The sequence below is a fragment of the Ambystoma mexicanum genome, chromosome 2q (genome assembly GCF_040938575.1).
Source record: "Ambystoma mexicanum isolate Mex_15411 chromosome 2q, UKY_AmexF1_1, whole genome shotgun sequence".
In the NCBI taxonomy this organism is placed as follows: Eukaryota; Metazoa; Chordata; class Amphibia; order Caudata; family Ambystomatidae; genus Ambystoma; species Ambystoma mexicanum.
Window position 1 is genome coordinate 1,426,008,136 of NC_090924.1, and position 144,179 is coordinate 1,426,152,314.

The 144,179-nt window shown below is 49.4% G+C and overlaps 1 protein-coding gene across 1 annotated transcript; it reads left to right on the plus strand.

The window, feature by feature from the left end:
* Window positions 1–40,800: 40,800 nt before the first annotated feature.
* On the plus strand, window positions 40,801–87,740 carry GLOD5 (glyoxalase domain containing 5). The gene is made up of 4 exons (XM_069648939.1): window positions 40,801–40,956; window positions 73,114–73,284; window positions 73,830–73,985; window positions 82,956–87,740. The coding sequence occupies exons 1-4, from the start codon at window positions 40,918–40,920 to the stop codon at window positions 83,088–83,090; spliced, it is 501 nt and encodes a 166-aa protein (XP_069505040.1). The 5' UTR covers window positions 40,801–40,917; the 3' UTR covers window positions 83,091–87,740.
* The last annotated feature ends 56,439 nt before the right edge of the window (window positions 87,741–144,179 follow it).

Here is a 144,179-nt window from a genome sequence, read left to right on the forward strand (position 1 = left end):
AGAGCACCTGTTGTGGAGAGACAGTGTAGCGTCAATGCTGTAAAGGGCACAGGGTAGGAGTGTGAGGTTGGAAGCCGGAGTTAACCTGCATTAGGACAGATACCAGTTACAGATTAGTTACAGTTTGCAGTTACAGATTACAGTTTCAGTTACAATGTGGCAGATGCCGGTCCACTTACCAGTTAAGATGTGGGGGCAGATTGTCATATAGATCGGGGTTGAGGGCAGTGCCGGAGAGGTTGAGGAGCATGGTGGACAATTGGGATGTGGATCCCCCAGTTGGTACAAAGGAATAAGGAGGTGGGAGTTGCCCAAGAACAGCAGTTACAAAGGGTACCGCCGGGAAGGGACAGGGGGGATAGTGCTGAACTACACGCGAACGACAAAGCTTTCACAAAGGGGATGAAGGTAGAGAGGGATACGAGACCCTCAGATGTTGCAGTAATGCTTACACAAATTTTCATGAGGGCCACAATATGGCGGCTGTTGCCAGACGAGATAATGAGGGTGGTGGAAGGGAGGGTGGATATGGAGGAAAAGTTAAGGTACACCCAGGGGTGGGCATACATTCTGAATGCAGCTGATGGCACATGGCTGATAGTGAGAACATCAATGCCGGTGAAGGAGTGCAAAGAGTGGGAGGAGGGAGAAAAACACTGAGGGGCAGGATTGTGAAGTGCTAGCACCAGTGCATGTGGGAGTTGGGGTTGATGAAGCCAGAACGCTGTGGGGGTGGCTCTATGTATTTCCAAGAAAGGGGAGGAAGAGGAAGGAGGAGGAGACACTGGCTGGCTAGGTACTGGGGGAGGCAATTGTGTGCAACAGAGGGGAGGGAGGACATTCTGAAAAAAGTGATGCAATGACAGATTTGGCAAATTGGTGCTTGCATGGAGAAAGAGGCAGGGTACAGTTATTCCCAATGGCTATGGTGATGGGTGCTACTGGAGTACCACCCACATTCTGACACACACAAACGGGGACCTGACAGCATCGGGGGAGTCATGGTCAGACAAAGGGGCAAGAAATAAACTGGATTTCGTAAGGACGGGTGACTGTGCAGAGTGCACCCTAGACACAGCCGTGACGAAAATGGCAGTGCAAGGGGTAGTGTCAGGCGAATGCATGTCAGAGATTGTCAAAACACAACAGGACACTTTCAGGGCATGTGCACCAGAGAAGACCATTGACAGGTCCATATATAAAGAAGGTGGTCAGTGTCAGCGTGACTCAATAGTGTTTGGGGGGGAGCACAGTATGGTGAATTACAATCAGTGGTGTTGGCTCTGGGAAGAAAGAAAAAACTGCATCTGAGCGAAAGTGACCCGTGGCACCTGACAATGACCCACAGCCACAGCTAATGGCATCCATAGAAGATAAGAAGTGGCATGTGGCGGAGGGCCCACAACTTGAAGTGGTGGAGATTACTGTACAGAAAAGCAAGAAGGTGGGTCAAAGGAAATGTGAGCGTCTCCTGGACATTTGGAAAAGGGAGGATGTAAAAATTATCCAATATATCAATGCAGAGAAAGAGCAAGAAAATGTGTTTCAGTGCCCAACAGAGATGGCCTGGTGGCCCAGGGCACAAGAAGGCAGGCGCGTGCACATGGACATTTGTGGGACTTGCTGGAAGAAAGAACAGAAAGAGGAGCCAAAGAAGGAGCAGTTCGAGCCGATGGATGAGGAAGGCACACAGTGGGAAGACTGGCTGTTGTTTCTTCTCCATGGCCTACAACTGAGAGAGCGGTCAGCGATCAGGTATTCACCATGCAAGATGCTATTTGGGAGAAATATGGCAAGCACTGACAAGTTGCTGCTGACACTGACTGAGGATGCATCTAGGGACTGGGAGGTACTAGAGGATGACGGTATACTTCAGAGTAAGAGAAACATTGACTTTGACTTGGACAGTGCACACAAACATGACAGACACATGAAGGAGGTGGTGCTGGATGTTAGAGTGACAGGGATGCTCAGAGCTAGAAAAGGAGGCACATGTAGTTATGATTGTTTTTGTTGTTTTAGATGCACCCTAGATTATGGCTGATGCTAATAGGTGGGGTGTTTATGCAATGCAGTAATCAATGGCTTTAGATGAGTTAGGACATACATCAGTTGTCTTAGTGTTGGTTTTTCTGTGCTTCTGTATTGCGTTTGTATGTATCAGAATAGCTGTATTGCAGTGTGCTTTGTGCAAAGGTAGTGCAAGGCGTTGGTCAGTGATTCATAGATAAAATGATAAGAGAGGGAAAAAAAATGGGCACATGTTACCTTTTCTGATACTGCACTTTCTTTTGGTTTATTTGAGGTACATCTGATGCGTAAGGACTGGCCTACTGGCTTGCCTAAAAGACTGGACTAACAGCTGAACACCCATGCCAAGCGATGTCGCAGAGCACAGCACAGCTGTGGAGTGCTTTGATGCCTCAGAGTTCCGGGCATGAAGAGCCCCTCCGGAGAAGTACACAGTGATGAAGCTGCTGGGTCAAATCCCAAGGCTGCTAGAGGCTGCTTCGTGCCTTCGCAACTGCAGGCTTCGTTCCCCAAGTTCTACAAAATGACCTGTTTGTTATCATACATGCATTATACGTGCTGGTTTATGGGTGGAGAATAGATTTAGCTACTCCACCGGGCATTAGGACGAGCCAGGCCTGGGAGGGGCAGAGCAGAATGCAGCCCTCCAATGCACTTGTGTGTGTTTGCATTACAGATCATTTCTCTCTACTTCTGGTCTCCTGTGTATTATTTGTATCCAGGTACTGAGTGCCTGGAATGCCTGAGGTGTCGTGGGGGAGCTGGATGAGCACTGGTATCGTGGGGAGCAGGGGGGGTCTGTTACACAGTCACCCTTTGAATGGGATGCTCAGGGCGAGGACTCTCCCTAGAGAACTAGAGGCTTAGAGGGAACACGTGATCCCTCATGTGACCACAGAGGGGCGTGCTGGTGGGAGTGTGCAGGAGAGGCCTGGCTGCAGATGCTGCAATTTTAGAAGAGCCTAGGGCGACAGCCCTCCCTCCACTTGTGCAGTCACGACAGCAGCAGCTATCCCCACCCTTCATGATGCAGCTAACGGCTTAATAATCTGATTATTTGTTTTTAATTATTTGCCTTTTAATAAGGGTCACACCCCCCACGTTAGCATCTCTTGCTAACTAAGCATCCTTAAACTGCCCAACAACCTTGGAGAGTGTGACAATTGCTATACAAGGACAATGGCATGCCATAACAAGGCCCCTTTTTGCTTGCCCTGCCTGCAGGAATTGAGGGTTGTGGGTGCATTGGTGGGATGCAGAATAAATGGCCAAAGGAAGGCATGGCATATGATGAGGAAGGGGGTTTTGGCATTCATTTACGGCCTTGTAACAAGTAACTAGGCTTATTTATGTTCTTGTTTATGGGATGTTTTAGGGGGTTAAAATTAGTGACTCCATATCATGCGGACACCACTGGCGTTTCTTTGGAATATCACTGCTTTGTGGTATGTAAATCGAAAACAAAAAAGACTACAACTCCCAGAATGCATCGCTCTGTAATATAAATGCTCGGGATTGCATAACACTTGTTCAGGTGGCATGGAGTCACAATGCCAAACTATGCTGATTACTGGGAAGCAAAAAGAATGTGAGTCAGAAGGGGAAAAAGTCATGTTGTACCCAATGATGTCAGTTGCTGCCCTTTATGTTTTAGCAAAGGGCCCAGGAGTTGAACAAATCAGAGAGTAATAGTTTAGAGCTTAAAGGAAATAACTCCCTTTTTTTGGTGTCTTATGCATCTTATAGCACATTTGTGTGTGTGTTATATCGTGAAAAATATATGCACAAAGTAGAGAACAAACATGAACAACGCCAACAGTTTTGCCTTGTGTACAGTGATTGTTTTTTCTTTTTTGCTACTGCGGTTATTGAGAACATATGTCCATATACCGTCACAATTGTCCTATTGTCATTTACTAGGTATTTCAGTACATTGGCCTTATACTTGCATCATATGCTAATCATTTGGTGGTTTTTATAGTGCTTCATGCCGATGGGCCTCTTCTAAGCTCTTTAATAATCAGTGTCATTACCCACTGATGGTACTTAATTCATCGCCCACAGAAGGATGAAGGGCCTGGTTAGTCATGGGTTCAAACTTGTCGCATGGCATCGTCCCATTCCCAAAAGAAGCATGTTGCGCATGGGCTATGCATCCCGTGTGCATCCATATACCAGAAGTTATCATTACATGTCCAGGTACTGACACCATAGGAATCTATTGCCAACACATGGCTTTAGACGCGCCGAGACTCACTCCCTCTGCAATCATGCTGCAGTGCTTTCCTTTGGACGTGTTGAGACTCACTCCCTCTGCAGTCATACTGCTGTACAAGAGGGCGGAGCAACCTCTGACGGGCCCATGGGATCAGAGCTCACCCTCGAGTACTTTAAGATGAGATAGCTGCACCTTGAGGTGGATGCGGTGCGGGATTCTTTTACTCCAACACCAATCAATAAGGCCAACTCAATGGTTTGGCAAAGGGAAGTCTGTTTAATGACAAGTACAAAAAACATGGAAGCAATAGGAGATCAACAGTGATGCGGTCGCCATTTGTAAGAAGATTCAATTCAACACTACAGCTAAGTCAACGCCTAGTCTAGAATACTGAATGAAAACCCTTATTGATATATCTTTATGTCCAGTTCATGCGTTCTGGATGACTACCCCTATATAACACCCCTCTCTTGGAATCCCCCTGACCCCACTGAGCCAAGAAGTAGTTCTGTTTTGCAAGTTTAAAAGGTTTATTTGATAATTTAAACAATCGATATATATATCACACTTTATAATTAATTAATAATTGAATATCACACTTAATCTGAGCAGTAACCAATAATGGATAGTCCGGCACTAGCACACTTCTTTATAATCAATGATGAGTGGTTATAGGATGGATAAGATAGCAACAATACTTTGATGGTTTCAAATGGATGCAATGTGGAATGAAATGCAGTACAGAAAATAACTTGATAGGATTTCAGCAAAAGACAATGTAATCACTTTCTTGGACAATTCACCCCACCTTTTATGCAATGCAAGGAAATGGAAGGAAAGCACACAGTTCTCAGAAATGCAATCAAATGTAATTCAGTTCACCCCAGCAAGCTTAGACTACAGAAGTTTGAAACACAGGCCCAAAATGCTTTTATATGTGCTGGCAATGAAGTGAAAAATATGCTAAAATGCTTTTAATTCCCTCTTGACGTTCAGGGTGAGTGGTATCAAGTTAATATTAGTCCAGACTCACTCTAGCAATGATTCAGGGATGGTTCTTAAGAGGCAAACGAATTTTTAGCAAGGAAAGCAAGGAAACTGCTGTTTTCACACGTGGAGAAATTGCAAATCGCGGTAAAATTCGCGAATGCGTTTTTCGCGAGTGTGGAAAAAGTGTATGGAATAGGAATGCGGTTCTAGGTTCTTTGAAAAGCCAAGATTCTAAGCTTTCAGAGGAAAGTTAAACCAAGTTCCTAGCACAAACGGTTACGGAGTTATGAACGATTTTGTGAAGGTTGTTTTTCGGATTTGAAATTTTAAAGTTCAAAGTGACAAGTGACAGCTAGCAGCTAGAAATGACAGGTGACAGCTTTGCAAATGACAGGTGACAGTTAGGAGGCAGTTCTACTTAGATTAAAATAGATTGAATTATATTATTTTAACTAAGAGATTGGCTCTGCACAGTTCTGCTAGGTACTCACAATATATTTAGAAATAGAATGGGCCTCGCCACGGATCTGGTCAGGTTTTCTTCATTCGCCACGGACGGTCTCTGCGCACAGCGGTCTGGGTCAGCTCTCTGGTTCTGCGAACAGCGGTCTGGGTCAGCTCTGCTCTGCCTCTGGTTCTGGATACTGCTCTGCTTTCTCTGGGTACAGCACTGCTTCTGGATCTTTCTGCACAGCTTTCTCTGGACCCAGCGCTGATCTGCACGGCTCCTGGATGCTGCTATCGCTGTTAGGTTTGCTGGATGCTGAGGCCCACTGAGAAGAGTTCTCAGTTTGTGGGTTTAGGCCCTTGCTTTGAGTTCTGAATCAAGTTCTTTGGAGTTTTAAAGTCTAAGTGTTGAATCTAGTATCTTCTGGATGTTGTGTGGCCCGGCAGAGCGCGTTGCAGCAAATGGAATTGAATGTCCCTATCTGTCCTGACTGTCTGCTTTTATGTGTTTTGAAAGTGGGTGTGTGTGCAGCATCACTAGCCAGCCCCTCTCTCAACTGCCCATTGGCCCAATTCTCCCCTCTCCCATGATTGGGGAAGGAACTGTGAGTCAGAGTGATGCTGTAGGTTTTATGGGTCAGAGGATCCTCCCCTGGTCAGTTTGCCCACAAAATCTATATTTGATCAAAATGCACACTTCATAGATACACAGTGGTTTGAAATTACATGCATCCATCATGCATTTACTGATTGTAGCCCCTGTTCAAACTCTGCTCTTCCTGGGGGCTTGCATTCAGAAATGGCAATATTTTGTGCTTTTTAGTGGTTTTGCATAATCAGATTTTTCTCCAGATTTGTACACATGTACACGGCCTGTCCATACATACTCCAGTAAATTAACATGTCTCTAGCTTAAACACAGAGTCTGTAGTATACATAAATAGCAGGGTTTTGCCCCAGAACATCACACAAATTGGAGTTTGGGCTTGAATTGAAGGTACATTTTTTAAATTAAGGCTCTCAAAGTTATACATTTCTGTCATTTGATTACAAAGAGTTATCAGTGTTTCTGTAAATATATATTTTGCTTTCAATTCAGTTCTCAGAGTGTTGGAGTCCGCCTCCACGACTTGGGTGGGTCAGTCACATGTGTCTTCTGGCAGGCAGGCCTTTGTTGACAGAAAACAGTCAAAATCAACATATCCGATTCAATTGCAAGAGCCTATTGTGTGGTCTCCAGGAGGCTCCCAGCCAGTCTGCCTTCTATCAATCAAGAGGTCATGTGAGATTCTAACTCCTGGTGTGAATCTCTGGAGGTGAGAGGGTTTCCCAGGCTTCAGGCCTCTGGGAACAGCAGGTGGCTAATTTTTAATTAAAATGCAGCCTTTGAAGACAGCTGAGTCAAATCCCTTTGTCAGCAACTGCACTCAGTTCTCCTGTCAGAGTTTAGACTGCTAGCGCCGCCTTGAGGATTTTGTTGGTACTGCATGCAATTTTGGGATCTTTCTTGGATTAATGCATTCTAAACAGGAATGGTTCTTACATGGTAGTAAATAATCCTTGCTTAACATTGTTTTGATGGGGCTCCTTACAGTAAGATGGTTATGTGGAACCCCACAAAAGGGTTGAATCTTTAAAGTGGTCCGGTGAGCCACGACTTCAGCAACTTTTTGACATCAGTAACAGTGGATTTTGTTAACAAAGATCTTTCTTTACACTGGTGAGTGGCAAGTTAGGTAACCATTTTGGTGTGCGCACAAACTGCGTGGTTCTCCTGGATTCTGGCGCACTTGTGGGCTTTTTGGCCATCTTGGATTTTTTAAGCCCACAGCACCAAAAGTTTCAGCATGATAGCTCAAACGTGGGTCAGGACACCCAACAGATCCCCCCACGTGACTGCCCTTTGAATTTGAGTCGATGGGGAGTCGGGTGCACAAGGGTTTTGACCCACGCACTGGTCTGTCCGAATAATCTTCTTCCAATTCTGCAAATGGCACAGTTCAGCATCTTTTCCTCCATCCAGTACTGATAGATCGGTTCTCCTCGCCGGTCCTGATGGGAATATTGGGCGGTACCCTGGGCCCCCCGCGTCTCTGCTCCCGGTCTCCGGATCGTCCTCCTTGGCCAATCTACAGGTTTTCTTTCTCCTAGGACGACAAAAGAAGAGCGGCAATACCTATTCATAGACATTTTTCCCCCACTATTGGTATAGTGGGGTGGCATATAAATGTATAGTCAAAACATATGGACATGCACATTTCTTTTTGCATTCAAAAACGAAAACACCCACATTGAGAAACTCAGAATTTGATAGGCGATATGTAGGATATTTTAAGTTAGAACTGAATTAATCTGAGACAGTACCCTCTAGGATTCCAGAGGATTCCTCCAGTTGTTGCAGAGTGTGCCTGGGATGGCAACACTTCAACTGGTTAATGAGGACCCACTTGTCTTCCCCCTCTGCCAAACCGCCTTTGGGGATGCGGATCTTGTAGGCCACAGGGGAGATTTTGTCTATAATCTCAAAGGGTCCCTTCCATGTAGGCAAACATTTTCGCTGTTTGGCCTGGTTGCTTTGGAAATTGTACAGATAGACCCGGTCCCCCACCTGATATTCCTTCCTGGAAGTCTTCAGGTCATAGTGGGTCTTCATGCTATCAGCTGATCTTTCTACATTCCGCTGAGCATAAGCAAAAGCATGTTGAAGGTGTTTCCTTAAATTCTCCACATACTCATGAGTTGTGGAGGCATTTATCAGTGTCTGCTCTTGGGTCCTGTAGAGCAAATGCTGAGTATGAAGACCGGTGGGGGGGTCTGTACTTCCGCTCTCTATATGGTAGAGGAGAGGCACAGAGGACCCCAGCCAAGATTCTCTATTACGGTAGCGATGGACGAGCAATCAAGGCCTAGCTTCTCAGGAGGTGATGCAGGCTGGTTCTTAAGTACAGTGTATCCCCCAAGCCCCCACAAAGGAATGTCCACACACTGTATTACTGAAAACACAGTCTTTATATAATTAATATTCAAAGGTTATGTACACTTATCACAATAACGCACTTTGTGCTCAGGAAAATCAATAATGGTAAATATCTACAATTCTAAAGTGGTACCACTAATATTAGACCTCATTAAAGTGCATTCACAATACTGTTAAAATGGCACACAGATCAATAAGAAGGAAACCAGCAATAGAGAGAGGAGAGATAACAGAGGGTTGAAACAATAGGCAGAATACTGGCCCCTACCACTGGACACAGTGCTGTGTGGAGATCCCCCCACCTGGGCAACCTGTAAAATAAAGAGATATAACACAAGCCCAGTCCATATATTGTTCAATAGTCTTATTCTCTCCTACAATGTTTTTACCCCCCCAATGTACCTGGTGGAGTCGAGTTCTTCGAAGAGGCGTCGACAGATCCTTCTTGAGTGACCCCCTTTAAAGCAGGAGTCACGGATCGTCGAGAGGCGTCGAGAAGCGTCGAGGAACTCGGTGTTCGGTGTCGGGGAATCGACGGCCCTTCTTGAATGCCTTCCCTTTCAAGCGGGAGACACGGGGCGTCGAACGTCCGACAACAAACAGGGTAGAACGGCGTCGATGAGGCGGCAGGCTTCGATCCGAGCGGTGCTCGTCGGCGTCGAGACGTCGGCGTCCTGCGAGGAAGAGGCGTGCGGGGCACCTCGGCGACACTAGTTCTGGACCGCAAAGATTGTGAATGACGGTAGCCCAACAAGGGCGTCGAGTCGCTCGAGTCTTTGGGGTCGTGAGGTGGCGGGAAACCCACCGGCGGATTCTCCTCGGCGCGTTGGTCGTCCTCGACTTTCTCCGGCAGGATAAAGCGGTCGACGGTGCGGTCGAGGAAGTCCTTCAATTCAAATGTTCTTAGGCAAGGAGCGGACGGCTCCGGTCGTCGGCGGCACGGCGTCAAGTGGTTCCCACGGCTGGGCAACACAACTTCGACGGGCCTCCAGCGGTTACACAGACCTGCGAACCCTGGTCGACGGCAATGGACTTCGACGGCGTCGATGTCCGGGTGCTTCACTTCGATCTCCTCGGCGGTCCCGTCTCGGGTCGGCAGCCTTTCGAGGGTCTGACTTCCAGGGCGCTTCGGCGAAGATTCAGCGGTGCTCGATGGTCCCTCGGAGCACGGGAAGAGGGCGCCTAGCCAGGTCCTCTCTCGGATCAGTCCTCGACAAATTCGGCAACCTTCAGATCTGTCGAAGCAAATGCAGCAGCAAGTCTTCTTCTTCCAGCTGGACGTCGAGGATCAGCAGTTCCAGTTACTCTTGAGTGGAGACTCAGCTTCTGAACGCTTCTGAACAATTTCCAGTGGTGAGAGGTCCCCAGATATACTATTCTGTCTCTCATCCACACTGCTGGCACACACACAGCAGCCAATCACACAGAAGGGCATTCATGCAGTCAGTCAGCCAATCAGGCACACAGTGCATTCAGGCCACACTCCTCCCTTTCAGACACTCACAACAAGGAATGTGGATTGGGACAAGTACCCAGCCATTCAACACTACACACTGCATTCAGGCCAGTTTCGGGCAGGGCTGTCTCAGTCTTTGTCTCATATGCCAGAAACCAGACAACCACAACAAGGAGTGCATATTGGTCACCCACTCCATTCACCCAGGTCCCACCCACAGGAGGTACCCATAACATACAGTCACTGGGAAGGCTCCAGTCAGTCTAGCTGGGCCTTCACAACAACACCATATATGGAACTTCCACCCAACAGCCAGTCAGGGGGAAGGGACAGAGTCAGGGCTTCCCAGGACTTTGGGAAAAACAAGACAACAGGCAATAGAAAGCAGGAGGCCACAGGGGCCATCTTGTTTCTATCAGGAATCAACTGATCCCAATGGCAGGGCTTGGGTATCCCAAAATGGAGGACACCCAGAGCACCTGTCAAGTTCAGCATGGAGCTTCCACCAGCCCATACCCTGCTCTGTGGGCCACCCACAGGTGCCCAAAAACATACACTAGGGGCACAGGGTTGTACCCCTACCCATGGGTGCCATAAGGGTATCCCATGGGTCTGTTCACCAAACCAAAAGAGAGAGCTGCACTGCCAGGAGTCCCACATGGACTCCTGGGCAGAAAACATGACAGAACACAAGGATTCAGAGGCCCTGTCCCTCAGATGCATTTCCAGCATCACACTGAGGAAGCACCATCTTGCGCCCAGTCATCAACTCAAATGGTGACATTTTGGTTGCAGATGAAGGGGTAGATCTGATGGCCATTAGGACCAGAGGTAATCGGATATCCCAACTTGGCCCAGAATCTGCCACAAACTTTTTTAGTATGCTCACAATGGTTCGGTTATATCTCTCTACTGCCCCAGAAAGAAGCTGGCCGGTAAGCAATATGCAACTTCCTTTTGACCCCCAGTATCTCCCACATCTTTGTCATTACTTCACTGGTGAAGTGGCTACCCCTGTCTGACTCAATCCTTTGAGGTAGACCAAAACGGGAAAAGATGTGGTTAATCATCAGGGCAGCTGCAGTTTCTGCCTTGCAATTTGGGGCTGGGAGACATTCCACCCACTTGGTAAACAAGCATGTCACAGTCAACATGTACTTATTCCCCCTAGCAGAGCGAATCACGGGGCCTACAAAGTCGATTTGTAAATCTGACCATGGCAGTGTCATCCCCCTCTTTTGGAGAGGCGCACGGTGCGTGAGGGATGATGGCTGAAATTGTGCACACACAAGACACCCCTTCAAGTATTGGTCGAGGTCCTGCCCCATGTGTGGCCAGTATGCAACCTCTCTTAAGATTTCCAATGTTGTGTGAAACCCCCTATGACCGGCGGTGGCCGCATCATGGGCGTGACTTAACATCAGGCTTCGGAATGAGGTAGGAACCACCCACTGATCGTGGCCAGCTTTGGATTTCCCTACCAGCAAACCGTCTTGGATCCGGAACATTCTTGGACATTTCATCAACACCCTTAGGTCCTCTTTCCCAATGTAATCGGTATCCGTCAGGGGAAAGTTCTCAGGGTCCTCAATGTGCTGGTAAAATTTACCAATTATTGGATCCCCTTTCTGAGCTGTAATTAAATCAGCATCAGGGATCTCCTTACTCCATTGTGCAATTGAAAGATCATTGTGAGCATTTGTCTGGGACCTAGTGATAGCAGTGACCTGGATTTCCCCCAACAGGGACTCAATCTCAATTAGATCCCCTTGGATGGCCCCGATTTTGGCCAGCTGATCAGCTAAGTCATTTCCAGTTTTGTCTGGTCCCTCTATTTTGGAATGACCCTTGATCTTTTTCCAATAGATGGTCATCTCATTCGAGGTGACCAGATCATCAATGTTTTGGATCAACTTCCCATGTTTCAAGGGTTTGTTGTTAGCGCATAACATGCCTCTGGTTTTCCAATTAACCAGGTGCTCCACGAACCCGTTCCGTACATAATCCGAATCTGTGATTATGACCAGTTCGTGGAGTTGATGCTGGACAGCAGTGAGGATGGCCTGATGCACAGCCATCAATTCTGCCACCTGACTACTTCAGGGACCAATTTTGTATCCAGCGGAGGGTTCTGGGAACTCCTTCACCCATGCATTCCCTACGCCGGCCACCAGTTCTTTCTCCCCGTTGTTGTCAACATGGTAAGAGCATCCATCCACATAGACAGTGGGCATTCCCTCACACTTGTCCTCTTCAAAGACTTTGTGGGGGGAATTAAGGTATGCCTCCATGTTGTCCTTTATTTTTAGACTTTCGTCCTCGAGACAGTTTTCTCTGGCACAATCATGCAAGTCAGCCAGACCTTTCGCGAGGGGACTCTTCTTGTTTTGGCCATATCTGACCTCCACAGGAAAGCCTTGCATTGACAGAATCCAGGAAGTAATTCGGGAATTACTCACATTTCCGGCCCGGATTCTGTCACTTTGGAGATATTGCAGAGGCTGGTATGGAGTCTCCACTATGATGTGTTCCCCCTGGATAAACGGGCGGTAATTCTTCAATGCCCACACCGTTGCCAGGAGTGCCTTCTCACAATCGTTGAATTTTTCCTCCACAGAGGATAAAGTTTTGCTCGCATAGGAGATTACTTTATTGACCTTGTCATGCTTTTGGTATAATACTGCTGTCAAGCACGTATTAGAGAACCCCGTCTCCAGGAAGAACTCCTTGTTTCTGACAGGGTAAGCTAGGCAAGGCGCTTTTGAGATGCTTCTTTTGAGTTGTTTTACCGCCTCGGCTTGTTCTGGACCCCATTCCCACTTGACCCCCCCTTCAGGAGATGAATCAGGGGTCTGGTGATCTCTGCGTAGCTCTCAATGAACTTTCTGCTGTAATTAGTCAGTCCAAGGAGGCTCCTTAGTTCCCGCAGAGTTGTGGGGTCTTTCAGTTTCTGAAGTGCTTCCACTTTCTTTTCCTGGGGACAGAGACCCTGAGGAGTAATCTCATGCCCCAAGAAATTAACACGGGTTCTACACCACTGTGCTTTCTGAAAGGAAAGTTTTGCTCCGGCGGCCCTCAACTGGGTCAGAACATAACGGATCTCCGCTATGTGTTCCTCCACAGATGAACTTTTTATGAGGACATCATCTACATAAGCCACGTTACCCCTTGCACCCAGGTCGGGCATGGCCTTGTGTAGGAAAATATTGAACTAATTGCCGGAGTTGAGGTATCCGAAGGGAGTCCGGGTCCATGTGTATTGCTGGCCCCCAAAGGTAAAAGCCAGCTTGTATTGGTCCTCCCTACTGACCGGCACAATCCAGTATCCATTGGTCAGGTCTATTTCAGTGAATACCTGTACCCCTGGATCTGGGCCAGCCCTTGGTCAATGTAGGGCAGAGGCCATCGGGAAGTATGGACCTGTTTGTTGAGCTCCCTGAGGTCGGCGCAGAGTCTCCACTGGCCGTTTGGCTTCAATATTCCCAGCACCGGATTATTGAAGGTGCTGTGGACAGGACGGATTATTCCCCTGGACTCAAGGTTCTTAATTATTTCAGTAAGGGACTCCATGGATGCGAGAGGCAAACAATATTTCTTCACAAACACAGGAGTCATGCCAGGGTCCGTGGGGATTGTTGTTGTGTGGATGTCAGTGCGACCACAGTCATATGAGTCTACCGCAAAGAGATCTTGGAAATCCAAGAAAACTTGTTTCAACTTTTGCTTTTGTTCCAGAGTCACACAGGCATCGGCTAGGTTGACTCTCTCTTCCACCATCTGCCTGAAGCCTGGAAAGACTTCTGGTTTGGCTATTTCAGCAGCCTCCTCCAGCTGGGTGGAGAAGTCCCTGGTCAGAGTGCTGATTTGGACTGGAGGCTTCAGGTGGGAAAGGCAGCCCTCATGGACCTGGAAAATCACCTCATCCCTCTGAAGTCAAAAGTCACATCTTCCTTACCATAAGGGCAAGAAGTGTACACCAGGAAGTTCCCCCCATGCCGGGTAAAAATCCTGTCTGGTGTTGTATTGTCATCACTGTCACTGTCAAAGCAGTCCTTGGGGATTGGCCCTAACAGTTCATTACCTAAATCTATGGAAAAATGTTGGTCATCAACCGCCATTCCAATAATGGTGCCTGCGGCTAGAGTAATACTCTTTAAATCACTGTTATCCACCTCTATTGGAATGGTGTCATGTTCTATGTTGACTAATGGAGTTGGGTTTACCCCCAACCCTTGCTGTTGGAGAGAAGCATTTAGATGTTTATAAGCATCAGGGTTTTGCAAATGTTGTCCTCTTTTAACTTTCACTTCCAGGGAGAATTGTCGGGTCCTTTCTGGGATGGTGACTTCCTCTTTGATCTGAATTTCAACTGCATAAGGTAGCAATTGAGCTGACCTAAATGCTTTTTCTGGATCATCAAAGCCCATTGGATTATCCGCTAATCGGGACCAAGCTTTGAAGTTTATTAGGTCCAAACTAATGGCAAAGCGATTGAGAATGTCACTGCCTAAGTAAAAGGCGGCAGGGACGTCTTGCACGACCCAACAATTGTGGACTATGCTCTTGTTGCCAATGGAGATTTTGAGCATACACCTGCTTGGCAGGAGATGTTTGGAATTAGGTGCTTCCAGGTCCATTTCCCATTTGTCTATCAGTTTGAAGGTGGGAATGGCTGGATCTTTTGGGAGTTGGCGGAACATGGCTTCGCTGATGAAGCTCTTACCGTTGTTCACACACACTCGAGCGAGAACAGAGTTCTTCCCATCATTTAACTGGACAGGGATGAACAACTGCTCTCCAATTTGCTGAATATCAGCCAGGCTCTGAGCTGATTTCACATCTTTCTGGACTATAGGAGTGGGAGTTTCTGATTGTGGATTAGTATAGAATTTCAGCGTATTTCCTTCCAGCGTGGAATACCACTTTAGGCTGGAATGAAGGTTGATTTTCAGAAATAGAGAGGACCCCCATCACCAGTCTGTTGTCCTACTGCTATTACTGTCACGTCTGGAGTTTGGTTGTTCTGGAAGTGAAATTCTACTTGGTCAGATTTTTGTTCAACCATGTGGCAGGTGCCGTTTAAACTAACATGGTTGACACTCTGTTTTAATTTTATTTGTCGGCTAGTCTTGGTCCAGAGGACCTTGTTTACGCAATCTATTAAGGGTGACAACCACCTCAGGAGGTCATTCCCCAGTATACAAGGGGTGCCCTCTGGAGTCACTACTATGACCGGGTGTTTCAACTTGTGTCGCCCAATTTTAATGTCCAAGTCTGCCGTCCCCTCGACGGGAATTTCCTTCCCGTCGAATTTCTGGAGTTGTCCAGGAAGTGAGGTGAGAGGAATTTGGTAATTCCCTCCCCTTCCTGCATTCAGTTCATCAAAGGCCCTTCTGGACAGAAGGGTAGCTTGAGATCCCGTGTCCACCAGCGCTGAAATCGTACCCTGCCCCTGTACTTGTACCGGGGCATAATATCTTCCCTCCTTCTCCTCAAGGGGGCACAGATAATGCACATTTTTGGACAACTTGTGGGCTAACTTACTGGTTTTGGACATTGCTAGCGAAGAGGTTTGGGCAGAATTCTGTGGAGAGCCTTGGGAATCTGAAAGAAAAAGTTGGCAACTGGAGATCAGAGCCATTGTGGGTTCCCCTGGTTCCGGTTCTGGGCCGCCCCCCCCTTTTTGGAGGCAGTCATCAGGATGGGTTTGAACCAGGGGATTTTGGTATTGTGGGTTCTGGGATGAGATGATGGGCGGCGGTAGCTCAGTCTCCATATCTCCCCAGTCTGGATTGGAATCCCTTGGGGCCCATTTTTCCTTGGGAGGAGTTCCCCCATCTCTGAAGGAGAAGATCCTTTTCCCAGGATCTTCTGAGGATCCCTCTCCCTCAAATTGGAAGATCTGTACCTCCTCCTCAAACTGGGTCTGTTTGGGTCTTTTGTTTCTCCTACCGCCCCTCTGCTCCTTAGGAGGCAGACTTTCAGGGGCAAGAGATTTTGTTTCCGGTTCCTGGGTTTCCAGGGGCTGTTTACAAGTGAGGAAGGAAGCTTCCTCCAAGGCTTTACACCCCCCTTCCCTTTGTGCCTCCTCCCTGGGAACCGGTGAGTTATCGGGGTGCTGCCCCCGTCATTGTTCTGGAGCACCAGGTCCAGAGTTGGGTGCGTTCTGCGGTGGCATGCCGATCTGAGGGTTCTGCTGAGCCCTCAGTATGTGACCCAGATCCCGCGCCATGTTTTGAACCTGGCGCTCTAACTGGGAAACCCGCTCAGGCTGATACGGGGCTCTGTTTTCTCCCCTGGGCTGATCCCGGGAAGGGTAGCTATCCCTTCTTTGGTAGTACCCCTGGTTGGGAAGATTTGGATACCCCTCCACCCTTGGCCTCCCCTCTCCCGGATTCGGTTGTCTGGGCTCAGGGAATTGGGGAAAGAAGGGTGGAGGATTTTGGGGCTGGAAGTTGGGTGGATACCTGGGGAAGAAGTTCTGCCCAGGGTTTGGTGAGTTTCTGCCCTCCTGTGAGAAGTTGGGAGGGAAGTTCTCTGGGTTAGGTGCTTGGCTGGATCCCCCCCCTTGGGCTGGAGGAGTCCACACATAACCCAGGATAGGTCTGTTTCCCTTGTACCGGGGGCTTACATAATCAGGAGAGCGAGGGACCCCATTTGTGGGGCTGCCTCCCTGGCTCCCTGTCTGTGACTGGCCCGAGGACCTTCTGGGCCTAGCATTATTAGGTGCAGGTAGGTTTTTAGGCCCCCCCATCTCCAAATCTAAAACGGGGGTGACCTTTACCTCTGCCACCTTGGCAGCAGCAGGGGTGTTGTTGGCTTTGGGGTTTATGGGCGCATTATTTTTATTTTCTATTGGCTTCTGCACCTCATAGATCCGGGTCGCCTGTTCAATGACCCAGTCTAAAGATCTTTTCTCGTGAAAATCCCTCACGAGCTGGGTCATTATGTATTTGGGCAAGGCATGGAAAAACGTATTAATAAATTCTCTGCTATCCGTGCGCACCCTTCTTGTGGTCTGTGCAAAAGCACGCTTTAACTCCTGCACAAACTCTTGTGGGGCCTGATCCTCCCCACATTGTAAATTGTAGGCTGGAGTATTCCGGGGAGAAGGTCCACTTTACATATTGAATACAGCTTTGGCTGTCCTTCAAATGGAAAGTCTCCATCATTTGCTCAAACAACTCTAAGTGCTCCCAAACAGAATACTTGGCGTTCTTATGATAAGGCGTGATGACGCTCCTGATTGCCTTAATCTGCTTTAAGGGGTCCTTAAGCAAGGCCCTTTTTGTCTTATTGGCCCTTTTGGTCCGGGTAACCCTGGTCCATTCATCTTCTGACTCAGAGGCACTGCTCCCAGAGGTTCCCGTCTGTTCTTCCAGGTTTTCCCAGATTCTGCGAGCCTGGGAATGGCTGGCAGAATGTGGGGACCTGGTCTCCGGTGTCCTGTACCGGTCAGAGGAGTCTTCAGATCCCTCCTTGCTGCCCCATTAAATTGCACTGTGCTTGGGTGCCCATACCCGGATGCCCGCCCCTCCATTCCTGGGTGGTACTGGCCTATGAGCCCCATGCTTCTGGCTGGATAGTAATCTGCCATCCCTGTGGCCCTGTGCTCATGTGCGCCAGGAGACATGGGGGTGGCAGAGTCCAGGGACTGAGAGAAATAAAGGCCTCTGGTACTAGGGCTCCTGGGGTTATGCTCAGGAGTTTCTCTTTCCCAGCGAACCTCATCTCTATCCGCCCCTGCTCCCTGTTGCAATGCAAGAGCCTGCGCCTTCAGTTCCTCAGTTAAGGCCTTACTAGACTCTATCAGTCTCTCCTGCATCGCTACCTGTTGTTGGAGTCTATCATTGTGCTGGCAGAGAGCCTCATTCTCTCTCTGCGTTTCCTGATTGGTCCTGGAGCACTGGGCCAGTCTTTGCTGCAGGATGGTTACCTCCTGAGCTGTGTCCCTATTGGCCTGCTCCTGTCTTGCCAGAGCCTCCTCCACCTTCCTGGTGTGCTCTAACAAGTTCTGGTGTTCTTTTTGGAGGTCACCCAGTCCCTGGAGGGCCAGGTGATTTTCTTCCATTTTCCTTTTTAAGTGGCAGACTTCCTGGCCTAAGGTATCCCTTTCCTGACTAAGAGCCTGCATCTGTGCCGCCAGGTCGTCCCTTTGCCTTTGGAAGGCACCAGTTTTCTGGCGCTCCTGGTCAAACTCTGCCTGGGTATCCAGGTCTTTCAAAATCAGTTTATTGCTCTCTGCCTTCTCCCTATCAAGGTGGCTTTGCAGGGTGACTACCTGCTCAGCACATGCCCTATTGAAGTCTAACTGTCGCTCCAGCTTTTTCTGGCTCTTCAGTAGGGAGTCCAAACCTTCTTGGTACTCCTCTGCAAGGCCAGAAATCTGGTATCCTGGTCCGCCTTTTCCTGTTGCAGCACATCCATATCCTCCTTTATTTTAGTGATGTACCGTCTGCTGTCATTTTCTGACTCCTGGCTCCTGAGCAGCCTCTGCTCAGAAGAGTCCAGATCAGATTGGGCCTTCTGTAATGCCAGCAGTTGCCTACTCGCCAGATCTTGGCCTACAGCACATTTGTCCTGCATGGCTCCCATATGTAAATATAAATATGCCGCTACCCTGGCAATCTTGTGGTGCTCATCCTTGGCCTTCGGGGCCAAATATAGTTCACTCAGGGCCACATGTAAGGGACCCTGGTCTCTCCATTTATCTGACCCTGTTTCCGTGATCTGGGGTGTGATTGCTTGCAACCAGACCGTCTGGTCCTGATGAGTCCACTCACCTCTCACAAATAGCTTATGTAAGAAGTGCTCTCTGGCTATTTTCATATCTACCAAGGTCATTCTGGAATTTGAGTTCCTTCCTGACTTACAGAAGTTTGTATTTTATTTTTGCAAAACAGACCTTTTCCTTAGAGCGTTCCTTTGAGGAGTGCTTTACAGCGTAACACAGCGTGGTGATCCGACCGGATATGTGTATCTGGTCAGCTGCCACGCTGTATTAATCTGCACAAGTGATAGATCTAATCCAAACGTCCGGCACAAGCCCCCAATTTGTAAGAGGATTCAATTCAACACTACAGCTAAATCAACGCCTAGTCTAGAATACTGAATGAAAACCCTTATTGATATATCTTTATGTCCAGTTCATGCGTTCTGGATGACTACCCCTATATAACACCCCTCTCTTGGAATCCCCCTGACCCCACTGAGCCAAGAAGTAGTTCTGTTTTGCAAGTTTAAAAGGTTTATTTGATAATTTAAACAATCAATATATATATCACACTTTATAATTAATTAATAATTGAATATCACACTTAATCTGAGCAGTAATCAATAATGGATAGTCCGGCACTAGCACACTTCTTTATAATCAATGATGAGTGATTATAGGATGGATAAGATAGCAACAATACTTTGATGGTTTCAAATGGATGCAATGTGGAATGAAATGCAGTACAGCAAAAGACAATGTAATCACTTTCTTGGACAATTCACCCCCCCCTTTTATGCAATGCAAGGAAATGGAAGGAAAGCACACAGTTCTCAGAAATGCAATCAAATGTAATTCAGTTCACCCCAGCAAGCTTAGACTACAGAAGTTTGAAACACAGGCCCAAAATGCTTTTATATGTGCTGGCAATGAAGTGAAAAATATGCTAAAATACTTTTAATTCCCTCTTGAGGTTCAGGGTGAGTGGTATCAAGTTAATATTAGTCCAGACTCACTCTAGCAATGATTCAGGGATGGTTCTTAAGAGGCAAACAAATTTTTAGCAAGGAAAGCAAGGAAAGCAAGGAAAGCAAGGAAAGCAAGGAAACTGCTGTTTTCACACGTGGAGAAATTGCAAATCGCGGTAAAATTTGTGAATGCGTTTTTCGCGATTGTGGCAAAGGTGTATGGAATGCAGTTCTCGGTTCGTTGGAAAGCCAAGATTCTAGGCTTTCAGAGGAAAGTTAAACCAAGTTCCTAGCACAAACGGTTACTGAGTTATGAACAATTTTGTGAAGGTTGTTTTTCGGATTTGAAATTTTAAAGTTCAAAGTGACAAGTGACAGCTAGCAGCTAGAAATGACAGGTGACAGCTTTGCAAATGACAGGTGACAGTTAGGAGGCAGTTCTACTTAGATTAAAATAGATTGAATCATATTATTTTAACTAAGAGATTGGTTCTGCACAGTTCTGCTAGGTACTCACAATATATTTAGAAATAGAATGGGCCTCGCCACGGATCTGGTCAGGTTTTCTTCACTCGCCACGGACGGTCTCTGCGCACAGCGGTCTGGGTCAGCTCTCTGGTTCTGCGAACAGCGGTCTGGGTTAGCTCTGCTCTGCCTCTGGTTCTGGATACTGCTCTGCTTTCTCTGGGTACAGCACTGCTTCTGGATCTTTCTGCAAAGCTTTCTCTGGACCCAGCGCTGATCTGCACGGCTCCTGGATGCTGCTATCGCTGTTAGGTTTGCTGGATGCTGAGGCCCACTGAGAAGAGTTCTCAGTTTGTGGGTTTAGGCCCTTGCTTTGAGTTCTGAATCAAGTTCTTTGGAGTTTTAAAGTCTAACTGTTGAATCTAGTATCTTCTGGATGTTGTGGGGTCCGGCAGAGCGCGTTGCAGCAAATGGAATTGAATGTCCCTATCTGTCCTGACTGTCTGCTTTTATGTGTTTTGAAAGTGGGTGTGTGTGCAGCATCACTAGCCAGCCCCTCTCTCAACTGCCCATTGGCCCAATTCTCCCCTCTCCCATGATTGGGGAAGGAACTGTGAGTCAGAGTGATGCTGTAGGTTTTATGGGTCAGAGGATCCTCCCCTGGTCAGTTTGCCCACAAAATCTATATTTGATCAAAATGCACACTTCATAGATACACAGTGGTTTGAAATTACATGCATCCATCATGCATTTACTGATTGTAGCCCCTGTTCAAACTCTGCTCTTCCTGGGGGCTTGCATTCAGAAATGGCAATATTTTGTGCTTTTTAGTGGTTTTGCAACATCAGATTTTTCTCCAGATTTGTACACATGTACACGGCCTGTCCATACATACTCCAGTAAATTAACGTGTCTCTAGCTTAAACACAGAGTCTGTAGTACACATAAATAGCAGGGTTTTGCCCCAGAACATCACACAAATTGGAGTTTGGGCTTGAATTGAAGGTACTTTTTTTAAATTAAGGCTCTCAAAGTTATACATTTCTGTCATTTGATTACAAAGAGTTATCAGTGTTTCTGTAAATATATATTTTGCTTTCAATTCAGTTCTCAGAGTGTTGGAGTCCGCCTCCAAGACTTGGGTGGGTCAGTCACATGTGTCTTCTGGCAGGCAGGCCTTTGTTGACAGGAAACAGTCAAAATCAACATATCCTATTCAATTGCAAGAGCCTATTGTGTGGTCTCCAGGAGGCTCCCAGCCAGTCTGCCTTCTATCAATCAAGAGGTCATGTGAGATTCTAACTCCTGGTGTGAATCTCTGGAGGTGAGAGGGTTTCCCAGGCTTCAGGCCTCTGGGAACAGCAGGTGGCTAATTTTTAATTAAAATGCAGCCTTTGAAGTCAGCTGAGTCAAATCCCTTTGTCAGCAACTGCACTCAGTTCTCCTGTCAGAGTTTAGACCGCTAGCGCCGCCTTGAGGATTTTGTTGGTACTGCATGCAATTTTGGGATCTTTCTTGGATTAATGCATTCTAAACAGGAATGGTTCTTACATGGTAGTAAATAATCCTTGCTTAACATTGTTTTGATGGGGCTCCTTACAGTAAGATGGTTATGTGGAACACCACAAAAGGGTTGAATCTTTAAAGTGGTCTGGTGAGCCACGACTTCAGCAATTTTTTGACATCAGTAACAGTGGATTTTGTTAACAAAGATCTTTCTTTACACTGGTGGGTGGCAAGTTAGGTAACCATTTTGGTGTGCGCACAAACTGCGTGGTTCTCCTGGATTCTGGCGCACTTGTGGGCTTTTTGGCCATCTTGGATTTTCTAAGCCCACAGCACCAAAAGTTTCAGCATGATAGCTCAAACGTGGGTCAGGACACCAAACACTGTCTCGCTTCATCTCCCACAATCTTCATTCTAACAGCAAAACTTATAGGCAAAATTCGTCATCATTGACGTGTAACACTCCAAAGTTTGTCATGCAATTCTATTGGTTGGAAAAGGTAACTTAAGTATAGGTGCTATATCTGTATATGGTAACGGGGTGTGAGGATAACTCTTATCGGGTGGGCATCTACACCCATCCCTCTACATCACTCGTGATAGACGTCACTACAAGCACGTCTCATTGGTTCTACTAGCTATAGGACCCTAGATTATTTGGTCCATTGTGATTGGGTAGGTTACACCCCTATACATAAATGTCCACTTTAATTAGCAGCATGCAGAATGGACACCCAGATGCGGAGTGCCCCAAGATTCACCCTGTCTCCCTTCCATCAATCAGTACTTTAGGGCTATGTGTCAATTAGTTGGCTGAGGATGGCCTCGAAACTGTAGCTTCTTATCAGGAAAGGTTATGGCATCCTCTGGTCTGGGTGACATCAGACGTTGGTACCTCTCTGCGCCAGGCTGGTCACGTGTTAGTACACTGTGAAGCTGCTTCATTTTCTTTCCATTTGCGTTTTTGATTCTACCTTCGGCCTTGCCACCTGCCTGTGCCTCCTTATCTTGACCTTCACGGGACAGTCTGCTGTGCTCTGAAGTTTCGATTCTTCGAAGTTGCCACTCTCCTCCCTTCCTTAGGTTGACCTCGAATTCCCAGGCCTGAGTTGCTTCTTGCTAAGTTTCGATTCCACTCTTTCGTCTGGCTTTGTGCTGGTATATGAATCCTGGCCTTGTTGATCCCTACCATCCTGGATTTAATTCTGCTTTTGTACAATGGATTCGCACTTGTATAATGTGCTTCTTTGAGGTAGATGTATAGTTGGCGCTTGCCGTTCCATTCTTCTACTAAGCATAGCAAGCAGTACTGTTTCCTTAGCTTCTTGCATTCCAAGCCTACTTACAGGCGTTAGCTAGTTGCGTATCTTCATCCTGTTTTATGGTTACGTTTCTTTACAATTCAGCAACGTCTCTTCTTATATGTCCATTACATCTTTATTCATAATGTTTCGTCTTTGCGTGTCTTCTTTTGGTTGTCATTTCGTTCATCTGTAAGTCTGTCTGTGCCCTTGTGTCGTCACCATTCCCCTTCAATTAATGCCCTTTGTGTCTCTTCTGGGACAGTTTGTAAGTAGTCTTCATGTCGTGTCAGCTGTTGGTATGGTTGTCTCAATGGGTACCGCGCTGCCCACGGTTCTCTGGTTATTGGCACTTCAACAGGTATTACTCTTCTGATGGGCACTGGGCAGAGCCCTAGTGCTGCTCTCTGTTTGTTTATTTGCTCATCATACGTCACATATCTCGGTGAGTATGTCCCTGGTATTTCAAAATGGGTGGCCTGAGTGCAGGCCATATCTGGGACCTCCTCTACACTGTGCGCCTTGTTTTAGATGCGCTAAGACTCACTCCCTCTGCAGTCTTGCTGTGGGGCCTTCCATTAGACGTGCCGAGACTCACTCCCTCTGCAGTCATGCTTCAGCACCTTCCTTTAGATGTGCTGAGACTCAATCCCTCTGCAGTCATACTGCACGTCTTGCTTTAGACACGCCGAGACTCACTCCCTCTGCAGTCATGCTGCAGCGCCTTCCTTTAGACACACCGAGGCTCACTCCTTTTGCAGTCATGCTGCAGCGCCTTCCTTTAAACACGCCGAGACTCACTCCCTCTGCAGTCATGCTGCAGCACCTTCCTTTAGATGCGCTGAGACTCACTCCCTCTTCTGTCATGCTGTGGCACCTTCCTTTAGACGTGCCGAGACTCACTCCCTCTGCAGTCATGCTTCAGCGCCTTCCTTTAGACGCGCCGTGACTCACTCCCTCTGCAGTCATACTGCGCGCCTTGCTTTAGACATGCTGAGATACACTCCCTCTGCAGTCATGCTTAAGCGCCTTCCTTTAGATGCGCCAAGGCTCACTCCCTCTGCAGTCATGCTGCAGCGCCCTCCTTTAGATGCGCCGAGACTCACTCCCTCTGCAGTCATGCTGCAGTGCCTTGCTTTAGACGCGCCAAGGCTCACTCCCTCTGCAGTCATGCTGCAGCGCCCTCCTTTAGATGCGCCGAGACTCACTCCCTCTGCAGTCATGCTGCAGTGCCTTGCTTTAGAAGCGCCGAGGCTCACTCCCTCTGCAGTCATGCTGCGGCACCTTGTTTTAGACACGCCGAGATTCACTCCCTCTGTAGTCATGCTAGGCACCTTGCTTTAGATGCGCCGAGACTCACTCCATCTGAAGTCATGCTGCAGCACCTTCATTTAGATGCGCTGAGACTCACTCCCTCTGCTGTCATGCTGCGGCACCTTCCTTTAGATGCGCCGAGACTCACTCCCTCTGCAGTCATGCTGCGGCACCTCCCTTTAGATGCACTGAGACTCACTCCCTCTGCAGACATGCTTCAGCGCCTTCCTTTAGACGTGCCGAGACTCACTCCCTCTGCAGTCGTACTGCGCGCTTTGCTTTAGACACGCAGGAGATACGGAAGGAGCTGAAGCATGCAGTCATGCTTCAGCTCCTTCCGTAAGATGCGCCAAGACTCACTCCCTCTGCACTCATACTGCACGCCTTGCTTTAGACGTGCCGAGATTCACTCCCTCTGCAGTCATGCTTCAGCGCCTTCCTTTAGATGCACCGAGTTTCACTTCTTCTGCAGTCATGCTGCAGCGCATTTCTTTAAACGTGCTGACGCTCACTCCCTCTGCAGTCAATCTGTGCCGCCTTGCTTTAGACGCGCTGAGATTTACTCCCTCTGCAGTCATGCTTCAGCGCCTTCCTTTAGACGCGCCGAGGCTCACTCCCTCTGCAATCATGCTGCAGCACCTTCCTTTAGATGAGCCGAGACTCACTCTCTCTGTAGTCATGCTGCGGTGCCTTGCTTTAGAGGCGCCGAGGCTCACTCCCTCTGCAGTCATGCTGCAGCGCCTTCCTTTAGACGCCGAGACTCACTCCCTCTGCAGTCATGCTGCAGCGCCTTGTTTTAGACGCGCTGAGATTCACTCCCTCTGCAGTCATGCTAGGCACCTTGCTTTAGACGCGCCGAGACTCACTCCCTCTGCAGTCATGCTGCAGCGCCTTGTTTTAGACGCGCCGAGATTCACTCCCTCTGCAGTCATGCTGCAACGCCTTGTTTTAGACGTGCCGAGATTCACTCCCTCTGCAGTCATGCTGCAGCGCCTTGTTTTAGACGCGCCGAGACTCACTCCCTCTGCAGTCATGGTGCAGCGCCTTGTTTTAGACGCGCCGAGACTCACTCCCTCTGCAGTCATGCTGCAGCGCCTTGTTTTAGACGCGCCGAGATTCACTCCCTCTGCAGTCATGCTGCAGCGCCTTGTTTTAGACGCGCCGAGATTCACTCCCTCTGCAGTCATGCTGCAGCGCCTTGTTTTAGACGCGCCGAGACTCACTCCCTCTGCAGTCATGCTGCAGCGCCTTGTTTTAGACGCGCCGAGATTCACTCCCTCTGCAGTCATGCTGCAGCGCCTTGTTTTAGACGCGCCGAGATTCACTCCCTCTGCAGTCATGCTGCAGCGCCTTGTTTTAGACGCGCCGAGACTCACTCCCTCTGCAGTCATGCTGCAGCGCCTTGTTTTAGACGCGCCGAGATTCACTCCCTCTGCAGTCATGCTAGGCACCTTGGTTTAGATGCGCCAAGACTCACTCCCTCTGCAGTCCTGATGCGGCGCCTTGCTTTAGACGCGCCGAGACTCACTCCCTCTGCAGTCATGCTGCAGCGCCTTGTTTTAGACGCGCCGAGATTCACTCCCTCTGCAGTCATGCTGCAGCGCCTTGTTTTAGACGTGCCGAGATTCACTCCCTCTGCAGTCATGCTGCAGCGCCTTGTTTTAGACGCGCGCTTCAGCGCCTACACTGGCTGCTGGTGAAAGCTTGGGTAGAGTTTACAATCTTATGCACCACTCGCCGGGCACCTCATAATACTAGGGCAGCTTATTTGGAGACTAAGGGCCCGATTCGCAGAATATTTGCCTGGTTCAAAATGAATTTGCACTGCTGAAAAGTAACTTTGTACTGTTGACACTAACCCTGATTCGTGGAACCGTGCAGAGTCATTTTGCAGTATACAATGACTTTGCACGACAATTGCACGGTTCCATGACTCCGGGTTTGTTTTGGTAGTGCAACGTCACTTTTCAGCAGGAACATTTTAACCTAGCAAATATTCGTTGAATTGGGCCCTAAATTGGAACGATACCAACCTATCGGGTGCCTTGTTCTTCGCAAGTGTTACTCAAAATTCCACGCTATCAGTGAGCCCAGATAGGTGGCGCTCCTTTTCGGTACTTGCCACTACTATGTGGAATGCTTTACCCACCTCTGTGCGTGAGACTGTAGGCCACCTTCAGTTTCGAAATGCGTTGACAACTCATCCTTTCTAGTTGTCCTCTATGACGCTGTAGCACACCGGGATGGTCCTTCTTTAGCGCCTCGATGCCTTTGGGCCAGAGTTAGAGCTTTAACAGTATGGTGCATCACATTACAAGTACTCGTGCTGTTTTCTGCATATTGGCATCCTGTATTCAGATGATCTCCCTACATGGTAGAGGCTATTTATTGCGAATTGGTTTAAGAAAATTAAACCTTACAAACATATATTCCATACATGGCCGATTATGCCATTACATGAGACCATTTGTCAGCCACTGTTATAGCATGTGTCTGTGTAGTCACGTCACGTGGCATATGAATGTTTCTCATAGTTTACCTTCTTCTCTTATCTTCGCTATAGTGCTTTGAAGCAGCATCGAGGCACTCTTTGTAAGCTAATCTTACTTAATATAGCTGAGAACTGCCCACTTTTCCCCCAGTGTCGCTTTTCCTTTCTTTCACACCTCCTCCTTCCATTCTCCCCTTGTAGCGTTTGGAACGGCCTCTGGGCGCTCTGTTCACCAGCAGAAGAGAGTAAAAACTCTCGCACTTGCTACTTTTTTAAATTTAGAACAACATTTTTCGAAAATGATGCACCACCAAGTGCGCACTTCATCCAGATAATAACATAAACACGGGTTAATGAAGTTGAACTCCTCTCTGTAATATGTTTGTATATGTTGTTGTGGTCTGTAAGTCCAGGTCACTATAAGATTATTTAAATTGCAATGATTTAATAATGTTGGCGAGGGGGAGGAGAGCGGGGTATGCGTAGAGTAGCACCGCACGTGGGTGGGCATTTGTCTGTGTTTCGCCCGGGATCAATATTGTCCAGATAGTCATGGGCTTCTCTTTTGGGAATTTGCTTCAGTTGCTCACACGCCAGCCAGACCCTAAAGCACACTGCCCTCATACTCCAGTCATTACGGGGCGCTCTAGCTGCATGCTTTGGCGCTCGCTCCTACACCAGTCACTACGGTGGGCCGGCGCTGCCCTCATACTCCAGTCATTACGGGGAGCTCTAGCTGCAGGCTTCAGTGCTCGCTCCTACACCAGTCATTACGGTGGGCCGGTGTTAAGACGGATTTCTGAACTCTGTCCTGGTGGCGCAGAAGTTCAGAAGGCCAACCTAATTACTTGGAACAGGGTAACCTCTGGACGAGCCAGACCAATCAAGGATCGCGGCGGTCAAGACTAGGTCTCAAGAGGGGTGAGGGTGACTGAAAGCCTGCAATGAGCACACAAAGCAAGAACACTTACAAACTACTCCAAACAGTTGTTATATTAAAAATATATACACATTTATTTCAAGGCCTTTAAAACAATGACCGTAGCGAGAAAATCACAATATAACGATAGTAAACCAACACATACCATATCAACACCTCATTACGACCCAGGCGGTAAGTTACCGCCTGGGCCGTGACTTTACCACCATGGCGTAAACTACGTTTACGCCATGGTGGTTGGCGGACTTACCGCCCCATTCCGAGGTTGGCGGGGGCGGTAAGTCCCCAATCCCCATTTACCCTTCCCCATTCCCATTTTTGCCCCATAGGGCATAATGGGAGTGGGGAAGGCGTTAATTACGCCACCGTAAATTACGGTGGCGTAATTAACTCCATGGTCCCTTAGCGCCATGGTTTTTAACACCTGCTAAAAGCAGGTGTTAAAAGCGCCATGGCGCTAAGGGACCTCGTAATTGGCGGTAAGGGGTCGGCGCAGCTAACGCTGGCGTAAACCCCTTACCGCCAGGGTCGTAATGAGGCCCAATATATATACAAATACAACAAGTCTCAAGCGTTATATGCACGAAATGTGTAGTCCACCTAGAAGGGAGGGAAAACAGGCAGTGCGCAATAATGCTTAGACCCAGTTCGCCTTCAGAGGCACCTAACTAGATGGAAGTCCGAGCCCTGCGAAGAGTGGAGCCTTGTGCTCAAAAGTACCTGCACGCGCTGGTGCCAACGGGCAAAAGAAGAAGCTCTTCGAGGGAAATCAGGCAGTACAGTTTAGTGCACAAAAGAAGAAGAACACGTTCCGCGACTCAAGCGCAGCCTCCACAGTGGGCAGAAGCAGAGCGCGAGTACGGAAAAGCGTGCTGTTTGACACAGCGGGGAAAAGCAATGGGCTCCTGCAGGAGGGCGACCAGATCCTAGCTATGCTACTCACCGGTGCCCGATGCAAGCAGACCAGGCTTCTCTGCGTCCGTTTCAGTAGCTGGCAGGTTCAGAAGAGCAGGGAATGCCTCGTCGTCGTGTTGAGTAAAAAGACGTCCCAATCGAAGAAACCCGCACAGTTTGTTACCACACCAGGGCAACGGAGCAGCCGTGTGTATCTGAGCCAAATGTACACTACGCACTTCAGACCTGGGGACGCCAAGTGTACGAAGCGTGTGAGAGTGAGAAGGACTCGAAATACTACACAACCTGGTGGCGGTTACAGAGCAAGAATCCCGTGTAAGCTGGTCAGTCAGCTGGATGGCCCAAAGACGCTTCCGAAGGCTTACTGGCAGGAGATGGTGAAGATGCCGAGAATAGCTGTTCCCGCTATTCCAAGGGTCGAAGTAGAGGCCTTCTGGTTCGATCAAAGGTGAAAAGGGTTTCACAAGGCGACAGCAGTGCAGAGGAGAAGTCCTTCAGCGGGTCACCAGCGATTCCTCGGTCCAGCCTCTTGGTTGCAGGATACTTGGCTCCTGTATTCCTTCGTTCGTGAGAACTCAGGAGATCGACATGGTAGTGGTGTTTCCAGCCCCCTCTTATCTACGGTTCCCTTCGCGCCAAAACGGAGGGGACCCAATGGGAGATCCGCTCATCAACACTCACACCATTCGTGGACCAATCACGGACCACGGTGGTCCCAGGCATTCACACCACCCTAGACTCTCTGGCACCCAGGATGTGTATTGGGACCAGACATCCCAGCCCACATCCTGGAGGCACACAAGTCATGTAGAAGCCCGCGAAAGCATCCGTGTTTCGCAGGAAAGTACATGCCCAAATAAGGAAGGCCCCGGGTCGCCTCGACCTGGGGAAGGTGAAGGGAGCAAGACGGTCAGCGGACAGGACAAAGGAGCCTTGTGGTCTGGCCATTTTGGGAGCCAGGCCACCATTTTGGGTTAAGCGCGAGAAACGCGCTTAGAACGCCAAAAGGAGCTCAAAACACAAGAAACGATCGCTGCCACCATTCCCGTCCCTGAATCACTTGCACCGATCCGATACAATCCTAAACGAGTATCTAGGGCCTGTAGAAGGCTAGAGACCCAAGAGAGCTGTAACTTAGCTTACAATGCCCTCTTGTGTCATGTTGCACAAAAGCCGCAACATGATAAAAGAAACTACGGGAAACAGCGTTCCCGGGTACTGACAGTCTTAAGGGCATGTCAGTTTCCCCGTAAGAAAGGAGCGAATGCCCAGAGGAGTGCGGCAGAAGGCTGCACTTCTCTGGCAAAGTCAAGAACAAGGTGAAAAACAACAGCAAAAAGTTTAGGGGTTGCCACATGGAAGGAAAATTACCTACAATTACGAAATCTTTCCTAACACTCGCCCCTCCCAGACTATGGACAGGGGGAACTAATCCACCCCTGGATGAGTCTCTTGTTTAGGTCGGTTAAACATTCTGGACAACCCATCAGCATTGCTATGTTGGACACCTGGCCTATGCTCAATAGTGAAGTCGAAGCCTTGTAGGCTTATGGACCACCTAAGCAACTTTGGATTCTCCCCCTTCATGTTCATTAGCCACTTTAAGGGCTTATGGTCAGTTTGCACAGTGAAGTGAGTCCCATAGAGGTAGGGCCTCAGCTTCCTTAGGGCCCACACAACAGAGAAACATTCTTTCTCTACCGTGGACCATCTGAGCTCTCTGTCCTTAAGCTGGCGGCTAATAAAACCAATAGGGTGTTCCTTACCCTTCTCATCTACTTGTGATAGTACAGCTCCTATCCCAGTGTCAGAGGCGTCCGTCTGGACGATAAAAGGTCTTTGATAATCAGGGGCCCTGAGGACAGGGGCCTGGCACAAAGAGTCTTTTAAGCCATTGAAGGCCTTCTCACACTCGTCGGTCCAAGTTACCTTCTTGGGTTTCTTCGGAGTTGTGAGGGCAGTCAGAGGGGCAGCTATGGTGCCATAGTCTGCCACAAAATTGAGGTAATACCCCGTGAGTCCTAAGAAGGCTCTCACTTGGGTTTGCGTAGTGGGGGTAGGCCTGTCTTGTACTGCATGTACTTTACTGGGAAGAGGCTGTATCCTCCCTCCACCTACTTCATGTCCAAGGTAAACCACTGAGCCTTGTCCAATCTGGCATTTACTAGCCTTTATGGTCAGGTGTGCTTTCTGAAGAGCATGTAGCACAATCCCGAGGTGTTTCACATGGTCTTCCCAGGTGGCACTGAAAACTGCTATATCGTCCAGATATGCAAGACAGAATTCGTCCAACCCATTCAACACATGATTCACAAGCCTCTGGAAAGTGGCATGTGCATTCTTCAACCCGAACGGCATTACCCGGAATTGGTAAAGGCCGTCTGGAGTAGAAAATGCTGTCTTCTCCTTGGCATGTTCTGCTAAAGCTATTTGCCAATAGCCAGCAGTGAGGTCAAATGTGCTGAGGTACTTGGAGGCCCCCAAAGTATCCTCCAGCTCATCTGTTCGAGGCAAGGGGTGTGCATCTGTCTTGGTGACAGCATTCAGAGCCCTGTAATCCACGCAGAACCTCAATTCAGAAGTGCCTGCCTTTGGAACCAAAACCACAGGGCTGGACCAAGGACTACTAGAGGGTCTAACATCTTGTTGACCTCGGTCTTAATATAAGACCGTACTTTGTCTGACATCCTGTATCCCCTACTTTTGGTAGGTACACTGTCTCCTGTGTCAATGTTATGTTTGCACCAAGGTGTCAAACCAGGCGACTGTGAAAGCAGGGGGGAAAACTTCCTAAGCAAACTTTTCACCTCAGCCTGCTGATCAGAAGTCAGGTGAGGGGCCACTCGGACACCGTCAAAGGAGCTATCTGAAGGACCGCTTTGGAACAGGTCTGGGAGAGGTTCAGACTCCTCTTCCTCAACATCTGAAGCCAGTAGCAGTGCTGCGATTTCGACTCTTGGGACGAAAGCCTTCAGCCTATTCACGTGAAACACTTTTGGAGCCTGTCCAGGCCTTCCAAGGTCCACTAAATAGTTAACCTCACCCAGGGGCTCCACCACAAGGCCCTTGCCTGACCATTTGTCCTGTAAAGCTTGAGGCCTTATGGGATTCATGATCAGGACTTGCTGACCAGGTGTAAAGTTGATGAGGGAAGCTTTCTGGTCGTACCAATGTTTCACCAGCGCTTGTCCTGCCTTCAATTTATCACTAGCCAAGCCCATCAGAAGTACCATCCGTTTTCTGAGCCCTAGCACATAATCAACTACGTTGGTAGTAACAGGGGGAGTGGGCATCTCCCATCCCTCTTTGACGATGGCTAAGGGTCCCCGTACGGGATGACCGAACAGAAGTTCGAAGGGGCTGAAGCCAACACCCTCCTGTGGTACCTCTCGGTAGGCAAACCGTAAGCATGGTAAAAGAAGATCCCATTTTCTTCTCTGAGGTTCCTCCAGAGCCCCAATCATGCTCTTTAACGTTCTGTTGAAACGTTCCACCAGACCATTGGTCTGGGGGTGGTATGCAGAAGAGAACTTGTAGGTGACCCCACATTCTTTCCACATAGCCTGCATATACTTCGACATACAACTTCTTTAGGGAAGCCAACCCTAGTAAATATGCCAAGTAAAGCTTTTGCAACTGACTTGGCAGTTACAGTTTTCAATGGGATGGCCTCAGGATATCTGGTTGCATGGTCGACCAACACCAGGATAAACCTATTGCCCGAGGATGTTTGCGGGTCAAGGGGACCAACGATGTCGATCCCTACCCTTTCAAATGGTACCCCCACAACTGGGAGCGGTACCAACGGGGCTTGGATTGTCGCGCCAACCTTACCAGACAAATGGCAGGAGGCACAACTCCTGCAGTGACTTTCTACTTGCACCCCCATCTTGGGCCAGTAGAAGTGCATGGATAACCTTTGCTTGGTCCTCTTCATACCAAGGTGACCAGCAAGGGGAACTTCATGCGCCAACTGCAGGAGGAAGGGCCTAACAGCAAGGGGAACCACCAACCTCCTATGGTCCCCTTCTGTAGACTCTGTGGGCTCACTATACAGGAGTCCACCTTCCCAATAAATCCTACGCTTCCCAGGAGGTTCACCCTCGAGCTGGGAGCAGGCCTGTCTCCTTAGGCCTTCCAGAGATGGGCACTCACATTGGCCTTTACTGAATTCGTCCCTATCAAGACCTCCTTCAACTAACAAGTCTTTTAGTTCAGGATGATCGTTGGGGTCAAATACTTCAGGCATCGCCACCTCCTCTTCAGACCCGGGCGATTGACCAACTTCCTCCACCGCAGTGGTAGGCGAGCTCGGGGGAATATTCTCTTTCCCTCGTCTTGACTTGTCGACTCCTTTCGCCTTGGGTTTCCCCTTCGGCTGGGGCGGCGTATTGGTCTTGGCCAATGCTGCCCGTGCTTGAGACCGTGTGTAGGGTCTTTCGGCAGTGTCTCCTACGAGCCCTAAAGCTCTGAGATCATTACCTAAAAAGACCTTTCCCGGGATGTTTCTCTGAATGCTCACTGGAATCCTGACTGCTGTACCATTTAAAGTAAGATTTACAGGTATTACTGGGAACATACGGAGTGGGCCGTCAGCCAACTTAGTGGGCATCAGAGTAGCTCTGGCAACTTCCTCTGAGTCTACCAAGGTAGAATCCACTACAGTGCGACTGCACCCACTATCCCTAAGAGCTGGAGTATCTACTCCATTGATCAGCACACTGTCTTTAAAGTAGTGCTTGGTATTATCCGGAATCCTAGCATACGCCTCTGCGACTTTAGGCTCCCAGGAACCCAGGGACACTAAAACTACCTCAGCCTCTATCCCGCTGGGAAATGAGTCTGAGGAGAAGGATGCTCCTGTAATCTCTTCTTCCTCGTAGGAGGAGAAGGCCAGATTAGCGGAGTGGACCCCCAAAGGTCTAACCTTACACCGGGGATCCCCCTTCACGTGGTCAGTTGCTCCACAAGCAAAACAAGATCCATCGGGTCTGTTTACATAGGGAGGCTTATTGTAACCAGAGTTCTGTTTCGGAGGCTGACCTCCACTACCCTGTGAGTTCTCTTGTGTCTTACCCTTATTTTTCTTTTTGTGGCCCTTATGAGAAGAAGATTTATCAGATTCTCCACCCTCCTTATCTTTGGACTTTTTCCCTTCCTCCTGCTTACCAGGATGAGTTTTGTCCTTATAGGACACTCGATGTGACACCCATAAGTCGGCTGCAATGGCCAGCTTCTTAGGATCTATCTCCTTCGAATCGGCCAAATGCTGCTTAAGCTCCGGGGAAGAAGATGCAAAAATGTGTTCCAACATGACAAGATTTATCATGCCTTCGGAGGTAGACACCTTATAACCTTCGACCCAGCCAGTTAAGTTTTTCAAGGACTCAGTGACATAAGATACCCAAGTACCACCTTCCTTTTTCTTATACTCTCTGAAACGTTTAAAATATTGGGCCGGAGTCTTCCCAAACTTTAAAATGAGAGTTTGCTTTAACATTGCGAAATCAGCTCGCTCAGCCTTCGACATTTCCATAATGGCACTACAGCCAGAATGGGGCAGTCTGCTGAGTAACCAGGCAATCTTATCAGCATTGTCAACTTGTTGAACTTCGCATGCATACTCAAACGCATTCAGCCAGTCCATAATGTCATTCCTTTCCTCATACACACTGAGCAGATCTTTCGGAAACCGTGGATGAGAGGAGGCCCCAGACCCATGTCCAGGACCCTTGGACCCATTTGCAACCTGAAGCTTGGCCAGTTCCAACTGGTGATCCCCGTCTTTTTGTTTTTCTGCCTGTTCGATTTTTAGTTTGGCTATGCTGAATTCAAGCTCCTGCTGCCTAAACCGCAGCTCTTGCTTCTTGAATTCAAGCATAGCCTCCCCATCAGCACTGGCAGAGGAAACATTAGACATCTCATCCTCCCTGTCCTCGTGGTCGCGATGGATCAGTGCAGCGGCAGAACTGTCGGTTCTACCAGTGAGAGCAGCCCCACCTCCTTCCGCACTGTCCTCAGAAGTTATAGCTTCAAGCTGCGCTTCTTGCCACGCCACGATTCTTTGGATCATTTCTAATTTCGTGCCTTGAGAGGAAACACCTCTCTCCGCACACATCTTTTTCAATGTTTCTGATTTGGAAGCATTTAAAGTTAGCAAGGTATTTGTTTCCATACTGTTAGATAGGACTATGGCCTTTTTAAAGTTATACTACAACAATTCACTACGTGTCCTGGTTGGAATAACCTGAAATGCCTTAGTTCGTGCGCAACACTGGATACCTTCAGTCGTATCCCACCGCTGTACACCAATTTGTTAAGACGGATTTCTGAACTCTGTCCTGGTGGCGCAGAAGTTCAGAAGGCCAACCTAATTACTTGGAACAGGGTAACCTCTGGACGAGCCAGACCAATCAAGGTAGCGATCGCGGCGGTCAAGACTAGGTCTCAAGAGGGGTGAGGGTGACTGAAAGCCCGCAATGAGCACACAAAGCAAGAACACTTACAAACTACTCCAAACAGTTGTTATATTAAAAATATATACACATTTACTTCAAGGCCTTTAAAACAATGACCGTAGCGAGAAAATCACAATATAACGATAGTAAACCAACACATACCATATCAACACAATATATATACAAATACAACAAGTCTCAAGCGTTATATGCACGAAATGTGTAGTCCACCTAAAAGGGAGGGAAAACAGGCAGTGCGCAATAATGCTTAGACCCAGTTCGCCTTCAGAGGCACCTAACTAGATGGAAGTCCGAGCCCTGCGAAGAGTGGAGCCTTGTGCTCAAAAGTACCTGCACGCGCTGGTGCCAACGGGCAAAAGGAGAAGCTCTTCGAGGGAAATCAGGCAGTTCAGTTTAGTGCACAAAAGAAGAAGAACACGTTCCGCGACTCAAGCGCAGCCTCCAGAGTGGGCAGAAGCAGAGCGCGAGTACGGAAAAGGGTGCTGTTTGACACAGCGGGGAAAAGCAATGGGCTCCTGCAGGAGGGCGACCAGATCCTAGCTATGCTATTCACCGGTCCCCGATGCAAGCAGACCCAGGCTTCTCCGCGTCCGTTTCAGTAGCTGGCAGGTTCAGAAGAGCAGGGAACGCCTCGTCGTCGTGTTGAGTAAAAAGACGTCCCAATAGAAGAAACCCGCACAGTTTGTTACCACAGCAGGGCAACGGAGCGGCCGTGTGTTTCTGAGCCAAATGTACACTACTCACTTCAGACCTGGGAACGCCAAGTGTACGAAGCGTGTGAGAGTGACAAGGACTCGAAATACTACACAACCTGGCGGCGGTTACAGAGCAAGACTCCCGTGTAAGCTGGTCAGTCAGCTGGAAGGCCCAGAGACGCTTCCGAAGGCTTACTGGCAGGAGATGGTGAAGATGCCGAGAATAGCTGTTCCCGCTATTCCAAGGGTCGAAGTACCAGTACAGGCCTTCTGGTTCGATCAAAGGTGAAAAGGGTTTCACAAGGCGACAGCAGTGCAGAGGAGAAGTCCTTCAGCGGGTCACCAGCGATTCCTCGGTCCAGCCTCTTGGTTGCAGGATACTTGGCTCCTGTATTCCTTCGTTCGTGAGAACTCAGGAGATCGACATGGTAGTGGCGTTTCCAGCCCCCTCTTATCCACGGTTCCCTTTGCGCCAAAACGGAGGGGACCCAATGGGAGATCCGCTCATCAACACTCACACCATTCGTGGACCAATCACGGACCACGGTGGTCCCAGGCATTCACACCACCCTAGACTCTCTGGCACCCAGGATGTGTATTGTGACCAGACATCCCAGCCCACATCCTGGAGGCACACACAAGTCATGTAGAAGCCCGCGAAAGCATCCGTGTTTCGCGGGAAAGTACATGCCCAAATAAGGAAGCCCCCGGGTCGGCTCGACCTGGGGAAGGTGAAGGGAGCAAGACGGTCAGCGGACAGGACAAAGGAGCCTCGTGGTCTGGCCATTTTGGGAGCCAGGCCACCATTTTGGGTTAAGCGCGAGAAACGCGCTTAGAACGCCAAAAGGAGCTCAAAACACAAGAAACGATCGCTGCCACCATTCCCGTCCCTGAATCACTTGCACTGATCAGATACAATCCTAAACGAGTATCTAGGGCCTGTAGAAGGCTAGAGACCCAAGAGAGCTGTAACTTAGCTTACAATGCCCTCTTGTGTCATGTTGCACAAAAGCCGCAACATGATAAAAGAAACTACGGGAAACAGCGTTCCCCGGTACTGACAGTCTTAAGGGCATGTCAGTTTCCCTGTAAGAAAGGAGCGAAAGCCCAGAGGAGTGCGGCAGAAGGCTGCACTTCTCTGGCAAAGTCAAGAACAAGGTGAAAAACAACAGCAAAAAGTTTAGGGGTTGCCACATGGAAGGAAAATTACCTACAATTACGAAATCTTTCCTAACAGCCGGTTCTGCCCTCATACTCATTACGGGGACCTCTAGCTGCAGGCTGCAGCGCTCGCTCCTACACCAGTCAGTACGGTGGGCCGGCGCTGCCCTCATACTCCATTCATTACGGGGAGCTCTAGCTGCAGGCTTCATCGGTCGCTCCTACACCAGTCATTACGGTGGGCCGGTGCTGTCCTCATACTCCAGTCATTACGGGGAGCTCTAGCTGCAGGGTGCAGCGCTCGCTCCTACTTCAGTCATTACGGTAGGCTGGCGCTGCCCTCATACTCCAGTCATTACAAGGAGCTCTAGCCTTCAGGCTTCGGTACTCGCTCCTACACCAGTCATAACGGTAGGCCAGTGCTGCCTGCATACTCCAGTCATTACGGGGAACTCTAGCTGCAAGCTTCATCACTCTCTCCTACACCAGTCATTACGGTGGGCCGGTGCTTCCCTCATACTCCAGTCATTACGGGGAGCTCTAGCTGCAGGGTGCAGCGCTCGCTCCTACATCAGTCATTACGGTAGGCTGGCGCTGCCCTCATACTCCAGTCATTATAAGGAGCTCTAGCCTTCAGGCTTCGGTACTCGCTCCTACACCAGTCATAACGGTAGGCCAGTGCTGCCTGCATACTCCAGTCATTACGGGGAGCTCTAGCTGCAAGCTTCATCGCTCGCTCCTACACCAGTCATTACGGTGGGCCGGCGCTGCCCTCATACTCCAGTCATTACGGGGAGCTCTAGCTGCAGGCTTCAGTGCTTGCAGCTACACCAGTTATTACGGTGGGCCGGTTCTGCCCTCATACTCCAGTCATTACAGGGATCTCTAGTGGCAGGCTTCAGTGCTCCCTCCTATACCAGTCATTACGGTAGGCCGGCACTGCCCTCATACTCCAGTCATTACGGGGATCTGTAGCTGTAGGCTTCAGCGCTCCCTCCTACACCAGTCATTATGGTGGGTCGGTGCTGCCCTTATACTCCAGTCATTATGGGGAGCTCTAGCTGCGGGCTTCATTGCTCACTCCTGCACCAGTCATAATGGTGGCCTGGCGCTTCCCTTATACTCCAGTTATTACGGGGAGCTCTAGCTGCAGGCTTTGCACTCGCTCCTACACCAGTCACTACGATAGGCCGGCGCTGGCCTCATACTCCAGTAATTACGGGGAGCTCTAGCTGCAGGCTTCAGCGCTCGCTCCTACACCCGTCACTACGGTGGGCCGGTGCTGCCCTTATACTCCAATCATTATGGGGAGCTCTAGCTGCAGGCTTACTCGCTCGCTCCTACCCCAGTCATTACGGTGGGCCGGCGCTGCCCTCATACTCCAGTCATTACGGAGAGCTCTAGCTGCAGGCTTTGGCGCTCGCTCCTACACCAGTCACTACGGTAGGCTGGTGCTGCCGTCATACTCCAGTCATTACGGGGATCTCTGGCGGCTGGCTTAAGCGCTCACTCCTACACCAGTCATTACGGTAGGACGGCACTACCCTCATACTCCAGTCATTACGGGGATCTGTAGCTGCAGGCTTTGGCGTTCGCTCCTACACCAGTCACTACGGTAGGCTGTTGCTGCCGTCATACTCCAGTCATTACGGGGATCTCTAGCGGCTGGCTTAAGCGCTCACTCCTACACCAGTCATTACGGTAGGACGCCACTGCCCTCATACTCCAGTCAATACGAGGATCTGTAGCTGCAGGCTTTGGCGTTTGCTCCTACACCAGTCACTACGGTAGGCTGGTGCTGCCGTCATACTCCAGTCATTACGGGGATCTCTAGCGGCTGGCTTAAGCGCTCACTCCTACACCAGTCATTACGGTAGGACGGCACTGCCCTCATACTCCAGTCATTACGGGGATCTGTAGCTGCAGGCTTCAGCGCTCGCTCCTACACCAGTCATTACGGTGGGCCGGTGCTGCCTGCATACTCCAGTCATTACGGGGAGCTCTAGCTGCAGGCTTCAGCGCTCGGTCCTACACCAATCACTACGGTGGGCCGGCGCTGCCCTCATACTCCAGTCATTACGGGGAGCTCTAGCTGCAAGCTTCATCGCTCGCTCCTACACCAGTCATTACGGTGGGCCAGTGCTGCCTGCATACTCCAGTCATTACGGGGAGCTCTAGCTGCAGGCTTCAGCACTCACTCCTACACCCGTCACTACGGTGGGCCGGTGCTGCCCTCATACTCCAATCATTACGGGGAACTCTAGCTGCAGGGTTATTCGCTCGCTCCTACACCAGTCATTACGGTGGGCTGGTGCTGCTTGCATACTCCAGTCATTACGGGGATGTGTAGCTGCAGGCTTCAACGCTGGCTGCTACACCAGTCATTACGGTAGGCCGGCGCTGCTCTTATACTCCAGTCATTACGGGGAGCTCTAGCTGGAGGCTTCAGTGCTCGCTTCTACACCCGTCACTACGGTGGGCCAGTGCTGCTCTCATACTCCAATCATTACGGGGAGCTCTAGCTGCAAGCTTCAGCGCTCGCTCCTACACCCGTCACTACGGTGGGCCGGTGCTGCCCTCATACTCCAATCATTACGGGGAGCTCTAGCTGCAGGCTTATTCGCTCGCTCCTACACCAGTCATTACGGTGGGCCGGCGCTGCCCTCATACTCCAGTCATTACGGGGAGCTCTAGCTGCAGGCTTTGGCGTTCGCTCCTACACCAGTCTCTACGGTAGGCTGGTGCTGCCCTCATACTCCAGTCATTACGGGGATCTCTAGCGGCTGGCTTAAGCGCTCACTCCTACACCAGTTATTACGGTGGGCCGGTTCTGCCCTCATACTCCAGTCATTACAGGGATCTCTAGTGGCAGGCTTCAGTGCTCCCTCCTACACCAGTCATTACGGTAGGCCGGCACTGCCCTCATACTCCAGTCATTACGGGGATCTGTAGCTGCAGGCTTCAGCGCTCCCTCCTACACCAGTCATTATGGTGGGTCGGTGCTGCCCTTATACTCCAGTCATTATGGGGAGCTCTAGCTGCAGGCTTCATTGCTCACCCCTACACCAATCATAATGGTGGCCTGGCGCTTCCCTTATACTCCAGTCATTACGGGGAGCTCTAGCTGCAGGCTTTGCACTCGCTCCTACACCAGTCACTACGATAGGCCGGCGCTGCCCTCATACTCCAGTCATTACGGGGAGCTCTAGCTGCAGGCTTTGGCGTTCGCTCCTACACCAGTCATTACGGTGGGCCGGCGCTGCCCTCATACTCCAGTCATTACGGGGAGCTCTAGCTGCAGGCTTCAGTGCTTGCAGCTAAACCAGTTATTACGGTGGGCCGGTTCTGCCCTCATACTCCAGTCATTACAGGGATCTCTAGTGGCAGGCTTCAGTGCTCCCTCCTACACCAGTCATTACGGTAGGCCGGCACTGCCCTCATACTCCAGTCATTACGGGGATCTGTAGCTGCAGGCTTCAGCGCTCCCTCCTACACCAGTCATTATGGTGGGTCGGTGCTGCCCTTATACTACAGTCATTACGGGGAGCTCTAGCTGCAGGCTTCATTGCTCACTCCTACACCAGTCATAATGGTGGCCTGGCGCTGCCCTTATACTCCAGTCATTACGGGGAGCTCTAGCTGCAGGCTTTGCACTCGCTGCTACACCAGTCATTACGGTAGGCCGGCGCTGCACTCATACTCCAGTCATTACGGGGAGCTCTAGCTGCAGGCTTCAGCGCACGCTGCTACACCAGTCATTACGGTGGGCCGGGTCACACGCACTCTTTGCAGCCTGAGACTGAGTTCCTGGCAGTGCTGGTGAGGGGAAACCGCCCGGTGCCCGCAGGAGATGGTGCCCCTCTGGACTCTGCTCCGGGCCGGAGTGAGGGTGAGAGCGCAGGGGTGGGGGGTGCTTATGTGGGGTTGGTGGTTCTGTAGAAGGAAGCAGGACTTCCTCGGAATTGCAAAGTTTGCTGCGTGAGTGCTCGTTGGTCCACGGATTTGTCTTGTTTGCAGTGTCTTTTCGCGACCTTTGCGTCCTACCTAAGTAAACGAGCCAACATACCCAAGATCATAAAGGCAGTGCTTGTGCACTGTGCATTCTGGGAAATGTAGTTACGAATTTATAATAGCAAAGCAAAAGAGCAAATGCCAGAATGCAAAAAGAGTTGGCATGTATATTTTAGGACAGCCTGTCAGCGCTTTGGAGAATGTCCTGTCCAGCTGGCCTTTAAGTGGGCCGGGGCCAGCCAGGGAGGAGCAGCCTTGGGAATTTCCAAACTGCCGTTGATCCGGTGCTCCTTGAAATGACTTCCGACGTGATTTCCTCGTTTGGTACTTTTGAAAAACAGGATGATTGACAAAACCTCTCATGTCCAATAGTAACTATTTTTACAATCCCAACATCAGCTCAAAACATGTCAATCCCAGCTATGTTTACAATCCCAACATCTGCTCAAGACATGTCAATCCCAGCTATGTTTACAATCAGCTCAAGACATGTCAATCCCAGCTATGTTTACAATCCCAACATCAGCTAAAAGTATTTGCAGTTAGATTGTTTTGTAACACAAAAAATGAAATTATAGATAATAGGTTAGTTGATTTTTGGAAAACATTATATTAAAATATTGCAGTGTTTTAATTGAATCGCTGCATAAAAATCAAGGATTTCCTTCAAAATATCTGTGGGATAAGATTGCATGGTGCATGGACCTATTATGAGTTCAATGTTACCTTTGTTTATCTGTGTTTAGTCGGTGAATACTCTCCTCTTTATTGCAGGAACCAGATCTCAAATCGTGTGTGTTGGGAACCAACTTTACTTCCAGGGGTCCCACATCTTGTAAAGGTTTCTGAGGCTGCATCACACCCCTAGGCCCTACCCCCAAATCATGCTTTGTGGCTCATTCGTGCCACCCTCGATCTCTCAACCCCACCCCCCAACCCTTGAAGCACTGCTGCCCAGCACCTCCTCTGAAGTCTACACTGGCTGGACCTTCTCCTGCCCAGTGTGCACATTGGAGGTGCTGGGGGTGTGGAGGTGGGCAACCTGGCTAATGGCCCGCAGCCCCCCAGAATAGGGTCAGCCTCCCCACCCTGGGATAATATGGGGCATCAATGGCAGTGATCTGTCACACAAGCCATACTAGAGCAAAATAGAATAAGCTACTAAACAACTTGGCCACCTGCCTGGAACCCACTGGACTGCCCTGGCATCAGCCTAGGACCTTCTCACAGCCGCCACCATGGGGGCAAAAGGGGCAGCTGCCCCCCCCCAGGTGCAGGAGCGTCTTTTTGCCCCCAAGTAGATAAGGTAAGTACTTGCATGGGCGATCCTTGCAAGTGCGCGTAAAAAACGAAAATAATGAAACATCCAGATCGAGAGAAGGCAGTCTCAAAAGGCAATCAAGCTGTGACTGTCTATACTCTCACCGGGCACCGGTAGGGCGTCTGACCCCTCCTGCTGTGCTCAGGGCCGGTGAAGTGTTGGCAGCATTATGCAAAATGAGCACGTGCTGCTCACTTCAAAGTGGGGAGGCAGCCTCCTCATCGCCACAGCCTTAATTGTGGGGACACTAGACCCTCCCTGCTCCCCGTTTGCAATTTCTCACTTTTTTCTCTTTAGTTTGTTTAATGTTTCGTGCTTTGACTCTTTGCATTTCACTTTATTTCCATTCTTTCTTTCTGAATCTTTTTTCCAGCCAGCTTACCTGTAAACCATCTCTACTCTTTGACTCTTTCATCCCTCCCTGCCCCATGTTAATCTTCCACCCCCATTGGCTGCCGCCTATATACACAGGGGTGGACTGGTAACCAAAAGAGGCCCTAGAAATAATTTTCAAAGTGGCCCCATTTTACACAATTTCAACAATCCCAATCCTTTTCCTGTCGGAACATTTTGGAAATACCACACAAAAGAGGCCCAGGGCGCAGAGGCCTACCGGGAAATCCCCAGAGTTCCCAATAGGCCAGTCCACCCTGTATATACATGCTAATGATTGCGTACAACCCATCCTCCAGTTGGTTCTTGGTTCTGCTGTCTTCGCGCTCCTCTTCACCACACGTGGGTAACGTCTTAGTCCATCAAGGGATGCTAAAAAGCAATTAGTTAACATCCGCTAGCACCACCCTACCTTCAATCCTAGTCACGTGACATACACCTGGTTATCAACGTGAACTCAGTGGGTAACACCTTGGCACAAAACCTAGATCGTGTCATTCCCCCGCTTCCCCTAAACAGTTCTCCTCCCTGAGAATAAACCTAGTGTCCTACAAATCAATTCAATTCACAAAGAAGGTGGAGCCCATTTCCCTGCACATCTGGCAGTTCAAATAGCGAGACCATCGTTTTTTTGGGGGGGGGGGTGGGGGTTGCTGGTGCCCTTAATCATGGTTCATGTTTTGGCATCCTAGGACCTCTGCCTTCGCTCCCAGGAGTACGACATTGGTGCTGGGCCACAGCCCTTCACTTCTCCGGCTGCACCATTCCTACCTAATTAGTTTGAAGGCGTAACTGATGTGGGGGCACGCACTTGTTCTTCTGCTGTGCCTGGGAATTGAGAAGTAATGGTGGGGCGAGGGACGCGGCCTTGTTGTTCTGTGTTGCAGTGGAAGCACGGCCTGCATGGATTGAGGCCTACACCAACCAATCATTATGCTGTTTACCCCCACCTCCCGACTGTTACTCTAATGCCCAGAGATTCCCTGAGTCTCCCAGGGACAGTGTCGGTCCCTTTCAACAGTTTCAGTTAAAAATAGCCCCATGTTGCCAGTCTTATGAAATAGCAACATGGTCCTTTAATTCAGGAAATTGAATGTGTGTGCACGTTACAGGTTGCGTTTGCTGGCGCCTTCAGGCCATCACCTCCTTGGGCCTCTTGCAGTATCCAGCAACCTTCTAATCACCTCCTTGCATTTTTACTCCGGTTTCCTCTATAATAGCACCCTAATGTCAAAGCGCAATTAGGAAGTTTTCAGTGGTCATTTAGTGTTTCAGCTCCCCACTAGCTGCCTGTCCATGACACTCTGTAGCTATGGACCCCTGCATTGCATTCTTTTGACTCCATTATAATGTAAGCACCCCGTGGGTGCCATTGACTGTTTTTCCCATGTAGGTAAAAGGGCTCCAGAACATCTTTTTGAAATGGCTTCACCAGCCCTGGCACATTTTCAGACCTCCCTGTGGTTTCATATTGCTTTGTATTCACCCCTCCTAACCCTCTGGCCTTTACACCCTATGTTCTCTAGTTTTATTCTGATAGATGCAGGTGTCGATGAAAACTCCCAAATGGTTCCATGTGTGATTCAAGTTTCCATTCTCAGCGGGCAGACCCGTGCTTTATATCAAATCACAGCACATTAGTGCCGACCGGAACCTCATTGTTTGCTGTCTCGGCTATGACGCCGTGGTTCGAATTGACATGTATTAGGGCCTACCACACTCACCTGTTTTGGGCAGATTTTGGGTCATAAACTTTCTTGATTTAAAATTGAAACCACAATTCATATTACCTAGATGTGGTTAATTCTACACAAGCTCCAGGGTCACGCCGACACAAACTCTGGGTGTCGGTAAGAGGGCATGCATCTACACTGTTGTAGCCTCTGACCCCCAAAACCATCTGTAAAACATGGGTACTGTCTCTTAAGTATGTAGGCATACCAGTCACATAATCCTTGAGTATGCTGTATATGTAAGTGGAAGCCTCAAGACTTCAGAACAGGCAATCTCACAGTTTGAACCTTTCCAGACTTGCACAACTCTGGGAAGACATGTGCAATGCATTGCCCAATTTCCAGGCCCCACACAGTCGCACATGATACGAGGCTTCCTTAAACGTTGCCCTAATACCAGCCTAACTCGTACTCACAATTGCACAAATCGTTCCACAATGCCAGACTACGGAAAACGTTGCCCAACATGTCTGCTTCTCGCCACTACAGCCATTGCAGGAAACTCCATGACGTCCCTTCATTCCACTCTCCGAAACAGTTTGCACATTATCATCACGTGTTCCTAACGCACCACAAATACTTACTCACCCATGAATTCACAACTGAGAAGGCACCGCTCCTTCAACAAGAAGAGGGATGAAGAGAACGTTCAGATTTAGGAGCCCTGGAGTGGATCGCACTACATTACCAACTAACCACGGGACAGCTTTGACAGTAACCCATGAATGAACAGGCCTATGCAGGCTTTTATGTGTACAAAGGAACTGTCCTCAACAGCCTGCTCAGCCTGTCATGCGCATGCTCACCAGGCAGCAGCCCTTATCCGCTATAGTTTGCATTTTGTAATAAATTATATATTTGTTTATTGTGTTACAGTTTAAAAATAAACCTTTCACAAATGCATATAAAACACAACAAACACAAATCAGGGCTCGAAATGAAGATTGGATAAGCAAGAGCTAAAAGCAGCTCCTGGGTATCCGGCATTAACCAGTGACCAGGCGCTACCACGGGGAACCAGGAGCTACTACATAGAGTTCTGCAACTCTAACTTCCACGTAAGATGGAAACATTGAATTGTGTCCATTATTCATGACCCCTTATGCTTTAAATGCCCTATAGATGGGTGCTAGTGTTTATTTATAGATTGTCCCAAATGCACAGAGTTACATTCACATAGGGGTGTTTGACAGTTGAACTGGGGAGCCAGAAATTGCTCCTGGTAGCTGTTGGTGTCAAAATAAACGGGCTCTACTAGGCTAGAAGGAGCCAAGTAGCTCCCAGCTCCCCTCAAATTCGAACCCTGAACAAATATATTGTGTGTAATAGAATCGTATGAGTTGTCTCTGGACTTTTGACAATGCTCCAAGCCGTTCTACTGGTAGCGACTCCTACTCCTAGGGTGTGGCCAGAGCACTTCTTCACCCTATGCATACTGGCCCTCAACGCCCAGTCTTTCTAGGCCTCATGATCTTGAGAGTGCCTAAACCATAAAGAAATTGGGGTTTTTGGCTGAAAAAACTCATCGAAAAATAAGGGGGTGTGGGGAATGGGTAGTAAAAAACTGGAAAGGGGAGATTGGGGTAACCCCCCCCAAAGAAAAATAAAACAAATAGATGAGGTTTATTTTGCCAAAAATAGGCAGCAAAAAAATCCACGAAAAAAAGCCCGGCAATGGCATCACACAGAACCAGGAAATGGTCCCACTAGAGTGGTGTTAGTCTCTTGTGCCGGCCTGACCCCACCACTCCCAGTCTCAGAAAACCACGTTTCTTTGGTAGTCCCCATATTGTGAAGCAGTGCGAGGTACGTTGGGTGGGACTACATGTACAAAGGCAGACGTTTGCTGACATGCCACAACCGTCTAAAATGCAGAGGAAACACATGTTCTTTTGAATATTTTTTTTTTAAATTGTGCATTAGTCACATCAAGGACTTCTTACACACATTGTCTTTTTTATCACATCAAAAAAAAGCATAAAAGCGAGAAAAGATTAAACATATCCAATACAATCAAACAATAACAAGAAAAAACACAAATTCACAAAAATAAATACACGTACTAAATATGAATTACCATCTTAACCAAATTTTCCAACCACAAGGATATTTTGATAAAATGTAGTTCTTTTTAATCTTTGTTTAGCCGATTTGCCCACAGAAATGTACTCTAAGAGAGCCCGCCCACCTAAAGCCGGCGATGAACCACTGCAGTGGCTGGGTTATGCAGATGACCTGGTCATCATGGACTACACACCTATTGGGCTACAATACCAATGGGACGCCCTGGGCAGCTTTGCTGGTCTCAAACCGCTTAATATTCACAAGGTTATGGCTTTTCGTCGCAACAAGCGTACACGTAAAAACTAAATGATTTCCTGGCGGACTTGCCCTGGGAACTGTATGTGAGTACAAGTATGTACGCATAATTACTGATCACAAACTCAATTGACACTCTCAATTAAACCGCATTACACTGAAAGTGGGACCGCTTGGGGGAGCATTTAGGTCCTTTTCTTTTTGACATGGGGGTTATACTGTTGTTACCCTTATCAGGATATATCAAAGTAAAATATTTTTGGGAAATTACCTACAGACTGAGATTTGGGCTGCAGAAATGGGGGAAATCTTGCTCCATATTGAGAGTAGTGCACTTAAAACTCTTCTTAAATTACCCTCTCCCATTGAGTTTCTGTCCTTAGAGTTCTGCGTCTCTACAGTAAGCTCTGTACTACTTGCTAGACGGTGTTTTCATTGGAAATGTTGACCGGGACCTTCTGCGTCTCTGGTCCGCGATACTGTCCTGGGATGCTCTTCACGGTATTACCTGCATGTGGAATGCTTACTTGCGCATGTTTTCGATCCCCAATTGGCACGGAGAGCCGGTATCCCTGAGAATCTTAGTAGCGTTTACTATGAGCAGTATGGAAGCATAACACGGAAGGCCATCGGGCTCGTTGATCGTAAGCAAAACCTGGTGGATTTAGCGACTAAGTCCTCGACTGGCTTAAATTTGGCAACATGCGTTGAGGCAGCATCTTGCCTAGAAAATATGGATTTATCTTGAAAAATTAGCATTGAGGGCATGTTCTTCTTTTTTTTCTTCTGAAAAATGTTTCACTGAATTTACATACATAAAGTGAATACAGTTTATACCATATTCACGCCTTTCCTGAAAATGATATCTTGTGACATATCTAAGAATCCGAATGGATATGGTTAGTTCAGACCCAAAGGCTAGCGAGCCCCGAGTCCCCACGGCCCCGACATTAGCGTAGCCCCGGATCATTTCCAGACCTAGCAACACCCCTGGCTTATGGTAAACTAGATATGAATAATCTGGACTGAGCGAGTGTCTGGGACTGTTTTATGAAAGGTAACAATGTTAATGTGATTTATCATCTCACTAAATTCTGGATGTTTGTACAGGATGTTCCTAATGAATTAACTGTTTCTTGATTTTTAGAATTTTCAAAGTTTTTGGGTCTTGTATTTTAAGTTGCCATCCTTGATGACTTTTTTTAATGAATCAATTGACTTTTAGTGCTGCTTGTTCTTTGTTTTACACACAAAAAAAGTCTTTATTTGACTTTAATAGCTAATAAAAAATATACAAATGTTTTTGGTGGGCATAAAGCACACTTAGAACAGGCATTGGGCCTCTTTTCAGTGCAACACACAAGTCCTCATAAAGGGGTTCCATGACCCTCAGTTCCCCTCTTTAGTTTTCTCCAGAAGAGGAAGTCCTACTTTAGTGTCGTGCACAGCCCTGGCGAGGAACAGGGTGCAGGTAGTATGGTGGTTAGCTCCAACTCCTGTGTTTCGTGGCCTCATAATTGCTCCAGTAACCGCTTGAAGCGCGGATCCATCATGGGTCTGCCAGCGGGTACTGCGGGTGCCAGACACCTTGCCCTGATGCCCCCTTATTGCTGAGATTTCCACTTAATAAACTGCCCTCATGGTAACACAAATCCACCAGCTGAGTGCAGACTTAAAGTTACTTTGCTGTGGCGAAATGCCCCAGCGCGCCCTGTCAGCTTCTCTCCTTAAACCTTATGGGCCTCACCAGGAGTTGAGTGGTATTCGGCTGGCCTATATTGCGGAAGGAGCAATGCCAAGGGAGATGATTGGCACCCTGCCAATCTCCCTGCCCTGCTCTCTTCCCTGGTGCATGCAAGTATGTACTGTCTGTAGCATGCATCCAGGCCTGGCTGAAGATGTGCGGGGCCCATTTCACCATGATGGTTTGGGGCCCCCTACTGAGAGTGGAAACAGCCCGAGGCACCCTGGGGGATGGTTACATTACCATGGCAACACAGGTGAGGGTAATAGCCGCCGATATCAGGAGACGGCGAGCCAGCAGGGAGCTTAAACACTAAATGCACACTGATGAGTTATAAACCCTTCTTTGTCGGTGTTATAAGTCAATGAGGCAGTGGTCGAAGTACCTCATTTGTTAATCAGTACATGAGAGGTTAATGCCATGCACCAGAATAAGCAGGCCATCAGTTCCTTTTAACCTTCCAAGGTCTATTGCAGTGGTTCGTTGCTCTGGCTTTCGCGACTTGGAATGAGGTGATAAGACTTTGGTATATCCCGCGGGAAGAGAAGTCGCAGTTTACAATGCGAGTGCTTCCAAGCGCACGTGTTAAGCCCCAGAACGAAAATAGAGTAATGCATATTTTGCCGTGGTGCAAGACTGCTGACTGGCAACATGAGGGAAGTTAGTGGGGGGTGTGGGGGCCCTGAGGCACGAGGCCCCTTTCGTTTTGAAAACGTTGAAAGGCCCTGGCGCCACATCTGCATACCACTTTCCATACATATATAACCACATCCCTGGCTTGTTTTCAGATAAAGTGTAATCTGGAAGACAGCACTCTAGAGCTTTCTGGAGTGCTTAAGCGCCATTTAAGAGCCCAAAGTGTTGGATCTAAAGCGCCACCAAGATGCTGAGAAAATACTGATAAGGAGAGCACAGAGGAGATCAAAAGAGCCGCTGAAGAGCCAAGGGGAAACAAACAAAAAAAAGGGGCAGTCCAAGTGGACAAATGATAAAATGGGGACATCAAGGAGGATAAGACAGAAGAGGAATGATGAAAGGGGGAGCAAGTTAAACGCACTGGAGAACATTCACAGGAGCCACAATACTTAAATCTATGGTCAAGTCCTGGCACTGTTGGACCATTCCAGTGGGAACTGGAGCAGTATTAAAAAACAATGCCATAGCAAGCGAGAAAGGAAAGACAGGGCACATGAGAAAGAAACCCCAGTCCTTAATGCAGTCGCACAGCGGGCTTCATTATTGGAAATGTGCACTCTATGCAATTGGCACATTTGCATTATTGAAGGGCCCCTGTTGGCCCCTTCGTTTCTACTTAATTTCTGGCCCATTACCGACGTTCCTTTTATGTTGAAAATATTGGACAAGCTGGTGTTCAATCAATTTCAAAGCTTTGTGGAACAAAATGATATCCTTGCCAATGGCCAGTCCGGGTTCCGTGCGATTCACCGAACCGAGGCCGCTTTGTTTGATCTTAAATCTAACATTGTGGAGATAATTGACAAGAGCGGGCAGGCATTGTTACTTCTTCTTGATCTGTCGGCCGCCTTTGATCTGGTTGATCATGCCCTTTTGGCTAATAGACTGGTCAAGGTCGGTGGATGTACCGGTTCTGCAGCAGCCTGGTTTCGATCGTTTCTTGGTCCAAGAACCGCTTATGTGACCAAGGATGAGGCACAATCGCAAATGGCTTAATTGATATGTGGTCCTGCCTTTCGCCACTTTTGTTTAATGTCTATATCAAACCACTGTGTGACCTGCTATCCTCTCTGTGGGTACGTTTTCGAATTATGCAGGTGACACCCAGATTGTGATTGAATTATCGGGTATCTATTGCAAAGACTTAGAAAGCGTGAATGAAGTCTTTTGTGCTATACAGTCTTGGCTGGCCACTAACTCCCTGGCTTTAAATAACAAGACAACAGAGCTGCTTATTCTAAGCACTCCCTACAAATCATTTTGATTCATCCTATAATAGTTTTACTATTGCAGGAAATATCATGAAGGTTTCTGACTCTGTAAAAACACTGGGGGTCTATTTTGACTCCCATTTATCCTTAAGTCTTCCTGCTCTTATTGCATTCCTCTCATCTCTTGTGGCAGATTTGCCCATACCTTTCTGAGTCTAACGGGGCTATGGTTGTGGCAGCCATTAGGATTACTGCAACAGCCGGCTGGTTGGGTCCTCTAAGGCAAATGTTAAAAGTCTTCAGGTGATCCAGAATGGAGATGTCCGTGCCGTATGTGGTATTGGTCGTGGGTTCCATTTCACGGCGGCCTGGAGAAAACTGCACTGGCTGCCTGTTCGTCAAAGAATCAGGTTTAAAGGCACCACCTCAGTGTTTAAGTGCTTGGCTGGTGGAGCCCCTGATTATCTCTCAGCCAGAGTATCTATTGTTCCTTTTAGGAGAACCCTTTGCTGATAAAGATTGGAGGCTCTAGCTTCCATGCCTGGGCCACAGTGTAGTGTTTGGAATCCGCTCCCTTCTGTTCTGAAGAGCTGTGTGTTGGGTGCCCAGTAAAAAAATAAACAATTAAAAACCTACCTCTTTGATCTGGGTACAGGTTAAGCCCATTTCCCCCTCAGTCTGACCATACCCTTCTGCATCTGGCACGTTATGTTTTTTGTTGTTTCTGTCATGTGAGCGCCTTGAGGTGCTTGGCCGTATGATGGCGCTATATAAAAATTGAATATATGTATATAGAATGTGCACCGGCTACCTTTGCAGCGTGCATTGGTGAGGGGGCATATGTAAAAGGAGAAATCTGGTTTACAGGTGATGCTACCCAGCGCCCCTTGTAATGTGCCCCCGCTTAATCCTTGCAACAGCTGTCAGTGTGGCAGGAATTGTGCTGGCAGCAGGAGCTAGAAGCATAATGCAAACATGCACTGCCACTGCGCGCGCCCACGGCAGTGCTACGTTCTTGGCTACCCTCGGTGCAGCCTGTATGCGCTACACCAAGAGCAGCCCAGAGCTTGATCAGTCTGGACCTTGGTGTCCAGCAAGCATGCGCGGGCAGATGTCAGGCCTCCTCACACGTGCGGGGCGGCCTTTGGTGTCCAGCATGCATGCGCGGGCAGATGTCAGGCCTCCTCACACGTGCGGGGCGGCCCTTGGTGTCCAGCATGCATGCGCGGGCAGATGTCAGGCCTCCTCACACGTGCGGGGCGGCCCTTGGTGTCCAGCATGCATGCGCGGGCAGATGTCAGGCCTCCTCACACGTGCGGGGCGGCCTTTGGTGTCCAGCATGCATGCGCGGGCAAATGTCAGGCCTCCTCACACGTGCGGGGCTTGTCCAATGAAACTGTAGGTGTGATTAAATAGGCACTGCTCCCCAGGGGTACAGTGATGAGCAATAGCTGTAATTCCTACTCAGCCCCACACTACTAATAAACCAGCAGTGACGACAACCGTAAATGTGAATTGAGAGCAACTTGAGTGGCATACTGCCTTCACCTCTTGCCGAAGCATGGGCCGAGGGCTGGCTGTACTCTTCAAGGGCATGTGAGCTTTGAAGAGCCTAGGCATCCAAACAACAATACTGCCGTGGTACCAAAATAAATAAAGGCCAACGAGGCTGTCTACAAAAATAGGAGTCTTTAATTAAACTACAAATACAAACCCACTCACCAAAAACACACTCCTGTAAGAGAAGACACACGCTATGCAGACTTGGTCATGAAAGGGGCTACTCTGGGCCTGAAGGCAGGGGTGCACAGGCAATAGGTTCAGCAGCAAAGTCAATGAAAGTGCCTTTAAAAAAGTTAGAGAGTGGGGTCTTATTAATCAGTATTGTCTTTTATTTAATTTAATTTACTTGATTTTCGAAATCCTCACACATACAGTATATTCACCAACTCGTACACAAAAACTGATACTTTAAAAAAAAATGTACACATCTCATCTTAATTACATTACCAATTTCATCACTTTATTAATACATTACTTACTATGTGTCTTTTAAGGCAGGCAGGCAGGCCAGTAGGGCATATGCACTTCAATTACATCTAGGCTTCTTCTGGCGATCCACAGCTTTGAGCCGGGCTGCTTTGGGCTTGACAATGGGTCCAGTCCGTGTTAAGACATTTCAAGTCGGTCGTTACCAATAATTCGAGTGTGTTGGTACAATCGAGTCGGGTGAAGAACAGGCAGGCAATGGTCAAGTCGCTGTCTCAAATAAGACAGGTAAAAAAGCACCAACAATGCGATATGATATTAAAGGGCATTTATAACGCGCCTATACACAAGTGTTTCAAGGTGTAGTTCTTCAGTGGTGATCAGTTCGAAAACGGGTGGCAGTGCAGGCGGCAGTCATCGAGACAGCAGATTCAAAAGCAGCGTATCAAAGGTAGATCCGTGTGCTTGCATGGCTCATAGCTTCTAAAAATGGTTGAGTCGACTCAAAAATGGAACGCAGTGGCTACCCCATGCCCAGAGCTGCCTCTAGACTTCTGGGTGCTGGAGGACCCCATGCTGCTTCTCTAGGTGCAACGTGGAACCCTTTTCTGTGCACTTTGCATGCAGGAAGGGTTCCAGAGAGCACTTACAGGGGCTGTCATCTCCAGTCAGCAGATTCCTGGGAACCCAAGGCCTTTCCATCAAACTCTGTGTCCAGATAGCAGACCACCTTAAATGTTCCTCTGGGATGGATAAGGGATGGGCTTTCTCCCTTCTTGTAACCTTTATCTTCACCTCTATGGAAGCGGACAATAGGGAAGACTATCCCCCCTTCCCCAATAAAGTTCTAGTTGTGAAGCTTCTTCTGTGGTCACAAGATGATTCAACTAAGGACGGGGGCTCACACCCCGCACATTTCATCCGCCCCATTGGTTTGGTTCCCTTCTAGCCTTCTGTAAGGGTGCGAGCATGGTTGCTGTCGCCACTTTGGATTGGTTCCCCTCTAGCCTTCTGTAAGGGTGCAATCATGGTTGCTGTCTGCAGAGGATTGCAATCAGCCACATTGTATTGGTTCCCCTCTAGCCTTCTGTAAGGGTGGGAGCATGGTTGCTGTCACCACTTTGGATTGGTTCCCCTCTAGCCTTCTGTAAGGGTGCAATCATGGTTGCTGTCTGCAGAGTATTGCAATCAGCCACGTTGTATTGGTTCCCCTCTAGCCTTCTGTAAGGGTGCGAGCATGGTTGCTGTCGCCACTTTGGATTGGTTCCCCTCTAGCCTTCTGTAAGGGTGCAATCATGGTTGCTGTCTGCAGAGGATTGCAATCAGCCACATTGTATTGGTTCCCCTCTAGCCTTCTGTAAGGGTGCGAGCATGGTTGCTGTCGCCACTTTGGATTGGTTCCCCTCTAGCCTTCTGTAAGGGTGCGAGCATGGTTGCTGTCTGCAGAGTATTGCAATCAGCCACGTTGTATTGGTTCCCCTCTAGCCTTCTGTAAGGGTGCGAGCATGGTTGCTGTCGCCACTTTGGATTGGTTCCCCTCTAGCCTTCTGTAAGGGTGCAATCATGGTTGCTGTCTGCAGAGTATTGCAATCAGCCACATTGTATTGGTTCCCCTCTAGCCTTCTGTAAGGGTGCGAGCATGGTTGCTGTCGCCACTTTGGATTGGTTCCCCTCTAGCCTTCTGTAAGGGTGCAATCATGGTTGCTGTCTGCAGAGTATTTCAATCAGCCACGTTGTATTGGTTCCCCTCTAGCCTTCTGTAAGGGTGCGAGCATGGTTGCTGTCGCCACTTTGGATTGGTTCCCCTCTAGCCTTCTGTAAGGGTGCGAGCATGGTTGCTGTCTGCAGTGTATTGCAATCAGCCACGTTGTATTGGTTCCCCTCTAGCCTTCTGTAAGGGTGCGAGCATGGTTGCTGTAGCCACGTTGGATTGGTTCCCCTCTAGCCTTCTGTAAGGGTGCAAGCATGGTTGCTGTCTGCAGCGTATTGCAATCAGCCACGTTGTATTGATTCCCCTCTAGCCTTCTGTAAGGGTGCAAGCATGGTTGCTGTCTGCAGCGTATTGCAATAAGCCACATTAGATTGGTTCCCTTCTAGCCTTCTGTAAGGGTGCGAGCCTGGTTGCTGTCTGCAGTGTATTGCAATCAGCCACGTTGTATTGGTTCCCCTCTAGCCTTCTGTAAGGGTGCGAGCATGGTTGCTGTAGCCACGTTGGATTGGTTCCCCTCTAGCCTTCTGTAAGGGTGCAAGCATGGTTGCTGTCGGCAGACTATTGCAATCAGCCACGTTGTATTGGTTCCCCTCTAGCCTTCTGTAAGGGTGCAAGCATGGTTGCTGTCAGCAGACTATTGCAATCAGCCACGTTGTATTGGTTCCCCTCTAGCCTTCTGTAAGGGTGCAAGCATGGTTGCTGTAGCCACTTTGGATTGGTTCCCCTCTAGCCTTCTGTAAGGGTGCAATCATGGTTGCTGTGTGCAGAGTATTGCAATCATCCACGTTGGATTGGTTCCCCTCTAGCCTTCTGTAAGGGTGCAAGCATGGTTGCTGTCTGCAGCGTATTGCAGCCAGCCACGTTGTATTGGTTCCCCTCTAGCCTTCTTTAAGGGTGCATGCATGGTTGCTGTCTGCAGCGTATTGCAATCATCCACGTTGGATTGGTGCCCCTCTAGCTTTCTGTATGGGTGCAATCATGGTTGCTGTGTGCTGAGCATTGCAATCAGCCACATTGTATTGGTTCCCCTCTAGCCTTCTGTAAGGGTGCAAGCATGGTTGTTCTCTGAAGAGTATTGCAATCATCCACGTTGCATTGGTTCCCCTCTAGCCTTCTGTAAGGGTGCAATCATGGTTGCTGTCAGCAGTCATCCACGTTGGATTGGTTCCCCTCTAGCCTTCTGTAAGGGTGCAATCATGGTTGCTGTGTGCTGAGCATTGCAATCAGCCGCGTTGTATTGGTTCCCCTCTAGCCTTCTGTAAGGGTGCAAGCATTGTTGTTCTCTGGAGAGTATTGCAATCATCCACGTTGTATTGGTTCCCCTCTAGCCTTCTGTAAGGGTGCACGCATGGTTGTTCTCTGAAGAGTATTGCAATCATCCACCTTGTATTGGTTCCCCTCTAGCCTTCTGTAAGGGTGCAATCATGGTTGCTGTCTGCAGAGTATTGCAATCATCCACCTTGTATTGGTTCCCCTCTAGCTTTCTGTAAGGGTGCAATCATGGTTGCTGTGTGCTGAGCATTGCAATCATCCACGTTGTATTGGTTCCCCTCTAGCCTTCTTTAAGGGTGCAAGCATGGTTGCTGTCTGCAGTGTATTGCAATCATCCACGTTGTATTGGTTCCCCTCTAGCTTTCTCTAAGGGTGCAATCATGGTTGCTGTGTGCTGAGCATTGCAATCAGCCACATTGTATTGGTTCCCCTCTAGCCTTCTGTAAGGGTGCAAGCATGGTTGTTCTCTGAAGAGTATTGCAATCATCCACGTTGCATTGGTTCCCCTCTAGCCTTCTGTAAGGGTGCAATCATGGTTGCTGTCAGCAGTAATCCACGTTGGATTGGTTCCCCTCTAGCCTTCTGTAAGGGTGCAATCATGGTTGCTGTGTGCTGAGCATTGCAATCAGCCACGTTGTATTGGTTCCCCTCTAGCCTTCTGTAAGGGTGCAAGCATGGTTGTTCTCTGGAGAGTATTGCAATCATCCACGTTGTATTGGTTCCCCTCTAGCCTTCTGTAAGGGTGCAAGCATGGTTGTTCTCTGAAGAGTATTGCAATCATCCACCTTGTATTGGTTCCCCTCTAGCCTTCTGTAAGGGTGCAATCATGGTTGCTGTCTGCAGAGTATTGCAATCATCCACGTTGGATTGGTTCCCCTCTAGCCTTCTGTAAGGGTGCAAGCATGGTTGCTGTCTGCATAGTATTTTGCTTGGTGATGTTCTACTCGGAGTGCTTTGTCTGCAGGAAGTGGGCACAGGAAATGTTAGAGAACGAGACAGTGGAACCCCTCTCCCGCTGATCATTTCCCTCCTGAGCCACTCTAAGCCTGCTATGGCGAGAAGCGATTGGGACACGATAGCTTATATATGAATGAAGGGATCTGCCTGTGCAGCTGTTATAAGGAATAGTCCCTCATGCGGTACGTAAGAATGACACGACACGTCTTCACAGTTTAACATTTTTTATTGAACTGCCCCTTTCACTTCCCTCAGCACCGCGGGCTCCTCCTCTTCCTCCTCCCACTTCGCAATCCTTAACCCCTTTTCTCCTGTCCTCTTCCCTCATGACAGCATTAGTTGTGTTCTTTCTCCAGAAACAGAGTGTGTTCTATTTATTGTGGGGCAGGGGTAATCCGAGCACTGCTGGGACAATGATTGGCATACAACGCCTGTGCCTTCAGCCCAGTGCCCGAAGCTTAGACCAGGTCATAGATTAGGGCAGTGTGTATAATAGAGAGGAGGGGTATGTTTGACGGTATAGCGTACTTTCATCGAAGGTTGGGATTTCGATGGGGTTTTTACTGAAAAAACTCATTGAAATATATAGGGGGGTTGGGAAAGTGTATATAAGCGGTGGGGATCGGGAATAGTTAAACAAAAACAATAGGTATGGGGCAAAGGGAGGAACCCCCCAAAATTAAAAATAAATCAATTTCCATGAGTTTGTTCCGTAAAAAATACTTTTAAAAAAAAATCGAAATTCATACCGTCGATGAAATGACATAGAACCCTGTTGACATTGTTACCTTCACCTTGAGGGTAACCCACCACCCCCCAAAATGTCAGTTATTTTATATAGGCTAGCGCTGCCCCCCATTTGAATTTTGCAGGGATCTAGCTTGGGTTTTGTTGCGTAGCAATTATAGTTATGTACGCATGCGCGAGCAGCATCGAGGCTCGCGCATGCGCTAATGGCATTAAAGGCGGTGCGCCGGCAGTTTGCGCCGGCGACCGGAGCAGACACACGTCTCCGGCGTCCTCTCTCTGTGTGCCTGCCTGCATGCGCGAGTGTGTGTGTGAGTGAGACCCCGACACGCCCTCAGGCCCATAACACTGGCGACGAGGGCGGACACGGAGCCACTCTCCGCTCCGACGACATCGGAGTGAAGGAACGTTACTGCGTGTGTATCGATCGGATGCACACGGACCCGCGCGCACGGCAGGCGGCCATTTTCTTACTCTACTCTACACGTGGATTGCAGTGGTTGCGGCCCGAGAGGGTGCTCGTGCGCCATCTGCCTCCTGCACTGCTCCAGAGAAATTTTTGGAACCACCACAGCCCAGACACCACGGGTTGTGGTAAGGACAAGAAAGAGGGTGTGAAAGCACTCTGAAGGTCACCAGTTACCTCGACTCCTACAGACAAGGATCACTGTGAGTACACAATGGGGGAAGAAAGAGAGGAAGAAGAAAATGCTGTCGCCCCAATACCTCGCAGAATGCACAGTACTCTAGCTCCTATGCCTGAATTTCATACCACGGGCCCCCCATCCAAGTTAAGACCGAAGTGGATCACATGGGTCAAAAAGCTGGAAATGTTCTTTAGAGCCTCGGGGGAAACGGAAGATGAGGCGAAGATTGCCATCTTGGTTTATTCTGCAGGGACCGAGGTTCAACGCATATATGACACTCTCAACATTCCAGCAGCGAATTATGATGCTGTCAAGCAAGCCTTCCGTGACCACTTCCTTCCTATGGCGAATGTTGACTTTGACAGGTTTGTCATGGGCGCTGAGAAACAATTGGAAGAGGAATCATTAGACCAGTTTTGCGCTCGTCTGAGACAACTAGCGAGCTCCTGTAGATGGGTCAACGAGGAAGAAATGGTTCGCAACCAACTGCTGCAGGGTTGCTGCTCAGGGAAACTGAAGAGACAAGTGCTAAGAGAACCTGAACTGACTCTGCAGCAAATTCTGGACATGGGGAGAGCGTACAAACTGGCGGAGGCAAGAGGGGCGAAAATGGACGCTGCTACACGCTCCAGGAAGGAGGAAGAGGCATATGCAATAGGACGTTCGGCCATGGGGAAGGCAAGATGGACACCAAGGAGAAGCGAAGGGCCTACAACGCAAGGGAATGTCTCAACGTGTTCATACTGTGGATACGATCTGCCACATGCGGGAGAATGCCCAGCAAAGTCAAGGACCTGTGGTCGATGCGGCACACCGGGACACTATGCGAGGATGTGCAGGGCAACAACGCCAGTAACAGTTTTGAGAGGACCAGAGAGAAGTGGTAGGAGTGTTGCTGGAAGAGTAAGGGGTGTGTCCTCTGTCGAACAAGGAATGCAAGACCTCAATATCGCGGAAGAGGAGGAGGAAGATGAAGAAATATTTTTCATCTCAAGCATTGCACAAGGCCCTGGGGATCGTCGACAACCCAATGCACCGTCAACATTAGCGAGATGCCAACTCCGGTCCTCATAGATACTGGGGCGTCCATCTGCGTACTCGCAACCAAACATTACAATGCTCTTCCTGGTCCACCAAGGCTGACGAATTCCACAGCGCGAATCTACGCATTCGGAGGGGATACACCTCTTCCCATCCAAGGAGTGTTTGTAGCCCCAGTCTCTCATGGTCAAAACAAAATAAAGGCGAGGTTTTTCATCACCAGCGTAAGCCCACATTCCCTCCTAAGCTGTGCCGCGTCAGAAGCGCTAAACATTGTACACTTCACTCTTGCTGTGTACTTCACCGATCTGGACCGCCTACTACAGCGTTTCGAGAAGATATTCACGGGTAATGGAAAACTCAAGGCAGAGCCCATACGGCTGCACATAGATGAGTCCGTGAGGCCGACTGCGCTTAAACATCGCCGTATCCCTAAGGGAACAAGTTGTGAAAGAGCTACAGTCACTGGTGGACAAGGACATTATCGAAAGGGTAGATGGACCCACTCCCTGGGTCTCCCCAATTGTGGTGGCCCTCGAAGCCGAAACAACCAGGGGCAGTACGCATCTGCATAGATATGAGGCTGCCCAATGTAGCGATCAAACGAGCATCTCACACCGACCCTAGATGACATCGTCAGAGAGCTCCAGGGAGCTAGGGTCTTCTCGAAGCTAGACCTAAGGTCAGGCTACCACCAGTTGGAACTCCACCCCGAGTCCAGATACATTACGACCTTTACAACCCATGAAGGGTTGTATCAATACAAAAGACTTAGTTTCGGGATCTCGTCCGCAGCAGAGGTCTTTCAGAATGCCATGAGGGGGGCACTGTCGGGACTCAAAGGGGTCATTAACATGTCGGATGACATCCTAGTTTTTGCGAAGTCAGAAGCTGAACACTTGAAGCGCCTCAAGAACACCCTTGAGAGACTGTGCAGTGTCGGCTTAACCCTACACAAAGAAAAATGCGAATTTCTGAAGGACAGGCTTGAATTTTTTGGGATTTATATTTCATGCTGGAGGAATTTCCCCGGATCCGGAGAAGGTAAAAGACATCCGAGATGCATCCCCACCAGCGTCCCCAGCCAAAGTAAGAAGCTTTCTAGGGATGGTCAATTATTGTGGCCGTTTTATCTGAGATCTAGCCTCCCTATCAGAACCACTGAGGGCGCTCACCAGAAATGATGTGGCGTGGACATGGACAGGGAAGGAACAAAGAGCGTTCACCGCCATCAAACATGCCCTGTCGGAGCAAGAAACAATGGCATACTTCCACCCCGGTCGCGAGTCGGAGATCGTAGTTGATGCTAGCCCGGTAGGGTTGGGAGCAGTCCTCATGCAAGCAGACCAGCAAGGGACCATGAGGCCCATCGCCTATGCCAGCAAGGCCCTGACCGACATGGAGAGGCATTACTCCCAAATAGAGCGAGAAGCCTTGGCCATACTATGGGGGTGTAAACACTTCAGAATCTACATTCTAGGGAAGCCAGTTGTTGTGGTGACTGACCACAAACCCCTCATCCCAATACTGTCTGGAATGTCGTCCAAACCACCTCCGCGCATAGAAAGGTGGATGTTGGCCCTCATGGAATATGGGGTCAAATTGCTATATCGACCAGGGACACAACCCGGCGGACTACCTATCGTGACATCCAGGCACCGGGAGGCTCAGGGACTCACTAGAGGTGGTGGACTGCGTGGAAGCCGTACATCTAGTGGTTGAGGCAGCACTGCCTGTTGCCCTGACGCGTCAGGAAATCGCGGATGAATCCAATAGCGATGAAGCATTCCGAAAGATAAAAGGTGCGGTGGACACAGGAGAATGGCGGGAGGTCCTCCTAGACAACTCCCGAAGGACTGCAGAAGCACAAAGAGATCTACAGGCACTCTGGAAGGCACGCCACGAATTGTCGGTGGCGGATGATGGAATACTGCTAAGAGGGCACCAGATCGTAATACCAGGGGTGTTAGTTGAGAAGGTCCTACAGCTAGTCCACAAGGGACATCAAGGAATGTCCAAGATGAAAGCTCGTCTCAGGTTGAAAGTTTGGTTTCCGGATCTGGAAGGAAGGGTGGAGAAATTTGTGAAGGCCTGCATCCCATGTCAAGCCGCAAGCCCTTTGGAGAAGGCGCCACCCATTCAGACCATGGAGAGGAGTGACCGCCCATGGGGGACAGTGCACGCGGACTTCGGATCCACGGGCCGAGGTTTATACTTTCTGGTGGTGACAGACCAGTGGTCACGATACCCAGAGGTGGAGTTGGTCGAATCCACATCCAGCGACCACACCATTTTGGCCATGGACAAAATATCCGCCACACATGGATTCCCTCTGGAAATTTGCTCGGACAATGGGTCACCGTTTCAGGGCCAACGTTTTGCTCAATACTGTGAGGACAGGGGAATAAAGCATCAAAAAATAACCCCACTATGGCCGAGAGCAAATGGCGAGGTGGAGCGGTTTATGCGAACGCTCAACAAAGTGTTCCGCATATCGATGAATGGGGGAGAAGATCTCAGGCGAAATCTGGTCGAGTTTCTCAGAGAGTATCGCACGACCCCACCTCAGTCCACTGGAGTCGCCCCCGCAGAAGTCCTTTTCAAAAGAATACCAAGAGGTCTACTACCCGAAATTGAAGGAAGACCACCAGGAGAGATCGACAACCGCAACGTGCGCACAGCGAGGGCCACTCTGAATGAGAAGGAGACTACACGGCGGGGACTACCCGAGAGGGCGATTGCAATAGGGGACACTGTGCTGGTGCGCAACAGGAAGCCAGACGGGAAGTTATCACTGCCGTATGAACCACAACCACTGGGCTTGACCCACGTCAAAGGGTCGATGGTCACGGCCGCCAATGCAAGAGGGACTGTTACCAGAAATATTTCGTTCTTCAAGCGCATAGGAACTGCAACCCCTGAAGCAGCCGTCAGAGATGATCCCGACCCGAATACTGGAGTGCCGGTGGAAGACGATGCGCCGCCAGAAGCTCCGGTGGCACCCGAGGACCCCGACGCCGGAGCACGCAGGTACCCAAGCCGGGCGGGGCGCAAGCCACCGCTGAGGTTCAAAGACTTCATCATGGACCCTACCTCGTAATTAAGGCAGAGGTATCGTGAAAGTTAAGATGGATCCTGTTGGTTCCCATGTTTGATAATGTTGATTTTGTTGTGGGGGAAAAGGAGGGATGTTGCGTAGCAATTATAGTTATGTACGCATGCGCGAGCAGCATCGAGGCTCGCGCATGCGCTAATGGCATTAAAGGCGGTGCGCCGGCAGTTCGCGCCCGCGACCGGAGCAGACACACGTGTCCGGCGTCCTCTCTCTGTGTGCCTGCCTGCATGCGTGAGTGTGTGTGTGAGTGAGACCCCGACACGCCCTGAGGCCCATAACAGGTGTTTAACTTCCTGTATCCTCCATAGCTTTCCCATTTAGGATTAAGTCATCGCTTTAAGCCAGGGATCTGGGCCAATGGCCTGCCCGGTCTCCTGGTTAGGCGATGGAGTCTACGGAAAGGCCAAACCCTCTGGGGTACATTTACGAAAGTCTGTGAGCACAGAAGGAGGGGTGCCACCTGGCCTCCCTCGCATTGTACAGCTGGAGCTCCCTGTACACTGGACTCCACAGGTTTGTGAAATATGATTTTAAAGTCATGTTTTACTTCCCTGCTGCTTGGTTTATTAACGTTTTTTCTACTTTCCTGCTGCAGTACATTGTCCTGGTGTTACTTCTCTTTTTGCTATCGCTGTTCTTTTGTTAAACTATATGATGAAGGTCCCAATCCATAATGGCAGAGCAAATGCTACAGTCCTATCTTCATCTCCATGGTAGGAGCTGTGCAGCTGGCTGAGACAAAATCATAACGGTCGCCAATGGCCGAGGCACCAGAACCAAGTATTCTCACAAAACACTCCTGCAGTACTTTATGTAGTCCAACCTATAAGGTTTCTAAATCTTACCCCGAATTCTCTAGGACTAAAGTTGGAATAGCAAGTGATACCCCCCTAGGATATTTAGGGGAAATGTTTCCATCGTTTATCATTTACTCTTCCTTCTTCAGTTTTAAAACATTTAAAAATACGCCTGTACTGAGGCCCCCGGGGGCACTGGTGACACTTGGGTACAGATTCTGTAGTCCTTCCTTCATCTTTCTGCAAAGGCCAGTGAAGCTTGCAGATGTTTAAGTTGGTGATGTGCTAAATGTTACTTTTCAAGGGCTTCAGTTTGGTGTTCATGCTGACTGATACAGTGATGTGCTGCCACGTGCCTGCTGCTAGTGGCGCTACATTGGGTTGAGAAATATTGAATTAAGCTTTGCTTTTAACTGCAGTTTTGTTTCCATGCTGCTTGTACAGTCCATTCCTGGGTACTAGGCAGTGCTGTGCAGTCTGACCCAAATAATGCATTGCTAAAAACTGAAAAAAATGTGTGACCACAAAAAACAAAGCTACTTTACCAAACCACCCAAACCCCCCCCCCCCCCCCACCCTCTAGCATGATCGGGCTCGTTGTCGTTGTTTATCTTGAAGATGAGTTGGGTGTCATCTGCATAATTGTAGGATGTCAGTCCATGGGCTTGAATTAGGGGGTGGGGGGCCGTATTAATGTTGAAGAGGAGTGGGGAGAGGCTTGATCCTTGTGGTACTGTGATATTTGTTGCGTTTGGTATAAATGGTGGAATGTGGCTTCTTTCAGCTCCGTCGGACTTCAGACATGGGTGTGTGCATCTTTGATTACCAGATTCCTCCAGTCTCTTAATTAGAATGCTGTGTTTGATCGTATCGCAGGCAGCTGATATGTCCAGTAGTATGATGGCTTATTGGGTGGTGTTGTCCGCATTCATTTTGAGGTCACCCCATATGGCGAGTGCTGATTCAGTTCCTCTCATGGGCCTGAAGCCACCCTGGGTATTCCGTTGTTTTGTACATGATTCATTGGTTCTTCAAGATTTTATCAAACGGTTGGTTTGATATGGGTCTGTAGTTAGTAAGGTCATCTGTGTTTCCTGTCTCATCCTTTAGGAGAGGTTTGATGTACGCTGGTTTGAATGACTTTGGTACTATTCCCTTGTTTAGGGATACATTCATTTGTAGTCTGATATAGAGGGCTGGTGTTTTGTTGGTCTGTGGCTTTTTGTAGATGTCCAGTGGGCCTGGGTTGCTAGAAGATCCAGCAATGTACCGGGAGGATAGTTCAGCGGCAACATGCTCGCCTTGGAAACAAGACGACACGAAACACAGGTTCGATCCCCGGGTTCGCGCTTAGAAACCTCTGGGTATTAAGCGTGTTATAAATACGCAACTAAGACATATTCCTATAACAGCGCCTTGATGCACCTGGGCTGTGTGAGCGCTTTAAAAATGCAAATAAATAAATAAATACATATGTTGGTAACTTTTAATAGTTTGTCAAAGATTTCCTCACTTATTTGTTTGAATCGATAGAGTGTTGAGTTGATAGTTTGGGTGCTGGTTTCTGGTCGGTTGTTGATTGTGGTCCTGCCGGATGTGTCAATTGCCTGTTGTATTGCTTCTATTGTTGCACTTGGGTGCGCCACAATGGTGTCGCATAGGGTTTGCCAAGGGTATAACGCTGTTGTTGCATGAAATTGGGTTTCTAATTTCCTTGATGATTCTAAACATTTCTTTTTGTGGATTTGTTGCTGGTTGGATTCTTGCTTGTTAGTGTACTTTCTTGGATTTCAGAACTGTCGAATTATATAGCAGAATGTGTCATTGGTTATTGATTTTGTCTATCTGGTTGTAGTGCTTCCTCCATCACCTTTATTGCTTACGGTTTGTTTCCTCTGTTGCTATGACTTTGTTGGGTTTGGGATTGAAGAGTTTTAAGGGTGTTAGCTGGTCTAACGCGTCTGTGATCCAGGTGTGAAGGTTCTCTTCAACTTTATCTGGTTTCATTTCATGTATGTGAGAGGTGTGTGGTTTGGTAGTTTCTAAGACCATGTCTAGCAGCCCCCAACTTCTGGAAAGCGAGAGAAAATGCCCCATACCCTTTCTGGTTTGTAAACTCCCACCTTTGCCAAGAAGTTAATATCTGGGCCGAGTCCCTCTATTTTAAGTTGATATAAGATTTATACTGTATTTAAATCAAATTCTCTATATGTGGGGCACCATACTGACTGATCTAGTGATAAACATCCTTTAGCTGAAGTCCATGGTTGGTTAGTAATGTTGTGCTAATTTTAAAAAACAAGAATTGGCAATGCCAGTCTGCAAAGCCACACCCGTTGGTGATTTGTTAATCATAATGTGTAATTTCTCACTGTTTAAAAAAAAGAAATGATATCGCAATCTGCTGTGATTTGAGACATCTTATTATGGGTAATCCAAAATGGCAGTATTTGTTTAGCGCCAGCTGCCCTGGAGTTAAATGGAGTCTTGTTTGGCGAACCAGTCCTTTCTAGAAGGGGGCTATATCGTGCCTAGGTATTTAGTTGCCTGGCCAATGTAAATCCAAGATGGTGATGCTTCGGATGCATTCAGATCCATTGACTGGTTTATTTATTTATAACATTTGTTACACGCCCAAACCCGGAGGTATCACGGTGTAGGGTACATAGGATTTCTTATCTGGATATCTGGTTGCTTCCTGTAGTGAGAATATAGCTTGTTCTGAGTGTGCAGCGTTCTCTCCTTGCAGGTATAATGGCATGTTTCCCTCACTATGTTAAGGCCATCTCTGGATGATGGTTCTGGATGGTTGTCTTCCGATGGGCATCGGGTTGATAGCTCTTGGATCATTGTTAATAGGGTCTGCTGTACTGCTGAAAATGCAAGTCGCATTTATTTTTTACTATGCACAGTGCCAAATATTTAGGTGTCAATCACTGGTTACAAAGGTGCCCACAGTCCCAAACGTTCACGCAGTGATACCATTTAATCTTTTACTTTTTGATAGTGTCGACTCTACGGCGGTTACTATTGAGTCCACACTCACCGATTTTGTTTTTTTTCCACCATATCAATACTGCAACGCATGTCAAAGGCTGAACGCTTGACTGGCTTGCAAGCTAAAATGTCATTAACAACTTAGAGGGGATCCCCGGTCCTTGGTCAGGCCATGCTTTGATTCACTTGAACCGTGTCTGTCTGTCACAGCGTAACAAATCTAAACCCGATAGGATTGTCGTCATATCAAGAAATATTCGTAGACTTTCTGCTGCTTCAATGGTACCCCGTTTTGATGCAACATTAAATAACTTGGCCAATTATGCTTCAGCTGGTGAACTCGCTGATGCAAATCAAAAGATGCTGTCTAATGCAGTTAACATAGGTGCACCAGAAAAAAACTCTACTAGTCAGGAAACTGAACACCGAAGTCTGGTATTCAATGAAATCCAGGAATTTAAAGTTGCCAAACGCAAAGCCTTTCTACTGTGGAGAACAACTAGCTCAGAGGAAAACATGATCGAATATACACTTGCAGAGAAGGCCCACGAATCTGCTATTATCTTGGCAAAACAATTCTCTTATGACCAGAGGACTGAAAATGCTAGGTCGGACTCCAGAGAACTCTTTAAGATTGTTATAGAGCAGGAAGACCCTTGCCCATCTGCTACTGTGGTCCATAACGATAAAGGCTTGTGTACGTCCATTCGAAGGCCAGGCATACATTTAGAACCCTCTAAATCTGAGCACACCATCTCTGCGTATGGTCACAGAACTTGAGGTTTCCGATGTGTTACAATGACTGAAACCAACCCATTGCAAGGGTGATGTATGTCCTGCTTTGGTTGTGAAGGCATGTGCTGCTCAGTTTATGCCTTTTATCACGAAATTTGTTAAAACATCTTTTAGGGAAAGTTTCGTACTGCCATGCATTAAACAGGCGTGGATTTTACCACTACTCAAAAAACCATCTCTTGACCCCAATGTCCCTTAAACTATCAGCCTATTACCAACACCCCGTTCCTGCTAAAGATCCTGGATTGGGTTGCTCAGATGCAAGTACAGGGCTTGTTGTCTAGATATAACCTCTTGGGCCAGAGACAGTTGGGGTTCCGGAGTGCACATAGCACTGAATCTGCCCTACTTGACCTGAAGGCTAACATTCTTGAAGTCTTTAAGAAGGGTGGTCCAGCGCTCCTTATGCACCTTGATCCGTATGCCGCCTTCGACCTGATTCACTACGCTATGCCGGTCTCTAGACCTTTACACTCTGCCTCTTTTTCGCCAGCAGCGGCCAACTGTGTCAGATACTTTCTGACAGACCGTTCAGCTAAGGCTTTTCATGGTGATGCCAAGACTGATAACTTAGTGGTGACATGCAGATTTCCTCAGCGTTCCTGACTGTCTCCAACATTCTACAACATCTTCACCAAGCCTCTATTCAAACTGCTTGATGTCAATGGCGTAATTTATACAAATTAAGCAGATGACACCCAGTGTCTCATACCTCTTTCAGGCGATTGCATCAGAGACCATCAGTTCAGTTTGCACTGTTATACAGACATGGACGGCGGAGAATGGTTAAGCCCTAAATGACACAATAACAGAGCTGAAGATAACTGGCACGGCAGCTCAGTTGAGAAAGTTGATCCCCAATTTCCAGGAATTTAAGATGGGGGGGGGGGGGGGCTGCGTCACTGCTACAATTCCCAAAGTGAAAACCTTGGGTATAATCGTAGGCCAAGAATTAAACATGAGAGAGCTTGTGAACAGTTTTGTTTTTTCTTCTATCATAAATTGCTAGTTTAATTAAGACCTTTTCTGAACACCAACAATTGTGCCACCATTGCTTGGGCTATAATCGGCTCCAGACTGGACTATTGCTACAGCCTATTGCAGGGTCTGGGCAAAGGAGAAATCGTCCGGTTACCAACAGTGCAAAATAATGCAGTAAGGGCTGTGGAAGGCTTACGCAGAAGGCATCATCTCTCTGAGGCCAGGAGGGCCCTCCATTGGCTGCCTATTGCCAGAAGAATCAACCTTCGCTTCTCGTGCATTGTACACAGGCGCCTATATGGCAGCAGCCCTGTGTATGTATCCGGCAGACCCTCCTGGCTCAGATCTAATGACTCTTTCCTCCTTCGGGTGCCCAGGGCCAAGCTGACTATGGTTGCTCAGGGGTCTTTCCCTTATGTGGCACCGGGAAGCTGCAATGCCCTTCCTCCCGATCTGAGGGTTTGTCACTCCTTTGCCAGATATAACCGTGGATTAGGGACCGCTCTGTTTTATTGACCTTCCGTCATACTCTGATTCCTATTGGTGCCTTGACACTGGTCTATCGTTTATTTTTATTTTGTTTGTATTGTTGGCGCTATTACGCCTCCAGGCCTTGTTTCAGCGCTATACACATAAAGTCGAGTATTGGTTTAGCGTATTGTAAGCTTGTGTACAGACGTCGAAGCTCGCAGTTTGCTTTTTTAGTTTTCACCTGTCGTAATTCACAGCCACCATTTTCCCACTGTTACCATCTGCATGGCGGAGATGGTAGAGGGCTCAGGAGATTCACTGAAGTTGGTACTGCATGCCAGCATGTCATGCTATGTGTATCCTTCCACATGGCATTCAGTTGTGCAAGGTGCATGCCAGGAAAGCTAGGGAGAGCATAGGGTGCCCCCCTAGAGTTTGGAGGGGTGGGAAGTGTGCTGCTGCCATGAAGGCATTTTAGCACCCGTCTTCCCAATGCCAGGAGTACCTGGCACATGGTGGCAGTGCCTGGTAATGGAGCGAGTGTATGTGCATTTAATGGTTATCTTTGGCAGTGGTCTGAGTACTTGGACCTTTTCATGTCAGAACCCGACATTGGGCCTTTTGTGGCAGTGGCTGGCATTTGAAAGTAGCACCTGTCATATGATGCGAGTATACCAGCGAAAGGGAGAACATAATGGTAGAACCTGGCAAATAAAGTCAGTAGCTGGCGGATGGGGAATCTGCAGCAAAGGTCTGTCCGGGGCCGGAGCCGGAATCTATTGGGGCGCTGAGGGAAATGGCTGTCCACTAAACACTAGAGGACTTGCCTACATAACTAAATGCCCCCCCATAGTGGCTTCCCCCATTCATGGCCACTGAGGGCATTTATGACATTCAGGCTCAGTTTAGGTGGAACCCTGGAGATGTTGGGCCCAAGGGTGAATATTGATGAAGGTGGCAGGATTTGCTGATGGTGACAGCAGGTCTAAAAGGGGACTATGAGACATCTAGTGACCGACGGCGACAATTTGAGCCTACTTTAACCACATTTCCCTGACCAACAACTCCTCCATACTTGTAATAGTAATTGGTTATTTATAATGCACTTAATACCCAGAGGTGTCTAAGTGTGGACCCAGGGATCGAACCTGTGTTGCTCCACGTCATCTTGCTTCCAAGTCGAGCGCGTTGGCCCAGAGCTATCCTCCCGAAACAGATTATTTATGGAAAAATGCACTGCGGATGGCTGACTGTCACTTATGCTTTCTTACTTAAGTTTTTAACAGTAAAAATGTATTTGTTAAATGGAAACTAAGTGTTACATTTTTAAGTAATGTAACTATAACTGATAATGGTGTATTAATCGAGGTAATTAGTGTTGCATAAACTAATGGCACTATAAAAAGGTTTTAAAATGTCATATCCTCTTTGCTTCTTTATGAAGACATGCTAAATGATGTCACTTCCCCCATCCTTCTTCCTGAGTATATGCTGTAAACACACCACTTCTAAGGCCATGGTAAATAACATTACTTCCTTCAGGCTTGCTCCCGAGGCCATTTTAAATTACATCACTTCCTCCATCCTTCTGAGGCCATGGTAACATGTTTGACTTCCTCCTGAAGACATGGATCCTGGGTTCCTTTTTCTTTGTTCACTGTGGTGGGGGCATTCCAGTACAGTCCCCTTCCTCTCTGTGGGGGCACCTAAGCTACGCTGAAAGGCACCCGGATAACTAGAGACCTCAAGGACTTTTTATGTAGACAGCAGTCTTTTCCATATCCCCCACCCTCTGCCCTATGTCCATACCTCAATGCTCTACCCACACCCAGACGTGGGTGTCTCTCACTCTTGTACCCTTTGACCTTCACAGAATCCAGTACCTTTTTCAAACTAGGCCTAGCATGAGTAGCCCCCAGTCATGGGGTTAGAGACATCCAGGCTGCAAGCAAGCTTCTGCTCCGTACACATGTCCAGTCCCGCTGTCACACAAGGCTTAATATGACTGCTCCTGCCACCCCACTATATAGATCTGATGGGAGGTACAAATGTGTTTCTATAATCTGGAACATCCTCGGTCATTTGCCCGCTGCCTTCATCTCCCCCCTTGATTTGGTGCACCCCCATTGCTGGAATTTTGCTGTATGTCCTATTTTCACCCAGGTCTGTATGGCTCGAATGATGGCTCCATAGTGATGGCACACAACATGGATTCGATCCCTGGTGCAGTGCTTTAGTACGTGATCTATAAATCACCAATATCGTGCATTAAAAACAAATCAGAATGTTTGAAATTCAGTCAGTAACTTGTATTGGCACGTGGAAATTGTTATTGACCGCCTCTCAGCCAATCCGAATGTGCCTGTGGATTGGGGAGAGGGCAACCTTGGGCGAGACATGGTATCCCCCATTCCCTTTGAACCCCTGTTCCCACAACCTTCATAGGTTATTGTCAGCCTCACATTGTTAATTCAGATAAATGTCAGCCAAATACCAAAGTGAGGAGAAGACAAAACAGAGTTATGAATAATTCCTTTTATGCAACCACCCCCAAACACCACTCTGGTACTGACACAAAGAAAGGGGCTATGGAGGAGTTCAAATGGAGAAGTAGGCATGTCCCTTTAACTATGGTTAGGCAATTGGACTAATTGACCACCACCTGTGGTCACTTAGTAAGCCCAACGGATATATAAATGCAGGCTATTCGCAAGAGAGGGTGACGCACAGCAGCCTGGTGCATGGAGCCGGCTGGAGCTGGAAGCTGGTGAACCGGAGCAACAGAAGCGGGAGACGTGAGTATAGGAAGACATGTCAGGCAAGGGCCAGAGACGCCAGGGCTGAGGCAGGCCCATAGAAAGTCTTGTAGTCCAACGTTGCTTTGTGTTGGGCGCAAGCGGGAGCTGTGGGGTGCCAAAGCACTTTGGTTGCTGCGGACCTCCGGGAGAGCAAGTAGCATTCTCCCCGACCTCCGATAGAGAAGAGTGGAGACCGTGGAAGGTGGAAAGGCAAGGCGTGGACAGGGACAAAGCCAATGGGAGCTGCCACCTGAAACCGGTGAGCGCAGATGGGAAACACTCATATTGGGACCCTCCAAAAACCTGTAATAAGCCTTTCTTGAATATGGAACGTTTTGGAAAACGTCATAAGCACTTTTGAATACTGAAGCAAGTGCTTATAATCTTGAAATTAATTGAAGGTTGTTTCAAGGGTGAAACAGATGTTTTGAAAACCGAACGAACTGAACGCTTTATTGAATACGGTGCAGAATTAAAGCAACATGGAAGTCTGATAGAATAAGCATTTCTCAATGCCGCACAGAGACAAAGCAAATAATGAGCAGGTTTTGAGTGGAATAAAAGCAACTTTGTACAGGTAGCAAATACCACGGAGTGAACTGATTGAAATACAAGTGTTGGCAAAGCAATACAAATCCCAAGAAGCGTGTGAATAGAGAAACAAGCATTGCTACAAGCCAAGTGGTAAAGGAACTACAGGTTAAGAGGAAACCTGTAGTGGCAAGAGCCAGAGAAGTATCGAAAGTGTAACCAAGTGCATGGTGATCAAGCTATCCTCAATGAAGAATTGGAAGTAAATAATCTTGATACAAGACATACTCATCGCTGCCAAGGGAAAGCAGTGTATAATTGTTGATAAAACAGATTGAAAAGAAGTATTGGTTTCGTGACCTGTAATGGGTGGGCTGTGTGCTCTGACAACAGCGCCGTGCATGAAAAGTACATAAAAGAAGGAGTCAAGAGTGTTAATATGAAAAGGAGCAAGGCAACGTAAATATACATGGAATGACTGGTGATGTAACAGACGTGTGTTGGTGAACCAGAGAAATTAGCAATGGTAAGAGGGCTGGAGAGGATCCCAGTCCTTAGAGAACTGTTTTGTTTTGAACTTTCTATCTTAAACTAGGGCAAGGGAATCTCGAGACTTTGTGGAACGGTCATGAACTTCGGGAAGGGAACCCGGGGAGTTTTGTGGTGCTGCTTTAAACTTGGAAAGGGGAGCTCAAAATTAAGCCAAGAGCTGGAAGAAGCTCAGAACTATTTGGAATGGGATTTCTTTTTATTGCTGATATCCCTACACATTGTTTAGCTTTAGTTGTGAGGGCAAGTATAGGTTTTGGACACAGACAGTTGTATGTGTTTATTCACATGTAATTTACATCTGCTCTGTATCATTTTTTGTTTCGCCTCATGACGCCACATGCTTTTGTGTTTGTTTTTTTTATATAATGTGTTAAACCGCAACAGAATGGGCTTAAGCATCAATTCAAATAAATGAGACATAACAACAAATATTGCATATAATGGTCAAACAAAAGAAATAAAAATGATTTGTGGGTGATATATGCGCCCGCTTTTGAAATAAAAGTTATTGTTTATGTTGCTAAAGACTAACATTAAGGGCCTCGGCACGGGTTGGGCGGAGCGGAGGGGTAAAATGCGGCGTCAACACTTAATGCCACATTTACCACCTTGCTCCAATCTCGAGTTGGGCGGAAAGTGGGAGTTTTAACTCCAGCATGATTCTGGAGGTTAAAATCTCCCCTTTCTGCCCATTTTCGGCGCTATTAGCGTGGCGCTAATTGGGCCAAGAAACCCCCATTGCAATAGGAATGAGGAATTACCCCTCCCACCGCAACTCAGGATCTGGCACAAATTGCGCTGTACCAAGTTGCCATAACATTAATAGCATTGTGCAGTATCTCGGTGCAATTAGCGCCAGCATACCGCCCAACTCATGATGAGGCCCTAAGTGTCATGTATGTTTATAAGAATAATGAACACAGAAGAGCACACAAACTGTCTGGTTAGGACATCCCCCTCGTTATATAAGTCACAAAGTGCTAATAGAGTTACAGAACTCAGGAGTGGTCTTTGTTGCTTGGGAACAGGAATTAACCCATGATAATGACTCTACCCTCGGTCTTTAAAGCTGGGTAATTTCTTTCCAGTTTCTCTCTAACTTCTTTAATTCATACTATTTTATTATCCCTCATTATTTTCAAGTTTCCTTCCTCTTTAGAGGTTTTTGCTTGCCTTCTCTGTTTCTCCTGCCTGTCTCACATGTATCTCTTTCTCAGCCTCTGCTCCACAGATCCCAGTGGACCTCTTTATCACTCCGAGGGTATAGCCAGGGGTCTCCCCCCTTCCGCATTCACCAGCTGGACCACCTGGTGCTGACTGTGAAGAGCCTGGAGAGCACCATAAACTTCTACTCTCGAGTCCTCGGCATGGAAGTGATCACCTTCAAGGTACTGCTGCAGAACCCCCCGGCCCCTCCCCGAATTTAGACCCAACCCTGAGGGTTGCCTTTGTAAAACAAATGATTTGGTAAATTCTTGTCTTTGTTGTCTGGCTACCCACATATACCTAGGATTTAAGATTATCTGTGCCCTGTGAAATACAGGCAGAGCAGCAAATCTGTCAAAGGGTTCTTCTGATGTTCCTTCCATAGATGTCACTCCTTCATCACCAATATAACAGAACCTTTGCTCTCACCACAAAACACCCTCTCACTCCTAGTTGTGACCTGGAAGCCATAACCATTCCCCGTCTCCAGTTGCAAGGCCGCAGCCCCTTTCCACACAACCTGTGAGACTGAAACACCCGCACATCCTACCCTACAGTTGCACGACGAGAATTCTGGATGCTCCCCATTTATGAAATTGGAACTGCCCTCCAGTTGTGGGAATAGTGCCTAAACCCCCCTTCCTAAACACTAGGCATCCCCACCTTGTTATCTGACCCTATTATGATTTTGGATCATTCTTTTTTTTCTTTTAATGTCCCCACACAGGGAAACAGGAAAGCGTTGTGCTTCGGAAATCAGAAGTTCAATCTTCACGAGTCTGGGAAGGAGTTTGAACCAAAAGCTCAGCGACCCACTCCTGGCTCCATTGACCTCTGCTTGATCACCAAGACCCCGCTGAGCAGAGTTCTGGAGCACCTGGAGGTCCGTATGAGCTGCTCGCTTCACATTACCTTAAGATCCCTGAGGGATAATGTGTGATTCCCTGAGGGAAGATCTGTGCGTCCCTTATGGACCTTCAGCTTATTGGGGTTGTACACGCTGCTTACAAGTTTATTTTTCCGTGATTGGTCATTTTTCTTTTTTCCAGAGTTTGTTTCATGTATTTATTCTCTAAATCATAGGATTTCTTAGTAGTTTGGTTTAAATTTCATACGCGAAGTTAAGCCGTTAATGCATAAAGCGGATCCTTCCTGTAGGCACATTCCCTGCTGATCTTTCAAAGTCTTTGGATTGTATTGCTCCCTATGGGATTGATTCTCCTGATGGCGCATCTCCATCCTCTGGTAACTCTCTCTTAGCCACTCTTCCTCCTCCTTATGAGTATTCCCTTCCTTCATCTCACACGTCCCTCCTTAACGTTGGGCTTCCAGCTCCACATAAGACTCTGCCTTCCCGTTGCCTGTTACTCTATTTTGGTACTACATGTTTTCATCCTTCGCGTCCACTACCACGCCTTTAAATCCACCCATCATTTACCAATATCGCCTCCACTAATCCCTTTGTCTCTTTCTATTTGTTCTCATATTGTCAACGTGTCATTCTTTTTCCTTTCACCATCAATCCTTCCTGTTATATTGCCCATTGCACGCAGTCCATCCTGGATTAACCACCCCTATTGTTGACACTTTGCTAATGTGTGGCCGGTTGACCTTTTCTTTTGTTACTCCTTTTGATGTCCCGATGTATTACACTCCTTTCTGATAACCATGGTCTCCAGGGCTCCCTTATTTCCTCCTCCTGTTTGAACTCCCTACCTAGTCCCTTTTTCTTTTTTTTTTTATAACTCTGTTTATTGCATTTAAACAACACAGCAACAACATAAATGTTAATCAGACATTCGTTGGAAAAAGAAAAACAAGGCAATATCGACAGCGGCAAGTGCAATGCAGGGCCAAGGGGCCGTGAGACGGTTGCGGGACAAAGAGATGCTGGTAACCCAGGTTGCACCCTACGTCCTAGAGTCAGGGAGAGGTGAGGAGGGGTGCGTGGGGAAGGGGAGGAGCGGAGGGAAATGGGAGAGGGTGGGTTTCAGCGAGCATCGAGCCATTTACCCCATATGTTTTCAAATTTACGGGGACAGCCCCGCGCGTTATAGATCCAGCGCTCTGAAGCAGCGCATCTGTCCAGTTCATTGCTCCATTGGTTCGGGCACAGTGGGTCTGCAGAGTCCCAATTGGCCGCTATGAGTCTTTTACCCGCCCCCAGCGCAATCGCAAAAAACATTTTCTCATATTTTGTCAAGTCCACTTCTCCCCAGATGCCCAGGAGTGACATTTTAGAATCCCTAGGAATTGGCGTCGCCAGGACCGTGGAGATCGTGTCGATACAGTCCCTCCAGAAGACTTGTAACACCTGACAGTCCCAGATCATATGGTAGAAGGTGGCCGGCTCAGTTTTACATCTGATGCATATCTCATCCTCGGATCCCCCCCATCCGGCCATATCAATGCGCGAATAATAGGAGCGGTAGAGAATTCTCAGTTGTATTAGTCTGAGCTTGGTTTCTATCCCAATTTCTCTAGGGGACATTAATGCATCTATCCAATCTTCAGGTTCCAGTTCACCCAAGTCCCTTTCCCACCGTTCTTTGAGCTTATTGAGTGTGCAGCCCAGATATTTAAATTCCCTGATACAGACATGATGTGGACAGGTCTCTGGGATCGCAGACTCGCCGCGCTGGATCGGGAAGTAGATGGTTTTGGCCTCATTCACCTTTAGGCCCGCAAAGTTTTGGTATTCCCTAAGGATACGGGAGACGGTCGGGCATGAAGCCCTCGGGTTGCTAAGGTATATAAGGAGGTCATCCACATAGAGCGAGAGTCGGTCCTCACCTCCCTCCGGCCAGGTAAATCCGGACCAGTTATTATTCGCTCTGAGTTCTATTGCTAGTGGCTCGATGGCAAGGAAGAAGAGGAGTGGAGATAATGGTCACCCCTGCCTAGTACCTTGGCCTAGAGGGAATGGTTTGGAGGACCTACCGTTTACCCTTACCGTGGCCTCTGGGGATGCATAGAGGAGTTTGACCCATGATATGAATGTTTGCCCGAGGTTCATTTGAGCCATGATTGCCCATATGGCGTCCCATCCCACAGAATCAAATGCCTTCTCAAAGTCCACTGCCAGAAGGGCCAGTGGAGCCGGTATTTCTGTGGCTCTGCTCAGGGCGATTTGGATTCTGCGTAAGTTCATGTGGGTGGATTTGTTGGGCATGAATCCACATTGGTCTGGGTGGACAGGTCTCAATCACCTTCAATAGTCTATTAGCAAGTGTTCTGGTGAGGATCTTGGCTTCTCTGTTGATCAGTGAAATGGGACGGTAGGAGGCACATTCCTCTGGGGGCTTTCCAGTTTTATGTATGACAACTATGCACGCCTTTCTGAGGTCCGGGGGAAGTGCCCCTTGTTCATTGCTACGTAGGAACATGTGATGCAAATGGGTCGATAGTGCGCCACCGAGGCATTTCCAAGTCTCGGTGGGGAAGCCGCTGGGGCCCGGAGTTTTCCCGGGTTGGAGCTGTGCGAGCGCCTCTTGTATTTCAGTCTCTGTGATTTCAGCATTCAGGAGGTCTGATTGGCGTTGTGAGAGTTTCGGGATCTCAATCCAGTTTAGGTAGCAAGAGAGCTCAAGTGCAGGTCTTCCGGTGGGCGGAGTATAGAGTTTCTTGTAGTAAGCCACAAATGCTTCCACAATGTCAGAGTCTTCCGTCAGCAATGTTCCCTCCGGAGATTTGATAGCACGCACCTGTCCTCTACTTTGCTCCCGCTTCTCCAACCAGGCCAGGGTTTTATTTGCTTTATCACTTCGTTCGTAAATTTGGCTCCGGACTAGCTGATGGGCAGTTCGTGCATTGTCCAGAGCTGTATTGCTGAGGGTATCTTGTGCCGTGATCAGGGCCTCCTTTGCTTCTTGAGTGTTGTGTGTCAGGATTTGCCGTTCGCATTCCAGGACTTGTGCGTCTGCTTCCCTGACCTTTTGGGCATGTCGTTTTCGGTGGGCGGAAACCGCCGAGATAGCTTCTCCACGAAGGACCGTCTTATATGCCTCCTATATGCCTCCCAGATCAAGATCGGGCATTTCACTGAGCCTTCATTTATGTCGAAGTATTCTGCCGTATTTTTTTCCATCTCTTCTGCGATTTCAGGGAGCCGCAAGTGGTATGTGCTCAAGCGCCAGTTGCAATCCGGGCGTTGGGAGGGATTCTTCATGGTTATGAGGAGCGGAGAGTGGTCCGAAATTCCACTTGCAAAGAGTTCAGCAGACAGCAGTCTGTGGTTTGTGTTACGGGGGATGAAGGCATAATCAATCCTTGAGAATGATTTATGCACGCCAGAAAAAAAGGAGAGCCTACCTCGTCACCATGGAGTGAGCGCCATGTGTCTGTTAGCCCCTGTGCCTCGGCGAACGTGGCAAGCGATGACAGGACGGGCCGGCCTCCCGGTCTACTGTAAGATCTATCGACTGTGACATCCATCACTTCATTGAAATCTCCTCCTATCACCCACAGGTTGGCCTCTTCTTCCAGGAGCAAGTTCCGCAGTTCGATCAACAGTTCTTTCGTAAGTGTGGAGGGGGGCGTAGATTACGACGAGGCCCCATTTCTAACCCCAGATATTAGCAAGCAGTAGCACATAGCGGCCCTGGGGATCAATTCTGACTTTTATGACCTGTAGGGGGACTCGCTTATGGACGAGCACCATTGTACCCCTGGCTCCTTTCGTGTATCCTGCGTGGTAGGTATGTGGGTAATTGGATCGTTTAAAGAAGTTGGTGTTCGTGCTGATCAGATGTGTTTCATTAAGGAGAGCTATGTCGGGTGAATACCGGTTGAGATACTGGAGCACCAATCTTCGTTTCACGCTGGAGCCGAGGCCGTTAACGTTCCAGGACAGTAAGGATAGCGTGTTGGTGCTTACTCCATCTGCGTAGGTTACTTAATGGGGCATCTGGAAGGAGCAATGGTGTCCCTTATGTTGCCAAGGTGCGCAGAGGTATTCACCAGAGGGAGACGTCTGGGGGTTGCCCTGTGGTTGTGTGGCTGATGACTGGGTAGCTCGGATGTGACTGGCCCCGCCCTTAGACGGCGTTTGATTGTCCTGCCAGCATGTGTCAGTGTACTGCCTTCTTATCCTGTGATTCCGATTACTTACACCCTTTAAACTCCCCCCCCTCCAACTGGGAGCACCTGTCGCCCAAACATCAAACTTATAACTTAGAAAACTTCCTTTGACGGGGCGCTGTGGCGACTCGGCTTCCGGGTGTACCGGAGTTAAGGGTGGCGAGCGCTGTTTGGGCCTGGCCTGCCGTGCGGACGGTCCGGAGGGTGAGCGTCAGGCCGCAGGCCCATTGAGGATCTGCATTTCGAGCCATTCCCATGCTTCTTTGGGATTGTGAAATAGGTGGGTCGTGCCCTCATGATGGACCTTGAGCAACGCCGGGAAGAAGAGAGCATATTTGATAGACAGGCATTGAAGTTTCTTCTTGACTGAGTCAAACGACTGGCGGGCCTTTTGAACCTCCTTAGTATAATCTGGGTAGAACCCCACTCTGTATCCGTTGAATGTGATTGGGCCAGCGGCCCGTGCCATCTGTAGGATAGCGTCTCGGTCCCGATAATTGAGGAGGCGTGCAATTATTGTTCTGGGCGAGGCTCCTGGGGTGGGCCGCCCGGTGGGTACCCTATGTGCTCTTTCAATGGAGAAGAATTTCAACAGTTTCTTGGGGGCGAAGATATGAGTCAGCCAGTCCTCTAGAAAGAGCTCGAGACTTGGGCCCTCCTCTTGTTCTGGAATCCCAAGAATCCTGAGGTTATTGCGACGTGCCCTACCCTCGGCATCTTCGGCTCAGAATTCAAGTTGGTTGACTTTCTGGGCAATTGTGGCAAGTTGCTGCTCCAAGTGACGGACGTTGTCTTCTGTGTCCGATACTCTTTGTTTTGCTTCGCCGACTCTGGACGATACGTTGCAGAGATCTTGGCTCAGGAGAGATACTTCCGTGGATACTCCACCAATTCTGAGTTCCAGCGATGTTCCCGAGTCACCAATGGCTTTCATTAAGTCGCTCAGGGAGAGCTGGGGGTCCTGAGACTCTTCCCTGGTTTGTGTTTCCGTTGGAGTTTGTATCTCCAGTCGGGGGTGTGGGCCTCCACTGTGTAAAGGTCCATCTTGCTTTATAGGGTTTGCCTCTTAGCCTTATCCTTGCCCATGGTGGAGTCGGTGATTTGCATGAGGCGTTAAGTCCAGGTGGGTCGTGTTGATGCCCCCAGGGGGTTATCTTGAAGTCTGAGTTGGGGTGGGCTTGTCGTAGGTCTATCTTCCACGGTTCTGTTCCTGTTCTGGAGCGCCAGCGGGATTATCTTAGCCACTGGGGGCGACCCCTTTGCTGCGGTTGGCCCGATGTGTCGGTTGGGGGGGGTCGTGGGCCCCCTGGGGGGTATCCGCAGGTACGCCCTCGCGAGGGCTGTGCGTGCAGCCTTGACTATGTTCTTTTCATGAGCAGCGTGTAGAGGGCAGCAGCCTCCGGCGTTGGTCACCAGCAACCCTCTGTGCGCACTATCTTGTAAAATAGTACCTCCCCTGTGAGTGTCGGTTGTGGAGTGGCAACGACTTCTCCCACCGTTGATGGTCCCCAGGATCCCAGGTCCGGGTTGGCCCGGTGAAGTTTGGGGTTTTAGGGTTTTTGCCCCAATGCGTAGTTTCACCCAGGGTTTTTTCTCCCCCCTATGGAGTATTTGTCCAGTACTTTATGCTAGCAGGATTGTGATCTTTCCAACCGGGGCCCCCGTCCCTCCAGCGGCCGCATTCCAGAGATGCTGCCTTGCTGCCCGGCCCCCTGGCCCCCTGGCCCCTGACCGATTGAGCAGCGTGGGGGGGGGAGCTGCGGGCGCTGTCACAGGTTCAAGGGGCTTATATTGTTGGGGAAGGGGAGTGCCCTCAGCCCCTGTCGCCCTGTGCCCCCTCAAGCAGATCTTTTATTTTGAAGAAAAAAGGAGAGGAGGGTGTGCTGCCTCCACAGTGCAGGTCACTGTCCAGTAGTTTGCAGGGTTGGAGGGGAGGGTGCACGTACCTTGTCGGTGCTGTTGTGGGAGCGCGGCATCACGTTACCTCCTTTCTTCCCCTTTTTTCCTTGCCGCGTCTCAACCCCAGGTGCTGCAGTGTCGCTGATGGGGGGGGGGGGGGAAGACTTTAGGGGGAGGACGGAGGGGCTCCCACACCGCAGTGCGTATCACGTCCCAGTTTATGGTGCCGGGTCGGGCGGTGTAGAGTGGGCGCCCCGCATTGTCGGCGTCCATTCGCCCAGCGCCTTGCAGATGTCTGGCCGCCGCGTGGATGAGGCGGTTCTCTCACAGGGGGCAGGGTCGCGGCAGCCGTACCCGCTATTCGGGCCCTCGTCTGGCCTTTGTGCCTGGAATCCAGCAAGGGGGGGGCAGGCAGTGGTCCGTTGGCGTTGATGTGGTGCCGTCGTCTATTGTCTCAGGTTCATCTGCTCCCCGGGGCCTCGAAGACCACGGCAGCCCAAGGGGGAGGGGCGGAACAGCCGCTCATGTCCGCCTAGCAATGGCGGCGAGTCTCGCGCTGGCGGACACCGGGACGTTGCTCGTGTTCCCAGGTCCGATTATGCCCCAGCTTGTGGGAGTTGTCGCCTGGATAGGTCCGCTGCCTCGATGCTTTCCGAGGTTGGGCGTATTTTCAGTAAAACTGAGTCTTTACAGGATATGTTGTCGCGGCCGCCGGGAGCCGATGCAATTAGCTTCTCATGCGCGGCTCGCGCATGTGCAGTCCCACTAGTCCCTTTTTTTCCGACTGACCTTTTCTTAATTATCCCCCCAGTTGAACCCCTCTTTCGCCGCTCCTTACTGTTGGCTTCCCCTCCATCACACTTCTCTAACCCCATGTTGACTTCTATTGGCTCTGCTGTCCATCGCCTCTTTATTCTTTCTTCCATTGCACCCAGTACTGTTGAGCCTCCATCTGTGCTTTTCTCTGGCCCCCGCCCTTTCCATATCTCCTGTTGACTATCCCACTGCATTTACCCTGTGGTTCGTATCCCCTGTGAATCCTCACTCCATTATTTCACCTCTTTTCTTCCCGCTCATCCATTGTTCCATCCCCTTCCTGTTAACTCTAATCACTATTGATCCCACTTCTGCTACAGCTTTCATCTGTTCCTCCCTATTAACCCTCTCCTCCATTTCTTCCCCTCCAACCCCAACATTTTCTCTGACAATCCTACCTTGGACTACTTTTCTCTGCACTTGATTAATCAATACCCTTCACTCTGCCCAGGCATGTTTGGTTTTAAATGTTACAGGACACCTGCACTTATCTGGTGTTTCATGGGGCTCGGTCTGAATGCATATGTGGTCCCTGACCTGGTACCCACGACTACGAAATGAATGTAGGGTCCATTGTAATCTCTCCTTCGATGCTCTGTATTTCCATCCATCCTTTGGTTCTCTACTCTTTTGTTCGCTCATTATCATGTTTGTAGGGTCCTTGGTTTTCCCCTCTCTTGTGGCCTTGGCTTTCTATGTACTCTGCTCTTGTCCTATTCTGTAGGGATCTGGTTCTCTTTCTCGGCTGTTAGCCAGGCCTGATTTTTCCATCCCTAGTTTTTGTAACACCACCACTTTTTTGCTGCAGTAACTGTTCATCACAGTCATGACTAAGACTCCTCTTAGATTAAGCCTAAACTTCTTTTTTAATGTGCCCTTTTATAAAGTATTTGACCACTTTGGTCTTGCCGGCTTTACTTGGGTCGGCTCTGTGGGGTGCAGGTTCCCTGTCTGAGACCCATACTTTATATCTTGCCTTGTTTCTCCTGTGGTTTCTTTGTTCCCAATCCTACAAAGTGACTGATATTTCTATGCTCTCTTGTTACATTGCCAGGCCTTGCCTTCCGAGGGTGCCAAGAACCATTCTCCTTTATTTTTAGATGTGTCCTCTCTATATCCAACTTGTACTTGGTTTGATCATGTGAGATTCTAGCTCCTGGAAGTCTGGAAGGTTACACATTAACAATAATGACTGGCAGGTGCTCTGGGAAAACTTGAAGACCATCATCTTCCTTCCTGGACCCCCTAAATACCTGAATCTTTCCATCGGTTTACAGAACCCAGCTATGTTGCATTGCATGCATGTGAATGTTCACTTCTGTACAGTGCCTGATTTGAGTCTTTTGTAAGCCTGTGTGACCTTCTATCTCACCCACCTCCTTGCATCTCTTGTAAGCCTGAATATTTACATCTCTGCACGCCTCCTGAGCTCTCTTGAGTTCTTGCAAGCCTGTTTCTCTATAGGGAACCTGGCTCTCTGTTCTCTTGTAAGCCTGTGTGTTTCCATCTTTGTATGGCAGCTAACTCCTTGGCTCTCTCGTAGCCCTGTATGCTTGCATATCTGTATGCCACCTAATCCTTGGTTCTCTTGCTTTCTTGTGAGCCTGTCTCTATATAGATCACTTGACTCTCTTGCAAGCAATTGTGTTTCCTCCTCTGGATGGCACCTGACCCGTTATCTGCCTTATATGGCTATGTTCACATCACTGTATGGCACATGGCTCCCATTACTCTCTCACAGCTATCTTGAAGGCCTATAAGGTTGCATCTCTGTATGGCATCCGACTCATTGGCTCCCTTGCATTCCTGTATCTCTGTGTGTGTTTACCTCTGAATGGCACCCACGTCCCCAGCTCTCTTGTAAGCGTGTGAGTTTCCATCTCTGTATGGTGACCGGCTCCTTGGCCTGTGTGCTCCCATCGCTGAATGGTACCAAACTCCTCAGCTCTCTTATTTGCTTGTGTTGCCATTGCTCTATGGTGCCTGACTGTTCTCTCTTATAAGCCTATATACGTCCATCTCTTTAGGGAGCCTGACCATTCTGTGCTCTTTTTTCCAGGCTTGCGGTGTGCCCGTAGAAGAAGGCCCGGTGGCACGCACTGGTGCTGTGGGTGAGATCACGTCCATTTACTTCAGGGACCCGGATCATAACTTGATAGAAATTTCTAACTACAGCGAAGAAGACAGCGATTGAACAAGACTTTTGATGCAGAGACTGCCTCATTTAGAAACGCCCTCCTACCCCTTTACAGGTGTTTGTTCTAATGCCCTTTGAACTGGGTAGCACAGAGGCCTGTTGGCATGATCCAGGCTAAAATGGTCATTTGCGAGAGTGCAAGAATTGGGCGTACCTGTCCCTGTTGTTGGGAGGTTTCAGTTATTCAATCCATGTGTCAGGGTTGATTGTTTCTCCTCCGCACCTGAGGATCATTAAATCATATCGACAAATAGATTCCTCAGATTGATATCCCCATTTGGATATATTTAATTGAATAAGGAAGGAGTGCTCTGTATACTATTCTGCCATTTTTGTAATTTACCCTTTGGGTTGACACAGAAAACACTGATTGTGCACCCATACACACAAGAATATCCTTTTGAAAAATTAATGCTTTGACTACAAAATCAGGAACTACCTCAGCATTTAGTGAGGAAGAGGCTAAACGCATCCTTGGTCTAATCACTGATTGAGATAACGACACGCCTACAGAAAAGAATCCAGAGAGATTGATTAACAAATAGGAAAGTTTAATTAGAAAAGCAATATCTCAGAAGTAACATGCCACCACATTGGCATCAAAAAGAATCCTGAGAGGATTAAGAGTATACTTGCGTCCAACCCTTTGCAAGGAAAATCAGAGTTTGTCAAACCTTGGGAACAGATCTTCAACAAGTGTTCCCTGGACCTCATACTGTTGACTATAGAAGAATTAGCCAAATCTCTCTCTGACATCAGGTCAGAGAATGGTGAAATCAAGGAACAACTATCGATACTAAAATCTGGTGAGGAACTTGGTAAGATCCTTGAGGACACCAATCAAAAGTTGCAAGCTTATCAAAGAGATGTAGAACAACGCAAAGTGAGGAAATTATTGAAGAGATACATTAGACTATGCCAGGGACATAGTGTATGCCTGGCAGGAATTGTACAACAACACAAGACCAGTACCAAACAGACAACCATCTAACCCAAACAATACCGATAGCAGTGATGAAACAAGTGGAGAAGGGGAAAGCGCAAACAATACTAGCATAGTAGCTATACCAACAAGGGAGACAGCATGGACACAACCAGGTACCAGCACCTCATTGACCACAGTGGCAACCCTGAACACTTTTTAAGAGTAGGAAAACCATAAGAGGTCAAAAGAAAGCAAAGAACAAGAAACAAATGTAAACATTCAATAGTGATGAATATCTCTTCTAAGCAACCTAGTGAGCCACAATTGGACACATTGAATCTAGGTTTATCCTTTATCCCGCCCAATAAAAGCACTTTCTTTGAGGAAGAGATCAACTTATTTAAACTAGTTAGAAAAATGGAACTCAGTTTTCTTTGACATACTACCCAATACAGAAGTACATCCCAAGATGAACAAACTTCTTGCGATGAAACCTAAGAGTGTGTTTCACCCTTAGGTGAATCACTCTGTGATTGATATGTTTAAACTCAAAACAACAAGAGATCTAAAGAGTATCAATTACAACAAAGACCAAACAGGTAATTTCAGGAAACACCAATTGAGATTACTGCGAGAACTGGCAGAAGACGCATCTATAACGATGAAACCAGCAGATAAGGGCGGAGCACTAGTTTTGATGGGTACTAGCACCTATCACCAAGGTTGTCTTAACCTACTTTTGGACACAAGAATATAGCTAATCTTGGACAATGATCCCTTGCCATCCATAAGAGAATTGATTAAGGATACCATAGTTAAAGCGCTAGAGGCAGAATTGATGGCACAACCCACTATTCTGATTTGCTCTTCCAAAAATGTCCAGTTACTCCGGTATTTTACTCTTTACCTAACCAACACACCATTCTGGCCTATCGTAGCAGGAACAGAAAGCATATTCTATCCTCTTGCCATATACTTGGACAAAGCACTGCAACCCTGGATACAAACAACATCTACCTATCTAAAAGACACAGCTCATATATTATTACTATTAGGCGAATTACAACATCTAGAACCAGACTGTATCCTATTCACTATGGACGTTAACAGTCTCTCTACATCTATCACACATGGTGAGGGGATTGACTCGATGGAACGGTTCCTCATGGACCATGGGGACACAAAAATACATAAGGTTTTTGCTATGAAACTCATTAACCTCATCCTCTACAATAACTATTTTAGATACCAGGGACAATTTTACCTGCAGATATCAGGAACATCAATGGGGTTATCCGTGGCACCTACTTACGCCAACATCTTCATGTATCAATTTGAGAAGCATTTTGTTCTGGATGTCCAACCCTTGGCATCTAAGATGATATTCTGGAAACAATATGTAGATGATATCTTTGCCATTTGGAAGGGCAGTAAAGAGGAACTACTTCAATTCTTTGAATATCTTAATGATTGCCATGACAGAACCAAATTCACAATGGAGGTGGGGAACCCGAGTGTACACTTTTTGGAAGCATAGTCTCATTTACAGGAACAGAAATTCGGACCACCATCTTTAGAAAACCAACTGATTTCAATTAAACACTACACTATAACCGCTTTCACTCCAGACATTCGTAGGTAACTTTACCTTACAGCCAATTCTTAAAGATGAAAAAGATCATCTCTGACACAGATAATCTACAAAAAGAATAGGAACAGATGTCAGAGTGATTTAAGGAACGAGGTTTCCCTGAAGAGATACTTAAGAAAGCTATAATCAGAACTGAGACACACAGAAGAGAGGATGCACTACAGTGACTACAGGGACAAAGAAGGACAACACAAGGTTGATACATTTGGGGATCAATGGGGATCAATGAGTATTACCTAGGCCCCTACCTATGGACCCGGACAGCATTATGCTGACAGGTCTGGTTCGGTTGATCTATCATATACTTATTACTGAACAAACTGGTTAACTTGTTATCAGATAATGAGCACAATATACAGCCACTTTCTTGGGCTTAACTACCATAAGAATGTGAATTCGTGAGAGATAGTCACACAGACACCTTAATGGTGTAAACTCAGAAAAGATTGGTGTAGTCTCATTTACATCCACATGAGGTAAGGTTTCGAACAAGTATGTGCAATCAGGAGAGCGAGGATATACAGTACACTTACATAGAAATAGAGCTTGGTGTTACGTTGATTCATTTACAAAAACAACTATTGTTTGACTTATCTAAAATTCCTAGTTACTCAACTGGTACGACACAGGGTATCAGAATGTACACTCAAGTGGAGTAGGCTAATTAGTACTCCATCTACCATTTAGAATCATCTACCAGGATACCAGGACTCACTTATATCCATGTCCATGAATGATTATCACCATTCCTTATCTCAGATTATCACAAGTGTAATGTTTAATCTTGTCACATTATATTCCTTGTTCAACCTTTGAATAGGGATGCACAAACCTACACGATCGTGTTAAAGTCTTAGTCCGTAATTACATTAACCTTTATTTCAATGCCATCAAGATGGGTTGTTGTCTTAATTTACGCCATGAACGTCTATGCCATTCGTGCTTGCGTAATGATGTCACACATACGTGTAACAAATAGACGCCCATTTTTGCCTCTCCCCAACCACGTCTTCCACTTTAGACCGCAAGGTTTTTCCCATCTATTGAATTGTGGGTAAGGGAAACGGCAATAGGCTGTTTGTTACTAAGGAAACATGTAGTCCCAATAACCATGTAATTGATTTCTCACTTGTACCGATCTGCGGGATAGTTTAGAGCTCATTAAGGCTTATGATTTATCCACAGAATCTGGGGACTCAAACACTTTGTGTGTTACCGATTAGACATGGGACATCTCTACCCACACTAGGTAAGTGGACACTATGGAATCCACTGCTAAACTGTGTTAACATTACCAAGGAAAAACTTTGTCACACTGTATATTTACTTCCAACCTTTACCGATCAGTGGTACAGTTTCAAGCTTATTGTGGCTTATGATTAATTCACACAATCTGTTGAGGCATACACTTGGTCTATGAGACGCAGTACAGCTCTGCCTACATTAGGTACGTGGACACTAGGAATCCACGTATGATAACATAGATCTATATCTGATGAGATCTAGGGAATAAAATAACACGTCTTTATTACTTCTTATTGACACAGAGTCACGAGGAACACAAGTTAACTATTGGCATAAGCAATAGTATTCTTTCTAACTCCAAAGACGTTGGATATCTCACAAGGTGAGATTTAGGCGATTTATACGAACCTCAGGATGGTATCTAAGGCCCTCTGGAAGAATCACACGTTACATAGGTTGTGACCAGATTTTTTGTTAAGGTGGCTGCCTCTGTTTTAAACACTCGGTCGGCTCATTCCTTATAAAATCATGCATTTCTTTGATGCAATACCGGTTATTTCTCAACCTATAATTCATCTATCTGTACTACGGTTTTATTCTTTGCATGATTATAAGGATATGAAAAAGTCCTTTTAGTTTTATGTTGAATTTACTTTTATGAGTGCACCTAAGTACAACATACTGAGGTATGATTTATTGTTAAAACAAATGCCTTAAAATATGGTCTTTACATTTGTATCATAGAAATAATTTGAATGATGAACCCCTGATGAAGAGAACACAAATGCGTTGGGCTTGAAGAATAAAATATCTATTTTAGATAAAATGCCTCAAGACACTTTATGTGAATATTTAACATATATCCGAAGTTTGATGCTATCATAAAATTCTGAAGTCCGTCACCAGTAAATCAAAAATGTATTTGAATGTTTGGCTCTCTTTTTATGAGAGCCTTTGAAAGTGTACGGGGGACGGGAGTTCCATAATTGGGTACCTCTCTCATGTTCCTAATTCAGGTTTCCTCCACTCGCCAAAGCTGGTAGCCCTGATGGCCAAAGAGGAGGTATTCAGTTTCCCGCCCGCTGCAGCAAGTGCTTGTGCGGTCCATCTTCCCTGCATTCCATTTCCGACTTAAGAGATAGTTTGCAAAAATGTCCAAACTCTGCACGATACATTTGTAGGACAATGGAGGGGCGGAGAATCATTTTGAAATAATTAATAAGAGTTCAGTCATAATCTCCCACCAAACAATGTTTTGAACACTTATAAATATGTTTTAACTTAATAATGTCATGATTGATTTTGTGCTAATCGGAAGTAGTTGGGCTGATTAGTGGTCCCCAAAGAACTCAAAATGTTTATGGTGTGGGAAGAAGATAGTTCATAGATCGAGCACTGCTTCGTGCCTTTTCTCTTGGCTAATTGAGCCACTCATTATGGCCCACTCATGCAATAACAACACCTGCACGCATGTAAGGGGCTGAAGAGTCAGTAGGATAGAACCGGGTAAGGATCATTAAGTGAATTGCCCTGTGCCTTTTTAGAAAAATAAGCAAGCTAGGGAAGAAATAAGTGATTCCGAGAGACTGGCGGTTTTAAAATAATAGCCAGTAAGTAGAACTAGTGTGGTCTCTAAATACTTCTCATCATGTGCGATTCCTCTGCTCAGGAGAAATTGGCGACAATATCCTCAATCACCTTGTAGCTGATGCTGTAAACAAATGTAGAATAAGACATTCTTGGTTTTTCTTTTACCAAATTGGCAAATTCTCCAGTAAGCAGGGTTTTGGCAGAAATATGGATCCATGTATGTGGATACACCACAGACTTGGGGACATCCTGTGTCTATGGTACAGGCGGAATGGTTGCATCTAATTTGCTGAAAGCAGAACTGTCATGATTAGACATTCTTGCTCTCGCAAGTTTCTCTGCTATCCTGAACATAATGAGATGGCTCAGGTTTAACCTTAGAAGTGGTTTTCCAGAGTGGGCATGTGGTGTAGATGGGGAGATACCGGATCTAGGCAAGAACAAGAGAAATTAAAAGAAAGGCATCTGCTTTGAAAGCTCTATGGCAGAGAGAGATCGATGATTGTCTGTTACAGGCTACTTTACCAGTGTTCTGCATCCCCAGGAAATTGCTGATCGGCAGCAATGAAGTGAAGATCAGAAGGAGTATTCCAGGGAGATACAGCGGTGACTCCGTTGATGCAGAAACCTTTATGCTATTCAGCAGGGATACTCCTGGGAGTGGGGTGAATTTGCCCCTCCCCTGCAAGTGATGGGCAAACCTAGAGATTGAGAAACATACATCGGGTGTTGCCAACCGATAGCCCTGTATTGCACTCTTAGTGGGATAGAATCCCTTGACAACTTGAATAGTAAATTATGAGTCGGAATCTCCTAGAAAGTGGGAGACACCCCCTCCATAGTATACAAAAAACTCGTCAGGAGCGAGGTAGTTTAGTACTTGTATACGTTCATAGCTAGAATAGGCTATGTATTTAAATAAGAAAGATGTGCACCTGGTAAAGTCAGTTCAAGAACCACCGAGAACCTTCAGACTGCAGGAGAATAACATGTTTTTATATAAGCATATGTAAATAAATTCATTACAAAAAATTAAATGAAAATAAACAATCAGTTCAAACCCAAGTCTAAACATCCAGTTGGTTTAAGGGTCGAACTCAACATTAACAAATAGCAAATATCTGATAACGTCAAAGAAAACTTCCCTTGATGTAAATGTACAATACAAATGGTAATTTAGATTCCAAGTTAGCATTAAGTGTATGTAGACACAAGAATGTGGATGGGTTGTAGCATAACATCCAATGATACACATTCACAATGATTCACATTCAAAAGTAATGGTAGTGTGTTTTGTCCTAAACACTCCTGGGTGTAATCGAGTGCCAACGCGTTTCGGATTCAGTTGAATCCATCTTCAGGGCAGGAAATGTGTAGTTCCTTCGTGCTTAAGTGGGTGTTCCTATAGAAATGTAAGGAAACTAATTAGCTCATGAGGAATTCGAAAAAGTAAAGGTTGTATGTAACATCCAAAGATAGGCACTAACCTTAATGGAGAGAGTTCTAAACCATGTGATATGATCTGTATGGGAAGCAAGAGGTATAGTATCAGCTTGTAAGTTACTAGGTTTGTGTTCCCCTAGAATTCAAAACTTTTAAGAGGGAAGAAGGAGTAAAAGTATGACTCACCACGTCCAGAGGCAAGTCTAAGGCACCCCTGGTATGAGTGGATAGACTGACGGTCGCTCGCAAAGTACGTGTGCTGTAAAGAATCAAAAAATGCAAGTTTTACTTTTCAGTCGAATTCCGTGACGAGGGAGAATTCATCTCATGACAGTGTAAAATTCAGAGTCACTGTATTAGCGGAGTCAGTAGTGTCTCATGGAAAGGGTCGAGTATCACGCCCGGTTATGGCAGCTGGTAAAAATCTATTTTAAGTAACATTGAGACTGAGCATGCAGCTCCTGCAGGTCCATTCTTACCTGCATTCACGATGCGGACGCAGTGTATGCGACATCCGCCAGGTGGACTGTCGTTTCCCAACTGCGAGTTGTTGAGAGGTCGTCATGGCAGCCGCGCTCATGCGCGGTCCTGAGGTGGACGCCATATTGGAGGGGGCATACGGCGGACAAAAGGAACGGGATAAATTGGTTTACAAAAAGTGTTCTAAGCGTACCTCAACTCTAAACTGCTAGTTTAGATAGTGTAGCGCTTCTAGGTGCAAGCCGAAGCCATTTATGACACTATTCACCCCGATCAATGTGGGACTCGCTACGCGAGTAGGTTGTCATGGTGATCATCGTCAACATGCACGGTGCTGCAGAATGCAGCGTCTAACCCTGATCAGTCATGTCACGGAAAGAAAAGAGAGATCGACTCAAGTAAGTAAAACCCAGTCAAGCATTGCAATGATGGGTATCTGTATAAAGCATCGACTGCTCCTACGGAGGAGCACCGGTGCAAATGGCATATATCGAAAATGGATTTCAGCCCAAGACAAAGGGCCTAACTAGAGAGAAGGGGGTAAATACATGCTGGGAGTGCATGGTCTAATGAAGTGTAAATGTGTGGGGAGGGGGCACCACCGCAGTTAGAGAACTGCATGGTGCCCCCCCTCACACACATGGTTCACAATGCTAAACCAGACAGAGGCACAACGCCAGGAAGTACCGGCGTGTCGGTCGACTGGTTTGCTGAGTATGGTGGTGAGTCATTGATACCTATAATTGACCATCAGCCATAATAGCATGTATAAATGCAGCAACAGTTAAGATTGTGCAGAAAAACACATGGAAAATGCAAGGAGCGAAAAACGATGAAGTTGCACATAAAGATCACTCATGACATGAAAATAATTTTACATTTAGAAGGACAACTTAAAAAACGCAGGGTGTCCAGCAGATAATTGCAGATAATTGTGTAAAACTAAACAAAACACATCAAATCAAATTCGCAGTTCATGCCCCTTGGGGCTAGGCAGTCTAGCAGATCAATCCAAAAAATGTCTCTTTGTAATAGGCGTCTATGTACATCCCCGCCCCTTGGGCCTACCTGTACTTGTTCCAAGACAATACATCTCAATTGGGCAACTGTGTGCCTTGCTTCTAAAAAGTGCATTGACACAGGAGATCTCAAACTTTTCGTGCAAATGTTTGATTTATGTTCCGTCCATCTCAACTTAGCTTTCCTCATGGTGATACCCACATAGTACCAACCACAGGGGCATTTTAGTGCATATACCACATTCGTTGAATCACACGTGCATGAATGTTTAAGTGTGATGGATTTGCCAGTGTGTGCATGAGAGATAGTGTTGCCCAGGAGGAGATTACTGCAGTGTTGGCAATTGTAACAGGGTTGTGTACCCTTATGTTGTACACTTGAGGAGGGGTCTACCCCCAATTCGGCTCGAATTAGGCTGTTCTTGAGACCCTTACTATTTCTATATGTGAAAATAGGAGGCTCTTGAAAGAGGGACACACTGCTCACGACCAAAACCAAGAACAAGGAGGACAGTCTGGTATATGTGACAACGCATTCTAATCAAAGCAGACAGATCAGGAGTATCATCCATAAGAACTGGCCAATGCTACAAATGGACCCCGAAACTCAATCCCTCTTTCAAGAGCCCCCTATTTTCGCATGTAGAAATAGTAAGGCTCTCAAGAACAGCCTAATTCGAGCCGAATCGGGGGTAGACCCCTCATCAAGTGTACAACATAAGGGTACACAACCCTGTTACAATTGCCAACACTGCAGTAATCTCCTCATGGGCAACACTATCTCTCATGCACACACCGGCAAATCCATCACACTTAAACATTCATGCACGTGTGATTCAACGAATGTGGTATATGCACTAAAATGCCCCTGTGGTTGGTACTATGTGGGTATCACCATGAGGAAAGCTAAGTTGAGATGGACGGAACATAAATCAAACATTTGCACGAAAAGTTTGAGATCTCCTGTGTCAATGCACTTTTTTAGAAGCAAGGCACACAGTTGCCCAATTGAGATGTATTATCTTGGAACAAGTACAGGTAGGCCCAAGGTGCGGGGATGTACATAGACGCCTATTACAAAGAGACATTTTTTGGATTGATCTGCTAGACTGCCTAGCCCCAAGGGGCATGAACTTCTAATTTGATTTGATGTGTTTTGTTTAGTTTTACACAATTATCTGCAATTATCTGCTGGACACCCTGCGTTTTTTAAGTTGTCCTTCTAAATGTAAAATTATTTTCATGTCATGAGTGATCTTTATGTGCAACTTCATCGTTTTTCTCTCCTTGCATTTTCCATGTGTTTTTCTGCACAATCTTAACTGTTGCTGCATTTATACATGCTATTATGGCTGATGGTCAATTATAGGTATCAATGACTCACCACTATACTCAGCAAACCAGTCGACCGACACGCCGGTACTTCCTGGCGTTGTGCCTCTGTCTGGTTTAGCATTGTGAACCATGTGTGTGAGGGGGGGCACCACGCAGTTCTCTAACTGCGGTGGTGCCCCCCCCCACACACCCTACACATTTACACTTCATTAGACCATGCACTCCCAGCATGCATTTACCCCCTTCTCTCTAGTTAGGCCCTTTGTCTTGGGCTGAAATCCATTTTCGATATATGCCATTTGCACCGGTGCTCCTCCGTAGGAGCAGTCGATGTTTTATACAGATACCCATCATTGCAATGCTCGACTAGGTTTTACTTACTTGAGTCGATCTCTCTTTTCTTTCCGTGACATGACTGATCGGGGTTAGACGCTGCATTCTGCAGCACCGTGCATGTTGACGATGATCACCATGACAACCTACTCGCGTAGCGAGTCCCACATGGATCGGGGGTGAATAGTGTCATAAATGGCTTCGGCTTGCACCTAGAAGCGCTACACTATCTAAACTAGCAGTTTAGAGTTGAGGTACGCTTAGAACACTTTTTGTAAACCAATTTATCTCGTTCCTTTTGTCCGCCGTATGCCCCCTCCAATATGGCGTCCACTGCAGGACCGCGCATGCGCGCGGCTGCCATGACAACCTCTCAACAACTCGCAGTTGGGAAACGACAGTCCACCTGGCGGATGTCGCATACACTGCGTCCGCATCGTGAATGCAGGTAACAATGGACCTGCAGGAGCTGCATGCTCAGTCCCAATGTTACTTAAAATAGGTTTTTACCAGCTGCCATAACCGGGCGTGATACTCGACCCTTTCCATGAGACACTACTGACTCCGCTAATACAGTGACTCTGAATTTTACACTGTCATGAGATGAATTCTCCCTCGTCACGGAATTCGACTGAAAAGTAAAACTTGCATTTTTTGATTCTTTACAGCACACGTACTGTGCGAGCGACCGTCAGTCTATCCACTCATACCAGGGGTGCCTTAGACTTGCCTCTGGACGTGGTGAGTCATACTTTTACTCCTTCTTCCCTCATAAAAGTTTTGAATTCTAGGGGAATACAAACCTAGTAACTTACAAGCTGATACTATACCTCTTGCTTCCCATACAGATCATATCACATGGTTTAGAACTCTCTCCATTAAGGTTAGTGCCTATCTTTGGATGTTACATACAACCTTTACTTTTTCGAATTCCTCATGAGCTAATTAGTTTCATTACATTTCTATAGGAACACCCACTTATGCACGAAGGAACTACACATTTCCTGCCCTGAAGATGGATTCAACTGAATCCGAAACGCGTTGGCACTCGATTACACCCAGGAGTGTTTAGGACAAAACACACTACCATTACTTTTGAATGTGAATCATTGTGAATGTGTATCATTGGATGTTATGCTACAACCCATCCACATTCTTGTGTCTACATACACTTAATGCTAACTTGGAATCTAAATTACCATTTGTATTGTACATTTACATCAAAGGAAGTTTTCTTTGACGTTATCAGATATTTGCTATTTGTTAATGTTGAGTTCGACCCTTAAACCAACTGGATGTTTAGACTTGGGTTTGAACTGATTGTTTATTTTCATTTAATTTTTTGTAATTAATTTATTTACATATGCTTATATAAAAACATGTTATTCTCCTGCAGTCTGAAGGTTCTCGGTGGTTCTTGAACTGACTTTACCAGGTGCACATCTTTCTTATTTAAATACATAGCCTATTCTAGCTATGAACGTATACAAGTACTAAACTACCTCGCTCCTGACGAGTTTTTTGTATACTATGGAGGGGGTGTCTCCCACTTTCTAGGAGATTCCGACTCATAATTTACTATTCAAGTTGTCAAGGGATTCTATCCCACTAAGAGTGCAATACAGGGCTATCGGTAGGCAACACCCGATGTATGTTTCTCTTCCTGTGTTCTGATCTCGAGTGGCCTCGGGACCCGCCCTGTTGCACCTGGAACTTTATTTATCCAACATTCTGAATCCACTGGAGTCATCATTTACATTTATATTGATCCCATGAACTCTCAGTAGTGCCTCCCACCCCATACCTCTTTCTTTTCACAAACCTAGAGATTGCTCCGAAGTGCCGGGCGAGAGGTCTGGGAATCTGGTCCACGTTCTCTTCCACCCACCTCCCACAAATCCAACCCCAACACAATCACACTCACCCCTCTTCCAGTCACATCTGAAAGGTGAGAACAGCCCAAAGATGAGAAAGGGTGCTGCCCCCAACATGCAGAACATTGAGAGATAACACCCTAACTTCTCTACTTAACCATTTCTCTTTTTAGTGTTCTAAAATGAGGCCCGTCTCCTTGTTCGCCACCCCAAGAGCTGGTTTTGTGTGTGTTTCCTTGATTTAGCAATGTCTGGACATGTTTGCGTGACCTGCTCAAGAATGAGAAGCCGGGGGATAAGCAGCCACGTTAGTGCCATATGTTAATGTGTAAATGGCCTGATCAAATCTCAGGGGCTCTGCCTTTTTAGTGCACCCTGGCAGCCAGAGTTGGAAGGAGCAGATGGGAGACTTCAAGGAGTGCTAAGAGCAAGGGGACAGTCTTCTGTAATACTTATATCTTTATTCAATCCATACTCCATCCCCACTCCCCTCTTTGACTTCCCTGGTGCTGCCTCGCCTAGTTCATGCCAACATAAAGATGTGGAGCTGAGCAGGTTGTATACCTCTCGCGGACTTAACAGAAAGCACACTGAATTTCTTCAAGCATCGTGCTTGGCACCTGATGACTCTCTAGCAAGGACCAGGCTTTGGATCTGTCACATCCTCACTAGGGTTTAGAAGTGTTTCAGGAGTGGGGGCCGCTCTTTCCTCAGTTGGAATTTCAGGTGTGCTGTCAGTGAGTTCATGTGCCTTTCTGCAATGGGATGAATTGCGAGTGATGGGTATCCCATCTTTCATCGGTTATGTGAGAAACTGAATGTGTCTCCCTGACTAGTCCCGGGGGGGGGTCTGTAATCCGGGTGGCCAGGGCACGGACATCGCTATTGGATCCAGTTCCTAAAGGGTTGACTAGTGAGGGAAGATTACCAGGATGGGGGATCCTTGGGGAGTGGAAGTGGGACACCGACGGGTGGGACGCGATAACCCCCTTCTTCCAACACCTTTTCCCCATCCTACCATGTATATTATCCCCCTACCCCTTGCCGCACAAACACTTTTGCACACCATGAAAGACAACGGACTAACACCAGAGCCGTTTACCTGACATATCCCAATACAAGGGTCGGGTTGTCGGGCAATTGACCAGAATCACACACACCGGGTCGCCCTTTTTCTTCCCCACAGGGATAGAAGGTGGAGCACGAGAGCACACGATGAGCAAGGCAGACCGCACAATGACTCAGATATCCAAGTATAGCAGTTCAAGAGGAGGAGAAAGGCGGCAAAAACTGAAAGGGTTACAAGGAAAGAAGTGACTTTGCCCTTTCTGCCCCAAGCCCACAAAGCCTTCGTGGAAGGAATCGTAGGACCGCGAAGAATAGCCAGCATGTGTTACAGCAGATGTCAATGGTATACAGGGCCCTCCTCTGCTGATAACCAAGCAAAGGAGAAATACTGGCCACCGTGGTACCGCCTTAAATCCATAGACGAGAAAAGCCAAGCAGTTCATCAAAGCCGGTGAGTCAAAGGGAGAGCCGATAAGAAACTGAATTGTGTTGAACAAAAGTAGCAAATGGCTAATGGAAGAAAAGTACAAAGAACTCTACAACAGGGGAAAACCAGCTGTAGAGGAGTCCGGCACCACCGTTACCATAAGGTCTTGGGAACGGGAAGAGAAGAGAGTCAAAGTAGTATAGAAAAATCCTCTGTGCAGTCGAAATACTTTGATCAGCAGAAACGAGTAAAGCTAAGGGAAGCGAATCCCGCAGCATAAGAAAGTAGAAGTATTTGGCAAGAGTGAACATGACAGAGGGATGCCGATGGAAAGGGGCAAACTCTAAAGTCCAGATGAACATTGTGTTGACACGAGTGAACCCGGCAGAGGGAAGTCCACAGTGAGCTGTTTAAAAAGGCATTAAGACTTGTGAATGAAGGAAATCTATAGTGAACCCAATGGAGGGAGGCTGACATTCAAGAGGGGTCTAAACCCAGAAGAGGGAGATCCAAGGGTGAAAAGCCATAACCCTATTGACAAGTGAATGCAACTGAGAAATCTTTTTGAATACAAGCCCGAGTGATCCTGACGGAGGGAGGCTGATATTCAAGAGGGGTCTGGGCCAGGTAAGAGGAGAGCCCAGGGGTGAAGAATCATCACCCCAAGTGCAATCCGAAAGGAATGTTTTACGTTTTTTATTTTGAATATTTCAGGCCTTTGGAAGCAAGAGAGTTAACCACCAAAGTTCCTGATATTGCTAGGAACTATTTGAGGGTCGGAGCTCGGAAGAAGGGGATCCAGAGGTGAAAAGTCATCACTCAACGTGTATACGGAAAGGAACTTTTGTTTATTATTTTGAACGCATCAGGTTCTCGGAGGTCAGAGACTTTTTGTAGAAAAGAGACTTATCTACTGAAGATCCTGATACCTGAGAAAGGAACAGTCATCCCGTGCTGGTAAAGCTCGAGCTTGTGCTATGCTCCGGAGTCCCACCTTGTCCCATGCCCAAAATGTGGGGAAGGAAAACCCTGGCTACCACATCCTGACGTATTATTTGTGAGCACTTCTTTCTTTCTGGTGAACATTATCCCACACCCTTTCTGTATCTAGCAGTAAGGTTTGGCAATAAGTTTTCTTTATTATAGGCCCTTTATTTGACAAGGCGCCACTAGGACTGCCTTATTTTTCATTTGATGGTCGTAGCTTGTTCCCTTCTTAGCTTTAGGTTTAGCTTAGGTGTTTTTCCAACCTGCATATCCAGTATAATAAACACCCTTGAACTGTGATCACTTGTGTCTATCTTTACTGTTGCCACCATGAGTTCCTTGCAGAAACCATAGATCCTTTTGCCTCCATGGTTGTCAAGGGTTGACTGTCAATTAGAGGCTTAGCCGTGTGTTGCCGGTTGTTTTAAGAGCACCATATCTACACTTTGAAAACGTGGAAGTTGATCTCTTCTGCGACTATTAGTAGGTATGCTCATGATGGGTTTCTCTTCTTCACCCATCTTTTGGAGAGCTTGTGTTTCTTCTGACATATGAGAATCAAGTATGAGGTGTGGGAATCACGTTCTTGCAGTGCTCCGAACATGTGTTGCAAAAGGCACATTTCTGTTACGCTGTGTGGGGTCTTTCGATAGTCTCTTAGCAATTGACATTGATCATGTGCTATTGATCCTCAAGGGATGTGACCACTTTGAAGGGTTCTCTTAAGGGTGTTCATAAAACGGTTAGACTGAGGCCAAAGTGGAGTTACTTCGGGAGGGTGAAAACATAACTATTCCGAGAATAGTTCAAAGTCTTGTCCACTGAATGACCATCCATTATCTGTCTTGACCATGCACGTGTTTCTAAGTTCTTGTTGAGTGTACAGATGACAGAAGAGTCAGCTGTCAATGAGATCACCTGTAGGTCTGGGTAACTGGAAACTGCATCTAGAACTACATTAACTTAGGTCCCTCTGCATAGGTTCAAAGAGGTGAGCAGCCACTTCTTTCCAGATGGCACAAGTACGCCTCATTTATAGAGGTTCAGGAAATCTGTGGGGCACAATGGTTTTAAATAAACAATGGTTCTTTCAAGATTTCACTGAGGTGACCATGTTCGGGAACCACACTGCTCGAAGCATTAATCGCTTTGTTGACATCACCCCTTGGTGACCTTCAGCAAGAGCCGCCATCTTCTGTTGCAAACATCCATGGATAGCGGTTATGTTGCGTTTGAGTTGTATTCTCTCCTGTGACAGGCAGAGCTCCTCCTTTATCATTATGACATTTTTCAGGACAGTGTTTGTGATTGAGCAAGCCATCTGCTTAGCATAACAATGTTTTCCTCATAGTGGTGAATGTTCATGATCCTGTCATGGGGAACGTTGACCCCCTCATCATCTTTCTGGTTGACCTACTCCGATACATGCCCGAGCCGTTCCAACCTCAGAGGTGGAGGTGGAGGTGAGGGAGTTGGGAGTAACTGCCCCCTAGAGTGTGTCTAGTATATGTCTGCTGGTGCCCCCCCCCGTCCCTTCCACAATGCTTGTCAGCTTCTTTTCTGGCCAGAGTTATTGTTTTCAGGACCGCAACTCCCAGAATTTTACTGGATCTTTCTGCTGCTTTTGATACTGTTGATCGCCAGCTTTTCCTAGCCTCTCTATTTACTTTTGGTTTCTCTGGCTTTGTTCTTTCCTGGTTTAAATCCGACCTATCCCATTGGACGTTCTCTGTGTCCTGGGGTGGAACATCTGATTCTTATTCTATTGTTCATGGTGTTCCACAAGGGTCGGTCCTAGGGCCTTTTCTGTTTTCCCCTCTACACCTCCCCTCTTGCTAACATTATCTCTTCTTTCGGTGTATCTCACCATTTCTACGCTGACGACACTCAGCTTTTTCTGTCATTCTCCTCTTTCTCTTCTGATATTCACACTCAGCTTTCCTCATACCTAATGACCATCAAGTCATGGATGTCTGCACATGACCATATGATATGGTATTTGTAACGCGCCTATACACAGGTGTTTCAAGGCGCGACGAGGCAGGGAGGGGAGGAACAAGGGGAGACAAAACAAACGATCCTACTAGGCCAGGTGTCATTCAGATCGCGCAAGTGCAGGGGTGGGGGAGGGGGGAAAAAGTGCAAGGGGAAGGGGAGGGGGGGAAGTGCAGTAAAGGTAAGTGGCGTAAGTAATAAATAAAAAAGGGCCACCTAGTGGCAAGTGCAAGGTAAGTGCAGTACAAGTGCTGGGGAAGGGGGGGGGGGCTGTAGGGATACAGAGACAGTCCCGTAGTGCAGAGGGGTTCCAGGGGATCAGTGACTGGGACCAGGACCGAAGGCAGTTTAGAGTGGTCCAGTTGCAGGATCAGTGCAGTTTAGTGAAGAATTAATTAGCTGTTCAGCAGGGGAGAGGGAGAGAGAAAGCAGAAGCAAAGAGGAAGGTTTTGAGGTGCTTCCGGAACCGGAGGTGGTTCTCCTCAAGTTTCAGGGAGGCAGGAAGGCTGTTCCAGAGGGAGGCCCCTGCCGCGGAGAGAGATCTACCCCCAGCTTGTTGCTTCGAGAAGCGGCTGACCATGAGGGAGTTGGAGGCGGATGAGCGAAGGGCTCGGGGAGGAAGATATTTGGGAAGAGAGAGTTGAAGGTATTTAGGACCCAGGCCCCAGAAGGCCTTGTGGACAATGCAGAGGGTTTTGAACTTTATCCTCGCAGCCACTGGGAGCCAGTGTAGAGATTTCAGTCCTGGAGAGATACGGTCCCTGGGCTTGAGGCCAAGGACAAGTCTCGCAGTTCTGTTCTGGATGAGTTGCAGAGGGCGGAGAGTGGAGGCAGGCAGATTAAGATAGAGGCTGTTACAGTAATCCAGCTTCGAGAGAACCAGGGCTCGGGAGACAGTGAGCTTCTGGGGGAAGGAGAGGAAGGGAAGAATACCTCTGAGGAGGTGCAGCTGGTAGTGTGACCTCTTGGCGACGTCAGAAATATGAGGAGAGAAGGAGAGTGTGGAGTCGAAGATGACCCCAAGGTTTTTTGCCTTGCAGGGAGGGGGCCAAGGGAGGCAGGCCAGAGAGCTGCAGGGAAGGAGGGAGTGGGAGTACCGATGAGTAGAATCTCAGTCTTACTGGCATTAAGGCAGAGGTCATTGGCGGCACACCATTCTTGGATAGCAGACAGACAGTCAGAGATGAGGGAAGGAGAGGGGGAGGCTGAGGGTAGCCTGAAAATGAGCTGGGTATCGTCCGCATAGCACTGGAAATTAGGGCAGAGAGCGGCGATGCGGTGGGCAAGGAGAGCCAGATACTGGTTGAACAGCCAGGGAGAGAGATTAGATCCCTGGGGGACACCACAGGTGGAGAAAAAGATGTCGGAGAGGAAGGACCCCAGTTGGACCTGGGAGGGTCGATTTGAAAGGAAAGAGGTCAGCTACGCCAGAGCCTGACCAGTGATACCCAGGTTTTCCCGGAGACGGTTGAGCAGGATGGCATGGTTGACAGTGTCAAAGGCAGAGGAGAGATCGAGCAGAATGAGAACACACGGAGTGTTGGAATCGAGGTTCAGGAGCAGGTCTTCACGGATGTTCAGAAGAGCAGTTTCCGTGCTTCTGGCAGCTCTGAAGCCAGATTGATGGTCATGAAGACTACCAACAGATTCAGCATGGAGGTTAAGCTGGGAGATGGCCAGTTCCTCCAGGAGCTTGCCCAGGAAGGGAGTGATGGAGATAGGGCGATAGTTAGCCGGGCAGGAGGGGTCGGAAGAGGGTTTCTTGAGAAGAGGGTGCACAAGGGAGTGCTTGAGGGGGGAAGGGAAGACTCCAGAGGCGAAGGAGTGGTTGCAAAAGTCAGCCAGGGCAGGAGCCAGGGAGTCGATGTGGTCCTTGATAGTTTTGGAGGAACAGGGGTGAACCTGTTTAGACGAGACTTTCATTGATCGGACTTGTCTGGAAACCTCGTCAGCAGAGAAGGGTGGAAAGGCAGAGAAAGAGGGAGGAGGGTTGACCGCAGAAGGGCCAGAGGAAGAGCCGGGTAGGGAGGGAGGGAGGTGAGAGGAGGAGAGCGAGGACAGGATGTCCTGAGTTTTAGAGATGAAGTGAGAGGCCAGTGCAGTGCAGAGGGCCTGGGAGGGGACAGGAGAGGTAGAGACTGCAACAGGGTTGGCCAGCTCCTTGCAGATTTTAAAGAGTTCGGCGGAGTTGTTTGATGCCGCAGAGATGCGGGCTTGGATAAGGGCTCTCTTCTTGGTGAGAACGGAGAGCCGGTACTGCCTTTGAAGCAGGCGGCAGGTCAGTTTGTCAGAGGATGAACATGAAGCACGCCATTAACTCTCAGCAACCCTGCACTTGCGTTTTAGGGTGACGAGATCCGAGTCATACCAGGAGTTACATTTGGCTTTGGGCTCCAGGCGGATTCTCATGACGGGGGCAAGGATATCAAGAGTAGCAGATATAGCAGAGTGGAGCATGGAGAGGGCTGTGTCAGGGTGGGAGTCAGCCGAAGGGGCAGGGGGGGGGAAGAGAAGGTAGCAGCAAAAGCCTCAACTGACACACGCTTCATGGGTCGGATGACCGAGAAGGTGGGTGGCAGTGAAGAGGGTGGCTTTGCCTGAGGGGTAGGGAGGGTGAGATGGGAGGATAGGAGAAAGTGATCGCTCCAGGAGAGAGGAGTGGAGAGAGGGACGGAGAGGGGAAGGTCAGAAGAGATCAGAGCATCAAGAGTGTGCCCAGCAAAGTGAGTAGGCCCAGACGGGAGAATAGAGAGTGAGAGAGAGTCGCAGAGGTCACGAAAGAGACAAGTGGGGGGACTGGAGGCATCAAGGTGGATGTTGAAGTCGCCAAGAAGACCTTACTCTTAATACTACAAAAACTGAATGACTCTTTTTTTTTTTCCCTCGCCTACCATGCCTCCTCCCATTCCTCCACCTTTTATTTAATTTCCTCCTTCTCAACTTTTCTTCGTATCTACTGCTCGCAATCAGGGACTCTACTTTGATTCTGCCTTATCTTTTAAACATCATATCTCTATCCCTTCTCGAGCTTGCCGCTATCATCTATTTAACATTAAAAATGTTTGTTCCTTCCTAACTTTTGACTCAACTAAGGGGGTAATTCATAGAATGCAGCGCACAAGTGGCGCACACGGCTGGCGCACAGTGTGCGCGTGCGAATCCCTGCGCCAGCCGCGCGCGCTAAAATCCATTTCCGCGCACAGCGTATTCATGGATTCCAGCCACCAAAACCAGCCGTGGCGCACAGTGGCGCAGCGACCCTGCAGCAGCGCCAGTTACGCCCCCAAGAACGCCTCTCGCGCAGGGAAAAGCCATCAAAATCCCCAATCCAGCGCAAAGGGCTGCGCTAACCCTGTACCAGCACGGCAAGCGGGCTACGTGTATCACTGGGGTGCGCGGGAAGTACCTCACGCGATTGGCCCCGTGCGAGCAGGGTACGCGTATTTCAGGGGTGCGCGGGAAGTTCCACATGCAATTGCCGCAGGGTACGTGTATTTCAGGGGTGCGCGGGAAGTTCCACATGCGATTTCAGCAGGGTACGTGTATTTCAGGGGTGCGCGTGTGGAACTTCCCGCGCACCCCTGAAATACACGTACCCTGCTCGCACGGGGCCAATCGCGTGTGGAACTTCCCGCGCACCCCTGAAGTTCCACACGCGATTGTCCCCGTGCGAGCAGGGTACGTGTATTTCAGGGGTGCGCGGGAAGTTCCACACGCAATTTCAGCAGGGTACGTGTATTTCAGGGGTGCGCGGGAAGTTCCACACGCGATTGGCCCTGTGCGAGCAGGGTACGCGTATTTCAGGGGTGCGCGGGAAGTTCCACACGCGATTCCAGCAGGGTACGTGTATTTCAGGGGTGCGCGGGAAGTTCCACACGCGATTTCAGCAGGGTACGTGTATTTCAGGGGTGCGCGGGAAGTTCCACACGCGATTGGCCCTGTGCGAGCAGGGTACGCGTATTTCAGGGGTGCGCAGCAAGTTCCACACGCGATTCCAGCAGGGTACGTGTATTTCAGGGGTGCGCGGGAAGTTTCACACGCAATTTCAGCAGGGTACGTGTATTTCGGGGTGCGGGAGAAGTTCCGCACGCGATTCCAGCAGGGTACGTGTATGTCAGGGGTGCGCGGGAAGTTCCACACGCGATTGGCCCTGTGCGAGCAGGGTACGCGTATTTCAGGGGTGCGCGGGAAGTTCCACGCGCGATTCCAGCAGGGTACGTGTATTTCAGGGGTGCGTGGGAAGTTCCACACGCGATTTCAGCAGGGTACGCGTATTTCAGGGGTGCGCAGGAAGTTCCACACGCGATTCCAGCAGGGTACGTGTATTTCAGGGGTGCGCTGGAAGTTCCACACGTGATTTCAGCAGGGTACGCGTATTTCAGGGGTGCGCGGGAAGTTCCACACGCAATTTCAGCAGGGTACATGTATTTTGGGGTGCGGGAGAAGTTCCGCACGCGATTCCAGCAGGGTACGTGTATTTCAGGGGTGCGCGGGAAGTTCCACACGCGATTGGCCCCGTGCGAGCAGGGTACGTGTATTTCAGGGGTGCGTGGGAAGTTCCACACGCGATTCCAGCAGGGTACGTGTATTTCAGGGGTGCGCGGGAAGTTCCACACGCGATTTCAGCAGGGTACGCGTATTTCAGGGGTGCGCGGGAAGTTCCACACGCGATTTCAGCAGGGTACGTGTATTTCAGGGTGCGGGAGAAGTCCCACACGCGATTCCAGCAGGGTACGTGTATTCCAGGGGTGCGCGGGAAGTTCCACATGCGATTGGCCCTGTGCGAGCAGGGTACGCATATTTCAGGGGTGCGCGGGAAGTTCCACACGCGATTCCAGCAGGGTACGTGTATTTCAGGGGTGGGCGGGAAGTTCCACACGCGATTTCAGCAGGGTACGTGTATTTCAGGGGTGCGCGGGAAGTTCCACACGCGATTGGCCCCGTGCGAGCAGGGTACGCGTATTTCAGGGGTGCGCAGGAAGTTCCACACGCGATTCCAGCAGGGTACGTGTATTTCAGGGGTGCGCGGGAAGTTCCACACGTGATTTCAGCAGGGTACGCGTATTTCAGGGGTGCGCGGGAAGTTCCACACGCAATTTCAGCAGGGTACGTGTATTTCGGGGTGCGGGAGAAGTTCTGCACGCGATTCCAGCAGGGTACGTGTATTCCAGGGGTGCGCGGGAAGTTCCACACGCGATTCCAGCAGGGTACGTGTATTTCAGGGGTGCGCGGGAAGTTCCCCACGCGATTTCAGCAGGGTACGCGTATTTCAGGGGTGCGCGGGAAGTTCCACACGCGATTTCAGCAGGGTAGGTGTATCTCGGGGTGCGGGAGAAGTTCCACACGCGATTCCAGCAGGGTAGGTGTATTACAGGGGTGCGCGGGAAGTTCCACACGCAATCTCATCAGGGTACGTGTACTTCGGGGTGCGGGGGAAGTATCACACGCAACATCATCAGGGTACGTGTATTCCAGGGGTGCGCGGGAAGTTCCACACGCGATTCCATCAGGGTACGTGTATTACAGGGGTGCGCGGGGAGCACCACACGTGAATTGCTCGTGTGGGTCCTCCCAGGTGTTCCCTCTACACCCTCCACGGCCTCTGCAGGTGGCTCACACCACAGGGGCCTACCCTGCACATGTCCTGCAGGCACCCCATCCACCATGGCCATGCCCCCCAGCCAACCCACATGTCAACTTGCACTACTGCCCACCAACGCATGTCCCCCTGCACCCACAGCCACCAGGGGCACCCTCCACCAGGCCCCCACCCATGTCTCCCACCCCCCCTACCCCCCAGCACTGTGGGGCACCTGCCAGCAGGCCCCCACCCATGTCTCCTGCACCCCCACCCCCCAGCACTGTGGGGCACCTGCCAGCAGGCCCCCACCCATGTCCAACTCATGTTCCCCATCCCCCCCAACCCCCCAGCAGTGCAGGGGCACCCTCCACCAGGCCCCCACCCATGTCTTCCACCACCCCCACCCCCCAGCCACCAGGGGCACCCGCCAGCAGGCCCCCACCCATGTCCAACTCATGTTCCCCACCCCCCAGCAGTGTGGGGCACCTGCCAGCAGGCCCCCACCCATGTCCAACTCATGTTCCCCACCCCCCACCCCCCAGCACTGTGGGGCACCTGCCAGCAGGCCCCCACCCATGTCCAACTCATGTTCGCCACCCCCCACCCCCCAGCAGTGCAGGGGCACCCTCCACCAGGCCCCCACCCATGTCTCCCACCACCCCCACCCCCCAGCCACCAGGGGCACCCGCCAGCAGGCCCCCACCCATGTCCAACTCATGTGCCCCACCCCCCCCACCCCCCAGCAGTGCGGGGCACCTGCCAGCAGGCCCCCACCCATGTCCAACTCATGTGCCCCACCCCCCCACCCCCCAGCAGTGCGGGGCACCTGCCAGCAGGCCCCCACCCATGTCCTACTCATGTTCCCCACCACCCCCACCACTGTGGGGCACCTGCCAGCAGGCCCCCACCCATGTCCAACTCATGTCCCCCCCACCCCCCAGCAGTGCAGGGGCAACCTCCACCAGGCCCCCACCCATGTCTCCCACCCCCCACCCCCCAGCACTGTGAGACACCTGCCAGCAGGCCCCCACCCATGTCCAACTCATGTTCCCCACCCCCCAGCACTGTGGGGCACCTGCCAGCAGGCCCCCACCCATGTCCAACACATGTTCCCCACCACCCCCACCCCCCAGCACTGTGGGGCACCTGCCAGCAGGCCCCTACCCATGTCTCCCACCACCCCCACCCCCCAGCAGTGCAGGGTCACCCTCCACCAGGCCCCCACCCATGTCGCCCACCCCCCCACCCCCCAGCACTGTGGGGCACCTGCCAGCAGGCCCCCACCCATGTCTCCCACCCCCCCACCCCCCAGCACTGTGGGGCACCTGCCAGCAGGCCCCCGCCCATGTCCAACTCATGTTCCCCACCACCCCCACCCCCCCAGCACTGTGGGGCACCTGCCAGCAGGCCCCCACCCATGTCCGACTCATGTTCACCACCACCCCCAGCCCCCAGCAGTGCAGGGTCACCCTCCACCAGGCCCCCACCCATGTCTCCCACCCCCCCACCCCCCAGCACTGTGGGGCACCTGCCAGCAGGCCCCCACCCATGTCCAACTCATATTCCCCACCACCCCCACCCCCCAGCACTGTGGGGCACCTGCCAGCAGGCCCCCACCCATGTCCAACTCATGTTCCCCACCACCCCCACCACTGTGGGGCACCTGCCAGCAGGCCCCCACCCATGTCTCCCACCCCCCCACCCCCCAGCACTGTGGGGCACCTGCCAGCAGGCCCCCACCCATGTCCAACTCATGTTCCCCACCCTCCCCCCCGCCCCCCAGCACTGTGGGGCACCTGCCAGCAGGCCCCCACCCATGTCCAACTCATGTTCCCCACCACCCCCACCTCCCAGCACTGTGGGGCACCTGCCAGCAGGCCCCCACCCATGTCCAACTCATGTTCCCCAGCCAACATGTCATCACAATCTAGATCCCTGGTCCCTATGGTCAGCCTCCAAATGCAAAACACCCACCCGAGTATTGCATCCACCCACTCATAATTGGCAATTACATGACAGAACACCAATTGCAAGTTCCAAAACAAACACATGTCCCTCACATACACCCAATGGGTGTCAGTGAATCTGAAAACCCATATCATGATATGCATAAAACCAATGAGATGATACTACACATTGAAGTATGATAAAAAAATATGTATTAAAGGAAACATAAATAGAATCAAAAATAAAGAAACATAAATGTGAATGTACAAAAATGAAAAGAAGCATGTCCGTGAAAAAAAGCAAAACCAAAAATCAAAATCCAAAGTAATAGTGTCCAAAGTCACTGTCCACAAAACAAAATCCAATGGGAAATAAAAAAGAAAGCCATTGCTCCATGGTTAAAATGTGAAAGAAAAATACAATCCAACAGTGAACTATGTACATACGAACAAGCCAGGGTCCATTATCCCAACAAAAGAAAGAAAACCTATCTAACTACACTAACTAATAAAATAAACTATATACAAAAATGTGGCCAATGTCCGAAAGGTCCAAAATAAATAAAAAAAAAAAATGAACCTAACACTACCTACATAACTATGTACAAGGGCAGCGGGCTAGTTTGACGGCTCACTTGTGGATGTCCCGGGCCAGGGCATCATCGAACTCCTGCTCAATGTCCCGGAGGCGGTCCTCCTCCATGGCCCCGAGGGTCTGCAGGGCCGTCGACGTGTCCACCTCCAAACCCCTGCGGATTGCCTCGAGGCACTCGGCCCGCCTCAGGGCCCTCCGCATGGAGTTCTCCGCCCTGACCATTGTGAGCCGTGCCTCTTCCGCCCGCTGCCGCTCCGCATCTATGGCGTGGCCCAACCGCTGCCACACGGAAGACACTGTCTGTCCTGGGTCCTCCTGCCCTCCGGCCGATGCCTGCCCCTCCGATGTTAAAGGCCCCGAGCCTTCATGGTTTCCCACCACGTTGCTGCTGCTGCTGTGCCTCTGCCCGTGCACTGCCTCCTGCTGCCTGCACATCCTCCGCCGGCTGGGGTGCAGTCGTTGATGTGGCTACCCCTGCTGGACGTCCGACTCCCGACTGTGGCAGGGATGCCTCCTCCACCAGCCTGGCCGCACCGTCAGAGGCAGCTCCACAGGGCACCCAGGTGACTGATGGGTGGGAAGATGGCACAGAGGACGACTGGTGCATAGGGGTTTCAGTTGAGGAGGGGGTCGTAGCAAGCCCCATCATACGGAGGAATCCGGCCTGGGTGACCTGTCCCAGCAGGCTGACGCGGTCAACGAGCCATTCGAGATGACGTGCAGTCTCCTCATGAAAAGACTGCAGGTAACCTCGCATGGCCTGTTGACGCAACGCCACACCAGTCAGGACAGGCTCAACCCGGACCCGGATAGCCACGTCCGCAGGCAGAGGAAGGCCAGTTGTCGTTTGCTCATCCCCTGCCTGAAAACGGGTCTGGACGTAGGCATCCCTGCTTGTGCAAGATGATGCAGGGACAGGATCAGGGACAGGATTGCACACAGGCACCTCCGCGGCGGCCTGTGCTGCCTCCTTTCCCTGGTCCTGCACTGCACCACTAGCACCAGTGGGATCCCCACCTCCAGACCCCGTCTCTGTTGCATGCACGGCTTCCTCCTCCACCAAACCCCCCACCAACCTGGATGACTCCGTGCCATCTTCCCCCGTTGGGCCCTGTGGGGTCCCAGCTGCCCCTTCTGCTGCCGAGGAGTCCAACTCCAACCTCCGCCTCTTGGACCTCCCCTCGGCAGCTGCGGCCTGGGACGCGGCACCGGACTCCTCACTCCCCGACGAGATCACAACATGGGAGGGGAGCCGGGCCTTGCGTCTCCGGCTGGCGGTGGGATCCCCGCTGCTGTGCTCCACAGCACCTTCTCCGCCCTCTTCATCAGTTGACGCTGCAGACAGGGAGAAATAAAACATAGGCATCAGGGCACTGTACAATGGACACATACACACATGACAGTTGTACATGAGTGGCATTGGCAAACCTCAGACATGTCATCACAATCCCCAACACACATGTCATTTCAACTCGCACACATGAGCCATACCACAGCCATATCGCAACTGCCAGCACCATCCATACACATACAACAGCATGAGCAGGCAAAGGTGAGCCAGACATCACATGCAACACAGGAAGTGCACCACACATGTACACACACCACCACACTTGCATGCATGTGTACACCTCTGCAAAGTGTCGCAGTGTTCAGATGGGCATCCATGTCACATCTGCCGATCAGGCTTCCACATACCGCTGTCACATGCATCCATGTTGCATCACTGTTGCACCCTTGTCAAATACACACACATGTACACAGTGCTGATACATGCAGCTGAAAACAACATACATGCGTGACATCACGGACATGTCTACTTACATACACATTCATCCAAACATGTGTGCCCACACAACTGCATTTGTCATGCAAGCCTACACACACAAGCACCATCCAGGTCTCACACATTACAGCCCTCGCATGTGTTACCCCCACGGCCCTGTACACCCCCACCCATACTCGACCCCATACAAACAGATGTGCAACCTGCACACTACTGAAACATCACCACATGCACAGCTCACAATCAGGATGCATGTACACTTACCGCTGCACACCAGACGGGTCTGCCTCTCAAGGACCTGGACGTGGAGCGCTGCAGATATGCGTTCCAGGACCCTCATCTGTTCTTCCGACAAGTGGCCCCGGCGCCCCTTGGCATCCGCTGCCTTCAAGAGGCGCCGGGCCTTGTTCAGGGTCCTGGACCTGAAATCCTCCCAGCGCTTCTTGACATGTTGTAAGTCGCGGACTGCCACCCCCTCCGCGTTGATGGCAGTCACGATGTCAGTCCAGATCCGAGTCCGTCCTTCCTTGTCGGCGCGGGAACTTCCGAAGAGGGCATCATACTGCCCCAGGACTTGCTCCACCAGGACACCAACGTCGGTGGCACTGAAGCTGGTGCCCCTCTGCCTCTCTGGCCGGGGGTTGTCAGTGGTCTCAGATGGTGTTTGCCACGACATGACAACCCCAGAGGCAGGAGTGGGTCGGCAACTGGGTCCTGGGGCTGGGCTGTGGAGCGATGGAATCCCAGTCGGGAGTCTTCGGTTCCAGCAGGGGTGGTCACAGCAACAGCACCCCTGGCTGATGTGCAGGCAGCAAATGGCAGGGCACGTGGGCAGCAGGCAGTCAGGCAGCAGCAGATGGCAGGTGGGAGCGTGCTCGGGGCTCTGGGGGGGCAGTAGTTCGGCCTTCTGGGCAGGAGCGTGGTCTTCCGTGTGCTTACGCGTGGCCAGCTTGATACGGAGTGATTTGGCACGTGAAAATTCGGCACGTCAGCGTGTAATTCGAGGAAAGGCCCTTAGCGCGTAAGCGCGTCTGCACGCATATGCAATTTCATTGGACAGAAGGCCCCTCAAGCGCAAGCGCCCCTGTACAGGCGTGCATGGGCATTTCAGCGCGCGTGAAAAACTGCACGTCCGCGTGTAATACGAGGAAAGGGCCCATGCGCGAAGTGACGTGACGCTCGCGTGCGTTTCCCTCAGCACGGGTTAAAGGTGAGCGGGCCCAGCAGTTCGCTGTACGTGCCTTTCGTGGAGACCGACGTGTGTTGCTGCTTCCTGTTGTTTCGCGCGCCATCACAACTTCACAGCTATCAAGGATGTATCTCTTCTTTTGGCGGGGGTATTGGCTACGCGTGTTTTTCTGCATCGCGCTAGTCAGACGGTGAGTCGCACACGCTCTTTTTCCCACTGCGGGTGCCCCTGTGTATCGCACCCATTTTCGATGTCATAGTAGCCTGCGTGTCCCACGCGTACGCGTTATTCGTGTTACTGGGTTCCACCACGTACTGCGGGAGGTTGAATCCACGCACGTAGGCTGCAGGGTTGCGTACACGGTTTTACTGCAGTTTTGGGGTGCCTGAGCGTTGCGTGACCCGTCGCCACATCACCCGGGTCACATACAGCCTTGCAGGTGCAGGGGGGCTGTTAACATTTTACTTCCCACCCCCTTCACCCCAATTGTCCAGGTCAATTGTGGTGTACACCTCCCATTGGCACCACTCCATCTGTGCCAGCACTACTACATCTGTGCCATGGTTGGGAGGGCACCAAAGGTGAGGGGCGCCTCAGCTGGGCGTCCTCCTCGCGGCGGGCGTGGTCGGGGACGTGGCCGTGGTGACCAGGGAGTAGGGGGACTCCAGGGTGTCCAGGGCGGCCACAGAGGGGGAAGAGGCAGGGGTGCGCCACTTGAGCACAATGTTGTGCCATGTGTCGGTGCAGTCATGCCACCACCCACTGTGGTTCCGGGGGATGCAGCTCCTGCATCTGGCACTGGCACCCGTTCGACCCGGCAGTCCGTTCCATCGACTGCCACGGGCCCAAGGGTAGTGGTAGCTGCAGGTGCAGCTGTGGACACCGCCACCCAGGCTCAGGGTCTGCCAGCACAGGCTGCGTTGGCACTTGAAGAGCCCTTGGTAGATCTCCAACAGGCCAGGGGGGAAACCATAGGGGCACGCCGGGCTGCTCAGACCAAGACACGTGTCCCTGGGGCAGTCATGTCATCCGCTGCCCCGAACAGCCGGGTGTTGGCAAGTGCAGGGGCAGATGCACCCAACAGCACCCCGGTTGTGAGTCTGCCAACCAGGACCGTTGCGGTCAATGACCCTGCCACAGCTGATGTTGCTGCGCAGGGTCCATTAGTGGACACCCAGCTGCCACTGACACAAGTCAGGCCTTTGGTCATCCCTCCACCTGCCACTCCCTTGGCTCAATCCACCAAACCCACTGGCCATACTGGTCAGGGCGGCATTAGCCAGCCAGGGTCTGCGCCACAGTCCAAGAGGAGGAAGGTTGCACCTGCAGCACAGGCTGGGACCCCACACACAACCACGACCTCCTGCACGTCGAGGAAGAAGCCTTTCTGTAAGCAGGAACTGGACTTCCTTGTGGACTACGTGCGGGGCCACAGCCGTGACATGCTAGTGGGTGCCAATAGTCAGACTACGGCTGCCCAACGTGACACCCAGTGGAAGCATGTTGCGGAACATGTCAGTTCATTCGGCCATGAGGTGCGCACGGCGCAGGAGTGCAAAAAGCGTTGGAATGACATCAAGCGCAGCACTAAGGCTAAGCGTGCCTCTAATTACAACTTGACTCTGGTGACTGGGGGTGAGCCTGCACCAGAGGAGGAAGAGCTCATTCCGCATGAGGCTCTCGTTGCGGAGTTCATACCACCTGAATTGGTCGAAGGAGTGGGAGAGATGCTGGACTTTGATGCGCAGTCAAGTGAGTGTTGATGCGTGATTGTTGAGGACATGTGTGTTTCACTTGTGGGATGTGTTGTGCATGATTGCTGCTACATGTGACGTGTACATGGTTCTGATGTGTAAGTAATGCAATGCTTCCGTCATGCATGTCTCCTCTGCCTGCATGCGGGACTCCATGTAGGCATGCTCCCTTGCCCCTCCTCCGCCACTCTGCACCCCAGTTCCACCTTTGCACTGGTCTGCTTCAATCTTGCCAATGTGTACTTTCTTGTTCATAAGTCCTGTGTAGATGCTAACTTCCAGCGTAGAATCTGCCAGACATATGCCGTGTGGTACAGCCTTAGTACTCGATGCAGGGTATCTCACTTGTACTGTACATGGGTCAGATGTCCCGCAGGGACATGAGTGCCCATTCATGCTCCATGTGCATTGCACGCATGCCCCTATGTGTCCTTGACTGGATGATCACTGTAATACAAGTCCTTGGTTACATACATTGCCTGCCATCTCATCAGCCTTCCCATGTCAACTGTGGCTCAGTCCTGCGTTGCACACATGTATGGGCTCTGACAATCTGTGTGGCTCACAGGCCTCTGCCTGTTAAATGGCCAATGACTCTGTCCAATTCTTGTTGTGTCTTCTTCACACGTGGGCGGCCTCCGGAGTTTCCATCATGTGTCCTGCCCACTGTCCCAGCATCATTTGCAGTGTTGTCATTTGAATCACATTAAGCTGTTGATGCCAGTCAACACTGCCTGTCAATACACAGGTGTATGGTCAGCCTTTTGATACCATGCTAGGCATCCCTGCATTGGTACTGGGGTGGAGGGGTGCTTGGCTTCTAGATATGGTACACATTGAATGCACAATGCACGTGATGTCTGAATTTGACATTGCACTGCCTTCACATTTCCTGGCACACACCATTGAGTCCTTGTACATGTAGGTAGTGAACGGCGTACACAGTTTCTGCACTGCATAGACCCACTTCCATGGAAACTGCCACCTTTCAACAGGTCTGATCACAGAAGCTATTCAAAGTTGACCCAGCATGCATGCCAGGTTATATGTTGTGTGTCACTTGTCTGCCGGATGCGTTTGCTGTCAGTGTGTGTGTGTGTTGTGTGCTTCTGACATGTGTAGTGACCTTTTTTCTCTCTATTTTTCAGGTGATGACTCAATGGAGGCGGAGGATGGTGTTGTCATGCCAGACACAGGGTTGGTAACACCACATCAACCCGGCACTAGTGGGGGTCGTGGGGTGGTAGGCCACGAAAACCCCCAAGTGCTGCAGTCCATCTTGTCTCTGGCTGCCTATGAGTCCAGCCTTGATGACGACTCTGACGTCCATGTTGAGTTGGATGAGCATCAGGTCCATGTGTCAGGGGTGAGTGATTCTGATGTGGACACTCCTCTGTCTGCGACCCCTGCACTGAGGGATCAGACAGTCTTGGTTCCTCCGCCCGTGGTGGATCGGGACGCAGGGTCACCCTCCACACCAGCCACTGATGTGCCTGGGACATCACGTCGACGGGGGCATGTAGTCGTGCAGCCGCGGGCGGTGCCAACTCAGCGAGGACCCCCGGTCCTTGGGTCCCGCAGGGGTCAAGCCCGGCAACGCGGTCGCCGCGCGCAACCGCTGTATACTGAGTGGGAGCAAGACATGACTGCCAATTCCGAACGGCAGGGGGCAGCAATGGAGAACATCGCTGAGAGCATGGAGCGCGTGGCCCGATCTATGCTCCCCCCTGCTAGGCAGGTGCTTCTCCAGCAGCAGGCGGCACGGTCCACGGCCCGCTCGCTCAGGCTGGGCATGGCGGCCTCAGACAGGGCACGCCAGGCTGAAATGTCGTCTCTGCATCAAGCAATTGCTGCTCACGCAGAGGCGCACATGGATGCCCTGAGGGAGGAGTATGCTTCCCTCAGATCCACTCTGGGTGTCCTTATGATGTCCCAGAGGCAGCAGGCAGAGGAGAGGTTTGCACAGCTTGAGCGTACCATCTTGGCTGAGCTACAGGCTTGCCGGGAGGTGCAGCGGTTGTCCAGCCAGGCCTTGCAGGGGGAACTCCGTGTTACACGTGCTACCTTGCAAGAGGAAGCACGTGTATCACGTGAGGTTCTGCATGCAGACTTACGTCACATCGCCACACAGAACCAGGCTCACCCGTCCGGCAGACTTGCTGCCGACGAGGGGCAAGCTGCGGCTAGGCATGGCCAGGCTACTGTGCCACGTCCTCCTTCACAGGATGAGCCAGACTCGGACGACCATCTATCTCCCACATAGGTCAGGCTGTGCAGCTGTCGAGCCCATGGAGGGTTTTTTTTTTTTGGCTCAGCATCATCGCATGTGGATGTTGAGCAGCACCCTGTACCTCCCCCCTCCTGGGTGCCTCCCCTCCCCCCCCGGGTCGTATGTGGCCATTTTTGATTTTTCTTTTAGTTTAGTTAGTTAAGTTTCTGTTTGATAGTTAGTTTAATTAGGTAATGTAGGTTTTCCATTGTTAGTGTAATTAGTTAATAGTTGATTTAGTTTAAAATTGCTAGTCTATTGTGCTTTCATGTGACGGTGCGGTGCTTTGTGGCTTTTGAAGGCATCCACTGTCTGTTCCAGCTGGGCCCTTCATGCTTGTCTTGTGTATGTGTTTGCTGCTTGGGGTCCTTGACTCACATATGCCACTCCTGCCTCCCTTATCCATGGGCTCGCAAGGATGGTTCGGTGTTACAGAATTTTACACAAGGGCTTTGGACTGTCATATCTGTGGCATGTCTGGTGCTGTGTGACTTGTGTTGACACCCCTAGTGGGGATGATTTTGGTGTTGTTGTCCGCTGTTCACCTTTTGCTAGATGGGGTGTGTCATGATTAATGTGTACATTAATTGCTATGCATTGTGTAGTATGTTTCATATCTTTACTGTACACGTGCTTGTTGCAATTCATGCTGTAGATAGTGTTCCAGTGTTCAACTACTGTTCCACACTTTGGATGTGAAAGACGGACTGATGGTGTGATTTGTGATGTGACTCTCTGACATGGTCAAGTAATGAGATGCCTGATGAGACACACACAGATGACTTTGAAGCATTAATCATGTGTTTCATGCCCTTTCTGCAGGGGGATGAGCATCCAGAGCACCTTTGCCAGCAGACATGGTCCATTGGACGACAGAATTCTGGACACGTTTGTTGGTGCCCACATGCACATGTGTGCACAAGTAGAGGCACAGGGATTGCAGACCCACATCCTAGAACTGCTGACATGTTCCAAGGAACTCCAGGCAAGGTGAGCAGCACAGGGGGGCCACGACACAGCAAAGCTTGCACCAGGCGAGTTGCACATGCAGGCTTAGTCACAGCACTGAGGGTAAGCTTAGACGAATATTGGTGTTGAAGCACACAATGCAGCTCAGATGTGTTGGTGGACTGATGGCTGTTGATAGTAGGGTTGTCTGGGACACATTCAGGGGCAGTGGCACATACCCTCCGGTACACCAAGGTCCATTGAGGCACTTGTTTCAACCATGTAGCCTTCCGAGACATGGAAAGGGGCAGCTCACAGGGACATACAGCAAGGGACATACTCGGGTGCAGTGCATGTATTTTCCATGTACTTTATGATAAATGCACTGCCAACTTTGTTTCGGCCATGGTGGTACGCAACTTGCTCAGAAGTCATGGCTTGCTATATGGGTCTGTCTGCTTACCCAGGGAACATTGCATGTTGTGTGAATTGTGACACATTGGTGTTCCATTTGCCACGCACCCACCGGCGGCTGACTTACTGCATTGACTGTGTATGACCCGTCACAGGGGTGATGTTATATATGGGGACGAAGCATCTACACCAGATTGTCTGTTTGTAGAGTAGTTTGTTGCTATGGGGCATGTTTGGTGTTGTGTTTTTGTGTAATTGGCACGTACAGGTTGTTGACTGTGGCTCTCTTTGCAGCATTGCAGTGGTCCTGTAACCGGACCTGAGAGTGCGCAGGCAGGAGGCCAGCACTCAAAACCAGAGCTAAGTGTCTTGTTGTTTTTCTTTCAAACTGCTCTGCATAGGCTTGCTGCAGAGTGTACCAATGCATGGATGTATGTGTGGTTCAATTTGGTATGTTTTTTCTCCCTAATCACCCATACTCCTATGCAATTTTGAACCCTGTACCCTCTACCCGGTGTTCCTGCTTCCCGTACCTATCCAAGCAACGTTCCCTGACCCTCTTTCCCCGCTGGGGTTGCGGATGCCTGTGTAAGCCCCGAACTTGCAGGCACCAAAACCTTAGAGGGGGTGGTTGGTTCGTACCACTCCTGAGCCTGGACTACAGAAGGCCATGACAATGATGTCCAAGTTTGTTTGGATTGTGTATGTGTTCATGCAGGTAGTACATTTTCGTGCATTCCCTAGTTTCATGTGTCATTCCTCCTCCCCTCTCCTGTCACTCATTCCAGTCATCCAGTGTGTCAACACCTGTCCCGACTGCATATCCCTGAACCTCCTTCCCCACCAGGGTCTCAGGGGCCTGTGTGAGTTTGACCTTGCAGGCACCCGGGACATGGTGGGGGTGGTTGTTTCGTGACACTGCCGCGCCTGTACAGGGGACCTGTGACAGTACACATCCGTTCATGGTGCATCATCCTATGTCATGTACCACACATGTTTCACATCCTGTTGTGACATTGTTTTACTGTGCTACCTTGGTTGTTGCATCATTGTGGTAGTACTTGGCCTTTGTGAGGTACTGCTACGTCAAGTCATCTACTGGAGGGTGTTCTGGTTCGTTTTTCTGGCTTGGATTTTGTGATTTTGGACATGAGTGTGGATTATGAGAGTGCAGGCACCTTTTTACACACAAGGTGGGAGATGGTGATGAAGGGTAAAGGTGATCCTGTGGCCAGGTGGAATTGAGGTTTGAAGGCTCCATGACCCAGGTGCAGTTGTTCAGTGGGTCATGGTCATTTGTGAGGCAGGGGGGGGTTGTTGTTGATAGTTGCTTTGCCCTGCATTGTGATGGGAACTCTGACATTTTAATGGTGGTATCCTAGGTACATGTTGTGTTCTGCTGATCAATGCCTGTTCATGTGTTGTGTTTTCCTTTCAGGTGCGAGGGGATAGTTGTGGTTTGACATGCTGGGGTGTACACATGGTGAATGTTCACATGTGATGTGTAGAGGACACTGATGGTCACTTGAGTGCACATGCATATGTGGAGTGCATGTCCTTGCAGAACCACACACTTGCACTCTGATGCACTACATGTACTCCCACCCTTGCATATCCACGTGTACACTGTTTGCCTTCTGGTGCCCACTGTGTCCCTGCAGCACATGTTCTGTGACCGATTATGGATCCTGTACATGCCTGATTTGCTGTTTGATGTGGTCTGTCACTTAGATGTGATGCTCAGGGTGTGCATCACACACAATGGCTGTTCACTGTGCTGTGCGCTGAGCAGTGTGTTGCAGGAGTAGGACACAGCACACATGAGCTGCAGTGTTGATTTTGCAATGCAAGCACCTCAAGACCTCCCTCTTAGCTTCTGCTTTCTCTCTGCCTCTCCCTTGCAGGATTCTTCACTGGAACTGCACTGGAGCTGCAACTGGGCCACTCTCACCGACCTCGGTCCCTGGCCCAGCCACTCTCCACTTGCACTGCCTCCCTGGCAACCCCTGCACTGCGGTACTGTCTCTCTATCCCTACAGCCCACCCTTCCCAGCACTTGTCTGCACTTACCTTTGCAGTTGCAACCAGCCGACCTATGTATTTTTATTTCGGTCTACTTCCCCTGTACTGCACTCCCCACCCCCCTTCCCCTTCACTTTTCCCTTCCCCCTACCCCTGCACTTGCACAATCTCAATGACACCTGGCCTAGTAGTACCGTTGTCTGTCTTCCCTTGTTCCCCCCTCCCTGCCTCATCGCACCTCGAAATACTTGTGTATCGGCCATATCATGTCATATGTCATATGTGTGCCTTTTGGTCACACGGGATAGCTTGTGTTTAAGTAGCTAGGGATGCAGACAATGTGGCACTTCCATGGCAACTATCTCAGGGTGGTAGGGTTGTGACAGTTGACTGTCTCTTTGTTATCATCGATTGTCACCTGGTATGTGCCAAGCCTGTGTGCACTCCGCAGTGGTGGGAGTTTAGGTGAAAAATGTGGCCACAAGCTGGGTCCGGGCTTCCTCACCACGTGCCATGTCCCCTCCCATGGGCAGCGCCTGTGCCTGTGGTTGTGGGGGCACCACCATGTCCACCGGGACGCCCTGCCGTGTTGCAACATTGTGCAGGACACATGCTGCCACAATGATCCTGCACACTACTGGTGGTGCATAGAGTAGTTGCCCACCAGAGCGGCCAAGGGAGCGGAAACGTGACTTGAGCACTCCGAATGTGCGCTCCACTATGCCCCTGGTTGCAATATGGGCGGCGTTGTATCTTACCTGGGGTGGTGTGGTGGGGTTCCGGATTGGCGTCGTCATGTGGTTGCTCAAAGGGTAGGCACTGTCCCCTGGGGAGGTGATAATAGTTGAGATTATTAGGTTTTGGATATTTGTCTGTGTGTGACTTGCATGCATGTGCAAGGGCATTTGTACTGACCTAGGAGCCATGTGTCGCCATGCTGCCCAGCTTCCAGGGCCCGGCTCAGGGCGGACATTCTGTATATGAAACTGTCATGGGTGGAGCCAGGGTAGTTTGCATAGACAGAGGTGATGATTCCCTTTGCATCGCATACCACCTGTACATTGATGGAATGCCAGTGCTTGCGGTTTCGGTAGATGTGCTCAGTGGCCCTAGGTGGACGTAGGGCCGCATGGGTGCAATCTATGGCACCGAGCACTTTGGGGAAGTGTGCCACCCTGAAAAAATCCAGGACAACGGCCTGCCTTTCTGCGGGTGTTCTGGGCATGTATATGTGCCTGCGGACTGAGGGGCGCGCTGTCATGATTGCCAGTACCTGGTGTAGGCAGCGTGACTGCGTGGCCTGTGAGACCCCCCCACTATGGCAGTGGTCCGCTGAAATGACCCAGTGGCCAAAAAATGCAGGACATTGAGCAGCTTCTCCAAGGGGCTCAATGCTTGGGAGCAAAGGGTGGGGGATGTAAGGTCATCTTCCCACTCCCTGACCAGGTCTAGGATGATATGGGGTGGAAACCTATACCTGCCATAGACCTGGTCGTCAGGCATCCCAAAAAGGCTTGTCCGTGGTGCGAAAATGCGTGCCCTGGCTATTCTCCTCCTCCTGCGGTGTCCCACGATCAGTGCTGCGACAAATGGGGCATTCATCGTAGCTGTATATACGCGTTTGTTGTTTGCACGCACTTTTATGCTGTGCACAGGGACGCTTCCGCCTGCCTTTGTGTGGCGGACGCGTTGAAGCCTGTGCACGTCTTTTGCCGTGCGCGGGTTTCCCGTATTCGGATACGTGGTAAAACTGTACGTCTGAGTGTCATCGCGTGTAATCGGAGGGAAGTGAGCGTACACGCGATTGGCCTGGGTACGTGTGTTTCGGGGTGTGCGGGAACTTTCACACGTGATTGGTGGAAATCCACGTGTGCTCTGTCATCACGTGTAATGAGGGAAACACCTGCGCGTGTCACGTCACAGACGCGCTCACGCGCTAAGGGCCTTTGGTCCAATGAAATCGCATATGCGTGCTGACGTGCATACGCGCTAAGGGCCTTTCTTCGATTTACGCGCAGACGTGCAGGATTTTCACGTGCCAATTCACTCCGTATCAAGCTGGCCACACGTAAGCACACGGAAGACCACGCTCCTGCCCAGAAGGCCGAACTACTGCCCCCCAGAGCCCCGAGCACGCTCCCACCTGCCATCTGCTGCTGCCTGACAACCTGCTGCCCACATGCCCTGCCATTTGCTGCCTGCACATCAGCCAGGGGTGCTGTTGCTGTGACCACCCCTGCTGGAACCGAAGACTCCCGACTGGGATTCCATCACTCCCCAGCCCCAGGACCCAGTTGCCCACCCACTCCTGCCTCTGGGGTTGTCATGTCCATCTGAGACCACTGACAACCCCCGGCCAGAGAGGCAGAGGGGCACCAGCTTCAGTGCCACCGAAGTTGGTGTCCTGGTGGAGCAAGTCCTGGGGAAGTATGATGCCCTCTTCGGAAGTTACCGCGCCGACAAGGAAGGACGGACTCGGATCTGGACTGACATCATGACTGCCATCAACGCGGAGGGGGTGGCAGTCCGCGATTTACAACATGTCAAGAAGCGCTGGGAGGACTTCAGGTCCAGGACCCTGAACAAGGCCCGGTGCCTCTTGAAGGCAGCGGATGCCAAGGGGCGCCGGGGCCACTTGTCGGAAGAACAGATGAGGGTCCTGGAACGCATATCCCCAGCGCTCCACATCCAGGTCCTTGAGAGGCAGACCCGTCTGGAGTCGAGCGGTAAGTGTACATGCATCCTGATTGTGAGCTGTGCGTGTGGTGATGTTTCAGTAGTGTGCAGGTTGCACATCTGTTTGTATGGGGTCGAGTATGGGTGGGGGTGTACAGGGCCGTGGGGCTAACACATGCGAGGGCTCGAATGTGTGAGACATGGATGGTGCTTGTGTGTGTAGGCTTGCATGCCAAATGCAGTTGTGTGGGCACACATGTTTGGATGAATGTGTATGTAAGTAGACATGTCCGTGATGTCACGCATGTATGTTGTTTTCAGCTGCATGTATCAGCACTGTGTACATGTGCATGTGCATGTGTGTGTATTTGACAAGGGTGCAACAGTGATGCAACATGGATGCATGTGACAGCGGGATGTGGAAGCCTGATCGGCAGATGTGACATGGATGCCCATCTGAACACTGCGACACTTGGCAGAGGTGTACACATGCATGCAAGTGTGGTGGTGTGTGTACATGTGTGGTGCACTTCCTGTGTTGCATGTGATGTCTGGCTCACCTTTGCCTGCTCATGCTGATGTATGTGTATGGATGGTGCTGGCAGTTGCGATATTGCTGTGGTATGGCTCATGTGTGCGAGTTGAAATGACATGTGTGTTGGGTATTGTGATGGCATGTCTGAGGTTTGCCAATGCCACTCATGTACAACTGTCATGTGTGTATGTGTCCATTGTACAGTGCCCTGATGCCTGTGTTTTATTTCTCCCTGTCTGCAGCGTCAACTGATGAAGAGGGCGGAGAAGGTGCTGTGGAGCACAGCGGCGGGGATCCCACCGCCAGCCGGAGACGCAAGGCCCGGCTTCCCTCCCATGTTGTGATCTCGTCGGGGAGTGAGGAGTCCGGTGCCGCGTCCCAGGCCGCAGCTGCCGGGGGGAGGTCCAAGAGGCGGAGGTTGGAGTTGGACTCCTCGGCAGCAGAAGGGGCAGCTGGGACCCCACAGGGTCCAACGGGGGAAGATGGCACGGAGTCATCCAGGTTGGTGGGGGGTTTGGTGGAGGAGGAGGCCCTGCAAGCAACAGAGACGGGGTCTGGAGGTGGGGATCCCACTGGTGCTAGTGGTGCAGTGCAGGACCAGGGACAGGAGGCAGCACAGGCCGCCGCGGAGGTGCCTGTGTGCAATCCTGTCCCTGCATCATCTTGCACCAGCAGGGATGCCTACGTCCAGACCTGTTTTCAGGCAGGGGATGAGCAAACGACAACTGGCCTTCCTCTGCCTGCGGACGTGGCTATCCGGGTCCGGGTTGAGCCTGTCCTGACTGGTGTGGCGTTGCGTCAACGGGCCATGCGAGGTGACCTGCAGTCTTTTCATGAGGAGACTGCACGTCATCTCAAATGGCTCGTTGAGCGCGTCAGCCTGCTGGGACAGGTCACCCAGGCCGGATTCCTCCGTTTGATGGGGCTTGCTCCGACCCCCTCCTCAACGGAACCCCCTATGCGCCAGTCGTCCTCCGTGCCATCTTCCCACCCATCAGTCACCTGGGTGCCCTGTGGAGCTGCCTCTGACGGTGCGGCCAGGCTGGTGGAGGAGGCATCCCTGCCACAGTCAGGAGTCGGACGTCCAGCAGGGGTGGCCACATCAACGACTGCACCCCAGCCGGCGGAGGATGTGCAGGCAGCAGGAGGCAGTGCACGGGCAGAGGCACAGCAGCAGCAGCAACGTGGTGGGAGCCATGAAGGCTCGGGGCCTTCAACATCGGAGGGGCAGGCATCGGCCGTAGGGCAGGGGGACCCAGGACAGGGAGTGTCTTCCGTGTGGCAGCGGTTGGGCCACGCCATAGATGCGGAGCGGCAGCGGGCGGAAGAGGCACGGCTCACAATGGTCAGGGCGGAGAACTCCATGCGGAGGGCCCTGAGGCGGGCCGAGTGCCTCGAGGCAATCCGCAGGGGGTTGGAGGTGGACACGTCGACGGCCCTGCGGACCCTCGGGGCCATGGAGGAGGACCGCCTCCGGGACATTGAGCAGGAGTTCGATGATGCCCTGGCCTGGGACATCCAAAAGTGAGCCGTAAGACTAGCCCGCTGCCCTTGTACATAGTTATGTAGGTAGTGTTAGGTTTCCTTTGTTTTTTGGTTTTTTTGCACCTTTTGTACATTGGCCACATTTTTGTATATAGTTTATTTTATTAGTTAGTGTAGTTAGATAGGTTTCATTTATTTTGTTGGGATAATGGACCCTGGCTTGTTTGGCTGTACATAGTTCACTGTTGGATTTTATTTTACTTTCACAATTTACCCATGGAGCAATGGCTTTCAATTATTATTTCCCATTAGATTTTGTTTTGTGGACAGTGACTTTGGACACCATTCCTTTGGATTCTAATTTTTGGTTTTGCTTTTTTTCACGGACATGCTTCTTTTCATTTCTGTACATTGCCATTTCTCTTTCTTTATTTTTGAATCTATTTATGTTTCCTTTAATACATATTTTTTTGATCGAACTTCAATGTGTAGTATCATCTCATTGGTTTCATGCATATCATGATATGGGTTTTCAGATTCACTGACACCCATTGGGTGTATGTGAGGGACATGTGTTTGTTTCGAAACTTGCAATTGGTGTTCTGTCATGCAATTGCCATTTCTGAGTGGGTGGATGCAATACTCGGGAGGGTGTTTTGCATTTGGAGGCTCACCATAGGGGCCAGGGATCTAGATTGTGATGACATGTTGGCTGGGGAACATGAGTTGGGGCCTGCTGGCAGGTGCCCCACAGTGCTGGGGGGTGGGGGGGTGGGAGACATGGGTGGGGGCCTGGTGGAGGGTGCCCCTGCACTGCTGGGGGGTGGGGTGGGTGGGGAACATGAGTTGGACATGGGTGGGGGCCTGGTGGCGGGTGCCCCTGCACTGCTGGGGGGTGGGGATGGTGGGAGACATGGGTGGGGGCCTGCTGGCAGGTGCCCCACAGTGCTGGGGGGTGGGGGTGGTGGGGAACATGAGTTGGACATGGGTGGGGGCCTGCTGGCAGGTGCCCCACAGTGCTGGGGGGTGGCGGTGCAGGGGAACATGAGTTGGACATGAGTGGGGGCCTGCTGGCAGGTGCCCCACAGTGCTGGGGGGTGGGGGGGTGGGAGACATGGGTGGGGGCCTGGTGGAGGGTGCCCCTGCACTGCTGGGGGGTGGGGTGGTTGGGGAACATGAGTTGGACATGGGTGGGGGCCTGGTGGCGGGTGCCCCTGCACTGCTGGGGGGTGGGGGTGGTGGGAGACATGGGTGGGGGCCTGCTGGCAGGTGCCCCACAGTGCTGGGGGGTGGGGGTGGTGGGGAACATGAGTTGGACATGGGTGGGGGCCTGCTGGCAGGTGCCCCACAGTGCTGGGGGGGGTGCAGGGGAACATGAGTTGGACATGAGTGGGGGCCTGCTGGCAGGTGCCCCACAGTGCTTGGGGGTGGGGGTGCAGGGGAACATGAGTTGGACATGAGTGGGGGCCTGCTGGCAGGTGCCCCACAGTGCTGGGGGGTGGGGGTGCAGGGGAACATGAGTTGGACATGTGTGGGGGCCTGCTGGCAGGTGCCCCACAGTGCTGGGGGGTGGGAGACATGGGTGGGGGCCTTCTGGCAGGTGCCCCACAGTGCTGGGGGGTGGGGGTGCAGGGGAACATGAGTTGGACATGAGTGGGGGCCTGCTGGCAGGTGCCCCACAGTGCTGGGGGGTGGGGGTGCAGGGGAACATGAGTTGGACATGGGTGGGGGCCTTCTGGCAGGTGCACCACAGTGCTGGGGGTGGGGGGGGTGGGAGACATGGGTGGGGGCCTGGTGGAGGGTGACCCTGCACTGATGGGGGGTGGGGGTGGTGGGAGACATGAGTGGGGGCCTGGTGGAGGCTGCCCCTGGTGGCTGGGGGTGGGGGTGGTGGGAGACATGGGTGGGGGCCTGGTGGAGGGTGCCCCTGCACTGCTGGGGGGTGGGGGGGTGGGATACATGGGTGGGGGCCTGCTGGCAGGTGCCCCACAGTGCTGGGGGGTGGGGGTGGTGGGGAACATGAGTTGGCCATGGGTGGGGGCCTGCTGGCAGGTGCCCCACAGTGCTGGGGGGTGGGGGTGGTGGGGAACATGAGTTGGACATGAGTGGGGGCCTGCTGGCAGGTGCACCACAGTGCTGGGGGTTGGGGGTGGTGGGGAACATGAGTTGGACATGAGTGGGGGCCTGCTGGCAGGTGCACCACAGTGCTGGGGGGTGGGGAGGTGGGAGACATGGGTGAGGGCCTGGTGGAGGGTGACCCTGCACTGCTGGGGGGTGGGGGTGGTGGGAGATATGAGTGGGGGCCTGGTGGAGGCTGCCCCTGGTGGCTGGGGGGTGGGGGTGGTGGGAGACATGGGTGGGGGCCTGCTGGCAGGTGCCCCACAGTGCTGGGGGGTGGTGGTGGTGGGGAACATGAGTTGGACATGGGTGGGGGCCTGCTGGCAGGTGCCCCACAGTGCTGGGGGGTGGGGGTGGTGGGGAACATGAGTTGGACATGGGTGGGGGCCTGCTGGCAGGTGCCCCACAGTGCTGGGGGGGGTGCAGGGGAACATGAGTTGGACATGAGTGGGGGCCTGCTGGCAGGTGCCCCACAGTGCTTGGGGGTGGGGGTGCAGGGGAACATGAGTTGGACATGAGTGGGGGCCTGCTGGCAGGTGCCCCACAGTGCTGGGGGGTGGGGGTGCAGGGGAACATGAGTTGGACATGTGTGGGGGCCTGCTGGCAGGTGCCCCACAGTGCTGGGGGGTGGGGGGGTGGGAGACATGGGTGGGGGCCTTCTGGCAGGTGCCCCACAGTGCTGGGGGGTGGGGGTGCAGGGGAACATGAGTTGGACATGAGTGGGGGCCTGCTGGCAGGTGCCCCACAGTGCTGGGGGGTGGGGGTGCAGGGGAACATGAGTTGGACATGGGTGGGGGCCTTCTGGCAGGTGCACCACAGTGCTGGGGGTGGGGGGGGTGGGAGACATGGGTGGGGGCCTGGTGGAGGGTGACCCTGCACTGATGGGGGGTGGGGGTGGTGGGAGACATGAGTGGGGGCCTGGTGGAGGCTGCCCCTGGTGGCTGGGGGTGGGGGTGGTGGGAGACATGGGTGGGGGCCTGGTGGAGGGTGCCCCTGCACTGCTGGGGGGTGGGGGGGTGGGATATATGGGTGGGGGCCTGCTGGCAGGTGCCCCACAGTGCTGGGGGGTGGGGGTGGTGGGGAACATGAGTTGGCCATGGGTGGGGGCCTGCTGGCAGGTGCCCCACAGTGCTGGGGGGTGGGGGTGGTGGGGAACATGAGTTGGACATGAGTGGGGGCCTGCTGGCAGGTGCACCACAGTGCTGGGGGTTGGGGGTGGTGGGGAACATGAGTTGGACATGAGTGGGGGCCTGCTGGCAGGTGCACCACAGTGCTGGGGGGTGGGGAGGTGGGAGACATGGGTGAGGGCCTGGTGGAGGGTGACCCTGCACTGCTGGGGGGTGGGGGTGGTGGGAGACATGAGTGGGGGCCTGGTGGAGGCTGCCCCTGGTGGCTGGGGGGTGGGGGTGGTGGGAGACATGGGTGGGGGCCTGCTGGCAGGTGCCCCACAGTGCTGGGGGGTGGTGGTGGTGGGGAACATGAGTTGGACATGGGTGGGGGCCTGCTGGCAGGTGCCCCACAGTGCTGGGGGGTGGGGGTGGTGGGGAACATGAGTTGGACATGGGTGGGGGCCTGCTGGCAGGTGCCCCACAGTGCTGGGGGGTGGGGGTGGTGGGGAACATGAGTTGGACATGGGTGGGGGCCTGCTGGCAGGTGCCCCACAGTGCTGGGGGTTGGGGGTGGTGGGGAACATGAGTTGGACATGGGTGGGGGCCTGCTGGCAGGTGCCCCACAGTGCTGGGGGGTGGGGGTGCAGGGGAACATGAGTTGGACATGAGTGGGGGCCTGGTAGAGGGTGACCCTGCACTGCTGGGGGGTGGGGGTGGTGGGAGACATGGGTGGGGGCCTGGTGGTGGGTGACCCTGCACTGCTGGGGGATGGTGGTGGTGGGAGACATGGGTGGGGGCCTGGTGGAGGGTGCCCCTGGTGGCTGGGGGTGCAGGGGGACATGCGTTGGTGGGCAGTAGTGCAAATTGACATGTGGGTTGGCTGGGGGGCATGGCCATGGTGGATGGGGTGCCTGCAGGACATGTGCAGGGTAGGCCCCTGTGGTGTGAGCCACCTGCAGGGGCCGTGGAGGGTGTAGAGGGAACACCTGGGAGGACCCACACGCTCCCCGCGCACCCCTGTAATACACGTACCCTGATGAGATTGCGTGTGGAACTTCCCGCGCACCCCTGTAATACACGTACCCTGATGGAATCGCGTGTGGAACTTCCCAAGCACCCCTGGAATACACGTACCCTGCTGATGTTGCGTGTGATACTTCCCCCGCACCCCGAAATACACGTACCCTGATGAGATCGCGTGTGGAACTTCCCGCGCACCCCTGTAATACACAAGATGCAAAAATGATATGCACACCACTATGATGATTAAGACCTGTGCCCCCTCGCTTATCACCTCCATATGCCAATTTGTCAACACCTCTATCTCCACCGGCACGGTCCCTTGGGACCTTAAGAAATCATGGGTCATGCCCATTCTGAAGAAACCTGGACTCTCAGTCGACATGCCAAACAATTACCGCCCTATCACCAACACAGCATTTTTGCTTAAGATTCTGGACCGGGTGGCATATATACAGATTGCTGAGCACCTAAAGTCATACTCCATCCTCAATGACCATCAGTCGGGCTTTCGAGTTGGATATGGCACTGAAACTGCACTGCTCGAACTTAAATCCAATTGATGGCTCGCATGGATAACAAGGAGGCTTCTCTGCTTATGTTATTAGATCTTTCCGCAGCCTTCGTCCTGGTGGACCATGACATCATGGCCACCAGGTTGTCTGAAGTGGTTAACTTCTCCCCATTAGCTTGCAAATGGGTTTTGTCATTTCTTAGCAACCGAGTTAGCAGAGTCTTCCAAGGCAACGCCGAATCTGAGCCCATTCTTACTACCTGTGGTGTTCCACAGGGTGCCTGCACTTCCCCTTGCTTTTACAATATATTCACGGCTCCTTTGTTTGCAAGGTTAGACCATGAGAATATTATATTTACCAATTACGCGGATGACAATCAATGTGTCATCCCGCTTCTTGGGTCTCACAAACTGGATGAAATAGCCATTAATAAAGTTTTCACTATAATTGAAACCTGGATGGTTCATAACAAGTTAGCACTAAACAAATCCAAAACCGAACTATTGGTAGTTGGTTCACCGCATACCATTACTAAACTTGGCTCACAGTACGACAACTTTCAGCTGGGTGAAGAATCAATCAAACCTTTGAAAAAAGTAAAAACTTTAGGAGTAACCTTTGACCAACACCTGTCTATGAAATAGCATGTTAGTAGTATTGTGTCGTCTTGTGCATACTACATTAAACTCTTAACACACCTAAGGCCCCTCATTTCTCAGGATAACGCGGAAACTATCGCGAGAGCAATTGTAGGCTCAAAAATAGACTACTGTTCAAGCCTTCTGATGGGAATTAACAAATCCGAAAGTAATAGGCTGCAAACCTGTCAAAATGGGGCTATTAGAGCCGTTATGAAACTCAAACATAAAGATCATGTCACACCAGCGAGACGTGAGCTACACTGGCTGCCTGTGGCCGGTGGAGCGCTATTTCGCACCCTAACGATTGTCCATAAGTGTAGATCTGGGAAGATGCCTGGTTACTTACAACAACTACTACCCATAAGATCTAACACAAGAGCACTTAGGTCGAATGACTTGTTCCTTCTATCTGAACTTAAATACAACACTGTCAGAACAGCCGACTCGGCCTTCTTCTCTGTTGGCCCTAGAGCCTGGAATGCTCTCCCGCTGGAGCTAAGATCCATCGAATCTTTAGAACTCTTTAAAAAAAGACTAAAGACACATCTGTTTCATTAAATGACTTTTTGGTCCGTGATTTCACCCGCTCAGCCCTGCCTCCTGAAACCGTTTCCTGTTATCTGTTATATGTGTTTTTGTAGTGCCCTCACGCCTTCGGGTTCATGGCTGCGCTATACAAGTATATTAAAGTAAAGTAAAGTACCCTGATGGAATCGCGTGTGGAACTTCCCGCGCACCCCCGAAATACACGTACCCCGCTCAATCGCGTGTGTAACTTCCCGCGCAACCCCGAAATACACGTACCCCGCTCAATCGCGTGTGTAACTTCCCGTGCACCCCCGGAATACACGTATCCCCTCAATCGCGTGTGTAACTTCCCACGCAACCCCGAAATACACGTACCCCGCTCAATCGCGTGTGTAACTTCCCGCGCACCCCCGAAATACACGTACCCTGCTCAATCGCGTGTGTAACTTCCCGCCCACCCCCGTAATACACGTACCCCGCTCAATCGCGTGTGTAACTTCCTGCGCACCCCCGAAATACACGTGCCTCACTCGCACAGGCCCAATTGCTGTATGTTGCCACTTTTGTAATGCGCAGGGACGCTACCGCCTGCCTTCGTGTGGCGGACGTGTTTCGGCTTGTGCGTGTCTTTGGCTGTGCGTGGCTTTGCCCTATTCGATTCCATGAATACGTGTGGTTCGAGTGCGTGTGCGCGTTCCGTCTGCTTCCCTGCAGTACATCCCCAGTTACGCCCTTATTTTTGCGCGTTGTTCCCCATTCCGCGCGTTACGCCCCGTGTTCCGCCCACTTTCTGGTGTATGCGCCGAGGTTGTGCGCTTTCACTGTGCGCGTCGCGCACGCCTTTCGGGATGTTGCAGTGACTTGTGCGCCATGCACGGGTTTGGTGCACATCCCGAGGTAAACACGCGCAGGGACTTCCATGAATCGCACGCGTGCGCGTGCGCCTGTTTATTTGCGCTTGCGCCTGCTTGCGCCAAGATTTTCGGCACACATTTTTTCCATGAATCGGCTCCTATATTACTCCTATCCTCCCTAATCTTTTCACGTCTTTTCTATTGCTCTACTGCGCTTTTGGCCTTCCGGCATCTCGACTTGTTCCTCTAAAATCTATTTTTAATGCTGCGATTCAGCTTCTCTTTTGTTTGACCCCATGTGAATCAATATCATCAGCTCTTCACACTTTGGGTTGGCTTCCTTTTCATGCACAACTTAAATGTACCTTTCTTTGTTTGATATTCAAATCTCTCTATGCTCTTACTCCCGACTATGTTTCTTCATTAGTATCATTCTACACTCCCTCTTGTTCTCTTCATTCTAATACCCAGTTCGACTGGTATTCCAGCCCCTCTTTATGCACATTCGCGCTTTCGCACACCTTGCTCCCTTACACTGGAATCTTCTTCCTCGGTCTATCCGCTCTATCACCTCTTACTCTTTATTTCGCTAAGCATTGAAATTACATCTGTCCCAACAGGGCTGATTCTGTGCATCCAATGTCAATTCTCACCTGCTCAATTGTACTGTGTTTACACATTTGTTATGGAAAAGCGCTTTGGATTAAGGCGCTATATACATACAAAGAAACCCCAGAGCAGAACCAGGGGGATGGAATCGACAGACATTCAATGGATTGGGATTGTCTTGACAAACGGAGATGAAATACCCAACCTACCAAACCCAGACGGACCCCTGGTGAAGAGTGAGGCAACAGAAAACCAACTGGGAGTGATCAGTAACTGCAGGGGAGCAGGAGACATGCAGTAATCCTCCCCAAACTGAAATGGAAGCACCACTCACCAGCACATCGAAGAGCCTGAGCACAAGACTACTATCCTGCAAATGGAGATTGAAATGGAGCTGTGGGTAAAATACTTTTTGTTTCCTTACAGAGGTAGCTTAGTAAGTGGTCGTGCATGTGACAAATGGGCACCGGGGGTGTGTTGGAAGAGGGAAGGCAGGGCTATAAAAGTCCAGCCATTACAGAGGAGTTTGAAAGGTGTTTGGGTGCGATCAGGTGGAGCAGTGGTGGATCAATAGACCATGCAGAGGGTGGACGGTGGAGTGGAGTGGAGTGCTGAGGAGACACTGACAGTGTTCTGAGAGAGTGCATTTAAGGTAGTGGGTATTGGAGAGAGTGGCACCAGTTATGGAGTGTGGTGAGAGGGGTGTAAAATGTGAGTGAGAAAGAGAAAAAAGCTAGAGAGAGGGAGCAAAGTGTAGGGTAAATTAAGGAGTAAGACTGATAAAGAGAGTGGATGGTAGGAGGGCGTGGAGAGAGTGCACGGTGGTAATGCGATTAGAGGTGAGGGCGGAGGGAAGCAGGAGAGGGTAGGTGGAAGAGATGGGCATTGAGTGTGGTAAGATTATGACAGGTGCATAGACAGCGGATTGAGAGTAGAGGAAGGGAGAGTACAAGAAGGAAGAGGAGCGAAGGCAGGTAGAGAGCGAGGAATAAAGGGGAAAGGAGTGCACTGCAAGAGAGGCAGAGCAGATGGGAAAGGCAAGGAAAGCAGATAGGAGAGGAGCAAGGGAGAGAAGTGTGAGGAAAAGAAAAGGGGAAACAGTAGAGAGAGTGGATGACTAGGAAGATCATGGAGGATATTGGAGATAGTGGTAGAGGGGGAAATAGACACAGAGAGTTAGATAGGGAGATACTGGAAGGGAAACCCTAGTGACATTGGGCAGCCCAACAACCAGGAGTATATCTTAGAAAACCCAGAAAAGGTCATGGCCTTTAGGTTTCCCCATCAAGATTATAAAGACTTGGATAGTAGTCTTATATTCTTAATTAGTACCCGGGAAGGGTCAAAGAGCTTGTAAGTAGCAAGCTCATTGGCCCTCACCGGGTCATTACCAGTTGCGTATGCGTCCTGGCCGCCATGGAAAGGGAAAAGGGACTACGCGTAGTCCCTTCTCCCCCTTCCATGGGGACCATCTTTTTTGTTTACTTTTTAATTCTTTTTTTCAATAGCTGCCATGGAAAGGAAGAAGATACTACATGTAGGCCCTTAGCCCCCTTTAATGCAGCCATTGTGTTGTTTACTTTTTTTCTATAATTTTAATGGCCACCATGGAAAGGGAAAGGGGCTAACCTTCTCCCCGATACCTGGTGGCCATTTGTTTTCCCTTTTATTGAATAAAACCCTCAGAGGGGGGCATTACTGGTCGGGTATTGCCCCCGGGGCTATGTTAAGATCCTCGCTTCGCTCAGGCGTGTAACTATTGCCCTGGGGGCATTACCCGACCGGTTGTGCCCCACCCTCCTCGGATTCGATCGCTTAAGTCTGGAAGGCCAAGAATGACTCTGAGGTGTCTTCTTGAGGTAAGGACCTTTTATTGTAGGCTGCTGTGTACATCGGTAGAGGCCGGCCAGGTCAAAGCACAGATAGCGCAGAGATTCTGGGCATCCTCACCTTGCATAGATGGATAGCAACTGGTCCGAACTGTAAGACTTGGAATATTGACATGATTCACTGGCACGAGGACTCTGCACAGCTGTCACCTGCCCAGGGTTTCATTCAGCAGACTTCTAGCATTACAGGATACAATCATTAGAGGTTACCTTGCTTTAGAGTTTGTTGGGGAGATTCAGGAGGTTAGGGACATCTGGGTTTGGGTGAGGGGGAGCCAACTGGGAGGTTGAGAGAGGCATAGGGACCCACTTACTTTCAACTGTCCTAGTATTCCCAGACCAGTTGGATACATTATCAGTAATACACCTTAAATCAATGGATCAGACCGCAATTGGCTGCACTGACTACATATACTAATGACCTAGAGGTAAACAAGCAAAAAACGAAGATCATGGTGTTTGAAAAAAATCATAAAAAGAAAAAGAACAACTCGTGGTTCCTGTTTGGAAACAAAATCGAACAAGTGACAGAATTCAAATATCTTGGAGTGTCATGATCTCTGCTTTCAAAAGGTCAGGGTTTTCCCAACTCCCTTGGAAGCAGATCCATAACCCAGGTTCCGAGTGCCAACCAGTCCCAATTGGGACCTTTTGGACCCAGTCCTGGCGCCAGTGGCACCAGGCTCATAAATATGCCCAGTCCCAGCGCTGGAAGCGCCGGGCTCATAATGCTTGGGTGAACTTACCTGCAGCAGACCATGCTGCTTACTTGCCTGCCAGTTGAGCCTCTAATCCTCTTCTGTTTGGAACTACTTTTCCTGTTGGGTGGGGCAGGAGCCACTCCCTAGATTCAGAACACTGTAACTCTTCTGGAAAGCAGGAACTCTTTTCTTACCTAGGCGTGGCTGTGGAAGGAGACACCTAAGCACTACAGGAGGCTATTTAAACCACACCCGATGGATGAATCTTGCTTTGCGTTATTCTGCATCCTCTGCAGCAGAACGCTCATCGTGTCTTCTGCATCTGATCCTGGGCATAAGGAAAAAGGCTTACCATCCTGAATCCAGTCTTCAGCAACACCTATAAAGACAAGAAAGAACAGGTTAGCATTACGGTCTTCAGTGACAGCTCTTCACTTACCTGGTCCATCGGCTGTCACCAACGCCTTGCGCTGCATTCCGGCATCTGAAAGACAAAGTCTTACCTACTCTTCGTGCGCTCCGGAGGTCTTCACACTGCATTCCGGCATCTAAAAGACAAAAGCTTACCAACTCTTCGCACGCTCCGGAGGCCTTCGGTGCTGCATCCCGCATCTGAAAGACAAAACAAGGTGCGTTTAAAGACATTGGGGAACTTTAATACTCACGTGCCATTACTCCTTTCCACATCTAACCCAGTGGGTATTCCGGCACCCTGCAGCCGCTCCGAACTTGTACCTGCAAAATAAAAAGACAGTTAGAGCGCATCGTGAAGCAGGCAACAAGCGCTTACTTACGTGCTTCCAGGCGCTTCTATTCATCACACGGGCTCCATCTTCAACTCACTTCAGCCCGTCATCCGCCATCGCCGGAACCCTGCAAAACAAGAAACAACGCTCTCACCTTGGAGAGCACGGCGTTCACTTACCTAAGGTGAGAGCGTTAACCTTTGGGGTTCTACAGGAGAAGAGAAAGGGAAGAAGAGAGAGACATTCAATAACCCAGTTCCTTAATCCCATATTTTCTATCTGCAGACATCTTACCCTTCGAGTCAGACATACAGTGCACAGAGGTCCAGCCCAAAGAGCCAGCCGTGTGTTACACATCACCTTTGAAGATACGGTATACGCCCAGTCAAGACCGGCGCCTCTACGGGAATCAGGTGAGCGTTACATGGAGTCCTCATTGACTCGACGGCTAAAGACTCAGCGATGCAACATCATCTCTTGGAAAAAATGAAAACTCTAGCCTCGCAAGCAAAAATATTGGATAATAAATATGGACGCTTTTCATTGTTGCCCCTACTTAAATTCTACAGGGGCAAAGTTATCCCAGCTATTACCTACGGAGCTGATGCTATGCCATCTTTACCCAATTTTCTATGGGCTAAACTGGAGAGTCTCTTTTGGCGCTCAGTACTGAATCTACCATCTTCTACTCCGATCACCTTGATATGACGTGAACTCTCCCTCTCCTCTCTAGAGTCAATAGTTAAAAGAGCATCAGTCATTCTATACCGGAAGATCAAAGATCCCTCTTCCTCAGCAATTTTTTTGATGGTTCAGGCGGAGATGAATTCAAGTAAATCCATGCTATTGTCCAAATGGGAGCTAATGTGCCTACAGCAACACGAAATCAGCGGCAGCTCCATGGAAGAACTCTTGGGCAATCCAACAAAAACTAAATTACAAATCGAAAAAATGGATTGGATAAGTACATTGGATAAGGCATCTGAGTACAAGCTAACTAGTCACTTACCTCCAACACGCAGAAAATTAAATGTAATTCAATCCTTTCTGATAAAACATCCAAACAGAAAAACTCAGAACACTCTTCTGCGTGCGAGGTTAAATCTGTTACCCACGAATGAAATCCTGCACACAAGGGTTCTTTCTCCATCTAATACTTGCCGCTTTTGCAACAACACCGAACAAAGCGAAACACTACGGCACCTCTTATTACTGTGTCCAGGTACAGACAAATTCAGATCACCATACATACTCCATCACCTAAAGAATGCCTACCTGAGGGAAGAAGAACTTTGGTGGGAGCGTTTAATAGGAGGCTCGAGACCACCTTGGACTATAGCAGCCACTAAAATTTTGGACCAGATCTTTGCACACGCACCTCTGTGCTAGAGTGAGCCGACACAAACAGATGGTGGGGAGTGTTCTCACTTTGTGCTTTTGCCTCCGCTTTCACCCTCACTATTCTTGTCTTCACCTTTACCTTCATCCTCACCTTCATTTTACTTTTGAAACCTCATAATTTCTTCACGACTTTTCATTTCATTTTTTTTGATTGGACAAATATGCTGTGAAATTTCTGTTCATCTTCTTGTAAAAATCACTACGGTGATTATATACTCGTATAATAAAAAAATATATATATAATACACCTTAAATCTACTATTGTCGCCTGTAGATTATTGATGTCAAGTGGCACAGTAGTTCATGCACTGTTTAGCAGGAGATGATCTGGTGTTTTCTGTCAGCCATGGGTGTCTGGAAATGTAATCAGCCAGATGTTGCTCCTTTGCTAGAATGTGTACAGTGTCAAGCATGTAATCCTGTAGCAGCAAGCCCCGTTTGGCAATTCTGGTAGGATCTTTTATTTTTGATGTGATGGCCATTTCTAGAGCTGAATGTACAGCACAAGTGGTTTCTTGGCACTAGAGAGTGGGATTTGCCTATATAGCAGCCTGGCTTGACCGTCTGTAAACAATTGTAAATGCTTTTTCAAGCCAGGCTTCCCTTGTCCGCTTGCAAGTCAGCCTGTTCTGTGCCACTTGGGCTTCTGCTAGCATAAGATATTATGTAATGAAGATAATCCAAATCAGACATTTATTGGGCCAGGATGGCACCTAAGCCCAGTGGGCTATAGTCTACTGCCCGTTCAGTACACTTTTCACGATCAAAGTATGGCATGCAGACCGTGCTGGCAATCCGTTTGATTTGGTCAAAAGCAGATTGATCTTCATAGGTCCATGTGAGCTTTTGATTTTTTGTTAGGGAATGAGTGATGTATTAATAGACAGGAAGTTGGAATGTATCTGGCGCAGTACCCTGCCTGCTGTGCCTAGACATGAGCGTAAAGTTGGCATGTAGCGGGGCTGGCATTGATGTGAGGGCTTGCATCATTTCAGGATCTTGGTCTGTTCCATCCCCGGGGAAAATGTGAGCAGAGAATCTAAGTGTGTGCATGCAGAATTCACATGTGTTCTAATCAAGGGATGTTTCCCCATGCCAGACAGACTGCTGTTCTTCCTTTGTAGTGCCAGGTACTAAACCTTAACTGCTGTAATTTAATCAATCAGGGCTGTGACAAATTACTTTGCATAGTTTCTCCTAGAAGATTTCGGCAATCCATGAAACTCCAAAATGTAATCGTTAATAGAAGAAAAGGCCTTGATGAATGGCAAATGTGGTGGAGAGAGTTCCAGTTCAAACTGTTAACAAATCTTGTTTAGATCCACTTTCCAAAATGATTTTAGTTTAGCAACTACATCAGGTGGTTGGCTCGAGGGACAGAAGATGTTCCCTCTGGATAGCTTGATTTTGTAAGTACATGTTTACACAAATGCCGGTGTGACCACGTAAACCTTCCTTTAGGACTGGAACTATCGGTGGGACCCAAAGTGTGGGTCCTCTTGCTAGTTCAACAATGTCTTGATCCAACAACATGTGTAATTCACATTACGCGTTGGTGACTCTAGCAAGCCAGTGGTGCACCGTTATCACAGTAACCCATTCAATATTTTAAAAAACTGTGAAAAATGATTAGTTTGCCTAGCCCTTGAAATAGGGAGGGGTACACCTTTTCCATAGCTCAACATTGCTGCCCTGCTGGCCCCCCACGTTGTGATACAACATATACTCCATACCCATCTGTAAAACTGCCTTGACGTTACGTATGCATCTGCTGTTTCTTTAGGTGTGAATGACACAAGTGTTTGAAATAGCTTGACATGGCAGATTATGCCAGCCATAAGGGTATAGATCTGTGAAAGTCGAATTAAGAGTAGTTGGACCTTTTGAATCACAATTCCTCTTTCACAGATTTTAAATTGATTGGGCCCGAGTGTCTACCAGGGACTCCAAGGAAATCATTAACTTGAAGCAGTAAAATCTGGTTGGTGTCAGTCGATATAGTGTTGCCTAGCGTGAACACACAGGGGTATATCATGGATTTCCTGCTGGGTGGGCCTGCACATTAAACACGTGGGCCCAGGGCAGAGCGCTCTGCGACTAAAGGAAACCTACCCCTTTTACTCGGGTGTTTTCGTTCACGTGCCCCTGCTGATGAGGACAGAGTTTGAACTATTCTAGGAGAATTAATACTTTTAACTAGTTGGTCACAATTCAACCAAATGTCCAGTTACATTGTCTTAGAACATGAAGATATGTTAACACAAACTATAATATGAGTGTACCACTGAACTTTCCTGACACACAACAAAATATACTATGATAATGGTGCATGTTTATTGTCATTGGGCATGCAGCTTGTTGTGTGTGATGAAATGAAATAGCTGAAGTTCTGCAAAAAGGAGAGGTGGTTACTTTTCATGTTGTTTTGGAAAATAAGATTACTAAAAGAGGCTTGTGGGTACCAGGTCTGCCTACTGCAAAGGAGTTAAATTCACATCATCACAGTATCATTAACTTCACGACATTTAAAATAATACATCTTAATATTAGCCAACTAGACAGTATCCATTTTATAGACTAACAATAAAAAAAAGAGTTGGCTCTGGTAGAATTCAAGCATGCGCATGTTTTTTTCTTCTAGTGCAGAAGAGTGAAATGCATGCAAAATGACTGATGAAAAAGGAAATCAATAAGCCTGCTCAAGGTAGACAACCTGCAAAAACGAGACCACTTTTTTCATCTGACATCCTCTCTTCATGCACACTCCTTGCCACAACAGGCCTCTCAGATCATGCTCTATATGCCCTGTGATCTGTATTGCATGACATCCGATATTCCTGCACATTGATATGCAGGACTACATGTACCCGAAGGCTATGTGAAGTGAATCTAAAAGCCCAAACTAGTTTATTTCTTCACACCGGACATAGCACAACTTGAGATATTTGCAAACTAGCCCACCTCCGGCTGCGCTTCTTACAGACTTGTAACCACCTTCTATGCGCCGCGAGCCGTTCAGCTTGTTGATCTGTAATGAATTGTTGCAGCCCTTCGAGCCAGCTCGCCAACTCCAACCAGACTCGGTGAACCCGAAAGCTGCTAGAAGCCAGTCTAAACGCTGTAGAGATTCAGAAAGAAGCTAAGAAAGTTTTATATCTATGCAAAGAAAAAGGAAGGGTGGAAGGGGCGCTACTCTGGGTCCCAGCTGCAGTATAAGCTCAAACAGTCCAGAGATGTTCTCCTCCTAGCACGCTTTCATGCCTCAGCATATATATATATATATATGGTTCTGCTTCCATGTAGGTCTGCTTCCATAGCAGGCGGGGTCATGGTCAGAATCTCGTCAAGGGTACACTATTTCTGTAAGAGTTTCATAATCCGGTGAAACGTGATTTAAAATATAGTTTTTATTAGCATTTTTTTAAGGTTATTACAACAAACATGTCATTTCAATCCGATGCCATTCTCAAAAAAAACGTTCAAACAATAACCCTTTTCCAAAACCTCCCCTCCCCCACCCTCCCCTAGCCAGTGAACAGGTGCCGATTTCAAGCTTACCTTGCAGGGACGTGTTGTGCATTTATTGAGTTCGGACTGTCGAATAGATTGGTGCACACATAGTCTAGGGCTCAACCTAGCAGCGCCCCCCGGGGGGGCATGCCTTGTACAACGGATACCTAGTAGGTCCTCCATTTCCTCTGGACTCCAAACCCAAACAGGCCAACAGTTGTTAGGCTCACCCCTCAGGTCGATCGCTCATACTTTTCAAAGAAGGGGAGCCAAAGTTCCTCAATGTTGCATCTGGATTCATCCAGGACGTTGGTTAAAAATTCGAAGTCCTATATCGTCCGCACCTTCGTTACCCATTCCCTCTCATCAGGCATGTGCGGATTCCTCCACTTCTGGGCCAAGCAGCACCTGGCCGCTACGAGCATGACCTGCAACATGTGGCCCTGGGTGTCCTCCTGGTCATCACCCACCTCCATACCAAACAGAAGCAACCAGGCACAGAGGGGCCTAGAGACACCATCCACCCCCTTAACCCAGGATAGGACCTCTCCCCAATATGACTGCACCCTTGGGCAAGACCACCACATGTGCATGTAGTCCCCTTTTTTCTTTTTGCATTTCCAGCAGTGTGGGTCGTAGCCCGGACTCATCCTGGCTATCAACTGTGGGGGGTAGTGCCATCTGTGTAAAACCCTGAGGGCCTGGTGTCTGCACTGGGGGGAGGTTGTTGAGCGATGGGCCCGGATGCACATCTTGGTCTACCTTTTATGAAACGTGATTTAAATGCTTCCTCCTTTCAGGATCTATTAAAGTCACAGTTTTTGATGCGTGCTTTGAGGTGCAGGACGAAATTGGGCTTTCTCTCACTTGTGAAAGTGAATTGACATTCGTATTCCATGCTTTTGTTAGTTGCTAAACATGCAGCAAACGTGGTTTGCAGGCCATCAGACCTCTGTCTTACCTTCTGGCACAAACGGGAGGGCCCACACAGTGAATCAGTAGTCCCCTCGCGCACGTGTGTTCTTGCAGACCCATTGCAGTCAGCAGCAATGGGTCAATATCTCACTCATCTTATCAGTAATTTGAAGAAAAGTGGCGCTTGCAGGGAAATGGCGTTCATGGCGGGGCAGCAGCACAAGATAGTGTTCAGGGAGGCACCAAAAGCATGGTAGTGTTCCTATATAAGGAACAGTTTTTACTGATAGCAAGTTATCAGATTTTGTATCAATATCGAGAGGCACACAACAGGGTTATCCACCGTCTCCCTTGTTGTTCACGAACAGTGCACTATCCCAACACCCTGACCAGCGCATTGATCGAGTCACCCAAGTGCATCACTGCTGACATTGACATTGTAGACCCCACAATATGGGCATAGCAGGTATTTGTATTTATTGTTTTATATAGCACCTTAATCCAAGGCGCCTTACAGTTAACAACAAGAACACATTAAACATGGAACAGTAGAAGCAATAACTGTAAACATGAATCAAACCAGAAAAACGGCATGTAGAACAATTTGCATAAGAAAAGAGGAAAGGAGAGGAAGGGGTAGGGAAGAGGGGGAGAAAGTAGTGAGTAAAGTGAAGAGTAGGAGGAAGGAGAATTTAGAAGAGAAGGGAAAAGATAAAGAGAACAAAAAGAAGGGTACTAGTGGAAGGGAGAGAAGGGTGAGAGGGAGGGGAATGAAGGAGTGATTTCAATGAGGAGCGGAAGGAGGAATATATAAGGGAGGAACTGATAGAAAAAAGTAGGGAGTTCCAGTGTAAGGGGGCAAGGAGCTGAAAAGAGCGGAAACGAGAGGAGGCACAAGGGGGTGGGGGGACCGAGAGTAGGAAGAGATCAGCAGAATGAAGAGAGCGAGAGGGGGTCTAGAAAGAGAGAAGAGAGGAGAGGTAAGGAGGGGCAAGGTCGTGAAGTGATTTAAAGATGAGACAAAGGAAGCGGAATTTAAGTCGGGAGTGGAAAGGAAGCCATCCTTAGTGAGAAAGGGAGTTGGAAATGGAGTCATGAGGGGAGATAAGACAGAGGGTGCGGATGGAGGAGTGGTAAAGGGATTTGAGAGGGGCAAGATGGGAAGCGGGGAGACCTAAGAAGAGAGAAGAACAATAGAAGAGGCAAGACAAAATGAGGGATGAAGGCCATCCATACCCAAGTACAAATGCACGTGGGTATGGATGGCTGTCTCTTCTCACAGATATTTCTACACAAGATTGAGGCACTGCCTGTAACATTCCTGAAGTCCTTTGCGACTCTAGGATTGATACGAGTGGACAATATATTCCTGAAGGATCCTTTCTAAAATATGTATGCTGGCGTGAATTAGGGGGCAGGGGGTGAAACATCTAGTATGTGTTCTGAGAAACCTGAAGGTGTCTCCCTGCCTAGTCACTGGGGATCTGTCATCCAGGTGGCCAGGACACGGCCATCGCTATTGGATCCAGTTCCCAGGGGTAGACCAGTGGGGGAGGATCACCTGGATGGTGGGTCCTCGGGGAGAGGGAGTGGGACACCCATGGGTGAATGCGGTATCCCCCTTCTTATAACACCATTTCCCCATCCTACCTCTTAAGATACTCAAACACTCTACACCCCCCTTTTCCGACACAAACACTTTCACACGCCATGAAAGACGACGGACAAACACCAGAGCCGTTTACCTGGCATGTCCTACCACAAGGGTCAGGAAAAGTCAGGCAATTGACCAGAATCGCACACACTTGACGGCCCTTTCCCTACCCGACAGGGATAAAATGTGGAGCACGAGAGCACAATACAAGCAAGGCAGACCGCGCAATGAGAGAGCTAACTCAACAAGGCAGTCAAGAGGAGGAGAAAGACGGCGCGAACTGAGAGGGTGACAAGGAGAAAAGAGACCTTGCCCTTTCCGACCAAGGCCTGTGAAACATCTGCAGAAGGAATCGTAAGACCACAAACAATAGCCAGCGCGTGTTGCAGCAGATGTCACCAGTACACAGGGCACTCCTCCACTGATAACCAAGCCAGGGAGAGATGCTTGCCACTGTGGTACCGACCTTGACTCCAGAGACAAGCAAAGCCAAGCGGTTCATCACAGCTGGAGAGTCAAGGGGAAAGCCGATAAGAAACCAAACTGTGTTGAACAAAAGTAGCAAACGGCTAGTTGAGGAAAGTACAAAGAACTGTTTATGCGAGAGGGGAAATCCAGCTACAGAGGAGTCAGGCACCATGTCGGCGCTCACTGGGCAACTGCCCTATTGTTGAAACTACAGTTACAGAAGGCCTTGGGAACGGGATGAGAAAGGGGTCAAAGTGGTCATACAGAGGTTTAGTAAAATTCTCTGTACAGTCGAAAGTCATTGGCCTGCAGATGATTGTGACGCTAAGGGAAGTGAATCCCGTATCTTACAAACTGTTCAAGGAATTATGTAAATTGGCAAGAGTGAACCCGATGGAGGAATGCCGATAAAAGGGGGCGAAGCCTGAAGTCCCAGTGAATAGTGTGTTGACAAGAGTGAACCCGGCAGAGGAATGTCCACAGTGAACTGTTTAAAAAACACATTAAGGTTCATGAATGTCACTGTTGAGATTGTGTTCAAAACCGCTGTGAACCCGTCAGAGGGAGGCTAATATTCAAGAACGGTTTGAGCCCAGAAGAGTCGGATCCAAGGGTGAAAAGACATCACCCATCCTGCAAGCAGAACTGAACTTTTGTGTATTATTTTTGGAACACATCAGGTCCTGGGAGGCAAGACACTTTTTGAAGAGAAGAGACTTAACCACCGAAGGCTCCGATTGCTAAGAACGGAATGGTTGGCTCATGGGAAAGGTCGAGCGTGTGCTGTACTGCGGAGTCCCGCCTTATCCTGCCTTATCCCGTGCTCAAAACATGGGGAAGGGAGACCCTGACTACCGCATTCTGACTTATTATTTGTGAACACTTCTTTCTTTCCTGTGAATCCTATCCCACACTCTTAGTTTGTATTTAGCGTAAGGATTGGCAATAGGTTTTTCTTAGTATAGGCCCTTTTATCTGACAAGACGCCACTAGGACTGCCTGATGGTTGTAGCTTGCTGCCATCTTAGATATAGGTCCAGATTAGGCGTTATTCCAACCTGCATATACAGTTTAATAAAAACCCTTGAACTGTGATGACTTGTGTCTGTGTTTACTGTTGCCACCATGAGTTCCTTACAGTGTGCACAATGGTATAAATGTCTGCAGACCATGTGAAGGCATCATGAAGTAAGACACAGACAACAGGCGTAAGTTCAAACAAACAATATTTATTAACTTAAATGTTAATAGTTAAAGAAAAGGTGATCAACACAAGTTTTTAAGATTCTTCTAGCTCCCAGCTTATCTTCAGCTTCCCTTCCTCAAGTTGAAGAACGTACCATGAGATCCTTCAGGATTTACCTTGTTCAAATTCAAATAGATCCATGAGATCCTTAGGACTCCCTTCCCCAAGTTCAAAGTAATACAGTTTAAAAAAAAGAGGTCCTGGGGCCCTGTCTGCAAGATGGTAGTTCATCAAATCTCAGGGTTACCTTCCCCAAGTCTTCAACGTTGCAACCAATGGATGATTCTCTCTTTCAAAAGTTCAACTTAACTCTGGGTCAACTTGGCCCTTCTTCTAGTTTGCGTCTCCAGCTCACTTCTAGTGTTCCTTCTTGGTAGGTTTTTCAGTGTCTTTACCTTTTATAATGTGGGGCTCACTGATCTAGGCGCAATTATCAGACCACAACGTCCACCCATCACAGTTTGTGCAACCAGGGCCCCTTGGTTCTTCAGCCCACACAGGGTGATCTGCATTTGCCCCGGTGTGTTCTCCCCGTTGGAATCTTGGGTTCTCCCTGTTGGAATCTTGGCTTTGTCATACACCTTTTGCCAGTCTTGGCCTTTGCTGGACTCCTTTAATTCACAAAGTTAATTTGGTAATTCTATTTTTTCCCACCTTTGGTTGCACTCCTTCCCACTTTTCCTTATACGTTGCTTTCATATAGGCATTCTCCTTTTAGTCTGTATTCATTCTTGGTTTTATTTACAAAGTTAATTTATAATATGAGTGCAACTTTTGTATTTTCAGCCAATTCTGTGTTCAACCTGCTTGATTTATCACTGTTGTAGACTTTCGCTCAGCGTACAATATTAGTGGTGTAACGCTGTTTAAAACTTCCACTTAGTTCGGCATTCAATATATATTATTGTAATGCCGGTTTTAGATTTCATTCAGTTTGATATTCAAAATGTGCAGTTTAGTGCTATTTGGAAACTTTCATTCTGTTTGGTATTCAATATATTTATTGTAGTGCTATAGGAAAACTTCCATTCAGTTTGGTATATAATATGTATCATCTATCTCGTTTCGCTTGAAAGATTTCGTTCATACAGAGCTTCATTCTTAGTAAGTAGCCCGCCCGGGCGACCCCGGTTTCCAAGTGTCTTTTCCCCAGCACTCACCGGCCTGCAGCGTTTTCCTCAGCCAGCTCTTGCTGCTCCTCTCAACTCCCGAGGCTGGTGCCCCGTCCTCAGCGAACCCCGCTCAAATGTCGCTTTCGCTTCTGAGGGCACCGAAAACTTTGTTGCCTCAGGGTGGACGCAGACAGTGTCCTCTCGTTCTCTGGTGCTCATTAGCAGCTCCCAGCTGCTCAAACACTGCCACAGAGGCTGCCACACATCTGCTGGTGTCCTGGTCACACTTCAGGCCTCACCACAGTTGTCTCCACACGGAGAGGGTCACCTGGTCTCTCCTCCAAAGGCCTCCCAGCTGCTGCTCTCCTCATCTCTTCACTGGTTTTCCTTTGTACACCTGCAGCCCCTTGACAGGCTGCATGTGAGGACATCTAATTAGATTTGCCTGACCCTCTTTAAGAGGACATGCCTGACTCTC

Excerpts from the sequence above, each read along its gene's own strand:
- GLOD5 (XM_069648939.1), top strand. The coding sequence starts at position 40,918 with ATGGTGCCCCTCTGGACTCTGCTCCGGGCCGGAGTGAGG. Across the intron at positions 40,957-73,113 it reads TGCTCCGGGCCGGAGTGAGG|CCTCTGCTCCACAGATCCCA; the intron begins GTGAGAGCGCAG and ends TCTCTTTCTCAG. Across the intron at positions 73,285-73,829 it reads TGGAAGTGATCACCTTCAAG|GGAAACAGGAAAGCGTTGTG; the intron begins GTACTGCTGCAG and ends GTCCCCACACAG.